At 40.6% G+C, this 144,179-nt stretch overlaps 2 protein-coding genes across 5 annotated transcripts in view; both read right to left on the bottom strand.

The window, feature by feature from the left end:
* The window catches only part of PRRG3 (proline rich and Gla domain 3), a 10,959-nt gene extending 4,323 nt beyond the window's left edge, over positions 1-6,636 (bottom strand). The window contains exons 1-4 of one of the 4 annotated variants that reach the window (XM_045383193.3): positions 6,334-6,636; positions 2,701-2,738; positions 1,366-1,550; positions 1-1,016 (exon numbers count right to left, since the gene is read on the bottom strand). The exon at positions 1-1,016 is cut by the window's left edge and continues 4,323 nt beyond it. In XM_045383193.3, coding sequence (XP_045239128.1) covers positions 489-1,016; positions 1,366-1,550; positions 2,701-2,707 — 720 coding nt within the window. In that variant the 5' untranslated portion in view covers positions 2,708-2,738; positions 6,334-6,636 and the 3' untranslated portion in view covers positions 1-488. The remainder of the gene's footprint in view (positions 1,017-1,365; positions 1,551-2,700; positions 2,739-6,333) is intronic. The other 3 variants (XM_005594835.5, XM_065538602.2, XM_065538603.2) reach the window with 3 other exon arrangements.
* A 27,647-nt stretch (positions 6,637-34,283) lies between these two features.
* On the bottom strand, positions 34,284-126,819 carry PASD1 (PAS domain containing repressor 1). The gene is made up of 18 exons (XM_074029431.1): positions 126,594-126,819; positions 125,792-125,858; positions 101,810-101,964; positions 97,323-97,411; positions 90,292-90,381; positions 82,403-82,502; positions 81,840-81,950; positions 80,352-80,482; positions 77,893-77,975; positions 56,960-57,074; positions 48,107-48,233; positions 43,586-43,806; positions 41,787-41,795; positions 39,290-39,439; positions 38,715-38,912; positions 37,835-38,313; positions 36,318-36,579; positions 34,284-34,494 (listed from the first exon to the last, which is right to left on the bottom strand). Exons 1-18 carry the CDS (start codon positions 126,817-126,819, stop codon positions 34,375-34,377), a joined length of 2,733 nt encoding a protein of 910 aa, XP_073885532.1. The 3' UTR covers positions 34,284-34,374.
* Positions 126,820-144,179: the final 17,360 nt, after the last annotated feature.

Raw genomic sequence — 144,179 nt, 5'->3', positions numbered from 1 at the left:
CCTCCAAATATAAGCAAGGACAGAAAGCACAGAACTGTGGAGGAAAAGGGGTGCTGAAAGGCTGGCTTCCCTCCCTTACCCCTGTGGTCCAGGGCTCCAGACACAGACAGGCCTCCAGCCAGCCCCACAGCCCCTGGGCCGGGCCTTTGGACATTCTGGTTACAATCAACTCAATGGGGTGATTCCTTTGGCATAAGAGAAGCCAGTTCCTGATGGAAAGACAGGATGTTGGAGGCTTGGGGGTCATCCGAAAGAGTTGGGCACTTTGGCCTTTGGCTCTTCCGGGAGCTTTGACTCATGCGTGGTCCCTACCCCCACCCTCCCCACTTGTCTGTGACAGCTGACTTCCTAAAACTCCGCAGTTAGGGAATTATTTGGCAACAAGGAGGCTAAGGCTGTTTTGTGGTGGCACAGTCTTTAAAAAGTTCAAAAGAAAATATGAGACCTCAGAAAGAGGCGTTCATCCGGGACAGGGCATAAACGTCCCACTATTTGTCAGCGCCAGGGTTGGCGGCCACTATCTCCTCGTACTTTGGGGGTGGGTCGCTGTAAGACATACTGGCCTCCTCACTGCTGCTCTCTTGGGGCGCAGTCACCTCCTCGTAGGAGGGGGGAGGGGTGGTGCTGGACAGTCTGGAGAGAGAGAGCTCAGGGAGGTAGAGAGTGCTCTCGAGTCGGACTGTGGTCCTGCCCCCCTGACTGGGCCCCACCACCACCTGGGGGCTGCTCACTGCCTCTCGGTGCCCAGAAGGCTCCCCTTGACTATGCATGGTACCCCGGTACACCATGACCCGGGGGAGGGTGTGCCCGGCGCGACTGGCTAGGTACCGGTTCTGAGCATAGGAGGGGTGGTGACGGGTCGCTTTCTGCAGCTGGCACCTCCAGATGATGAACAAGGCGATGACAATCAGCAATGCCACCCCCAGAAGGGGTACCACCACGTACATGGCATCTGAGCTCTGTGAGGGGTCTCGGACTGAGTATACTGCATTTGGGTATCCCTTCCAGAACTCCATCTGCAAAAGAAAAAGGGGTACTTACGAGAAGCTCAAGCTCCAGGTGGGCTCAGAGACCTTCAGTAAGTCTGCTGCTTCCTACCCTTCCCCATCTGACTTGTCTCAGAGAGTTACTAGAGAGGCAGCAGAATGTACCAAGGGCAAAGGACAATGCTCCCAAGTGAGGAGGACCCCAAAAGAGTCAGACAATGGGACTGTACGGACTTTATCTGCTCCTTGATGGCCCTAGTGGCTATGCCTTACGCTGGGTGGCTTTCCTTGCTTCTGACTCATCTGCATTACCAGGGCCTGTTCTTGTTATTCCTGAGGCTACTTCTACTCCCAGAACCAGCCCCAGGGTGGTACATGCCGTTTTCTCTTTGTTCTCAAACACTTCCTTGACCTCCTCGTAGCTGCAGATCTCCTCCATGCACTCTCGCTCGATGGTGCCCTGGCGCAGCTCCTCCAGGAACTCATTGGCACGAGGGAATCGTTTCAGGACCGAATGGGCATCCTTGGCCTCCAGAAAAACTGAAGAGAGAGCCCTACTGAGGCCTGGAATGGGGAGATGCCCAGGGGCTCCTTCAAACCAGGCCCAGCCCAGCAACTGAAGCATAATTACGCAGGGAAACAAGGCCGAGTGAGCAGGCAAGACACTAGGCTTCTGATCAAAGGACATGGCCAGCCCTTTGTAAAAGGGATGGAAAGGCTGACATTCTATGGTGCCATGATACACCTGTCTAGAATACCATGGCCCCAACAAGGCTCAGGCCCCTGGTTACATGGAAGAAAATGGGAGCCAACTGCAAGGAAAGTGCACGTTGCACAGGAACAATAAAGAATAAGAACTGTGAGTAGGCAATCTTCAGTGACTAAATCTCCAGTATCTTTTGCATCACCTTGAAAAGTGAAAGTTGGAGCCCTTGCAATGAGAATGTATTCCTCTTTAAGGCTGATACTGGTAGAACTAATACCAGATAATCCTAGAAGACTCTACCAGGGTGGCATTCCTCCACCTGAACATCCACCTGTGCCACCAGGTTGTCTGGCATCAATAGTCTTGTTCAAGAAAGCCTAATGCAAAGCCAGCCTGGGCTAGATCAGACAAGTGGGCATACATGAGCCTAAGAGCACCTCTGGGGATGGGAAGTAGCAGGGCTCAGATGGAGAGTCTAAGCCTTTACAGACAGGGCACAGACTCCCCCTACAATACTGTCTTTGGATGGTGCACATATCTACTTATTCCAGAGAGAGAGACCCAGCTACAACCAGGCTGACCAGAATAGCTTGAGCTCTGCACCCACATAAGCCTAAGTTGAGACTGTGAAGGATGAAAGAAGAGGTGACGTTTGCTCCTGTTGTTCACCTAGAGGTGGGACTTCCTGGTTCCCATGTAAAGCAACTCCCCCTGGATGCCCAAGCTGGCATGTCTTTGCCAGTGGGCAAGCACCCTTCCCCAGGTCCTATGGCCTGTCACGTTAGTGTCACTCAGGCAAGTCTGGGTAGGTACACATCTACAAGTAACATATGCTCCAGAAGGGAGCCAAAGTGTTGAGAGGGCAAAACTGCTACTCAGCTATTTGGAAAATGGCTACAGGGCCACTTGGGGGGTGGGAGGCAGGGAAGCTGGGAAGGACTTGAAACCTGACTCATGAACCCCTAAGCATGACCCTCCACAGCTCTGCCCGGGTCTGGAAAAACTCACCTGCCATGATGCTCCCTCAGCTCCAGGGTCTCACTTCTCTGGAGTAAGAGAAAAGCAAAGTTGCAGTGAAACCACATCTAGAAATTTACAGGGAACCCTCTTGGTTCTAGGATGTGCCCCCTTCCCACTGGCCTGGTCAAAAGGTTGAAGCAGCACCTTGTGGGGCGCATCATCCTCCATGCAGCCACCCATAGCTTCTGCTGCTTCTGATTCTGCCCCAAGCTCTTCTCCAGAGACCTCCCCAGGCCCAGCAGGGCCCAAAGCAAACCTTTAAGCGTTTTCCCCCAAGAACATGTTCTGAGCATCCATAAGAACTAGGGGTTGACCTTTTTCTTTAAGAAAGGAAAGCTCCTACAGACTGAGGCTCCTCCTTCCTTGCTCCCCTCAATGAATCTTTGCAACTTCCAGTTGGAAAGGACCTCAGAGATAGATGAGGAAATAAAGCCCAGAGAGACGTGCTCAGACAAGGTTAAGCAAATCAACAGTGACAGTGGCAGGACCAGAATTCACAACTAATTTTGATCACAATGGTGAGTCACAGATACCTCCAATGACAAGCACGTTCCCTGAAAACAAAGCTTAACACATCATCAACCATCTCAAAAGTCACTGCCCTGCTGGGACTAGCCTACAGCAATCTTCAATTGACACATCTTCTACAGGGTCTCATCCTCCATGCACAGCAATGCTGCATTCTTCATATTCCCAGGCATATCCAGAAGACCCAAGCCCAGGTGACCCACTGTGTTCATCTTCACCAGACAAAGAGGCAAGATACCTGGAATGTTCTGGAACCAGGCCTCTCTTCTCTCTTTGCATTAAATCCTATAGCAGTAGAGTATCAAGACATGAATTTAGATGACCAACACTGAGATGCCAACTAGAAGAGTTGCCCCTAATGTGAGCTATTGTCCGAAAGCCTTTCTCCTGCTAAGGAGCTATCCAGCCAGTACTTAAACCGTGGTCACAGCACACTGCTCCCTCTGTCCCTCCCCACAACACACACGCCCACTCATACACACATTCTGGAGCCCTTGCTGAGCTGTCCACATCTGGGAGCAATCACCCCACTGCTCCCCTCCCCAAGCAGAAGCTCTGGTTTTATGACTAACTGGTTGCAAGACACGTGAACTGCGGAATCCATTGAGCCCTCCTTTTTGCCTAGGCTGCCAGGAAGTACAGCATCACTATTGCCAGTCAAGTATAGGCACACTGGAAGCCCAGTTGTTAAGCACATATGCTTCTCTCCTGTGATGTGGTATACAGCTTTCTATTTATGTTTTCAGTGTCTTATTGTGCATGTATAATATGTCACCTAATCCTTTTGGCAAACAGTTGGGATATAAATCAATAATTTAGGCTATCGCAGTGGCTCATGCCTGTAATCCCAACACTTTGGGAGGCTGAGGTGGGCAGATCACCTGAGGTCAGGAGTTTGAGACCAGCCTGACCAGAAAATGGTGAAACCCCATCTCTACTAAAAATACAAAAATTAATTGGGCACGGTGCCGTGCACGCCTGTAGTCCCAGCTACTCAGGAGGCTGAGACAGGAGAATCACTGGAACCAGGGAGGCGGAGATTGCAGTAAGCCGAGATTGCACCACTGCACTCCAATTTGGGCAAGAAAGAAAAGAAAGCAAGAAAGAAAGAAAGAAAGAAAGAAAGAAGAAAGAAAAGAAAGAGAGAGGAAGGAAGGAAGCAAGGAAGGAAGGAAGGAATGGGAAGGGAAGGGAAGGGAGAAAGGAAAGGAGAAAGGAAGAGAGGAAGAAAGGAAGAAAGAAAGAAGGAAAGAAAGAAAGAAAGAAAGAAAGAAAGAAAGAAAGAAAGAAAGAAAGAAAGAAAGAAAGAAAGAAAGAAAGAAAGAAAGATGGGAGGGAGGGAGGGAAGGAAGGAAGGAAGGAAGGAAGGAAGGAAGGAAGGAAGGAAGGAAGGAAAATTAAAGGTAAAACAGCAAATCTGACACCTATTTGTGGAAAAGCTACATCAAGGGGCTTTCTCTTTTGAAACCTGTAACAATCCCATTCAAAACTATCAACATGTGAATTTGCCAACAGATGGGACTGCCTTGTGAGACAGTTGGCCCTCAATGTTTGTCAGAACCAAGATGGAATATGATCTCAAAATTATGCTTGCATTATGGATAGCTGAGCTTTATGTGGTGAGGGTGTGGATGTAGTATGCCTCATGGCAAGGATTTTTTGATTGAAGAAAAATGGAGCTGTTGTATCTGGGTTTGAAAAGAATGCATATAGTCTTAACTAATAAGGGAAGAGAGAAAAATATGTTGCATTGCTTATCAAAGGAAACTGCAGTGGTTTTTTAAAAAATGTGGAAAAATTTACATAATAGATTATATATATCCATCTTTTGTCCCCCACACACCTAGCCTTGGTCAAAGATGGCTATATGTCACACCTATCATAGACCCAAATACATGTTATCCTGATGCATCTGCTAAAGTCATCAGTTCATTTTTAAGCTTCAGTCGAGCCGGGAACCCCCCAAAACAGTTCCCACGGCATGGTCCACTCCATTAGCAATTCTGTAGCCACCTTCACTGCTGCTGCCGCCTGCCATGAGGCCTCTTCCCCCTCCCTCCCCAAAATGTAGCGCCTGCTTCTTCCCCTATAAATACACCATCAATAGACAGTTACTATGGCAACAATAAGGAAGCAAGCGTGAGGGCTCCACGACAGAGAATGATGCTGCAGCCATACATGTATATGTCCCTCCTGCCCCTGGTGGATACTGTAAAGCTGACTGTAGGCGGAAGGAATTTTTAACCCACTCCCCACAGGAACACAGCTGAATCCTGACAGCCTGGAAAGGAAGGAAGGCAGGGAACTGGCCACCACAAAGACCTTGCTTAACTCCACCCCAGACTGAAGCTTCTGAATCTCAGCCCTCTGGGACACAACTCCCAAAGTCCTTCACATGAAGCCTGGTGACCACCAGAGCACCTGGTGTCCCAAGACATGGCCTCCAGACCACTTCTCCATACCCTAGACCTTATTTCCATCCCTCAGAACTGATCGCCAGGAAACGGCTCCGTGATCTCCAAATCGCATGACTCATCGACCCACCCAGTGACACAACAACTCCCAAATTATGCTCAAACTCAAACTCTGGGGCCCCCTTGTCCCTTTCCACTCAGACCAGCTCTGAAAGTGCCTGTCCTCGCCCACCTTCGCTGGACACCAGCGCCCTGACCCAGCAACAATCTTCTCCCGGGGCTGCTCAAGACCCCCCCATCACCTTGGCCCGGCCAGGCCTCTAGGTCTTCCCTCTCCAACAATGCCCTGCGCCCAGCTCGTTGGCCCTGGACACTGAACCGTGCCCTCGGGACTGGGACACCCAACCCAAATGGCCTCACCGTTCTCCGGGCCCAGAAGGCGGCCGCCCTGTTTGCGCACGCAGCCCGCCACCTCGCTGCTGCGCCTCTTCCAGCAGGGGCCCTGTCCCCGCCCACCTGCTCCCCGTCTGCCAAGCCCCCCGGTCCGGCCCAGTCGTCTCCTCCCTCCCTCCCTGCTGCCCTCCCACCGCCCCAGGTACCCTGTCGCCCGCCCCTCCAGGGCCGAAGTGCGCCTGGAAACCCGCCCCTCGCAGCCGGGCGCCCAGGCCCTGCCCATTACCTCGGCACCCCCCTGCCTGCCCCTGCTCTCCTCTGGGAGCTCCGCAGCTGCCCGCCCCCCACACCCCGCCGCGCCAGGGCTGGCCTCGCGCCCCGCGCCTCGCGCGCCACGACCGCAGTGCCCCGATCGCCAGGCCGCGATCGTCGCGCTGCCCTGCGCACCGGGCCGCCGGGTCTCCTGGCCGAGTGGAGGAAGGAGGGGTGGGGGCGACGGAGTGGGCCGAGGGGGTTGGGAGAGCGGGCGGGCAAGCTGGGCCGGAGGGGCGGCGGCGCGCACCGAGCACAGCGCGCCCGCGCCCCACTCAGCCGGCGCCGCCCCTGCCCCCGCCCGTGCCGCCGGGGGGCGGGGCCTGACTGGCGGGCTTGGGGCGCACAGAGGACCCTTGGCCAAAGCCCTGGTCCAGTCGTGACCCAAGGCGTGGGCCCTCGGAAGATACCGCGCAGCAGGGAGCTCGGGCGGCCGCTCTCAAGGCCCGCGCGCCAGGCGTCCCTGCGCAGCCCAACCCCCGTCCTGTCCCCACTCCGGGCTCACCTGCCATTCAGGCCCGCTCGGCTCCTGGGGCCGCCGAAAAGAGAGGGGGTCTAGCCTGCAGCCTAGGCCTGCCTTGCCAGGGATCCACAGGGCCCGCAGAAGAAGGGCCGAGTCGAGGCCGCGTTCCGCCAATGACTGGGTGACCTTGGCTTCCTCACTTACCTAACCCCACCCTGCCCCTGGGAAGGCAGGCTTCTCTCCTGAAAAGACCGAGAAATGGGGAGAATTCTGCCTCCCTCGCGAGGCTGCAGCGAGTTGAAGGAGGAAATGGGTTTGGAAAACTCTAAGGCTCAGTAAGGGGAGAAGGAATCTTCTGGGCCTGCAAGGAGCGCTAGATGGGGGCTCCTTTGGAGGCCGCACTGTGAGAGGTTTAGCATGGCAGGACAAGACGCATAGCAGAGATTACACTAGTCCAGGAAGAACTACATGACAGGTCGACTGCTAAGAGAGGGGCAAGGGGGTTCCGAGTGGGCTAAGGCTCTGGGTCTAGGAAAGCCTTCCTCCGAGAAGGGGATGCTGGGTTTTCAGGGTTCCTTTTTGTTCTCTGCACCTCTAGAACCCGACCAGGCACTGGTGTTGGCGTCCTCTTCCTCCCTCCACCCCAAGTGTTGCTTTTGATGGGAATGAGTCTCAGAAGGCGTTTCCAGAACCACTCCCACCCCTATCCCAGGGCGGGTATTAGCCACCTGCCCTGCAAGGGGGCGGAAGAGGGGTGGGAGAAGGTCTTCACTGCCACAGGCCGTCTCCTCTCCAACACCCAGGGCCCAGATCCCCTAGCTCCCCCGATGCCCACCCCTACATTTCTCTCCCCGCATGGTGCTTTCCCTTCCATTTCTGCCTCCTGTTAAGAGTTCTTCCCTAGCTTGCTTGCTATTCCACGGCTGCAGGAATCTTCCTTACCCAGGGCAGCTCTTCTACGGCCTTCCTCCCATGCCCCCGGAGCCTGTGGGGCAGAGTTCCACAGGCTCTTCTGGAACTAACCTCCTGAGTTTCCTAGCCCACCAGCATGTTCCCATCCTGATCTTAACACGGCATAGACCCTTGTACAGCTGACTGTTGAAAAAGCAGCTCTTCCAGTATGTGCACAAGGGTCTATGGCTTCTGCCCTCCTCCTGGCACGCCAACTTTAGCTTCTGGTTCCAGCAACATGAGGCTACTTCTACTTCCCACTGCCCAGAATGCCTTTCCTCCCACTGTGGAGCCAGAGCACTTGCATTCATTCTTCCCACACAGTGCGCATGACATCTCTACTGTGAGGTCTTGCAGGATCTTCCCTGCACCCCAGTCCACCATTCCACTCTCAGGACTATCTGAAGAGACTATGAACATGGGAGCCTTGGGGGATAGCAAGCGGGGGGAGGCAGAATAGCAGTGCCTCTGGAGCGTACTGCCTGCTATATCTCTTGGCAGTACTACCTAGTAGGCTCTATTATCTCCAGCAAGTGATTTGACCTCTCTGCATCTTGGTTTCCTTACCTTTCATATGGGAATGATGCTAACAGTGCCTGCCTCAAAGCGTTGCTAAGGGGTAATGGAGCTAATCATATAGAATGTGCCTGGCGCTTAAGTGTGAGCTTAATGCACATCAGCTGTGGCCTGCATCCAGCTGCGTTGTGTTCATTTGGTAGCTCACTTATGTGCACACTTGCCTCCTCTCTTGGGGCCGGGGACCTTGTCTCTTCCTATGTCCCTAGCATCTCACACAGAGCCACATCCACAGCTGGTGCTCTCTAGAGCCTTGTAAAGCTGAGACTGGAGAGGCTGGGGCTGAGAAGGCCTTCATTGCCTTCTTACCTGCCCCCATTTCTGTATCAAATCCCATTTTGCAGAGACGGAATTGTGGGTGTATGACCTATGGAGTCAGACAGGGCCCTGTGCTTAAGAGGGCTCTGGACACTTGGCTCAAGGCTGTGCTATCACCATCTTGAAATTCTAATGCTTTTTGAACAAGAGGCCTTCATTTTCACTTCCACTGGGTCCCACAAAGTATGTAAGCCATGGTGCCTATGAGTGGTATCTCCAATATCCCCGATCCTATCCCAGGGAACAGAATTCTCAATCACCTACCACTTGTGACTCCTTACCTTCTCCCCTCTGCAAGCCTTGACCAGTTGCCTCTTTCCTCACCACCAATTCCATTACCTTCCTCCACATTGCCCCTCCCTAGCCCCATCCCTGTGCCTCACCCTTTGGCTAAGAGGAGCACTCTCTGCCAACCTCATTTACTCCCAGAGTTTCACTCTTTCCCCAACACTCATCTGTTCCAGAATTGAATGGATAACTTTATCTGAGCTCTGCTGCTCCCATCCTTTTATGTCCCGACTGAGCCTAAACATTGATCCTTACCCTGTAAGAGACTCATTCCATCTCTGCAAACTGATCAACAAGTTGATCAGGTGTTATGGATTGAGTTGTGTCCCTCTGCAAATTCATGTTGAAGTCCTAATCCCCAGTACTCCACAATGTGATCATACTTCGAAATGGGCCTTTACAGAGGTTATTAAGGTAAAATAGGTTTATTAGGCTGGTCCCTAATCCAGTGCGACTAGAGTCCTTATAAAAAGAGGAAATTAGGACACAGGCATGTACAGAGGGATGACTATGTGGAGACATAGGGAGAGTGTGGCCATCCACAAGCCACCAAGAAAGGTTCAGGAGAAACTGACCCTGCCCACACCTTGGTCTCAGACTTCCAGCCTCCAGAACTGGAAGACAATACATTCCTGTTGTTCAAGCCACCCAGTCCACAGTATCTACTTTGTTAAGACAGACTGAACCAACTCCCACATCAAGTATTCACTCAGTGATATTATGTGCTATCCACTGTTCTAGGACCTGGGATTACAGAAGCCAAAAAATTAAATAAAAACTCCTAACCTCATGGATATTAGACAAAAAAAAAAAAAAAAAAAGTCAAAGATACAGGATGCTGGATGATGATTGTTTCCATGAAGAAAAAGTGAAGCAGAGATTTCAAATAAGGTAGTCAGGGAATGCCCCACTGAGAAGATGGCATTTGAACCAAGATTTGAAAGAGGTAAGAGGCCATCCTATTCCAGGTCAGGAAATTCACAAGTGCAAGAGCCCTGGGAGCAGAAGCTTAGCATGTTCTAGGGTTAGGCAGGAGGCTGGTGTGCTGAAGTGAAGCAAGTCAGAGGAGGGTGGTAGGCAACTAGGTCAGAGTAGTTAAGATGGGGGTAGCGTGAGATCATGCAGGGCCTTGTAGACCACTGTCAGGACTTTGGCTACTAGTCAGAGTCATGTGGAGAGACAGTGAGGATTCTGAGTCAATGGTTACCACGATCTGATTTCTATTTTACATCAGGCAATTAAGTGGAGGTGGTAAGAAGCAGGCAGATTCTAGACTGATTTTGATGGAAGAGTCATTAGGGTTTGATGCCAGTTTGGAGTTGGGCTAGGGCAGAGACAGAAATCAATTATGGCGCTAAGGTTCTCAGTCAAGGGAACAGGAAGGATGGAGGCCCTTTAACTGAGATAAGAAAAGCAGTGATGGAATGGGTTATATAGATGTGTGTGAAGTTCAGGGACAATATCAAGGCTGGAGTTATAATCACAGAATGAGTAACATTTCGTTCATATTACAAGTCATGAGACTGGATCAGATGCACAAGATAATGAATGTAGAGAAAGAAAACCAGCCCCAGAACGAAGCCCCAGGCAGTCCTACATTTAGACAAGGAAAAGCCAGCAAGGGGGCCAGGAAGGAGTGATGGGTGAGGCAGGAGGGGTGCAGCAAGACATGGAGGCAACTGCAGTAAGTGTATCAGGAAAGAGGCAGTGAGCAGCTATTCCAATCCTACGGACTGGACAAATAAGAAGAGAACAAAGAATTCAGCATTATGTCTGTCAATGTTGTGGTCATGAATGTCTTTACAGGGGCTATTTCCAGGAAAATGTGGAGGGACAAGAGTAGGAAAAAAGGAATTGAAAACAGCGAGTACCCAACGATTGACAAGTATTGTAAGGAGTTTTGTTGTAAAGGAGAACAGAGAAACTTGGGTTGGGGGTGGTAGGGATATGAGAGGACAAGATAAAAGTATTTTTAAAATATGAGATAAATTCCATCCCGGTAACGTTTGTATGCGAATGAGCCAGTAAAGTGGGAAAAATTGGTGATGCAGGAGGGAGAGACACAGATGTAGGTAGGTGGGAGAGGCGATGGCAGAGCTTGGAAAAGTTCTCTTCTGATGGCTTCTATTTTTCCAGTGACACAGAAAGCCAATCCACCAGTTGGGAGTTGGGGTGAGGGATGTCAGTGGTTTGAGGAGAGAAGGCTTGAAATAGTCTTCTTCTGGGAGCCAGGATGTTCTCTGGAACTGTAGCGTGATTTCTGGGCTGCATGGAGGGCCCACTTGAGGGTTGATGGTCATTACTTTAAAGTGAAACTACTCAACATATGTGCGTGACTTTCTCCAACCATATTCAATTGTTCTTGTGGAGATTTAGAGGAGGTAGAGTTGGATTTCATCAGGGTTAGGGTTTTGCCAGATGAGTACAGGGATATAATGGAGGGACACAGTAGTTTTATGTGGATTCAAGGGAGAAATGATAACGACTGACCATGGATTTTAGGCTGGTTAAGGAGGGAGGTAAGGACAGAATCAGGGTTTGGTGAAGGAGAGTGAAATCAACATTAGAATCTTTGGTTTGAGGGTCCCCGTAGGGGTCAGAGGAGTGTTGTAATACTAAAAGGAGTGAGCAGGTGGTTAGAGAGCTGGATGCATGAAATGGAGATTCTGGAGAGACGGTGGTTATAGATGTCAACCAGGTCTTAGGATGACTGTAGAAGGAAGTAGCTGACGTAGAGAACAGGGCAAGAGCACCAGTGGAGAGTAGGTCAAGGGAGTAGGAGATCAGAGAGTAGAATTATCTATGCAGATATTGAAATTACCAAAAACTTTGCCATCCTCCCACCCACACACACCCTGGATCCCAACCTACACATACACTCTAAGCCAGGAAAAAAATGCTTAAGTAGACAAGTTCCCATGGGTCTCAACCCCAGTGCATCTCATTTTCCCTACTGCCATGTCCTGGACACTGTGGGCACTGTAGCTACCACCTCCATCCCTGAGAGCATGTTCCTTTCCTAGGCCAGGCCTCTCAGGATGTCATTACCACACAACTGTCATTAACCATGCTTGAGGGCTCCAAACTCAAATCCAAATACATTCCTCACCCCTGAATCTTATGATTGGGGTTAAGGCATGGGAATCGTGCTGATTTCCAGAAGGGATTGAGTTCCTGGAGCCATTCTCTTTCCTTGATTATTCACCAAACATCAGAGGTACCACCAGCCACCAGCCTCTGGTCATTGGGAATGGACACTGTAAACAAGATGTCAAAGAAAGGCCTGAGAGGCCAAATGACAAGCTTCTTTTATCACCCTGCTCAAATCACCATGATACTCCAGAAACCCCACGAGTGTGTTCCCACCTCAGGATGTTTACACTTGCTGTTTCTTTGTCTGGAATTCTCTTTGTTCAAGATGTATAACAAACATTTACTGAACACCCACTATGCACAGGTATGTTCTAGATGCCAAGAGTCCATCGGTGAACCAAGCAGACTAAAGAATCTACCTTCATGGATGTTACAGCAGGGGAAGACAGACAGTTACATTAGTAAGTCAGCACAATATAGATCAGATTCCACCAAATTTAAGGTGACATCAATTACATGACCTGTCAATTAAGTTAGGCTTTCAATTAAGTCATGATATAATGCTTTCATAGCACTTAAAATTTTTTATGCTATGCCTATTGAAAGAGTTCTTTTACACTTAATCAGACATTGATTCTTATCATAGATTTCACTGGTGCTTACATAAAAAGGAAAATAGAAGCAAAATAAATTGGTTAAAGTAAACCTACTTGCATTCAGAGTCCAACTCATCTGAATCATTTTTTGACCTAGGCTTGTTGGTGTCCCTGTGTTGCTACACATATCACCCTCTGTGACATCAGGAGTGTTGCAGAGACAGCTTTTCTTTAAATAATTAACCATATATCTTTTGATAGGACAACTCAGTCTGTTTGCATTCTATGTTACTATTGATAAGTAAAGATTTATTCTTGCCACTTTGTTATTTGTTTTTTCGTTGTTTTGTGGTCTTCTCTTCCTTCCTTTTTTTCCCTTCCTGTCTTCCTTTTAGTGAAGATGAGTTTTTCTGGTGGTATGTTTTAATTTCTTGTTTTTTTTAATTTTTTTGTGTATCTGTTGTATATTTTTTGATTTGAGGTTACTATGAGGCTTGCAAATACTATAGTATAACCCATTGTTTTAAACTGATGACAACTTAACACTGACTTCATAAACAAAGAGAAAACCAATGAAAACTCTCCACTTTAACTTCACACTCCTGCTTTTTAACTTTTTGTTGTTTCTATTTATATCTTATTGTACTGCCTATGTCTTGAAAAGTTGCTATAGTTATTATTTTTGATTGGTTTATGTTTTAGTCTCTTTTTTTGAGACAGGGTCTTGCTCTGTCACCCAAGATGGAGTTCAGTGGCATGATCTTGCTTACTGCAGACTCAACCACCTGGGCTCAAGCAATCCACCCATCTCAGCCTCCCAAGTAGCTGGGACTACAGGTGCACACTCCCATGCCTGGCTTTTAGTGTGTGTGGGGGGGGGGGGGGGCGGGAGGGTGTTGAGGCGGGTATATTTTTTTAGAGATGGGATTTTGTTAGGTTGCCAGGCTGGTCTCCAACTCCTGGGCTCAAGCAATTTGCCAACCTTGGCCTTCCAAGGTGCTGGGATTACAGGCATGAGCCACCATGCCCAGCCCATTTTTCAGTCATTCTATTCAAGATATGAGCAATTCACACACCACAATTATAGCATTATGATATTCTGTGCTTTTCTGTGTACTTACTATTATAAGTAAGGATTTTTGTTTGCTTGTTTGATTGTTTGAGGTATGGTCTCGCCCAGACTAGAGTGCAGTGGCATAATCATGGCTCACTGCAGCCTCAACTTCCTGGGCTCAAGCAATCCTCCCACCTCAGCCTCCCAAAGTGCTGGGATTACAAGTGTAAGCCACAGTGCCCAACTGAGTTTTGTGCCTTCAGATAATTTCTTACAGTTCCTTGACATCCTTTTCTTTCAGATTTAAGAAATTCCTTTAGCATTTTTTGTAGGACAGGTGTTGATGAAATCCCTCAGTTTTTGTTTGTCTGGGAAAGTGTTTCTCCTTTATGTTCAAAGGGCATTTTCACTGGATATACTATTCTGGGATAATTTTTTTTTCTTTCAGCACTTTAAATATGTCATGCCACTCTTTTCTGGCCTATATTGTTGACACTGAGAAGTCTATTGCCAGACATATTGGACCTCCATTGTATGAGATTTGCTTCTTTTGCTGCTTTTAGGATCCTTTCTTTTTTTTTTTTTTTGAATTTTTAATTTTTTATTTATTTTTTTATTATTATACTTTAAGTTCTAGGGTACATGTGCATAATGTGCAGGTTTGTTACATATGTATACTTGTGCCATGTTGGTGTGCTGCACCCATCAACTTGTCAGCACCCATCAACTCGTCCTTTACATCAGGTATAACTCCCAATGCAATCCCTCCCCCCTCCCCCCTCCCCATAAGAGGCTCCTGTGTGTGATGTTCCCCTTCCCGAGTCCAAGTGATCTCATTGTTCAGTTCCCACCTATGAGTGGGAACATGTGGTGTTTGGTTTTCTGTTCTTGCGATAGTTTGCTGAGAATGATGGTTTCCAGCTGCATCCATGTCCCTACAAAGGACATGAACTCATCCTTTTTTATGGTTGCATAGTATTCCATGGTGTATATGTGCCACATTTTCTTAATCCAGTCTGTCACTGATGGACATCTGGGTTGATTCCAAGTCTTTGCTATTGTGAGTAGTGCCACAATGAACATACGTGTGCATGTGTCTTTATAGCAGCATGATTTATAATTCTTTGGGTATATACCCAGTAATGGGATGGCTGGGTCATACGGTACTTCTAGTTGTAGATCCTTGAGGAATCGCCATACTGTTTTCCATAATGTGCAAAAATCGCAAGCATTCTTATACACCAGTAACAGACAAACAGAGAGCCAAATCATGAATGAACTTCCATTCACAATTGCTTCAAAGAGAATAAAATACCTAGGAATCCAACTTACAAGGGATGTAAAGGACCTCTTCAAGGAGAACTACAAACCACTGCTCAGTGAAATAAAAGAAGACACAAACAAATGGAAGAACATACCATGCACATGGATAGGAAGAATCAATATTGTGAAAATGGCCATACTGCCCAAGGTAATTTATAGATTCAATGCCATTCCCATCAAGCTACCAATGAATTTCTTCACAGAATTGGAAAAAACTGCTTTAAAGTTCATATGGAACCAAAAAAGACCCTGCATTGCCAAGACAATCCTAAGTCAAAAGAACAAAGCTGGAGGCATCATGCTACCTGACTTCAAACTATACTACAAGGCTACAGTAACCAAAACAGCATGATACTGGTACCAAAACAGAGATATAGACCAATGGAACAGAACAGAGTCCTCAGAAATAATACCACACATCTACAGCCATCTGATCTTTGACAAACCTGAGAAAAACAAGAAATGGGGAAAGGATTCCCTATTTAATAAATGGTGCTGGGAAAATTGGCTAGCCACAAGTAGAAAGCTGAAACTGGATCCTTTCCTTACTCCTTATACGAAAATTAATTCAAGATGGATTAGAGACTTAAATGTTAGACCTAATACCATAAAAACCCTAGAAGAAAACCTAGGTAATACCATTCAGGACATAGGCATGGGCAAGGACTTCATGTCTAAAACACCAAAAGCAACAGCAACAAAAGCCAAAATTGACAAATGGGATCTAATTAAACTAAAGAGCTTCTGCACAGCAACAGAAACTACCATCAGAGTGAACAGGCAACCTACAGAATGGGAGAAAAGTTTTGCAATCTACTCATCTGACAAAGGGCTAATATCCAGCACCTACAAAGAACTCAAACAAATTTACAAGAAAAAAACAAACAACCCCATCAAAAAGTGGGCAAGGGATATGAACAGACATTTCTCAAAAGAAGACATGCATATAGCCAACAGACACATGAAAAAATGCTCGTCACCACTGGCCATCAGAGAAATGCAAATCAAAACCACAATGAGATACCATCTCACACCAGTTAGAATGGCAATCATTAAAAAGTCAGGAAACAACAGGGGCTGGAGAAGATGTGGAGAAATAGGAACACTTTTACACTGTTGGTGGGACTGTAAACTAGTTCAACCGTTATGGAAAACAGTAAGGATCCTTTCTTTATCCTCGACCTTTGCGAGTTTGACTGTTAGCTGTCTTGAGGTGGTCTTCTTTGGGTCAATCTGCTTAATGTTCTATAACCTTCTTGTACTTGAATGTTGATATCTTTCTTTAGGGTTGGGAGGTTCTGTTATTTTCCCTTTGAATAAACTTTCTACCCCATCTTTTTCTTTACCTCTTCTTCAAGGGTTCAATAACTCTTAGATTTACCCTTTTGAGGCTATTTTCTAGATCTTGTAGGCAGGCTTAATTCTTTTTTATTTTTTCTTTTGTCTCCTCTGACTGCATGTTTTCAAATAGCCTATCCTCAGGCTCACTATTTCTTTCTTCTGCTTGATCAGTTGTGCTATTAAAGAGCAATGATGCATTCTCCAGTACGCCAGTTGCATTTTTCAGCTCCAGATTTTCTGCTTGATTCTTTTAAATTATTTTAATCTCTTAAAGTCTATCTTGTAGGATTCTGAATTTCTTCTCTGTGTTATCTTGAATTTCTTTGAGTTTCCTCAAAACAGTTATTTTCAATTCTCAATCTGAAAAGTCACATATCTCTGTCTCTCTGGGATTGATCCCTGGTGCCTTATTTAGTTCATTTGGTGAAGTCATGTTTTCCTGGAAGGTCTTGATACTTATGGATGTTAGTCAGTGTCTGGGCATTGAAGAATTAAGTATTTATTCTAGTCTTTGCAGTCTGGGCTTGTTTGTACTCATCCTTCTTGGGAAGGCTTTCCAGGTATTCAAAGGGATTTGAGTGTTATGATCTAAGTGTTTGGTTACTGCAGCCATACCTGCATCAAGGAGCACCTGAAGCCTAGTAACACTGTGGCTCTTTCAGACTTGTGAAGGTACCACCTTGGTGGTCTTGGGTAAGATCTCAAAGAATTCTCTGGATAACCAGGAAGAGACTCTTGTTTTATTTCCTTAATTTCTCCCAAAGATATGAAGTCTCTTTCTCTTTCTCTCTTTCTGTGTGTGTATGTGTGTGTGTGTGTGTGTGTGTGTGTGTGTGTGTGTGTGTGTGTATGTATCCATGTTGAGCTGCCTGGAACTGGGGGAGAGATGACATAAGCACCCCTGTGGCCACCACCATTGAGACTGCACTGGATCACACCTGAAGCCAGCATGGCACTGGTGCCTCACTCAAGGCCTGAGATAACCACTGTCTGTCTACTGCCTATGTTTGCTCAAGGCCCTAGGACTCTACAATCAGCAGGTGGTGAAGCCAGCAAGGCTTGTATCCTTCCCTTCAGGGCAGCAAGTCCCCACAGTCCCAAGTGGGTCCAGAGATGCCATCAGGGAGCCAGGGTCTGGACTCAGAAACTTTAGGAATCTACCTGGTGCTCTATTCTACTGTGGATGAGCTGGCACCCAAGCCACAAGACAAAGTCCTTCCTACTCTTGCCTCCTCTTTCCCCAAGCAGAGGTCATGTCTTCCCAATGGCTACCACCACCCAAGGCCCGTGAAAAGTACTGTCTGGCTACTACTGATGTTCCTTCAAGGCCCAAGGGCTGTTTAATCATCTGGTATTGAATACTGCCAGGCCTGGGACTCTCCCTTGGGGGCAGTGGGCTCCCCTCTGGCTCAGGGCAGGTCCAGAAATGCTGCCCAAGAGCTAAGGCCTGAAACTGGTAATCTCATGAACCTCCTTGGTGCTCTACTCCATTGTGGTTGAGTTGGTACATAAGCTGCAAAACAAAGTTCCCTTTACACTTCCCTCTCCTTTTCTCAAGCAAAAATAGTCCCTCCTCATAGTCACCACAGCTGGGGATGTTCTGGGTCACACCTGAAGCCAGCATGGTACTGTGTTTTGCCAAAGGTCTGTGGTGACTGTTGCCTGGCTGCTGTTAATGTTTTATTCAAGGACCAAGGGCTATTTAGTCAGAAGCTGTTGAATTCTGGCAGGACTGGGTCCTTCCCTTCAGGGCAGTGGGTTCCCTTCTAGTCCATGGTGGTTCTAGAAATGTTGTCCAGGAGCTATGGCCCATAGAGGCTTCAGGACTCTGCTTGGTACTTTAATTTGTTGTGGCTGAGCTGGTACACCAGTTTCAAGACAAAGTCCTCTTTACTCTTCCCTCTCCTCCTGGAGCTGCAAGCTGTGCTGCCTGGGGTTAGTGGAGGGGTGACATAAGCACTCCTTTGGCCACATCAACTGGCATCTCACTAGGTCACATGCACTCCAAGTCTACTGATTCTGGGCCCAGTTCAGCACCAGGCCTTGCCCAGGAATTGAAGTCCTTGTGACCTAGACTGCCTTTCAAGTTTATTTAGAACCCCAGAGCATGTTAGCCCAGAGTAGTGGGGCTTGCCGGAACTCAGGTTCTAACTGTTGGGATGGGTTATTCTCCTCTGGCTAGGACTGGTCTAAATACTCCTTATATAGGTGCCAGCTGAGCTGTGCCTGGTGTTGCTTTCCACTTGACAAAGCAGCACTGAGTTTCAATGTAAAATCTCACAATCACTGAACTCTCCCTCCACCAGGTTCAGAGATTCTTTCTCCATGCCAGACTACTGGCCACTGCCAGGGGATGGGGGATAAGCGGTATTGGTGACCCAAGACTGTCTTTCCTACCTTCTTCAGTGCCTCTTTCAGTGATATCAAGTTAAAACTAGGAACAGTAATTACTCACCTGATTTTTGGTTCTTATCAAACCAGGAACTGTGATTGCTCACCTGATTTTCAGTTATTATGAAGGTACTTTTTTTGTGTGGAAAGTTGTTCAATTCAGTGTTCCTGCAGGGAGGATGATCAGCAGAGTTTTCTATTTGGACGTCTTGCTCTGCCTCTGGATTGCAGTTTTAAACCAGCTGGTCGGGGAAGGACTCACTGAGAAGTAATACTCAAGCAGCATTTAAAGGAATAAGGGTGATAGCTGTGTAGATAACTGGGAGAAGAGTGTTCTTGTAAAAGGAAATGACAAGTGCAAAGGCCCTGGGGCAAAAGTGTGGTTGGCATGTATGAGGCACAAGGAGTGCAAGGGAAAGATTTCACACAGGCCACAGAGGCAATGTTCAACCACAGTCTTGAGTCCAGTCTTGGCGGAGTGCCTGATGATCCTCCCAGGAATGTCAAAAGATGGATAGTCCTGTGAGGAGCTGCCACAAGACCCTTTTCCACTCTCTTTTCTATTATGCAAGGTTACCATGAAGCAATTCCTTACCCACTTCCCTGGTTCTAGTGAGGGATGGGACTTTCCACCTAGCCCCCTGCTTTGATCTGAATATTTATTTCCCTTAGAAAATTAATATGTTGAAACCTGATTAACAATGTGATAGTACTAAGAGGTGGGACTTTAAGGGATGATCAGACCATGAAAACAGAGCCATCTGAAGACAGCCCTCACCAGACACTGAATCTGCTGGTGCCTTGATCTTGGGTTTTCCAGCCCCGAGAACTGTGAGCAATAAATTTGTGCTGTGTATAAGTTACTCAGTCTAAGGCGTTTTGTTATAGCAGCCCAAATGGACTAAGACACCTCCCTCCCTACCTTATAGTTTTTAGTATGGTATTGGCTCCTTAGCAACAGAGCACGCACCTCTTGTGTTGCCCATAATCTGATCTTTGGTTTGGCACTGTCCTGTGGAACTAGGGACACAGGAATCTAACAGAAGCTCAATGTGTCTACATCAAATATCACCATAAAATAGTGTAGGAGATTAGCTCAGATGATTCTCCCTTAAATTTTCCATAGCTGGCTCCTGCTTGCCCTTTAGCTTTTTGCTCTAATGTCACAACCTCAAAGAAGCCTTCCCAGATATACTCTGCAAAATAGCTCATCCCCTTCTACATTGTATCTCAGCTCCTGTTTTCTTTCCTCCAGAGCATTTGCCCTCTGACATTTTTCTGATTCACTCCTATTTCCTTGTGATCGCTCTGCCTTCCCCACCAGATTACGGGTTTCATGAGGGCAGGGACATTTCTGTAACCTCAGCTCCCTCCTGTCTTTCTCACATAATTCCACACCATGTAGCATAGGAATTATATATGTATCTTTTTGTTCTGATTCTAAAAATAATATACTCTCATGGTGGCAACTTTGAAAATGACCACTCACAATTCCACTAGCCAGAGAAAGCCATTATTAAAATGTTTCCAAATCACCTTATTTCTCACTCTACAAATTCAATTCTACATCATTTAGTTCATACACTGTGAAAAGATTTTTAATTTCCTTTGTTTTTTATCTAATTATAAAATTCATAAAGTATACATTATAAAATATTCAGGCAAAACACAAATATATGAAATAGAAAGTTAAAATTCACCTCTAATCCCCTGATCTGTTGAAAATCACTTTAGTACTTTCCTATCTATCCTTCTGTATGTTTTCTATCCCTCTGTATGTTTTCTTTCACATATGTTTTTTTCACACACACAAAGGAATTATGAAATGCCTTTTTTTCCCTTAACAATATATTGCGATCGCATGGGCATCTCTCTTTGTCAAGGCAGTACAGAGTGTGGCTGAACTAATACTTCTTTACCTATTTCCTTTTTTTTTTTTTTTTTTTACCACTGTAGACAATGCTGTTATGGCCCTGCTTGTACATGTATCTTTGACATTTGACCATTTTCTCCCTTTGCTTTCATGCTTTGGTTTTCTCCACTTCCAACATTTAAAATACTTGTTATTTTCACCTATACCTTTATGTTTTCATTAGATAATGTGTTAAATTTTTAATCCCTGTATGAAATTGAATTTGGCTTAAGATTTAAGCTAGGGATTAACTGTATTTTTCTAAGTGTTTATTCTGTTTGGGAACTGTCATTTCTCCACCACTGTTGGAGAGAAGGGGTAGCTTAGGAGACTTAATATCCATTAACCACCCTCTCAGTGTCTCTTTCACATGGACAATTAATATTTCCTCAGCCTTTACGAATCTTCTCCCCTCCCTACTGACCAGAGAGCCACCATTCAGATCTGTCTTTAAAGCTATTTTGGAGCCACAATTCTTCCACACTGATGGAAGCACTAGTTTTACCAGGTATTTCTTTTTTGTGTATTATTGGTTGTGTTTCTGGTCAGTCCATTGCCATAGCCCATCTCTTCCTATGCCAGTAATACACTGTTGAAACCAGTGTAGCTTTAACACAACTTTTATTATCTGGTGGATCAATTACCTTCTCTCCTCTTGTCCCTAATCATTTCTACTTCTTTCCCTCCAATTTTCTTGTTCATTCTTGTTTATTTATTGTTTTCTAACCTCTAGAATAGTTTTATAAAGTTACAAAAGAAGAAATACCATTGATATCTTGGTTGTAATTGTATTAAATTTTTGGATTAAAATTGGGAAAAACTGATATCTTTACACTATAAACCTTTTCAATCAATCCCTTGGTGTTCGTAATATTTTCCTAAATCTTGTTTAATATTCCTAGGTAAGTTTTCTAGTTTTCCTTTTATACATTAGATGCTGCACATTTTAAAATATTTCACACATAGTTGTTATATATATACACACACACACATACATACACATATATATGCTGCAATTGTGATTTCCATTATAGTTGCCAACTGGTTATTGCTAGTTTGTGAGAAAGATGCTGATTTTTGTAAAATTACCTGTATCCATCAGCGTTGCTAAAAAATGTTTCTTAAACATGTTTAGTTTTCTAAACGATGAGCATACAATTTGCAAATAATGATGAATATGTCTCCTCCATTCCAGCTTGTATGCTATTTGTTTCTTGACATAATCTTAATACAAGATCCTGTCCCTAGCTTTCAGGGCAATGCCTCTTATCATTCGGTTTACACCAACATTTACCATTGGTTATGATACACTGAATGCATCATATTGAGGAAGAATCCTTTGATTCCTAGTTCACTATTATTTGTCATTTTAATCAGAAACAGAAGTTAAATTTTATTAAGTGACTTTTGTTTATTTGCAGTATTTTTAATGGATGGAAAGTATTACATTTTATGGAGGTTTCAAAATTTATCTAATAATTCCTCAGGCAATTGGAGACTCATGCTGTCTCTACTTTGTATTACTGTAATTGATGCTGAAAATTAATCATTTTATAAATATTTACCTACTTTTAAAAAGTAGAATTATAGATCTTTAGCAATTAAATTACTGGTTTAAAGAATATGAACCTTTAAAAGGCCTTACTCTGTAGATCTGATTTGCCATACAACAAGGTTGTACCACATCCCAGTGCATAAAAGTGTTCATTTCACTTCACCCTTGCCAGCAGGAAATATCACAACTTAATGGTCCTTGCAAAATTTATTAGTATTTCATTGTTTTAGTTTGTATATTTTTTTATTATTATACTTTAAGTTCTAGGGTACATGTGCACAATGTGCAGGTTTGTTACATATGTATACATGTGCCATGTTGGTGTGCTGCACCCATTAACTCGTCATTTACATTAGGTTTATCTCCTAATGCTATCCCTCCCCTCTACCCCCTCTCCACAATAGGACCCGGTGTGTGATGCTCCCCTTCCTGTGTCCAAGTGATCTCATTGTTCAATTCCCACCTATGAGTGAGAACATGCGGTATTTGGTTTTCTGTTCTTGCGATAGTTTGCCGAGAATGATGGTTTCCAGCTGCATCCATGTCCCTACAAAGGACACGAACTCATACTTTTTTATGGCTGCATAGTATTCCATGGTGTATATGTGCCACATTTTCTTAATCCAGTCTGTCACTGATGGACATTTAGGTTGATTCCAAGTCTTTGCTATTGTGAATAGTGCCACAATAAACTATGTGTGCATGTGTCTTTATAGCAGCATGACTTAAAATCCTTTGGGTATATCCCCAGTAATGGGATGGCTGGGTCATATGGTACTTCCAGTTCTAGATCCTTGAGGAATCGCCACACTGTTTTCCACAATGGTTGAACTAGTTTACAGTCCCACCAACAGTGTAAAAGTGTTCCTATTTCTCCACATCCTCTCCAGCACCTGTTGTTTCCTGACTTTTTAATGACTGCCATTCTAATTGGTGTGAGATGGTATCTCATTGTGGTTTTGATTTGCATTTCTCTGACGGTGAGTGATGATGAGCATTTTTTCATGTGTCTGTTGGCTGTATGAATGTCTTCTTTTGAGAAGTGTCTGTTCATATCCCTTGCCCACTTTTTGATGGGGTTGTTTTTTTCTTGTAAATTTGTTTGAGTTCTTTGTAGGTTCTGGATATTAGCCCTTTGTCAGATGAGTAGATTGCAAAACTTTTCTCCCATTCTGTAGGTTGCCTGTTCACTCTGATGGTAGTTTCTGTTGCTGTGCAGAAGCTCTTTAGTTTAATTAGATCCCATTTGTCAATTTTGGCTTTTGTTGCTGTTGCTTTTGGTGTTTTAGACATGAAGTCCTTGCCCATGCCTATGTCCTGAATGGTATTACCTAGGTTTTCTTCTAGGGTTTTTATGGTATTAGATCTAACATTTAAGTCTCTAATCCATCTTGAATTAATTTTCGTATAAGGAGTAAGGAAAGGATCCAGTTTCAGCTTTCTACTTGTGGCTAGCCAATTTTCCCAGCACCATTTATTAAATAGGGAATCCTTTCCCCATTTCTTGTTTTTCTCAGGTTTGTCAAAGATCAGATGGCTGTAGATGTGTGGTATTATTTCTGAGGACTCTGTTCTGTTCCATTGGTCTATATCTCTGTTTTGGTACCAGTATCATGCTGTTTTGGTTACTGTAGCCTTGTAGTACAGTTTGAAGTCAGGTAGCGTGATACCTCCAGCTTTGTTCTTTTGACTTAGGATTGTCTTGGCAATGCAGGGTCTTTTTTGGTTCCATATGAACTTTAAAGCAGTTTTTTCCAATTCTGTGAAGAAATTCATTGGTAGCTTGATGGGAATGGCATTGAATCTATAAATTACCTTGGGCAGTATGGCCATTTTCACGATATTGATTCTTCCTATCCATGTGCATGGTATGTTCTTCCATTTGCTTGTGTCCTCTTTTATTTCACCGAGCAGTGGTTTTAGTTTGTATTTTTAATCATGCTTATATTTTCTCATATTCATTCACCATTTTCCTTTTATTTTCTGTGCATTAACTGTGTGGTCTTAGTTTTCTGTTGCAATCTTAGTGTTTTTTAATTGATTCTCGTATGTTCTTCACACATTATATAGCACATATTTATGCTTTGGTTTGTCTCTTATTGGTGCTTATATGTTTGACATGCAGAAGTTTACTATTTTAATGTAGATAAATCTATTGCTTTGTCTTTCCTTTGTGATTCTTTCCATTTCTTTTAAACACAGAAAGCCTCATCCATCCCTCCACCTATCCATCCAGGGATCAGAAAGATAACTGACACATCTTGTTTCTTAGTTTTCTTGTGGCTTTAGACTTAGAGGAAACAGGAAATCCAGAGGCCCACAGGTGTGGCAGCCCATCTAGTGAGGTGGGGTTTATAAGGCTTCCATAGCTCCTTGGCCTTTGCCATAGCTGCTTCCTTTCCCTGTAATGTGCACCTGCTTCTCTATCTGGCAACATCCATTTGGAGTTGAGATCTGGTAGAAACCTGTGCTGACACTCCCCTTTCATCTAGAAATGGTCTTGTTGTCATGTTTTACCTCCACTCAACAAGCCACTATATGCTTCTATTAAAGCATCTTCATTTATTTCCTTTTTTTTTTTTTTTTTCAGTAGACATCTAATGACTGTCTACCTTGTTGCCTGGACTCAATCATTGTCCCCACTTTATGATACTTGTAATTCAGAGGGGAGAGCAAAAGCCACACAGTTACTCATTCAATCTATTTAAGTGCATGTATTCACTTACCTATTGGACGCAACAAGATAAAAGTACAGATTAAGATGTGCTGTGTTGTTAGGAGCACTTATGACAAGGAAGGGGATCTTACTTAAAGTGATGTAGTAAGATTTGGACAAGAAACAAGAGGCAAACCTATTAGAAATGCCCCACTACAAAAATGTATTATTACTTACAGATTATATGATTAGCTGCTTAGAAAGCTAAAGATAATTAACTAAGAACTGTGTTTAGCAAGGCAGATAGAATCAAGCCAATTTTACAAAATTCAGCACCTTTCCTACAAATCAACAATAACCAGTTAGGTATTAAGATGGGAAAAAATCCATTTTTGGATGTCACAATTGCAACTTCCCTTTGAAGAAGTGACAATTAAACTGAGACCTAAAGGGAAAGAGTCAGTCATGTGACGTGAGTTTGAGGCTTGATGTCCACTGGCCAGAAAGGAGGCCAGTGTGGCTGGGACATGGTAAGCAAGGGTGGGGGTAGTAGGAGGAGATGGTTTGGAGAGGGGCCGTAGAGAACTTTTCGAGGGGTTGACCCTCTTTCTGATAATAATGTAATGCACTGGAGTTTTAAGCAAGAGAATGGTCAGTTTTATACTTTGTAAAGATCACTGTGATATTGTGTGGGGAATGCACTATAAGGAGCAAGGATGGAAATAAGGAGACCAGCTAAAAGTGTTTTACCAGCAATACTTGTGACAGATGATCATGGGAGCTTTGGGGATGGAGAGCAATAGAGGGATTCCAGATGGATTTTGGAGGCACAGCTAACAAAATGTGGACATTAATTGGATATTTGGAGTCGAGGAAAAGGATGTAGTTAAGAATGATCCCAGTTGTATTAGTTTGCTAGGGCCACCTAAGAAAGTACCACAAACTAGGTGGCTGCATTAGTCAGTTTAAGCTGCCACATCCAGGTACCACAGACTAGGTGATGTAAACAACAGGCACCCATTTTTCTCACAGTTCTAAAAGTGGCTAAAAGTCTACAGTCAAGGTGCCTGCAAATTTGGTTCTTGGTGAGGGCTCTCTTCCTGGCTTGCAGATGGCTGCCTTCTTGCTGTGTCCTCATATGGCCTTTCCTCTGTGCAGAGAGAGAGACAGAGAGAGAGAGAGACCTCTTAAAAGAACACAAGCTAACTTGTTGGGTATATTGGGAAGACAAGATGAGGAGACAGTACATGCAGACAAGTGCCTTGAACACAGGCAGAGAAATGTGGCACTTACTGGAGAGGGATGTGAGAGTCAAGGACTGGTTTTTTGTAAAGACAGAAAATATAGCAAGTTTCCATGGTGATGGGACTGATCAAGTAGAAAGGGGGGATTCATTGATGCTGGAGGGAGGGGCAAGTGGCATGGGATGTGATCTAGAACACAAATGAAGACATCAGTCTTAGAAAGGAGAAGGGATACTTCTGCCATTTTAGCTTGAGGAAAGCTGAGTTCAGTCAGAGGAAGGTACAGGAAGGATTAGTGATGGGAGGATGAGGGAATTTCTATTCCATATCTTGTAACATCTAAATTGAGTATTGACAAAGAAAGCAGGAGAGAAATGGAACGACATGGGGAGTTTGAGGAAAGGGCAAATCACCATTCTGAGAACCGGACTGGAAAGACACCAAACATGGAAGTCCTGAGCAGTGAGATGTGCCTTGGTGAGGCTGAAGATCATAAGCCTATAGCGGTACACAATCTGCCGATGTGTGTGATTTTCTCTGGAAGCACGGAGATGCATAAGTGCAGACACACAGAGGGCACAGTTGAGTTCATCCAAGAGTGGGAATTTGTCAGTCAATTGTGACAGAGGCAAAAAAGGGAAATAAGATGATTATATGATGGATCATGGCCCTGGGGTGTTTGAGGAGAATAGAGAAGGAAGATTCATCAGAAAGTTGACCAAGGGCTGGACTGAAACCTTGAGAATAGAATTCTGTATGGCTTAAGGCCTGACCTGGAATAGGTAGTCAGAAAATGTTAACCAAATTGGTCACAAGGGAGGACCCTGGAGAGCTGCAATACTGTGATCAAGCACCAGGGGGCAAGAGATGACAATAAATGAGTTTGACCACACCCTACCTAGGACTTGGGGGTTGTGTGTCCTGAGCTCCACTGGCCTAGCTGACTGCTCCTAGGGCTTTGGGGTGCATGATGCTGCCTACCTGAGCTGGAGCCTACTGTATCTACCACCAAATTGGTGGCGGTGGGGTGTGTGGGGCAAGGACAGATGAAACCATGAATCTGAGACACAGATAAAGGAACTTCCTTCGTTTGCACCCATCTTGTGCTCTTGTCCATGTCTGGGCGCTGGGCAATGCCCCAGCCCTGAGCAACCCTGGGAAGCTGACTCTTGAGTGTTATGGGGGCACCCTGAGATATGGCACCAAGAATGCCAATCTATGTGCTGGCCCTGAAGAGCCATCAAACATCTTTCCCAAGGCTGGTACCATAGGTTATAGTCTTAGCGGCTGGCCCTAATCTAGAGGGCTCCTAGAGCTAAGGGCCCTGAGCCTGGAAAAGGTGTCTGTGCCTAAGGAGGGGCATGGGAAGGCTCTGGTGGAGACAACCCATTGACCACCAGATCTCCCCTGATGCCTCCTATAAGCCCAGACCATGCTGAGCCTGGGAACAGAAGAGAATGGAGACTGGACAGTCATCTGTTCATTTATTTACTTCCTCATTAATTCACACTTTCATGCTCCCTTCCCTGTGTTAGTGGAAGAAACAGACAATTATGTCTAAGGTGATAGATGGAAGAAAGGGAGGATTCAGGCAGAGTGTGTGTGTTAGCTTGGGTGACTCAGAGGATGGAGGTGCCTATCAAAGACAGGAAGCAGTGCAGGAGTTAAAGGAGGGGAACAGTGTGCTGATAAAGACCAGAAGAGAAGACCCAATTGGCCCGAGAAGAGAGAGGGGGAGGTGAATGCAATAAGGGTGAAGATGCCATCTTCCAGGAAGATGTGGTATGGCCATCTTCCAGGAACCCATGTTGTATCTTCATCAGAGCTGAGAAGGAGGACATAGGGCTCAGAATGGCAGGGAGACAGGCTGACATTTGTTCTCTCATTCATTGGTTCCTTGATCCAGGAGGACCTCTGGATTCTAGCCTCTCAAGTAAGTGTCTTATCTTTGTCCCCATGTTCCAGTGAGTCAGCAGAGACAGGGAGTGGTAAAGTGATTTGCCCAGGGTTTCACAGCAGGTGGGTAGCAGGTAGAAGCCTAAACAGTCAATGCCTTGCCTCCACTGGCACCACATCCCACATGGAAACTGGTGGGCACTGCCTACTGACAAGTGAGGGGAACAATAAAAGACCAGTACTGAACTCAGTTCAAGACCCCCGTCTTGAGTCTTCTGCTGTCCCATTACCCCTTTTGCAGGCAGTCCCAGGTTGCCTTTCCTAGCAGATGGCATGTCCAAGGTTTGGGGTGTAAATGGCCTCAGGAGCATGGCTCTTACCTAGAGCCCTGAGCCTCTTTCTCTGCTGAAGTCCGCCCCACTCCTAGTCAGCCAAATTTCCAGCCTCTCTCCCACCTACTTTCCCCACAGGGTAGAACTGGAAATAGATTGCACACTTTCTAAATACTGCAATTTGTCTGTCCTGTCTGCCGACCTTTGCCTCTCTGTAATTGACATGTTTTGATTCTGCAGGGTTGTGGGTTTTGTTTCACCACCAAGGTGATCAGGTGGTTAATTACCCTTTGACCTTTGGGGTCAGAGCCTCCATCTGGGCAGGAAACATCCATGGCTCCAGGAGTTTTGGGCCTCTTGGCATTTAATTGTCACCATCAGTTCCCCCTACAGTTCCCCACAGTCCCCATCTCCCTGCAGTGGTACTGACTTCCGTGTGCCACAAAGGGATTTGCAGAGGCTAACTGGAGCCACTACCAGGGATGCTCACCAACTTGTGTGCAGTGCTTTGCACTTCATGACTTACACCCTGCTGTCTCATCTACCAAGTTCCCTTGTGCCCCAGACCCATAGGAAAGTTGCAGTCCCAGGGCCAGAACTGCACCCCCACTGCAGGGCATGCCAGCAGGTCTGACAGACCCTCATTGAGGAGCTCCTCCCTGAGGAAGAGCTGCAAGGTTTCTGGTTAATGTTCAGAAGCTTAAGAAGGGCTCTACCTAAATAGAAAATGAGCACTGGAGGAAGGCTTTCCTGGGGCCCGGGAGCTGTGAACATTCATAGAGGGAAGGCTTACCTGCAAGGTACTGGGGGCATCCAAGATCTGTCCCAATCTCTGCCCACTGTAGCTCAGTCTAGAAGGGCAATGGCATGCGTGCTCCAAGTGAGGTACAGGCGGGGGTAGGGGCACATGGAGCAGGGCTCCTTCCCAGCAAGGCTCTGCATGGTGGTGGGCAAAGGTTGAAAATATAGAGCTGGGAGGCAAGGGCATAAGAGCATACGGAATAGTGACAAATGTACAAGGGCAGAAAGGCCCAGGGCTTCTATGAAACCCAAGGGCTCAGGAGACTGGGTGCAGAGTGCATGACTGGAGGAGAGAAATGCAGCTGCAGAGGAAGAGGGAGGCCAGGCCAGGTGGAGAACCTGGATTCTATTTGATAGGCAATGGAGAAGCACTCAGTGCTGTCTTCCCTACCCATTAAAACAAACCAAACAAAAAAAATTCCAATTATTTAATATCCCCTAGGGAATATTTAATTTGGTCCTAGCTATAAACCAGTCTTCATTAAGGTTGATGTAGCCCATTTTTAGAGATGCAGGTGAAGTTTACTGCAGTCTCCACTGAGGCTAGAGACACATTCCAAGGCCTTGATGGACCAGCTCCCTCCTTTCACCTCATAGGCAGTGTGGCCTGAAGCTGCAGTTCCCAGTTCCCATGTCTGCCTGGCTCACTTCCTGTCACAGTAGCCCTTCTTCTCCAACCTTTCCTTCCCAGTGATTTTGGCAGAGATGAACAAAACTCATACCCAAGAACATTCTATAGCTGCCTTCCTTTTCATTGTCTTCAAAATATGCTTCAAAACACACTGAAGACACCACAGTGGGCATCAGCCCATGCTGTGGTGTGTGCTGCAAACATGAACTGGAGCTGGTAGTTTTAATAACACTCTTCCTTCTCTATTAGAAAATGGGCTTGGGAATAGGAACATTTATGAATGTTTGATGTGTTTAGAAAACATGAATATTCAGCTTTAAGGCTGTGTATGCAGTATTCTATTATGTACATACAGACTGAGTGCTGCTCAGTGAGGACTGCTGTACTGCCCACCTGGGAATGAACTGATGTGGAGGTCGAGGTGGCTGTTTCTGGAAGCTCTGCCATGTGTGGTGGCTGGCCTACCTCTGTCATGTTCTTCCAGCTTCCCCTACCGTACCAGCCCACATGCAAATGCAACTCTTACACTTTTCCAGACAGGTGAAGCCAATCTGGCTTTACCCCTTCATGCTGGAGGGGTAAAGAAATCCAAACTGAACTACCATCAAGCTATTTGGGCATGAAAGGGGACCAGCACTTCCCGTTTTCAATCTTGGGGTTGCTGGTGGCTGTGTTGAGGGTTGGAGAAAGGCCTGGGCTTGGGCCTCCTTTTCTGGCATGACATTGGATCTGCAGGTGCTGTCAGCAGTTCCTCTGGAAGGAAAGGAAGAAGAGGGGAGGGATGGGTTCCTGCTGCAGGATCCCTGTACCAACAAACTCACAGTGCTTTGGACCCTCTGGGCCTCTACCTACCCCATCAAAGGGGAAGCTTGTGTGGGCTGGGCAGCTAGAGCAAGGGAGGAGTTCACAGCATCCCAGCAGAGGGCAGGAACCTCTGGGAACAGGCAGCCCTTTTGGCCCAAGTCAAGTTCCCAGCCATCTAGTAGTGTGTGGGCCACTGTGCTCAGGGCATGAGGCAGAATGCCACTGGCACTCTGGGGCCACCCAGGAAGGAGGCTGCCACCAAGGAGAGCCCATCAGCGAAGGCCAGTGGTGTCGGAGATGGGGTCCTGCACTCATGGACTGCTGCATCTTCTTATTTGCCCTCCCAACTTCTCACCCGGTGTCTGCCTGGCCTTGGGCTGCTGGTGAGACAGCTCATAACCCACTGTTATCTCCTTCACCCCAAGAAGAGCCTGATGGTAAAGATGGGGTGCATTGTGTGCATGCAGTGTGTGAGGCTAGAAGGCCAAGGGACAGAAAATGTTTGTCCTGAGTAGTTTCAGGTGAAGCGTCCATTTGACGATTTCCCTTGTAAAACTTTGTGGTATGAGTTCCAGAGTCCCCCAGAGCCTCATGGAGCAGCCTAGCACAGACCATGGGGACAGCCATACTGCCTCCTAATGTGAGCTGTGACCCTGAAAGCTTGGTCTGTGACAGGTCTTCTTGACCCAAGTTGTTCCCAGACTTCTCTCCTACCCTGGGCAAGGCTGGTACAAGCCCCGCTGCTTAGTTTTCACACTGCCATCCTTTTGCTTCGTCTGCCTCTCCCAAAGCCCTGGACTGAGGGTTGACGGCTTTCTCCCTGGCCCTCTGGAGCTGGGGGAGTTACGGCTTGTGCCTGGGACAATGAGCAAAAAGATAAGCACCAACGGACTCTAGGCAGAGCTACTGATCTGCCAAGGGAGCCAAGCTAAGGTGTCCAGGCCAGGAACAAGCTGGAACGGGCCTGCCAGCAGCACCACAGATGCCTTGAAGCAGGCATTCGACCCTGGAACTGCCTAAGAGGTCGCGGAGAATTCACTCACCACAGTCTGACTTTAGTAATTCACAAAACAACTGGGCAATCCTGCACAGGAGTGCTCATTCTGGGCTTTTGGCCCCTGTAACCCCTTCTTACCCTCAATCCTAAGATGGGTTGTCCTTGGAGCTACTCCTGGGAGGATTCCTAGGTAAAAGCAGACCAAGGCAGCCACCAAACCCTCTGGTACCCTGGCTGCAGGGCTGAGCTAAGAGCTAAGCAGTCGACTGGTGGGTGACCACAGACTCCCCCAGTTCAGATAAACCCTAGCCCAGGCACACTCTATAAACACTGAATTCAAACAGTAACCCCAGCCTAATGTCTCCAGCCTAGCCGGTTTCACAGTGCCTCTCCCTGAGGCTCTTTCAGCTCTACCATTCCATTCATGTGTCCTCATCTGCTGTAAGAGCTAGATTGGAAAGGCATTATCTCCTCCAAACTCCTTTTCATTCAGATAGAGAAAGTGAGGCCCAGAGAACTTAGGTGACTCTCCTAAGGTAAAACTGGGCCTGTAATGATGGGAACTACTGATGCTGCACAGTAAACCCCTGAGCCTCCCCTGTAGTCAGAATGCTAGCAGGCTGGCTGAGTAGCTGGAAGGGCTTCACATATCACTACCACCATCCCTTCCCCTGCTCTGGTTCTAGGCCTCTATTGTGCATGCCAGCAGTCAGTGCCCTCTCACTCCCTTGCACACCTTCCTCACTCCTCTGACAGGTGTGGCTTGGTTTTCCACATGTGTGGCCCTGCACACTCTGGCAGGAGGGGAGGAGGTGGCAGGTGTGGCTGCTTCCGCCTCTGAGCTGGATTTGGCCTGTCAAGAGAGTTCCTGCCAACAGCCAGGAATGCCAGACACTTTCAACTCTGCCTGTCCAAAGTCACAGAGGGTATAAAGAATGCCCCCAAACTCTGCTTGTCTCTACTGGGTGCCAGTTACCTGGCTCTTAGGAATGCTCTGCATCTGATGATTACAAGGAGAGGTATACCTCTATGTGTCAAGTGGCTGACTTTTGACAACCAACTGAGCCATCAGCTGCCCCTTCCCAGTGTCTGCAAAGGACACACCTGAGAACAGCCTGTGTGTCTTCATCAGCTCAGGGTGCCCTAACAACATACCACTGACTGGGTAGCTTCAGCAACAAACATGCATTTCTCAGTTCTGAAGGCTGAAAAACCCAACATCAAGGCTTTGGCAAGGTAGGTTTTGTCCTCGAGCCTCTTCCCTTGGCTGGTAGGCAGCCACAATCTCGCTGTGTGCTCACATGACCTCTTGTGTGTGTGTGCGTACGTATGTGTGTGCATGCGCCCATGTGCACGCGAAGGGGCTTGGTGGGCACAGAAAGCTTCCTGGTGTTTTCTCTTTTAAGGGCACTAATCCCGTCATGATAGTCTCACCCTAGTGACTTCATCTAACCTTAATCACCCGTCAAAGGCATCATTTTCAAACACTCTGACACTGGGTAGTTACAGCTTCAATATATGAATTTGGGGTGGGGCACAAACATTGTCTATAAAACCATGGTAGAGATCACACTTCCTAAGGAATCTCTGGCTCCTCCTGTGATGTGAGGCCTAATGTGCCTCCTTTACTTTAACTTGCCACTAGAGACTGGGGTCTCCTTTGCTTTCTCCAATCAATGGTTCATTACCTTAAGAAAGGCACACAATGATCTCTGGTTTGGCTATCCGAACCTCTCTCTGCACCATGCAGACAACTGCGAAGATGTCCTTCTTGGTGCCTGACTTGTAACCAAAATCATTTTCCCTCTAGGGGGTACCCATATCCATTAAAAAGTCTACTGATGGGAGAGAAAGAACCCACATATAAGGGGTATGGGTACACTGTCCTTTAGTGTTCAGGCTTACTTCTGAAGTAATATGTGAGGCACAAACACCATCTACCCTGAGAAGGTAGCCCCTAGGCAAACTGTTTCAGAGTTCAGTGGGCCTGTGGCTGCCCTTGGTGTCAATGAAGGAGCCAGCATGCCTGAGCTACACAAAGAAAAGCTACACAGCGTGCCTGGGCACACGGCCATGTGGGAAGGCAGCAGTCGCTGGCCTCTGCAAATGTGGCATGGAGCTGAGGTGTGAACAAGAGACTGAGCAGGGTCCGCAAAAGGGGCCTAACTGTAGGGAACGAGCCCTTCACCAGGGACCTTGGCACAGTCGGGTTCCAAACGTCACACATCAATTCACAAAGCTGCAGTGAACGAAAATGTTTATTAAGCAAGGAAGCCATAATTATTTTAGCTCTTAAGCGCCTCCATTGAGCTGATTTCAGGTTCCTTTAGTTGGAGTCCCATTCTCTCTGGGCTTCTCCAACAAGACTATGGAGGGGAGGCAGGGCTTAATCATCAGGGTCAAGACCTCAGAATTATTGTGGCTAAGACAAAACACCCTCTAGATTTACTAGATTGAAAAGCACTCTGGCATTTTTTTTCTTTTTTTTGTGTTGAAAACTTTGATCAGACTCTTGGCCGGCCACCTTCCTGTGGTAGAACATGGATATACAAAGCTGGGCAGGGCAGACGAGACATCAGATCCAGCTGTGGCTGGCTGCTGTCACACCCTAAAATACTACAGATCACAGGCTGCCTCTGCAGCATAACTTCCAAGAAACAGGCTGTGCTTCACAAACAATTACAAACATAACCTATCAGGAAATGAGTAAGTCTCTACCTACTAACTTTATGCACCTTGAAGGTCCCCTGGCCATGCAGACCTTATTGGCCTGCCCCCTCCCCCCATTTCCCCTCATGAGTCACACTGCTCCGCAGGCATCAAGTATCTCATTTGATCTGACTGGTATGCAGCAGGGCCTTGGAAAGCCTGTGGACCAGCAGGCCCCTCGACTCCTACCTCAGAAACTTGCACCTGCCAAGAAAAAGTGAAACAAGGTGGAATGTTTTGCTAGAGTTTGTGGGCCCATTTTTTGGTGGTGGGAGGAACCCTTTAGTTCGAATACGCAAGCTGCTGAGAAATACCTCTTTGGAATATGAGCCTGCAAGGTGATGGTAGACAGGGGAGCTACAAAAGATGAGGTTCCTCTCCTCTTCTCTCTCCCAGCAGCATCTTGGCTTAAAGAGCAGCGGAAGCAGACTCAGGCTTTCTCAAAGTTGCCTTAAGGCTCCTGGGTCTGTGTCTGGCCCTCCCTCGTCCAGCTTCTCTGCCAGCCATGGCTGGCCAAGGCCACGAGCCTTGGATCTTGGGCTCAGTCATTTCTATGCTTACTCTGATTTGCAGCTACTTGGCCCACTTTAACAAAGTGACAGGAGAGGTACCAACCCACACTGGGGTGTGGAGGAGGGAGAAGGAATAGATACAAAGATGGTGTTCAAACTATGGGCTGAGGGGGTCTTTCCTGGTTAAGGAGGAAGGATTCCTTGGGTTATATTGCAAGGTGATGTAAGATTTCAGTAAGTGGAATCCAAGGGGGTGGAGAAGACACAGGGAGCAAAAGGAGCAGGGCTGGGCTCTGGACAAACAGCTGGAGGCGTCTGGGGACCTGCAGGCAGAAAGGTCACAGAAGACAGTAGGGATAAGCCAGGACAGGGCAGTGAGGGCTGGGAAGCTAAGAAGAGGAGCTCGGGCTTCATCCTGAGGATAGCAGGGAGCCCCTGAGGATTTGTGGGCAGGGAAGTTCCGATACGGTCCTGCCCTTGGCTTGTTCCACTGCTTTCTCCCAGCTGAGCAACCTTGCAGAATCTAACTTTTCCCACTTCCCTGGGCAACGTGCTAAGCCTTGTGCTGGCTTGGTCTCTCAGGACCCCCTCTAGGTGGGAAAGTGCCTCAAAAATAGGCGTAAAAAATGTTCTCAACAAAGTCTGGCTTGGTAACGGAACCATAGGGACCTATTGCCCACTCTGATCTCTCCATGTGAGCAGTCCCTCTAAGTGACCAAGTTTCTAGCAGTACTGGTGGCACAGCTGGTCAAGGTGTATATGTGAAAATAATCACACATTTGCTTGCCTAAAATATTTAAACTCCTTTCTGCCTTAGCTTACTGTTTGTTCTGGTTTGGTTTTGTGTTTGAAGAAAAAAAAAGGTTAGGCTATAATAAGATTTTTAAAGCTAGAGTGAAAACACTTTTTGAAAGTTCCACTCATTCGTGAAATTGTGAGTGTGTGGTCCCCACAGGGCCTGCGGGGAGCAAAACCTGCTATGTAACTGCCATCTGGACCAGCTTCCATCTTGGAAACATGGCCACTGCAGATGGTCCACAAGGTAGGCCTGCCCTTCCAAATACGGGGTACTCCGTAGATGGATACCAAGCACATTCAACAGAGGGGCCCTAAGTTTATTTTTAGTACAAGGAAACATACCTACACGAGGTCCTAGATTTTGTAGCAGAACTAAAGATCCTAAGTCTAGAAGGAGGCTTGGGATCAGACGATAAGCTCAGATTAAAAACACGGCATGGCTCACTTTGCCCGTGTAACATAGTTTTGACAGAAGTTTCAGTCAGATTGCATCTAAGATCGACTAGGCCAGCTCACTTTTTTGAGGAACCTTGTAGAGAATATTTTTATTCAACAATGAGTAAAAGTTAGTCATGTGACTAACTGCCCTCAAATGTACTCAGCTTTGAAGTCTGGCTCTCACACACAGCATGCACTTGGGGTGTGTGCCTTATGTGGAAGGGGCCCAGAATCCCTCTTGACCTGCACTGGAGGGAAAAGGAGGAGGCTGTTGCATACCTGATGGTAGGGGGGTTGTCTGTGCAAGGTGCCCTGCTCATCGCAAGTCCAAGTATTCACTTGGACAACAACAGGACCGAGTGGATCAGACAGCTGTTGCCAAAGCTGGATGTAATCCTGTGGGGTCTCCAGGGTGCTTATGGTTGAGTCTGAAGTTATGGGAGACTGAGGAATGCTGGAAGAAGAAATTGTCTCAGAGTTTGAGGTATCTGTCAACGGCAGCTGGTTCATGGGGGGTCCTTGATACGCCTCAGGATAAAAACTGTAAGAGAAGAAAGCTGTTGCAGTGACGTGGATCTGGATATGATAACAGATGAGACACTCATGTGGTCATCAGTAGGTGCTTCAGGCACATTTGGTTTTGGTGGCCACACCATAGGATTCACTTGTTTGTATTCTCACTTTGGCCTGACTAAGATTCAACTTGTCAAAGTAAAGTGAATGTAGACACTGACAGAAATTACAATCCTTTGTCTCAACTGGTTTTATTTATGTTACTTGGACAGTCTTGGTCCTGCTACAACTATGCTCTCTGTGGTCTTGGAAAGTCATTTCACCTACTTTGAAAGCACTCAGGGAGCTAATGGCTGAGAGGAGACCGTAAGGCAGATTTCCAAACTCCAAATCCAGTGGTCCCTCCACAACCCTAAGCCTGAAAGTCTTGTGATCAATATAGATTTTTGAACCCCATCCCAGACTCTGAATCTCTACTTTCCAAATCCTCCTCAGGTGGATTCTGATGATCAGGTCAGGTGGGCAATAGGGCCCTAAAGCAGACTACATGTCAAAGTCACTCATTCTAAAGCAATGCCCAGAAGGAAGTCCAGAGAGCTTTGGGAAGGCTAGCATTCATTCAAAACTATTTAGTGGACCCCAACTATATGCTAAGCAATCCTTTCATTGCTAGGCAGAACCTTCTCTTTCTAGCATTTGGAACTGAAGACCTTATTATTGGGCAGAAATGTGTTTGTGTCCTTATATTGCCACTCAGGACTTAGCCTTCATGTATTCTTGGCTGATCTTAGCAATCTAGCAATTGTTTCACACTCACTTCCCTCCTACTGTTCATAAATGACAGGGAGATACCTACACTTGGCCTACCGCAATCACCAGATTCCAGGAAAGTTAGGGAATGAAACTGGAAGCCCAGAAGTTATTCAGCTGTGGGCACAAAAGACTTGTCCATAGACACCCTGTGCAAGAGACTAGGCTTGGGGAATCCAACCAAGTGATTTCAAGGTTTGTGGGCTAATTACCTAGCACTGAGGCTTCCTTATCTAGTACTTTCTTCACTGGTACCCCTTTGTTCCATCAATGGATGCTCAGTCATGCACCACACATGCAGAAGGATGATGGCAGTGGCCACAGAGAAGGTAAGTTGAGGGCAAGTTGTTATTGACAGGAGGGACGCTGGTGCCACACGGACAGGTCGTCTGTCTGTGGTCTCAGGCATGGGATCCAGCCATGAGGGAAAAGCAATAATCATAGCCACTATCACTATCCCATGCATGTCTTACCTTTGACTCTCATCTTCCTGTTGCCCACAGTTTTCATCTTGATAGAAGCCAGAGGACTGTTGTTCAGCTACTATCTGGATAGGAACAATGGGTTGGGTCTGTAAAAGCCTAACAGGGTTATTGCAGAGGGGCACAGATACGCCACTTGGGTTTTGCAGGCATATCTGCACCCTCTGATTCCCCACGATGACATTACGCTTCAGTGGCTGCTCTTGCAACTGCTGACTCTGCTGCTTCTCCTTTGGCTCTTTCTGCAGCATCTGCCCCTGCCGCTTCTTCCGCTCCTGCAGCTTCTTCTTCTTTTGCCACCTCTGCTCCTGCAGCTTCTTCTTCTCCTGCATTTTCTGCTCCTGCAGCAGCTTCTTCTCCTGCATCTTCTTCTGCTTCTGCACCTTCCTTTGCTCCCTCAGCTGCTGCAGCTGCTTTCGTAGCTGCCGCTGCTGCTCCTTCAGGCGTTGTTCTTGCTGCGCCAGTTGCTGCTGCATCAAAAGGCAACAGATAAAAGCACCCTGGTGTCTGCAAGAGCCCCCCAGAAATTTATTTAACACCCCCATTCAATTCTCGCAAAGCAAAAGGCAGCAACAGTTGAGCCTCTCTGCACATAGTGATCTGTGTGACTGTCTACTTGTTAGACTGGATACTAGTTGCAGCCGTGCACCTGGCAGCAAGAGTCTGCTAATCCAGCACATATGTACATGTAGGTACACATGGTCTAGTGTGTGCATTCAGGTCTAGGTAGCCCAGGATTTTTTACTATCTTGGGCAAATAAATTGCAGCCAACTGGATAGTCACTACCCTCTAAGGAGAACCAAGTGAGTCAAAGTCCTCAAGAAAACAAAATCCCCTTTCAGATACACAGTTAAAACAGCCTTTCCATACCTGGTTGAAGGCAACACAAGGCTCCTGAAGTTCCCCAGTGTTTTTGAGACAGTTGGATAAAGATAAACCGCAGAAACACTTGACCTCCTTGGGATGTGGGAGAGGCCACTTCACTTGCCCAGTGTGTTGTTTCTTGGGCACTGCCTCTGAAGATTGGAGATCAGGACTGACAATGTGGCATAATGTGTTTGGCTGCTTCTGTAAGGACACAGTACCACAAAGGTCTTATTCACAGTCCACACCTTTCCGTAGGGCATAAGACAAGCTGGGCATGGAGCAGGACTGCCCATAGGCAAGCCTACAGGAAGCCTTGGCTATATATAAGCCACATCAACCACTGCCAAGGCCTGGCTGGGCCAATCTCAGCTCTTGTAGTCAGGAGAAAAAGGGCAAAACTCTTAAGTCCCTGCTGGAGATCACATTAGATATCCCATATCACCCTGCGGGCAGCAGCTGTCACTACTGGCAGGCACTACTGACTAACTCCTTAAGGCTTGCCAAGGTCCCTCTCTCCTCTTCCTTCTGCTACTTATATAGAACTGCTCTCTGACCTGAAACCTAGCATCCTCACTGACCTGAAGCTGATCCATCATCAATTCCAATGCATTCTGCTGGTTTTGGATGGCATCATGGAGCAACTGAGTCCTCTCTTCTAGCTGCTCCTTCAACTTCTTCATCAGTTCCAGTTCCCGGCTAATGATGTCGTAGGCAACTGGTGATGATGGCTGTGGGGAGAATTACTTATGGTTCATGTATAGCGACACTGGTTTCTCCAAGTCTTACCATCCTGTTTCACTTCAAAATTTCTGAAAGACTGAAAATGCAAACGGTAGCTCTCAAATTCAGATTTCATTCATTACTAGAAAGTTTGAAAAAAATGGTTAATTTAGGAATTCTAGATAAGAAATGGACCACGAAGAGTATTTAGCCTGATTCTTTTCCCAAAAAGAAAGAAGTGGAATTGACCCAGAGACATGAAGCAACCTGTCCAAAGTCCTTAGTGGAAGAGTCATGGGCCAGTGCCAAAGTATTCTGCTCCTGGGTCAAATCACAAATGACAGTCCACCAATAGGGCCCCTGTTAGCAATGCAATAATGAAAACCATCAACTGGCACTTCCTTTGTTCCAGGCACTCTTCTAAACATTGCATGAAAACTCATAGGTCTGATCTTCACAGAGCCCTGAAAAGCAGGTACTATTATTGTTCTCATTAACAATTATAGTACTTAGATGAACTCTCCTCTAGGTTCTGGAAATCTAATTTTAACTTGTACAACAGCTTCACATCTGGAAAGAAGCAAATGTGCAGGTTTATAAAAGTAGAGAGTGTGTTATGGGGCAAATGATGCTCCAAATTGGCTGGAATAGAAGGAGTAAGGCAGGTCACATGTAGAGGAGAAGCCAGAGTTTTGTACAGGTTCAGGCAGCCAAGGAACTTGGATTTTATTCATCAGTCACCTGGTACTGCTGTTAGAAGATGTGTTCTACAATCCATATCTTATCAGGGATGTAACATGCTCAGATCTCAGTTGTAAAACATGCCTTCTGGCAGCTGTGCAGAAGATGAAGTGGTGGGAGAAAAGAAGCGTGGAGTTCGGGACAAGTCAATTAGAAGGCTGTGGGAGTAATTCAAGGTAGAGATAATAAGGGCATGGAACAATCCAGAGGTAGATGATATAAAAAGGAAGAGACATATTTGAGAGAAATTAAGAAAATAACAAATGCTGGTGAGGATGTGGAGAAAGAAGAACACTCATACACTGTTGGTAGGAATGTAAATTAGTACAGCCACTATGGAAAACACTATGGAGGTTCCTCATAGAACTAAAAATGCAACTACCATATGATCCAGCAAATCCCACTACTGAATATACACCAAAAGAAAGGAAATCAGTAGATCAAAAAGGTATCTGCACCCCCATATTCATTGCAGTACTATTCACAATAGCCAACATTTGGAATTAACCCAAGTATTATCAACAGACAAATGGCTAAAAAATGTGTTATATATACACAATGGAATATTACTCAGCCATAAAAAGAATAAATTCACGTCATCTGCAGCAACATGGATGGAACTGGAGGACATTATGTTAAGTGAAATAAGCCAGGTACAGAAAGACAAATATCACATGTTCTCACTCATATGTGAAAGTTAAAAATGTTGATCTCACGGAGGTGCAGAGTAGAATGGTGGTTACCAGAGGCTAGGAAGGGAAGGTGGGAGAGGTGGATGAAGAGAAGTTGATTATTTGGTACAAAAATACAGTTAAACATTAGGAACAAGTTCTAGTGCTCAAGTAGGAAAATTAGAGTTAAAACAATTTACTGTATATTTTAAAATAGCTGGAAGAATTGTAATGCTCCCAACACAAAGAAAAAACAAATATTTGAAGTGATGGGTATCCTGATTACCCTGACTTGATCATTACACACTGTATACATGTATCCAAATATGTACCTGTATCCAAAACTATGTACAACATAATATATAGAGTGTATATATATACTATATATAGTATATATATAAAATATGAAAACCATCAATTGGCACTATACTATTATACTATATATAGTATATGTATATATATATACACATTTACACACATATAGTATATATAATATATACAACTATAATATATCAAAAATAAAATTCTAAGAAACAGATTAACATCCAGAATATCTTAAAGTAAAATAAAGTTTAAAAAACAATAATAAAAAGGAAGCTGAGCTGGGTGTGGTGGCTCGCATCTGTAATTCCAGCTACTCAGGAGGCTGACGTGGGAGAGCTGCCTGAGGCTTGAGACCAGCCTGGGCAACAAAGCAAAAACCACAACTCTTTTAAAAAAAAAGGTGGATGGGATTTCTCAACTGATTGGCTGAGAGGCTGAGAGGGACAGAAGAGAGATGAGATTCTTGGAAAATATCTTTCAAGGCTGAAGTAAGGCCTGGGAACAATTGCTATTTGCCCAGAACTGTGCTGAATACCATGCATATAAACAAGGTCAGAGAGCCACAGTCCTGATCGATAAAGAATTTACAATATTAATGATAAGAAAAAGGTACATATACTTGCAACTTCTAGAAACCAAAAATATACTGTGGTTCATCAGTACCCTTTATGAGTAATGTAAGTACATAGATGAGTTGAGAGAAAGAGAGAGAACACCCTACAAGTTGTTGTTTTCATCATTTGGAATAAAAATTATATATGTATTTTTAGTCCATTGAAAACTGTTCAATTTGTCCTTCTTTCACTATGCATTGTATGTCTCTTCCTATATGAAAGCAGACGTTCATTAGACCAAAAAAAAAAAAAAAAACCACACACACGAACGCGCACGTACACACACACACACACACACACACACACCCCCCACACCCCTTTAAACTCAGGACTGGAAGAGACAAACCTTACAGGTTCTCACATCCTCTCACCCTCTCCAAGCAGAAATCTTCTCTGCTGTTCCTGGAAAAGGAGCTGCCAAGCATTGGCTCTAACCTTTCCATTGAAGGAGAGAGGACTTGCTATTTCAAGAGGTGACCTAATCTGTCTGAGAAGGGCTAATAGTGCCAGACTGCTTCCTTGATCCTCTGGAACCACATCTTCCACTTTATGATCCTTCAACTATTTGGATAAAGCTGTCCCTGTCCCTTCCCATTCTTCCCTTCTCAGTGTCTTCAGCAACTGATTAAGATGTCTTCCAGCCCCTTCCTCATCCTGGTCTCCATCTTTTGGATACACTCCAGGTTGTTGATACATGGCACCCAGAAATAAGCCTAATACACTAGCACATGCAGAGGCAGATGACACACATTCATTGCTGGTTATTTTGGTGATTTTTTAAAAGTCATACTTAAAAATTTAATTACAAGTTAATTCAAAAGAGAAGATAAACCTGTCAACAGCAAAAGAGAACCACAACTTTTTGGCATAATAAGGGCATAAATCAGGCCACAGCAGATTTTCACAGAAATTTCCTTTTAAATAGCTCAGAGAATTTTCACAGTAGTCTGCAAATCCCTGCAAGGCAAGACCATTTCAACATGGAGAAACTGAGACTCAGTAATTTGCCAAGGCCACACTGCTGATACTAAACTCAAACAATTGTGTTCTAGCCCTTAATTCTTTTCATCCTTTTGACACGGAGTCACTCGTCTTAGGCTTGGTGATGAATGCACACAATTCCATGTAACTGACCATAAACTCACTAGCTTGGCTCCTAATCCTGATTTTAATAATCCTGTCTAACATAAAAGATGATTGTTCAAATCATGGTTATGTAAACACATTTCGGGGTAGAGGAACTACACAGTAGTTAATCCAATCATTTTGATTTGGCTTTGGACTGTACATTGGTACTGACGTTTCAAGGTTGGGTATATCTAACGACTCTGAAATGCATGTTCTAACCTAATAAAAATTCCACTGGGAAAACCTAGCTTGTGGTGCAGGAAGAGGGTTGGTATGGGTAGGCCAGAAGGTTGTCTTCCCTCTAGATGGTTAGTATGCTCTCACAGGTGATTAAAATCAGGGCTTTTAAAAATACCACCTTTTCTTAGTAGCTAAGCTTCCTATTTGGCTCAAACTTTTCCTCAAGTACAGAGTGTCCATGGGATTTCAAATTAAGAAGAGCACAGGGATTTGGTCTTACGTAGAGAACCTCCAATCTCCCAATTTGTGAGGGTCCACTGAGTTCTCAGCTGCATCTGAAAATCCAGTACAACAGAAATAGTGACATAGTTTTGAAAAAGTAACAAACTTACTTTCTGCAAAGTGAAACTGGTCACAAGAGTGAAAATTTGGGCTTTGCAAGGTTAGCTGTCTAGACAAACATGTGAAGCGAGTGAAGCGAGACTTTCAGAAGTACCTGAGCACTTGTGCCAGCAGCCCCCAGGTCCACTGAGTCCTCTGGATCCATCAGGCCTGCCTGGTCTAACAGGTCCACTGGGTTCTCTGGGTCCTGCTGGTCCATTGGGCCCTCCTGGTCCACTGAGTCCTCCTGGTCCACTGAGAACTCCAGGTCCACTGGGTCTGCCCTGTACAATGGATTCACCTCAGGCTCAACTTGAAAGTCCTGCAAGGATAAGGCTGAGGAAGAAAGCACAGGGGAGTTCATGACTTAAAAAGCAAAAGTACTGATGTTATCAAAAAGACTGTACGAGGGTCATTTTAGTCCATGTTAAGGATGAGATGTGCCAGGTGCCAGGAATCATTCAGAATATTGTTTTTAAAATCTGTTCATATTTGAAAATGAAGAAAAGAGAGAGAGTGTTTGAAATTACCACTGCCTATCCTCCAGCTTAAGCTAGTGCCTAAACCCACTGCATTTATTAGTGTCATTTCATTCATTATAAAATTATTTTGGCTCTACTTTTGGAGATTTAGTACCATCCAACTGATAAAACCAAATAAAATCTAGTCATAAATCACTTCTGAACAATTGGATTGCCCAGAATGTGGGACCTTGGGAGTGCTCAAAGTGCTCTGGGAGGTGTTATGACATGACTTGGCTTCAACAGCCCTGAAAAGGACAGTGGAGAACATTATTTGAATAATGCAAAATGGTACAGTTGTTTTTGAAAACCCTTTGTCAGTTTCTAATAAAGTTAAACACATACTTCCCAAATGACCCAGCAGTCCCACAACCAGGACTTGAAAACGTATATTCATACAACACTAAAACTTCTATGCAAATGTTTAATGTAGCTTTATTCATGATCAAAAAACACTTGGAAACAACCCAGATGTTCTTTTACAGGTGAATGAAGTGTTAAAACTTGATAAATTCATAAGATGTAGTACTACTCAGCAATAAAAGGGAATTAACCATTGATTCATGCAAACATGGATGAATCCTAAATGCATTTTGCTAAGTGAAAGGGGCTAGACCAAAAAGGCAAGATGTCATATGATTCCTCTTACATGACATTCTGGAAAAGGGAAACCTGCAGAGGTGAAATACAGATCAATGGTTGTCAGGGGATGCGAGACAAAGGTTGAGTACAAAGAGGGAGCACAAAGGAATTTTGGGGGTGATGGAACTATTCTGTTTGGTACTATGGTGATGGATACATGACTCTTAACATTTGTCAAAATCCATAGAACTGTATATATCAAAGAGTGAATTTTACTGTATATAAATTTGAAAATAAATTGATCAGGAGGTAGGAAAACCTAGGTGAATATGCAGACTGTAACAAATGAATCTAATTCTATTACAAATAAATGACATATCCACAGTGATGGGGGTGAGAAATAAAGAAGCTAACGTAGGAACTTTGGAAAACAGAGGTTTGCCTGGATACTGCAAAGCTAAAGACCAAAAAAAAAAAAAAAAATGCACACACAAATTAATTCCACATGGTAAATTTGTTCCTTAAGGGGTACAGGTTAGCAATTGTGAAACTACTTTTTATGAATGTTTATGTATTGGAAAAATCAATAAATATACTATATATAATGAGAGACAGATTTATCACTGTCAGAGATACAAATTACAAATAAGCAGACAGAAAAGGCTAGAATGAACCCTATGATACTGGGCTGGAGTAGGAAATATCAGTGAACTCCTGCTGCTGTTGTTGGTTGTTACACGCTGAAATAAATACAGATGGTTGTATATGGTTGCACAGGTTAGTATGAACAGACATCTTTCTTAGCTGTGTCTACTGAGAGGGTTTAGAAGTAGTGACATACCTGTAACAGTGAGTACAACTAGCACCCAGATCTTCGTTTCTAAATACCACTTTCCAAATAAAGGACCTAAATAAGGCTCCTTAAAGAAGGGGTTGATTTCAATGACAACATGTAATAACGGAAATAAGGAAGTGAAGGGGGAAAAAAAAGATGCAGACATGATAAAAGGACAAGGGAGCCAACCTAAAAGAGCCCCATGAGCCAAAGCTGGAGCAATTTTTTTTTTAATGATGGTATTGGATTACAAACCAAATAATAAAAAAATGCCCATGAATACATCCTGATGTAAATGAATCTATGAATAAATGAATGAAAGAGAGACAAGGAACAACTCTTTCTTACAGCAAGATTGCAGCTAATAAATACACAAAAAATAAAGGATATAAAAAAATGGCATTAGAAGTAATTGCTACAGGCCAATTCCACTGATGATGCTACAATGTGAAGGAGAGTTTAAGGAGAAACAGGAAACATTTGCATGTTCTCAATGTAGCTCCCCTCAAATATTTGGTAAGTACAAAGGGGAAAACAGTATCACCTTAACCAAGCAATCAAGTTAACACCACCAGCAATAAAATATACCATCATGTATATTCTGATATGATGCACTAAGGAGGGCACATCACATCTGTGGTATTCTTTCCCAAAATGCAAGACCTCAATCTCATCTTGAAAAATCATCAGACGAGTCCAAATTGAGGGACATTCTGTCAAATACCTGGCCCATATCCTTCAAAAGTATCAGATGATAAAAAAAAGAAAAGCAAGACTAAGACACTGTCAAAGACTAGAAGAAACTAAAAACACATATTATTTAAATTCAATGAAAGATACTGGATTAGTTATTAGAACAGAAAAACAATTTTCTGGGAAAACTGAGTAAAGGCTGAAGCTCACTTAAAAGTATTGTATCAATGTTAACTTTTTAGTTTTGACAGTTGTACTGTGGTTATGTAAAATGTTACGTTAGGGGAAGCTAAATGAAGGTTATCCTAAATGGTATATTTCCCTTATTTTTCTATTTTTTTTCTTTGTGCTATTTTTGCAAATCTTCTTTAAGTCCAAAATTATTTCAAGATTAAAAGTTTGGAAAAGAGAAACATCTGGATTAGGCAGAATGAACCACTCTGTCACTTCCTATCTGCTCTTTGCAGCCTGGGGTTGCATATCTTACCAGGCTATGGTCATGAGCAAATTGTCCTTCAATCATAGCATGAGTTTGGGATGACCATTGAAAATATTTTGGAAAATTCTGGTTTCTGGACACTTCCAGTGTTTAGACCGTTGGCTAAATTCGTCTGCTTAACTCTTTTTCCACTAAAAGCCATTTTCCAAATCAGTTTAGCATTTTTTTTTTCTTTTTCTTTTTTGAGACGGAGTCTTGCTCTGTCGTCCAGGCTGGAGTGCAGTGGCGCCATCTCGGCTCACTGCAACTTCCGCCTCCTGGGTTCCAGCCATTCTCCTGCCCCAGCCTCCCGAATAGCTGGGACTACAGGTGCCCGCTACCACGCCTGGCTAATTTTTTGTATTTTTAGTAGAGATGGGGTTTCATCATGGTAGCCAAGATGGTCTTGATCTCCCGACCTCGTGATCCGACGACCTCGGCCTCCCAAAGTGCTGGGATTACAGGCATAAGCCACCGCACCCAGCCCAGTTTAGCATCTTTTAATTTTCTGATTCCAAGTAAACAAAGCTACTAAATTATCTATAAGTGATAGTGAGAAACCTAGGAGTTACTTGACTTCTACCATATCAGCCATAAGCTGCTAGTCATCTCAGTATGCTCATTTTGTTGAAATAGTCATCTGTGGAAGGTTATAAGGATTTCTCCATCATTGGCTTAACAGTAGTAAACACAAATAATTCTCTATAGCAAAGTTACAATGGTAGGTCCAGATAAATAGGTTTAAAGCAATCAATCTCTTATAAATTTTAGAAATCACAATTATGAGTTCATGGAGTTTGACCTCTCCTGCCAAAAATCAATTGTTTTGGAAGGAATTTTTTAAACACAGCTTTGAGATTGACAGCAACAATGGAAAAGTTGTTAACTAAGAGTTTTAAAAGTGGAGATACTAACACTGGATTTAAAAACTGAAAAAAGTGAAATAAAAATTAAAATAGAGCTTACTACTTCTATATAAGATTTCACATACCAATTATTTATGATCAGATTAATTAGGAGATACGATTTACATTATGCATACACCATTTTCTTAAGTTTTGTACTTTTTAAACAATTACAGTTATGAAAGGTCTTTAATATTGAAACTCATGAAAGAAATATCACTGTTTTTGAGAGACTCTCACTTTCCCCCTTTATTGCCATGAAAACTCAATAACAAGAGGTTTCTTTGGAATCCAAATACTGTGTGATAGCAGAATAGACTACATGAGTATAAAAAGATAAAACGCTATTCCTTCAAGGACTGAGATCCAGTGCCAATTTTAGAAGATTAAAATTAAATAGGAGAAAAGACCATTTCCAAGCACTTGAACCTGTGATGAAATACTCATTTTTATTATTCTCAAATCATCATCTCAAATATTTACAGAAGATGAAGAAAGCTGGAATTCACTCTGTGATTTCACACTATTATAGAGCATTATATTCATTTGAAAAACTGTAACTACGCTGTTGGTCACTATTTTTCTTCTAATAGTCCCTATCCAAATGCATAAATGTACCTACCTGGAGATTCAGGAATAGTATACAGGGAAACTGTGCTGGAGCAATAAGTTGAATCAGAATCTACAAACATTACATGAACATTTTCTTGTGGTCCATACTGCTCAACCTCTGCAATATCGATTTGGTCCTGTAAATGTCCAAAAGAGAAAGATAGGATATCGCATTTTGGAGTTAGAAAGAATAGGAAACACAGGCAGAATACAAACTTTGATGCATTTCACATCACAATTTCTAACACTGCTGCAATCAACTGAAAACCTAACAAAAAATCGTCATCAAATACCTCTTTAAAAATATTGCTGGAAGATAACAAGCAGAGATTATAGATGCCACAAGGTATACACTGACAAACTTAAGAAGAGAAACACAGTATACATAATACTAAAAATAAAGGCATCAAAAATGTTTATAGATCAAAAGGCATGGCAAAAACAATTCTGCCTTTCAGTGGTGTCAGTAGGATGCTGTTATGATAGTAGCCAAGGATGGTAGTCACCTCATCTCCCATTCCTCATTATTAGACCCAAACACACTGGCTCACAGAGAAATGGGACAGCAGTGGGAGACCTGCACCACCATTGATAAGGCCATTTTCCCAGAGTTCCTGCACTTGCATCCTAAGCTTAGAGAAAGAAAAGGCCAACCGGGGGCTGTTTAACAACTATGTCTTTAGGCAGATTAAAGTTGAAAGTATTATTAGCAAAAGTACTTTTAGCAGAGAGGTGAAAAGGCCTCTAAGAGCTTCTAGTGCAATGTTCTCATTGGATAGTGTCAAAGAGGGCAAGGCCATACAGACAGACAGGAGCAGAGTGAGAGACAGAATCCACTGACTCCAAACCCAATGCTCTTTTTCCTAAGTCTGGCTACCTTTAAGCCATTTGTTGCTGTAAACTATATACGTATTTCTATTGAGTGATCCTGTCCTATTTCCTGAACAACTGGATCCTTTTTGAATAGTCTGTGGATCACTGTCCATTGAAATTTTTTTTTTTTTTTTTTTTTTTTTTTTTTGAGATGGAGTCTGGCTCCGTCGCCCAGGCTGGAGTGCAGTGGCCGGATCTCAGCTCACTGCAAGCTCCACCTCCCAGGTTTACGCCATTCTCCTGCCTCAGCCTCCCCGAGTAGCTGGGACTACAGGCACCCGCCACGTCGCCCGGCTAGTTTTTTGTATTTTTTTTAGTAGAGACGGGGTTTCAACGTGTTAGCCAGGATGGTCTTGATCTCCTGACCTTGTGATCCACCCATCTTGGCCTCCCAAAGTGCTGGGATTACAGGCTTGAGCCACCGCGCCCGGCCCTGAAATTTAAGTACCTTGTTTAGCAGTGAAATATTTTACATCCCTGACAAAATATTTTTTTTTTTTTTGCTTTTGTTCTGGACTGGCTTAAGACACAGACCCATGGTGATTTTTCTACAAGGAATCTGTTTGTTGGATCACATCCCAGTATTTCAACTTCAGGAAATTGTGCAACCTCACTGTTCAAGTGACTATGTTTTATACTCCCTAAAATAAGTGATATGTTGCCAGGGATGTGACAATCTTTTCATTATTTACGATGATATTATGGTGAATCGGTATTCATTAAGAGGAGATATGACCTGTCTCTTTCCTCTTCCTTCTGTTCTTCTTCATAGCCATCTATCGATTTAATCACTAACTCTTTGCTTTCTGGATTATTTTCAATAGAAATTTATATTCTCAAATGTTAATTAAGATGTCCACTTTTGGGCATTCATATGTTTGGGCTTATCAATATAAATGCAGTGAGCTTAAATTAACTTAAATGACAGCATTATGTGCAGTAATGGTAATTGGCCTGGAAAAAAATAAAGCCAAGAAACTACTTTGGAAGCAAAAAGATACCAGCTTAAAATGCAATTAGGACTAAGGTGAAAAAGCATGCATGGAGATAGGAAGACAATCAACATGCTTTTACAGTTTTGAGTGGAGTTTTTGATTCACCTTTATTCCGTAATTGTCTCCACAATTAGTATGCTAAAGGATTTGAAAAGAGAGGCATGGGTTTTGAGGCTGGACATAAAGTAGGCTTCAAATGCAAACTCCATACCTGATAACGGTTATGTAAACTGCAAATATGTAGGGGGAGAGGGGGAAGAGGGCATTCAAGAAGTTTGTCCCCAAATCTTTGCATTTTCCCTGTGGTGGCTTATTGTTAAAGTGCTCTGACTAATTTTTAGGAGATCCTTGCATTTTACTTTTTTGGAGGTGGTGGGCGAAAGGCCATAGGGCTTCCAATCAAGACAGCAGATTGGAGAGACATGGGGAAAATGCTAGATAAAATAGAGCAGAATTTTTTTTAAAAAAATACACTGAGTTTAGAAATCCTCTCTGGACCTCATCTCTTATTTACCTGCCACCCCACTTATGTGATTTCCTTTATAGCAAAACTTCTCAAAAGGATTTTTTTATATACAATGTCTCCAATTCCACCATCTTCTCTTAAACCTACTGTGATCAGACATTATCTCCTTGAACCCCACCATACTCCACCAAAACTTTTGTCAAGTTTAGCAACGATCTACAGGTCCTAACTCTAATGGTCACTTCTCAATTGTCCACCTATCTAATCTATCAGCAGTATTTGACATTGTTCATCATTCCTTCTTCCTGTAAATACTTTATTCACTTTGCGTACCTCCTACCTCACTAGTTACTTGTCAGTCTCTTTTGCTAATTCCTCCTTTTTCTCCCCTAATTTCTTAACTTTGGGTGTACTTCAAGGCTCAGTCCTTGGTCCTTGTTGCTATCTACCTTAGTGACCATCTTCCAGGCTTACAGCTTTAAGACCATCCATACTGATGATTCCCAAATTCAAATTTCCAGTCCAGTATTACATCTCCAGTTGGATGACTAATGGGCATCTCAGTCATAAACATTTTCAAAACTAAGTCCCTGATATTACTCTTCCCCTCAAAGAAAACACCATTGGCTAGGCACAGTGGCTCATGCCTATAACCCCAACACTTTGGGAGGCTGAGGTGGGAGGACTGCTTGAGCCCAGAAGTTTGAGACCAGCCTGGGCAATATAGTGAGACCTTGTCTCTACAAAAAATTTAAAATTAGCTGAGTGTGGCAGTGTGTGCCTGTAGTCCCAGCTACTTGGGAGGCTGAAGTGGGAGGATCATTTAAGCCTGGAAAGCAGAAGTTGCAGTGAGCTGACCATACCACTGCATTCCAGTCTGGGCAACAGAGTGAGAGACCCTGTCTCAAAAGAAAAGAAAAAAGAAAAGAAAAGAAAGAAGAAAGAGAGAGGAAGGAAAGAGAGAGAGAGGAAGGAAAGAGAGAGGAAGGAAGGAAAGAGAGAGGAAAGAAGGAAGGAAGGAAGGAAGGAAGGAAGGAAGGAAGGAAGGAAGGAAGGAAGGAAGGAAGGAAGGAGAAGGAAGAAGAAGGAGGAGGAGGAAGGGAGAGAGGGAGGGAGGAAGGAAGGAGGAAGAAGGAAGAAGGAAGGAAGGAAGAAAGAAAGAAGGAAAGAAGGAAAGAAAGAAAGAAAGAAAGAAAGAAAGAAAACATCCCTAAGCTTGTGAATTCTTCCCATAATTTTTTCCATCTTAGTTAATGCAACATTATCCCATCAGTTGCTCATGTCAAGTACCTTAAAATCATCCCTAACTCCTCTCTTTTTCCACACCCCTCATCAAATGCCAACAAATTCAAGGGCTCTTCCTTCAAAATATTTTCAGAAGGCCGGGCACGGTGGCTCATGCCTGTAATCCCAGCACTTTGGGAGGCCGAAGCAGGTGGATCACCTGAGGTCAGAAGTTCAAGACCAGCCTGGCCAACACAGTGAAACCCCGTCTCTACTAATAATACAAAAATTAGCCAGGTGTGGTGGCGGGTGCCTGTAATCCAGCTACTTGGGAGGCTAAGGCAGGAGAATTGCTTGAACCTGGGAGGCGGAGGTTGCAGTGAGCCGAGATGGCGCCACTGCACTCCAGCCTGAGTGACAAGGGCAAAACTTTGTCTCAAAATACATATATATATATACACACACACACACACACATACACATATATATGTGTATATATGTATTATATGTATATGTGTGTATATACACACATATATATACACACACATACACATATATGCACACATATATACACACACACACACATATATACACATACATATATATTTTCAGAATCTGACCACTTCTCACAACTTCTACGGTTACCACCCTGCTTCAAGCCATTATCATCTCTCGTTTGGACTGCTGAGAGAGCCTCCTAACTGGACTCCTTAACTTCCATTCCTGCCCTTCCTTCCACTGTCTATTCTCAACACTGTGACTCTTTTAATAAACAAGTCAGGTCATGCCATTCTTCTGCTCAAAACTCTCTAATCATTCTCCTTTTCACTCAGAGTTAAAGCCAAAATCTATACAATGGCTTACAAAGCCTTACTCAACCTGACCTCCATTACATCTATGACTTCATCAATACCTACTCTCAGCTTTGCTCACTCTGCTCCAGCTGCTCTGACCTTCTTGTTATTCCTCTAAACACTGGGCATGCTTCCACCTCAAAATCCTGCAGAAGTTTTTCCTCTTCTTGAAATAGTCTCCCTGACCACAGATGTCTTCATGGCTAGCTTTCTCCCCTTTTTTAAGTCATTGCTTATATTTAATACTGTACTCCCCCACCTCTTGCATTCCTAAACCTCCTCATCTTGCTCTATCTTTTCAATAAGTCTTGTCACCTTCTTTTTTTTTTTGAGACTGAGTCTCACTCTGTCGCCCACACTGGAATGCAGTGACACGATCTTAGCTCACTGCAACCTCCGCCTCCCGGGTTCAAGCAATTCTCCTGCCTCAGCCTCCTGAGTAGCTGGGACTACAGGCGCGCGTCACCACTGGCTACTTTTTGTATTTTTTAGTAGATATGGGGTTTCACCATATTGGTCAGGCTGGTCTCAAACTCCTGACCTCATGATCTGCCTGCCTCGGCCTCCCAAAGTGCTGGGATTACAGGCACGAGCCACTGTGCCCGGCCTAAGTCTTGTCACCTTCTAATCAATGATTTCTTTATTTAATATTTTCATCTCGTTATTGTCTGTTTCTCACTGTTGGAATGTAAGTTCCTCTAGAGCAACAATTTTTCACTGTTTTGTAAACTAATGAATCCACCCTCCAATTTAAAACAGTATCTGGTATCTGGTAGGTGTTCAATAAATAGTTGTTCAATAAATCAGTAAATGAAGGAATCAGAAATGGCCTTTAAAAATAAACACATTTAACATGTTCGAATATATAAAGAACAAAAGGGAAACCATGCAACGAATAGGACAATATGACAAAATAGTTTTAAAAGTAGATGCCTCACTGGGCAGTAAGAGACATAGATACTGAGATCAGACAGATCTGGGTTTGAATCCTGGCTCTGACATTTACTGTGTGACTTTGGGCAACTTATTTAATAGCAAGACTCTGATATTTGCCATCTGTAAAACTGGAATGATAATGCCTCATAGGTCTGTTGTGGGAGTTAAGCACCCAGCAAAATGCACAAATAGGAAGCTCTCAAGACACTTTAGCTTTCAGTGTTATTATTCTTCTTCAGGGTTGACCTTCTTTGACTACTTTTTAGAATCTTAAATACGTATCTGTTGAATGAATAAATGACTAAATGCCTACCATATAGTAGGTTTTAAAATCAATGCAAGATGCTCTCATGATTATTCCCTAAACCAGGTTTGTCCTGGCCTCTCATTTGCACATAATCAGCTCTAGCAGACTGTTTCTGTGTTGTCTGCTGGTATCCTACCCAGCCCTTGGTTCATGCTCAGAGACAGCTGCTTCTGAAGATGCCACCCCACCTGCCACCTCCTGCAACAATGGATTTGGATGCAAAAGCAATCTGATAATGCACAAGCGCCAATTCTGCCAAACATGCCTGTTTAGTGTAACATGGCTAAGGAGCAACCTATCTCTAGGGATGGATGGCAGAATGTGAGTGGCTACTAACATAAGTCACCTACACTCATCATTAAAAGAAGTATTTGGGACAAAGTCAATTGAAAAGGAGATCCAAACCATATCACTAGAGTTAATTTTTCTCCACACCTGATGCAAGACATTTCTGTGTACTCTCACTTAATGTCTTGTGTGTTATGAGGATTTCCAGTATGGCTGGTAGGAACAGGAACTATTACCAACCCTTTGTGAGTACTGGCATTGTTCTCTGTAATCCTCTGGAATGGTTTTCCCCTAGCCCCACTTCAAGTAGCTTCCTCAAGTTAATACGCCAATCAATATGCTGCTGAATACTAGAGGAGGCCCCTCACAGATCTCTAGCATTCTTTCTCCATGCAGCTCTCTCTTCTCTAGGACTCTGCTAGCAAACTTAGTCTCCCTATACTCTCACCTCAATGTCAACTCAGGCAGTCCACTGGGCTCCATATGTGTTCTCCCTCTCTGAAATGTGGCCTAGAAACTTGCTATGTAGTAAGCTCTGGTAACTGTGGAGCTCCTCTCATTGATTTCCAATTGCTCAAGAATCTGTGGCCTTTGCTGCCTGCTGGCCATTATCATGAAAACTGTTATGTCATATATTTTGTCTGTTTTATTTTTGCCCGTTTCAGGTAGGCAAGTTAACCTGGCCCCCTCACTCCATCTTGGCTGGAAGCAGAAGTCTCACAATTCCATGAAATATTATACAGTTTTAAAAAATGATCAATGTGACTGTAGAAAAAAATGGAACTTAGGGATAAGTGGAAGCCAAGGGTATGCCGTAGAATGTAAGCTATATTATTCATTGTAACTACATGCAAAATATATACGTTGGTGGACTAAGACTGAATGGGAATAAGCAAAATTAAACAGCAGCTGTGCCACAGCAGTGGGGTTATGTATTTCTTTTTTTTTTTAACCCACTTTTCTCTAAATATTATAATTACTTAGGCATTATATATTTTGTAAAATGAGAATATTTTAATCCAGCTTTCTTCCACACATACTAAGTTTAAGGACTTTGGATTCTTCACACACAGTACACTATAAACCCTGGATAAATACTTATTTACTGACGGGCTGATGAAGCAAGCCTGACAGCTGTGTAGATGTTACACTGATTGCTGGAGCTATACGGTTGGCTTGGCCCCTTTTCCTAGCATACCTGTAATTAGTTTGTGTGTAAAGAGAACATTGCTCTGTCTAAATTAGCATTCTTCTACCTAATTTCCTCTTTGTTTCATACTTCTTTGAACAGAATATTAGGTTAAGCAGAGGTACTTATTCAGAATGGAGAAAGTTTTATTTACATAGACATACTTTGTTAAATGATCAATTCTTGGAAAATTCAATGCAAAATCAGCACTTCACGTTTAAAATATGTGCTCATGGCATCTCCATGTTACAGGAGAACTTAAGTACTGAAAGGACCTGCTATTTGCACTGATCCCAGTACAAATTCATTCAGGCAAAACACATGGAGGCCTGAAAACCAAAGTTAGAGTCTATGCATGCAGCCTGTTTATACTGCTCTTGAAATCCCTTTACCAAATATTTGAAGAGTTCTATAAAAATAACAGACTGCTTTAACACAGAGTACTCATTTGTGCATCTAATATTTATGACTGCCTACTATGTGTAACAAGCCTTGTTCAAAGTTGACCAACAAGACAGCCAATGGTCTCTCCTCTCACAGAGGTTTCATTCTATTACAGGAGTAAAATAAATATCCCGATAAGATTACTTTGAGCATTATTATATGCCTACGAGGTAGCCTGGTAGAGATTATTATTATTACTTCCATTTTACAGATGAGGAAACTGAGGCTGAGGTAAAATAACTTTCCCCAGGCCATGTAACTGGTTAAGGACAGAATCAGGAATCAAACCCTTGTCTTCTGATGTCTCAGCCATGTTTTCTCTCTGTAGCACTGTTACCACTGTGGTGATCCAGCCTATCAGCTGTGGTACATGCACCCATGGAGTGGCATGTAAGGCGAGGAACCACCCTCTCACTTTTTAACGTGGGAAATGCCTTCTGAGATACCTCTTCTGTTCTTCTCTACCTCTCTCTCTCCTTGCAGTTTGATTTTATTTCCCAGACGAGAGTTTCATCAGATCACTGAGGGCAGACCCAGGTTTTAAATTTATATTAATGTATATCTCTTAAGGATTCTTTCTAGTAATATCTGGTTAATGAATAAACGGATGATACATTCATTGTCTTAGAGGACGGATGCAGACAACCTAGGCTAATTAGGCACTGGGTTCTGGCCTTCATGGCTTTTTTTTTTTTTTTGAGACGGAGTCTCGCTATGTCACCCAGGCTGGAGTGCAGTGGCACAATCTCGGCTCACTGCAAGCTCCGCCTCCCGGGTTCACGCCATTCTTCCTCCCTCAGCCTCCCAAGCAGCTGGGACTACAGGCGCCCGCCACCACGCCCCGCTAATTTTTTGTATTTTTAGTAGAAATGGGGTTTCACTGAGTTAGCCAGGATGGTCTTGATCTCCTGACCTTGTGATCCGCCCGCCTCGGCCTCCCAAAGTGCTGGGATTACAGGCGTGAGCCACTGCACCCAGCCACCTTCATGGCTTTCTATACCATGCAGGTCAGTAAACTTTCATTATGAAATGTACTCACAAGGCAAAGGACCCTGAACAACATCTGGGATAGAGTTTAGCTTAATTCTTTTTCAAGCACTACAGGGACCATTCCAAGTCTGGCAGTTACTGGCTCCTAATAAGAAATGTCTACAAGATGGCAACTGTGGAACACTGCTCATGTGTCACGTCCATCTGACATACTTCTTGGTAACACACATTAACTAAATAATCAACATCACACGGTAAGGGTCCAAGATTGTAGTCTGTGGTCCTCAATGTACATACATCTGAGATAGCAGCAGCAGCAGCGGCAGCAGCGGCAGCAGCAGCAGCAGCAGCAGCAGCAGGTTCAACATACACGACTTCCATGCTAGTATGTCCTCTTTGACCTTGAGAGCTACTATAAATAGGTAAAAAGAGAGATGGTAAGCATATCTCACTTGCCATTTAAATCAAAATTTTTATCATACAATAAAAAGGTTCAAATAAAAACTATTTGTTTTATTTTCCCTACTACAGAACATCATTAACATCATTAATCTTTGAGGTATCATTTTTCCCACAAAGTTGTTCTGCACATCTACACAAAAAAAAAATCATCTGGACCCTCATTAGAATGAAGTTTGCTGCAGGTCTCAATGCCTTTTTAACAGTGGGGAGCAAACCAGTATTTTTAAAGCCAAGGTGTATGAGTAAATATTCTTTTTCGATTTTTAAACCAACTGCAATTACAAAAAAAATGCCTTTAGGCCCAATTTAATTTTGTTTCTTGTAATTAGAGAAACTCTCCATTCTCGGGGCTCATTAACAATTCATTTCTATCAAAATTAGAATTTCGATGAAGGTGAGATGCAGCTTCATGGCACACTAGAGTCTAAATACTAGCTTACTTTTCACCAATTAAGTATGGGGGGGAGAAAATATGAATGAATGAGAATCTTATTTTTAATACTGATAATAGTGTTTCAAGCCTTAAAAATTTCGTAACTGAGATTCTGTTATTGAAATGTATTTTGTTTTCAAGAGTTTTTCTTTTGAAAAGCCCCTATTACTCCACAAAATGAGAAATTAAAGTCTGATAATAAATATTATAAAAAACAAGACCTCAGAGCAGCAAGACAGTGGCAAAATGGTATCTATAAAACTTTCGAAGCATATTCAGAGACACGTAATTAAGAGAAAACCTGGGTTATTTCACATGGTTTCAAAAAGTGAATTCTGAGCCAATGGAGAGAAATTTTCCATTCTGTATTTCAGAGGACCCTGACAAAAATCTATTTTATTTATAGCATTTATTTCTAACACCAAAAAATTAAGAGTTTGAAAAAATTTATTTTGGATATCAAAAATATGTAATATTTAGGAAGTATTTACACAGCATAAAACAACTAGTTAATAAGTTAAGTCAGGCATTTGTGTGTATAATTGGACTATATCGAATATAGAATGTTTAAAATATATAAAAAGTATATATTTAATTAAATATATTTATTAATATTTATGTTAATATTAATTAAAATAAATATGAAATATGTAAAATATAGAATACTTCTTACTGATTTTTCAGTGTCATGAAACAAACATAAATGGAGTCACTTGTAAATCTGCCAACATATTATTTAAAAACAAAATTCCTATATTATTATATATTTTTAAAATAATTTTTCGATCTCCGACTAAATTTATAAGCCAAGTTATTTCTTGTATTATCTGCCTTGCAGACCATGTCGTATTCCTTGGCTTCAACTATGGGTGACTCCCACAGCTCTACCTCAAGACCTCTTCCCAAGCTGTAGACCCACATATCCAACTGCCTTCAGCACATGCATGTGGATATCTAACTTCAATTCAACATGGTATAGACTCCTGTTCCCCCTCCAGTGTCTCCTACTTGGTGAACAGTGCCACCCTCCACCCAGTCACTCAAGACTGAAATCTACAAGTCATCCTAGACTCTTCCCTCTTTCTCAACTCTCTTCTACCTTATACAAATGTTTCTTATTACTTTCTATCTACTTTTTCTACGGGGTGAATTTCTTCAAGGCAATGAACATGCTTTAAACTTCTTGTATCCCAGGCACTTCACACAATGGAGAGCAATTACTATGTGCTTAATGGATATTTGCTAAGTAAAAAAAGAAATAAACAGATACAACTTAGCAGTCAATTCAATCAAAATGTTTCACATCCTTCATCCCAATCTGCTTGGATTGACAAAATTATTTTAATGGACAAGCTGGAGCTTCTATTTGTTCCTTAAAAGCAATCTAATACCTTTATATTGGCTTCTAAATAGTGCATAATTTTATATCTGAGATAAACAATATATGAATGTATTGCTTGCTGCATTGTCCAATATGGCAGTCACTAGGCACATGTGGCTAAATCAAAATTTAAGTTAATTTAAATTAAATGCAATTTAAAATGTAGTCTTCAGTCACAGTAGCCACATTTCAAGTGCTCCATAGCTAGCAGTTACTGTGTTGGATGAAGCAGATTATAGGCCACTGCAATCATCACAGAAAGTTCTACTGGATAGTGCTGTATTAAAGGATGCAGTAAGTTTTTCTGGACAAAACTCTTTGACAGCAATATATTGTGAAGCAAGTATGTTTTGTTTCAAATCCACTGACTTAAATATCACGAATATAAATAAAAGTGAATATTTTCCAAATTATTCAGTGAATTTACATTTTTTGCCTCTCCATAAGTCAATATAAATGGCAAATATTTGATGTAGAATATAAAAGTCACAGGCACTCTGGGAGGCCAAGGTGGAAGGATCACTTGAGCCCAGGAGTTTGAGACCAGCCAGGACAATACCGTGAGATTCCATCTCTAGAAAAAATAAAAAATAAGTCAGATGTGGCGGTGCATGCCAGTGGTCATAGCTATTCAGGACGCTGAAGCGGGAGGATCGCTTGAGCTGGGGAGGTCAAGGCTGCAGTGAGCTGTGATCACGCCAACGCACTCCAGCCTAGACGACACGGCGAGACCCGAAAACAAAACAAAACACCTCACAATTAAAAGCCACAGAGAAGCACTTACAATTTTAAAGAAAAACATTAGGGAATATTTCATACCTAACTAGTTTGTGCATGTAAATAATGAGTTCAGGCTCAGGATATGGGATATAACATGTAACAGAGGGTTTGCAGCCATATCCACTGCTGGCCTTTGGGTAGGAACAGATACAAGCACAACTTTCTTTTTTCCAAATTGTATCACTTAATTTTTAAAAAGAAGGAGAAAGATCAAAGAACACTTTGCCAGTTGTAGTTACATAAAAGAACACCTAATTCTACAAAGACGAGTACCTCTGTTTCATCATGTAAAATCTCAAAATGTTACTCTTAAATTGAGCCCTTCATGTTTCTTCTCTCTCTTCATTTTAAATATTTTACCGAGATTTGATATCCATTGGTAAAGTGCTTAACACTGCTGAATTGCTTTAATGCAAGGTTGTTCTTGGCTTAAAATATCATCTACTTCTACTTGCTGTATAAATGAAACTGTAAATATGAAAAAGATGTCAAAGGAATGCTGTCCTTTCATACGCCAATGGAGTACAAACTAAGGTGTGTTTTGAACAGTTGTGGCAGAGTCAGGAAACTGATGACAGTAAAAATATAATCCTAAATGTCTCTCCCTATTTAATTTACAGCTGAGATTATATAATCTGAAGTGATGGAAGGAAAGAAAACCAGATTTCCCTTCTTGGTTGCAGGTTATGAACAAAGTTTAAGAAGCTAATTTTTAAGGCTACTCTAACCAAGGCTAGTCTACAGGCTCTCAGAGGAAGCTCACTACCATGCCCTGTCTGAAATGTAAAATCTTGAGTCCAGGATCAGGTATCAACTTTTCCTTCAAATCCAACTGCATCTCAGCCGTCCCTGATAACTAGATACTAGCAGCTCCAAAGCCTACCTCTCCTCAAGAGTCATTATGTTCTTAGAAGAGGATTCCTGTTAAGTGGCTCCCTAGGAATCAAGCCTGAAACAGCCTCTCTTTGCCCTAGCCCCCTACTATTTTATTCAGTATTCTAGGCATGCCATGGAAGGTGAACAGAAGCTGGGGTCACACACCCTCAATATTGGTCAATTATACCTAAATAAAGCTAGAAAAAAATATTTTTCTCAACTCCACATGCAAAAAGTGAAAACAAAATTCTGAAAAATTAAAAAAAAGAAAAAGTACATTGTAATCTGTAGAGTCTCCGTAAGTGTGGTCAGCTCAAATGCCCTCATTAGCCATTCTTTCATTGACCACCGTACATCTCTAAGTTTCTATTCCACTTAACTATATGATTTGAGAGGTATGATACTGTAATTTGCTTTACAATTATTCTTTTGTAATTTTAATTCTCTCTCCTAGAAAATGTCTTCCTGCAAGATGAGTTCTGCATGCGCTATCATTTCTCTATTCCTTTGGAGCCAAGAAGCAGGTGCTCTAGTGTTAAGATGAGCAGAATAGGGATCAAGAGCCTGGGTTTTGTGACTTGAAACTGCACTGAGAGACTTGGGAACGTTGCTATTGCTATAGATCACCTAGATCAATATCCTCCTTTGAGGGGGAGAAGAGAAGTGTGTTCTGTGGCTACAAGGCTCTGCATACAATGTATACTTGTAAATATCCTCTGAATCAATGTACAAATCTTGATCCTTCCGAATACAAAATAACTACACTGCCTTCTAAATATTTGACAGGTCCTTCTCTTTCAATATAGCAACTTTTACTAACTAAATAATTGGAGATAGTCATCTTAATAGATTTACATTATTTGAAGATGAATTTAGTTCATTTTAGGAACCTTAACTAAAGGCAGATAGTCAATGGATGTAATTTTGATTGGTTCAGAATATCAGTAACTTGAAGTGAATGTTTCATCATCACCCTCAATAATCTCAAGGTAATTGCTAACTAACCATATTGCCTACCCACAACCAATCTCATCTCTGACTGACAGAAAAGACACTATCATTTACCAAGTTCCTACCATGGGGTCTGTATCTTTTACATATTACCTTTCTGAGTCCTACAATAACTCAATGACATATGTTCTGTTATCGTCTCCACTTTATAGATGAGGAAAATAAAGCTTTATAACGTGAATAACATATAAGTTCACAACTAGTAAATGACAAAGCCAGAATATGAACCCAGTCTGCTAACTCCTTATACCAGTAAGGGCAATAGTTGTGTCACCATTAGGGAGTAGTAAAATAATCTCTAGTTTTGTTTAATCCCAGCCAGAAATGCCTTGATTTTGTCATGCCACACATCCAATATGCCCTAATTTGTTAATTTTTACTTTTATTTTTTATTTTGATTTTTGTGTGTACATAGTAGGTGTATATATTTATGGGGTACATGAAATGTTTTGATACAGGCATGTGATGCCTTCATTTGTCTCTATTACCAAAATGTGTATGTCTTTGAAATCGATAGGCCCATATGTTAAGATCAGTTCCATCACTTTATATTCACACCACAAGTTAACCCACTAACATCCTCCACAGAATGAACTGCAGATAACTATGAGCTACTATCAACTTTGCCAGGTAGTTTGTGCACACTATTGTTTCCAGAAAGGATGCAATCTTGACCCACTCCTGGCTCCTTCTTAGTTTTGCCTCTGGAAAGCCACTGCTTTTCAGTATGGAAGCATACCAACTTCCCAAGTCAATCTACTAATATTAAATTTTCCAAAAGCCAACTTGCCAGGAGACAAATGGACTGAATGAACATGAATCAAAGCATCAATTTGTCAAATTATCCAAATATATTGATTTACCAAAAACCTGTTTCTTTAAGCTATTCATAAAATTTTAAGTGTGCTGAGTTGGCAGAGTTTAAGACTATTGTAGGAAGGAAGGATTTCAGAGTCCTGAGGGCTTCAGACACCTGCTGAGTTCCTCATCTCCTTCTCTCATGGACTCATTTCCTCCCAACCCAACTTCAGGGGTTGGTAGCCCAAGCTGTGCTGGTTGCTGGTTCTCCTTTGTTTCTTCCCCCCATCGCAAGTTCCCTTCTCTTGTCCCCTGCTCAATTCAGCTGCAGCAGTAAGGGACCTGGGGTACAGACAAATGGAACCTTCCTTAAAATGTTAACAGAAAAATTGGCCAAGTACAATATATCCTAAGTATCTTCAAAAACTGTTAAAATATTTCAATCCACTCTAAGTCATTAAGCTTTGTCAGAGTTCACAGATACAAGTTTGGGGAAAATGGTAAATTTGGCAAATGAGTCATTTGATGATATTGTTGATAAAATCTGAAAACATGCTAAATCATTGAAAAATTAGAAAATGAATTCTTTAAAAATGTATTATTAAATTAGCATAAACTAAAAACATTCATATGAAGTCCTGAAATTCTGTTTTTATTCATAAGAATGGCAAACCATTCTGCGACTTTTAACTTTTTACAAATTAAACATTCCTTAAAATGTTGAAAATAATAATATATCCATTGACTATAATCAAGAATGTAGTCATTGCATGTAATCAAGAATAATATATTGATATGAACAGATACTTAGTATACTGAATAGATAAGGGTTTTGTCCAAACTATGGCCTGTGAGCCAAAATCAGCAGCAGCCTGTTTTTTACAACGTAAGAATGGATTTGGAAATTTGAAAAAACACGAGCAGGTGATTGGTTTCTTTCTCTCCAATGGAATCAGAGGCAATGGACAACTTACAGCCAGAGAAGCCCATTGCATTCTCACTTGGGAGAGATCTTAATGGACCTGAAGCTGCTCAAGATCATGGTTTCTTGCTAACAAAGGGACAACAAATCCCATCGTTTACCATCTTAGCATATGAATGTTTTAGGAAACTCTTCCTGAGTGACTGCTTCCAGAAATTTTCTTTTGGCTTAAGAAATTAACTTTTAGTCACAAAAAGTTCTGTCTTTTTTTGATGTGAGGGAAAAGTATGATATTTCATTCAGATATTCTGAATGGAAGGAGTGTGCTATTTGAATTTACCAGTTCTCTCCAACAGAGTAATTTATTACTCCAGGGCCTAAAAGGATGGAAAAGGAAAATGTCTGGTATACGTGTGTGTGTGTGTGTGTGTGTGTGTGTGTGTACACGTGTGTACACGCCTATGGTGTGTATTAGGATTGAGAGATAGGCAGAAAGTGAAACAAGATGACTCAGAAAATAATGCACCCTTCTCCTCTCCAATTCCCTACCCTGAGCATCACACCCCTTACTGCTCCCTGGCCACAGCATGAAGAGGACTGACTTTCATGAGACAATGAGTTAGGGTCTATATGCATCTTTCCATTTCAGCCTTCCTGTCTTCCTGTACGAGACACAGATATGGATTCTTGTGGCTTTCAAAATCATATTCTTTGAGTGGGTTAACATATATATATATATCTGATATATCTGAAGCTGATAACATGACTAAATCTACACCATACAGATTAATTCAGATAATTTTACATATCAGAAAATGAAGATTTAAAACAAAATGTTGAATTTCAACTATTTAGAACATGAGGTCCCTTTTATCTGGCAGGTAATTACTTTTATGGCATAGCTAAGAAAATTCAATTCTTCTTTTAGCTGTATGGTAAAGACTTGCTTTAAATAACTACTAATACACAACTAAAAAGAAGCCAAATGGTGTGACTCTGATACATTTAGGTGTTTTACAAAGGATGAAGTCAAAATGGGAAAATTTCCACTAAAATCATACTCCATCCATTTCATAGAAACCATCACTCTCTAAAGGGCCATTTTGAATTCCTCTAATGTGCTTTTTTGGTTACACCAGTTTTTCACAAACACATCAAAAGAGGAAAAACACCGAACGGCACTTGGTGGTATTTCCTCACCAGAATTAAAAAAAAAAATTAGTAACGCACAATATTCATTACACTTAAAAAGTAAATACGATCATAAACATGGTAGAAATCTTAGTCTCATATACCCTGAAGAGCAAGTAATCTACGGTAAGAGTTGCCCTAATGTCAAATAATAAAGACAAGACAGAAAAGTGAACACTAAGTCAACAAAAACTCTATTGCTCTAAAATTAACTTAAAAAGTTTCAAGGTTTTGTCATCTCAAAAAGAATATTGCTGATATTGGCTTCCTCTGAGCAGTGTAGAAATATTAAGTAAACATGAAAGCAACTTTAGAATCTGATTAGTGTTCTGTGGTCCGCCCCCTGCCCCTTTTCAAACGTAGAGAAGGCAATGTATAGCTTTGGTTGGTGAGTCACTGGAAAATGCCTGGATGCCAGTTGCTAACACTAAAGACATTCATGGGCAGAATGAATGTCAAGGCTACACAGTTCGCCATCATATATTTGTGGAAAATTCATTCCAGGAGAAATTCATAAATCAGACACAAGACTATACTAAGACCAGAACTGTGTGGTTAAGATATAAAGAAAGTTTGCTCTGTTCCCACTAACTAATAAGTCCTTAAGGCCAAGCCTTCCAGCTGAGGACAGGATGTTCTATAGGGATGTATCTCTCACTCAAAGAGGACAGGGTTTTTGAACGACTAGAACTGACAGCTCAGATATAATTTCTACAGTTTGTAAGGTACTACATTGATTTTTATATTTCATTATTTTCATATTTGGATCCATTATCAAATATTTTTCCAGTCTAAAAACTATTTTATGAATTAATGTTTGTCACTATTCCGTTAAAATCATTTGCTTTCACTTCAATGAATCAAGACACACACAAACACACACACATTTTTACATCATAAAACAGGGCAGGTCCAACTTCTTTTTAATACAGCCAGCAACTTTAGAGTGCCTGGACTAGGTCCATATGTTCATGCTAAGGTTTTGCCAAACAGCCCATGTTTTATTTGGCATCTGAGTCTTCCTACTTTTGTAACCCACTCAGTCATCCCTCTAAGGTAACATGGTGTATGGTCTTTCTGTCACTTTTATAAGACTATTGTTGAGCCAGTTGGGGAAATAAAGCAACAGAGACCAGTCAAGTCCCAGCACATGTTAAAAGAAAACGTTTTATGTCTTTGCTACTTATTAAAAAGCTAATGGCCTATGTGTTGGCTGTGCAAATATGAGATATGATTTGAAGTTTGGCCTTGTTTTCTTTTTTGTTCTGAAAATCAGTTGTTAGTTTCCAATGGCAAGATGGACCCATGGATAAACACATGACTGTATTCTAGAAATCAGAAAATGAGTTAACTGAATAAAATGAGCTGGTCTGTGTACTGAAGGAGACACAAGCTGAATGCAATTTGGATCCCACCCTTAGCAAGCTTTTGATTTTCTAGGAGAAGAGCTAAGTCAGTCTCTGTGATCTTAAGGCAAAGTGGAGAGTGTCAGTAGGAGAGTAGAAAGCAGGGAGGAAGAGCTCTTCCGAACTGGGTACCAGGAGGAACTTCTCAGAGAGGGAAGATGGAACTGTTTCTTGAGGGGTGAGAAGGATTCAAGTATACAAAATACAGAGGGGAAAAACATTTTAGTCCATGTAGAAATAGTGAAGAACTTAAATGGCATTTATGCAGAATGGTGTAGCTTCTTGTAATATTGTAGTTTCTCATTTAGTTGTACATCTCAGCACTAGGCAGCAAGTTTTATGAGGATAGGCACAGTAGTGGGCACTGCAAACACAGTTTCATGGATCTTACAGTTTCATGGGAAATCCAGACAATGAATGATTAGTTTAGAGATAACTATAAAGTTAAAAATTATAATAAGTATGATTAAGGAAAAGGGCAGAATGCCAGAGGAGAGAATAAAAAATGAACTTAGGGGAACGAGTATAAGCCAACTATTGAACAACATAATGGAAAAATATTTCAGGTTGAGGACACAAACATGTGCAAAGACTCTATGTTGGAAAAGAGTGTTGAGAACTCACAGAAAAGAGAAGCCAGGGAGGCTGAAGTCTGACAGACAAAAAGGAATATAACACAAAATGAGGTTTCAGAAATAAGTAGGCATGAGAGCAGTATGCTTTACAGACCATACAAAAGGAGTTCGGATTTTATTCTAAGTGCAATGGGAAAAGCACTGAAAGTTTTTGAGCAGGACAGTAACAAGATCATATTTCAACAAATGATATTGGAACAACTGGACATCCATATACCAAAAACAATGAACTCTGACCTAAATTTCATACCTTGTAAAAATATTAACTCAAAGTAGATCATAGATACAAACTTAAAATCCAGAATGATAAAACTTTTGGGAAAAAAAAACTAAAAATGTTTATGTGGCCTTGGTTTGGTAATGAATTCTTAAGACATGGCACCAAAAGCAATCCATCAAAGAAAAAAAAATAACAAAATATTCCTTCCTTAAAATAAAATCCCTTTGTTCTGCAAAATACACTGTTAAGAGAATGAAAATAGAAGCCCCAGACTTGAGAAAGTACTTGCACATCAAATATTGAACAAAGAACTTGTATCCAGAATGTATAAAGAATTCTCAAAACTCATAGACTGTGGTGAGGATGAAATGAGCTAAGATGTGTTTAAAATATTCTGAACAGTGCCTGATACATAGTAAGCACTCAGCAAGTGTTGTTATTGCTTTTTTTTTTTTTTTCTCACTTTAAGTTCTAGGGCACATGTGCACAAAGTGCAGGTTTGTTACATAGGTATACACGTGTGCCATGTTGGTTTGCTGCACCCATCAACTCGACATTTACATTATGTATTTCTCCTAATGCTTTCTCTCCCCCATTCCCCACTCCCTGAAAGGTCCCAGTATGTGATGTTCCCCTCCCTCTGTCCAAGCGTTCTCATTGTTCAATTCCACCTATGAGTGAGAACATGTGGTGTTTGGTTTTCTCTCCTTGTGATAGTTTGCTGGGAATGATGGTTTTATATGAGTATGATTTCACAGTTGAGGATACCAAGGTTCGGGGAAGTCAAGCTGCTAAAGTTATACAGCAATAAGTGACAAAACCAGAATTTGAACCCAGATTGTTAGCTTTGGAGACCACATTTTTAATTTTTACTGCTCTGACTTTACAAAATTAATATTAGAACAATGTTTGCAGGATGCTGAAAAGATTAAAGACAATGAATATGAGAAAATATTTTGTGAATAAAAAATGAAACAAAAAAGAATTCTCAAAACTCAATAAGAAAACAAACAACAAAATTTTATTTTATTTTTTATTTTTTTATTTTTTTATTTTTTTGAGACAGAGTCTTGCTCTGTCGCCCAGGCTGGGGTACAGTGGCCGGATCTCAGCTCACTGCAAGCTCCGCCTCCCGGGTTTAGACCATTCTCCTGCCTCAGCCTCCCGAGTAGCTGGGACTACAGGCGCCCGCCACCTCGCCCGGCTAGTTTTTTGTATTTTTTAGTAGAGACGGGGTTTCACCGTGTTAGCCAGGATGGTCTCGATCTCCTGACCTCGTGATCCGCCCGTCTCGGCCTCCCAAAGTGCTGGGATTACAGGCTTGAGCCACCGCGCCCGGCCACAAACAACAAAATTTTAAAATTAGGCAAAAGATTAAAACATACACTTTGTCAAAGAAGATGCAATGATGGAAAATGATGAAAAGATATTCAACATTATTAGTCTTTAGGGGGAATGCAAATTAAAAACATAACTCAATACCACTATGTGCCTATTAGTGGCTAAAACTTTAAAAAATGACAACACCTTTGATGCATGCAACAACTCGGATGAATCTTAAAGGAATTGTGCTGAAAGAAGCCAGTCTCTAAAGATTGCATACTGTATGACTCCATTTATATGACATTCTCAAAAAGACAAAACTATAGGGATGAAGTATAGATCAGTGGTTGAAATCAGTTAAGGGTGAGGTGGGGTAGGGCTGACAATAAATAGGCAGGACAAGGAAGTTTTTTGAGGGATAACAGAACTGTTCTGTATTCTGATTACGGTGGTGGTTGAATGAATCTATAGCTTACTTAAAATCCACAGAACTGTATACCAAGAGGAAAAAAAAAACAATTTTAGTACACAATTTAACAGATAAATTGTTTAAGAAATAATTTTCAAAATGAAAATACAGGCCGGGCATGGTGGCTCATGCCTGTAATCCTAGCACTTTAGGAGGCCAAGGAGGGTGGATTACCTGAGGTAAGGAGTTCAAGACCAGCCTGGCCAACATGGTAAAACCCCATCTCTATTAAAAATGCAAAATTTAGCTGGGCCTGGTGGCAGGCCTCTGTAATCCCAGCTACTCAGGAGGCTGAAGCAGGAGAATCGTTTGAACCTGGGAGGCGGAGGTTCCAGTGAGCTGAGATCACACCACTGCACTTCAACCCGGGCGACAGAGTGAGACTCCATCTCAAAAAATTAAAAAAAAAAAGAAAAGAAAAAAAAAAAGAAAACACATATCCACAAAAAGCCTTTTTAAAAAGAATGTTCATTGCAGCTTTATTTGTAATAATCCAAAACTAGAAACAAATGTCCATCAAAAGGTAAATACATAACAAATTGTGGTATAGTCTTACAATAGAATACTCCTCAGCAACAAAAAGAATGAACTACTGATACATACAATTTATGCTGGGTTAGAGGGCAGAATCAACAGAATATATACTGTCTGGTTCTATTTTTATGAAGTTCTAGTAAACGCAAAATTAATCTACAGTGAAAAAATTTAAAACAGCAGTTGCCTCTAGGTGGGAGGATGTCAGAGAAGGGGCACAAAGAAGCTTTCCAGTGTGCTGAAAGCATTGTTTATCTTTAAAAATTTTTAATTAAGAAGTAAAAATTATATATTTCTGGAGTACAATATAATGTTTTGATATATGTATACACTGCGGAATGGCTAAATCAAGCTATTTAAAATATGCAAGCATTACCTCACATACTTATCATTTTTGTAGTGAAAACACTTAAAATCTACTCTCTTAACAATTTTCAAACATAAAATACAATGTTGTTAACCATAGCCACCATGATGTACATTGTACATCTTGACAGGAATGAGGTTTATATGGGCTTCTCCATTCAAAGTTCATGGAATGATAGACTTAAGATAGGTCTATTCTACTACATGTAAATTTTACTTTACAAATGTAAATAATATTAAACTCACTTTAGAAGGTTTTCTTTTTGCAATGACATAAGTTGGCAACCCTAAAACTACTTTCTGTGCATTTGATATTTGAGCAAGTAAGTAACTATATTGAGGACAATGGGGCCAGGCCTTTGTGATTATTGGAAAAGAGTGTTGCAAATACAGAAATGGAAAGGCTAGGGTTCTAGAATGAACCCTATGGTTTTGGCTTAGAATCTGAAGCATCACTATGAACTCATGATTTGTATTATTTTATACACACTCATACACAAAGGTACACATACATATAGATAGGTAGATATGGAAATACATATAGATATATATCTTTATATGTAGGTACATGTGTATTTGTTTTCTAGTTCTGAAAGCACTTAAAAGCAGTAGCACACAAGTAACAATGACCACAAGTAGTGCCTAGATCTTGGTATCTAAACACTTCCAATTAAAGAAGCTGGAGTTGCTCAGACTAAGAGAACTGGCTGATTTCTCTGAGGCAGAGAAAGTACAAAATGAACCTGAACAGTCTTGTGCCAGGTAGTAAGGGGGATGCTCAAAGAATGATGGGACACATTAAAAAGAAATGAGTCAGCTGGAAGAGGCTCCCACTGGCCAATTCCGAGATAATGTGAGCATTGAAATAAGTAATAATAGTAATATATTATAAGCCAGTGAATAAATAAATAACAAATCAATCAATGAGGCACAGGGGAAACTTCCTAATCAAAATGCCAACCAATAAATGTAGAAGGTATGATGGTGTTAGAAAATTATCAACAGGTACTAAGACTAGCGGGTAAAAATTTCTTGAGGAACAGAGTATTTACATGTCTTCAAGTACTTTCCCATAAGTTACTTAAAATTTACAAAGGGAAATTTTACTTTACAGGTGAGAAACTTGGTGGACATCTCTTCAACCATGTGATCAAAGTTAATATCAGCTTGTGAGAAATATCAACATCATCCATCTTTTGATATGTTGTACTGAGAATACAACATTGCTTCTGTGGTATTCCTGACAAAAATGCATAACTTGACTCTAGTTAAGAAGACACATCAGACAAACTCAAATGGAGGGACATTCCATAAAATATTCAGTCTGCACTCATCACAAATTTCAAAGTTAAGAATATCAAAGGGCGTCTGGGAAACTATTCCAGATGAAAGACATATGACAACTAAATGTAATCATGATCCTAAATTGGATCTTATACCAAAAAAAAGCTACAAAAGATAACTGACAACATTTGAATATGGACTGTGGATTAGATAATAATATTCCACAGATACCAAAATTCCTGATTTTATAACCATACTGAGGTTATGTATTGTAATAAACTTAAACACAGGAAATACATAGAAGTATTTGAGAAATAGAGGTGTACTTCCATAGTTCATAATAAATTACACATGCACAAAATGTCTATCTATATGAAGAGAGAGAGATGAGAGAGGGAAGAAAAGATGGGAAGAAGTTGAAAGAAGGAGAGAAAGGGAGAGAATGATAATAAAGCAAATGGCGCAAGCTGTAAAAAGTTGTGAGTATAGATAAAAGAGGACACATATAGTTCCCACCAATATTCAAATAAAAAGTTAAAAAGTAAAAAAAAAAAAAAAAAAAAGGCAAAGGACCTAAAGCAAAAAATGGTCCCAAGATAAGAAAGAGGTAAAGCAAAAATCACTAAGTGAAAGGAGAGCTGGATGAATCGCATTCCACATCTTCAGATGACCAACACACAACTGGGCATCTATATTGTGGAGTGACAAATGAATACTGTGAGAAAAAAATAACATTATTATTTGAGAAGAATATGCAGCTGTCAGAATATTTATTTAAAATTGCTTTTCATAAAATAGGCAAATATATCAGGTAATTCGTCCCACTTTTTTAAACTTTTATATTTATTAGACTCTTTTTTTCATTAGTGTCTAAACCCTCAGTGATTTCTGTGTTGCTTCAATGAGTTTTGAGTACAAATCCTTACACAGAGCTTTTCAAAAAATATTAACAACAAAATTGCTCTTATCAATCGCAAATCTAATAGTATAATGATTTTATGCTTTTGGACGATCAAAATAATTTGTCATATAGCTGAAGATGGAGTATGGGTTGGCTAGAAGTCACATCATAAAGAAAATGATATATAAAACCCAGAATCCTGAGACTACTATCCCTGCTACCTATGTTTTTTGATGTCTGTCCTTTTCAAGGACCAGGCCCTGTACATACTACTAACATGACTAGTTAAATGTACACCAAGAGGCTGGCTTCAAATCTCTGCATGGAATACAGCTGCATGGGAATGGGCTCAGGTTCTTTCCCTGGATGTCAGCCTGAAAAGCCCCAACTCCTTTCCTTATCTGTTAACACCAGGTGTCAGCATGTGAATTATCTCTCTGGTGGGTGTAAGAGCATAGAATCATCTGGCTGGATGTGGCCTCCAAGCTGGAAGTTTCACCATATTCAAAGTTGGCCACACCCACTTCACCCTGCAAGGAGACATGGATGCTCTTCATGGAATAACTTGGTTGTTAATGGAGAGAGTACCATCTCAGTATGGAGCTTAAAATGTACTGGCTTTAAGCAGAAAAAAAAAGAACTACCTTAAATTTATAGAAAAATAATAAGAATATTGAAGAAATCACCAGACACAAACTTCAGATCATGACTGTCTGCTATGTTCACAGGTAGCCCTTTGTATTTAATAGTGTCTGTATAGATTAGTCAGGACTATAGTGTTAAATTATAATTACTCCATATTTGGAAGGACTTTCTAATCCATAATAATTTGACTTTGCATAGTATTTTACAAAACATATAGATCTTATTTCTTTTTTTTTATTTGAGCCTCATACCCATTCTGCGGTAATTATCTTCACCATTTATAGATAAAGAACGTGAGACTTAACAGGCTTCTCCAAGATCACACAACCTGTAAATGGCAAAACTGAGAAATAAAACCTAAGCATTATAGTTTTTAAAAATCCTAATTTTATGTTGTTTTAAAACTATACTATAAGACCTCCACAGTATTTGCCAAAGGTGACAGGTAGAATTAGGAGACTAGAATTAGTAGAAATGGCCAAGTAACGTGTAAAGGGAGAGCAGGTAGCGCTGACTGAGTCTCCACACGACATTGAAAAACAAGAGAAATAATGGTGAATGACTCTAGCAGGAGCTATTCCACAAGGCAGGGTCGAGCTGACATGATCCTGGTCCTTCCCTCACAGTTGCTCACAGGCCCTGCATGCTCTGAACGTTCCTCTCTAGTGACTCTGCTCCAGCTACACTGGCTCCCTTGCTGTTTCTCAAACATACGCTTCTGCCATGTACTTCTGCCTCAAGAACTTTGCATCTGCTCTTCCCTCTGTCTGGAATATCTCCTCCAAAATCCACGAGGCTTGCTCCTCCACTCCTTTCAGATGTTAACTCAAGTCACCTTCTTGTTGAGGCCCTTTCTGGCCACAAGGGAACCACAGGGAATTGCCAACATTACTCCATTTTCAACCTATAAAATGCCATTTCAAAATCTAGTAATATTTAACCTTCCCCCAATAACATTCCCTACCCCCCCCTTTCACTGCTCAATTTTTTTTCCCTTGGCCCTCATCATCTCACCTACTCTATAGTCTATTGATTTGTTTATTATCTTTTTCCTCCACCAGAATGTAATCACCATGAAGATAAGGACTTTTGCTCACTACCATATCCTTAAATCTTGGAACAGAAACTTCCACATAGTAGATGCTAAATATTTTCTGTATGAATAAATAAGTTTCATTGGGACTAAAGTGGTAAGACTAGGCACGCTAGCCACATTTACAATGATGTGCAAGGCTCCTCCTCTGTTCAAGATGGGGCAGACATAAGGAATGGAGTCAAAACGGTATAGTACGGTAAAAAGACTCAGTACAACAAAACCTCATTAATTAGGACCATTGCACATCTTTGCAAAATTTTCCCCACACCTTTGTACAAGGTGTGTCTTCACTGAAAGAGGAATTAGGCAGGAACATTCTTTCTGGTGGAGTTGCTGACAGATGGAGTCTCCCCAGGGACCAATTCCAGTCCTGTAGCAGAGTTTCTGAGGACTTTGCAAGCACAGGTAACAGCTATCAGAACCTGGGAAATACTCATCATTTGATTTTCCAGTGTTTTCTACTTTACTTTTGGGTGAAAATGTGCCATCTTTGTAAAAAGTATTAGGACTAACTAATTGGTATAGTCTCCTCCCTCTAAGGTGAAATTAAAAAGAAAAATGCTTTTTCTTAGTAACATCCCTGGTCACGTACTTCCCAAAGACTCATTGAGTTTTCTCTCTTGAATCTTACACCAGCCACAGCTCCTGAAACTGGTGTCCTCGTGGAATGGAGCCTAGGATAATTTAGGTCCCAAATACAGCTATACTGCCTAACCAGCTGTGTGAGTTTGGGTGAATCATACATCCTCTGCGAATGCACTTTCTCACCTGTACAATAAGTCTAAAATCTACCTTTTAGATGTGTAGAAAATAACTGAGTAATAAACATAATATAGCATCATGAAGTATGAAGAACAAATTGCACTGTGTTAAAAGATGATGCTATGATAGGAATTTGGGCCTTACCAATACATACAACTGGGTAAATCCAAAAAGTAACTTAGTTGCTTACTTCTGACTCTAGCAGTAGCAAGATAGCAGAGGGCTACTCAATATTCACTTCTTTGCCTGACCCTCACTGACTCACAAATCCCTTACTTCTTTCTACCTTCAGTAGTCCAGGAAAGCAAGACTTTCCACTCCAGTACATCTGTAGCCTCAATGAAAAATACCCCAGCTGTTCAGGCCCTCTCCTGAAATGAAAGATTTTTAAGCCTCAAATCTTAAACATGCACAAACAGGACATTCTATGTGGAAATACACCCTTTCTTCTAAACACTTCAAATTCCCATCTTTGTGTTTCCTTCATAAGCGTAGAAAAAACTCAGGAGGATGCTTCTTACTCTTAAAAAACTGAATTACCAAGATAAGGGAAACATTTTGGGAGCTGTAGGTCCCTAAGACATTTGTGACCAATTGCTTTTCTAACTATCCCCCAGAGGGTAAAATGGAAGCCAGACTATTAATAACTAAAAATTACAACCCTGATACAAAGCAATCTCTTCTCCTTTTTAATTGAAAATATCATGGGGAGAAGGGACAAGTCTATGAAAAAATCAAGCAATAGGGTACTGGTTTGCACTTTTTTCTAACAATACTGCATAATGATTGAGAGATCTCATGGCCTGGAATGTATTACCATTCTGATAAGATCAAGTAACCAATCAGTTAATGAGCAGATGTCACTTCTGCCTACTCAATATCAGGCTCTGTGCTAGACAAGGATGAGGGTGACAGGTCCTGCCTTACAAAGCTCAAGTTAGTGGGCCAGCCAGGTCCACCAACAGTCTATCACATGAGAGTTGAAGAGACTGGGGCCAGAGTAGTGGCGATGGAGTTGGAGGAGGGAGGGATATGAGAGGGACAAGCAGTCTGGAATTAATCAGACTTTTCTTCATTAAATGCATCCGTTTTTTCCCCAAGTGTCATTTTCTATCTTACTTCCTACATGATAAACAATCCATTGTCTAGTTTTGAACTTAAGGGGAAAGAGTGTGCATTCACCTACATTTGAGTCATACTTTCTTACAAAATTAGAAAAGACATAATTTTAAGCCTTCAGAAAACACTTTTCTTATGTATCTTATGAAGATTATGGCATAGATGTGGTAGCTGGCTCCTTGCTGCATCAGAATATTTTTCATCCAACTAAGCTCTACCTTTAAATAAAATACAGGTATCTTTGTTCCCTAAACTCCCACTGTCTAAATATTTGCTACACTGATATGCTAATTTTTAAACAAAACTCATTACCCAAACCTGCTAAATAAATCTGTTTTAGGGCGCATGCAAGAATATGTTTAAGTCATGCATGCTATTGTGTCTCAGTCATTCTCTTTATAGCGTCTTGAGTTCATGTTGTTTAAACATGTTGTCTTGTATGTATCTTATTCTCCACATTATTCAGTAAAAGGTCTTCTAAGAAACTAGAGAAACTAATGAAAGAAGTGGGCAAGACTTACAGGCCTATTGAAGTCCATGTACTACAAGAAAAGTTGGGAGCAATAAAGCACATTCAGAGACTGGCTAGAAGTCTTAAGTTTGGTCATGCATGTGCTCCCCACTCCTAGGAGCCAAACATACAACACTGAAGATTCATTTAAAAATTTAGATTACGGCCGAGTGCAGCGGATCACACCTGCAATCCCAGCACTTTGGGAGGCCGAGGCGGGTGGATCACGAGGTCAGGAGTTCGAGACCAGCCTGACCAACATGGTGCAACCCAGTCTCTACTAAAAATACAAAAATTAGCTGGGCGTGGTGGTGCATGCCTATAATCCCAGCTACTCAGGAGGCTGAGGCAGGAGAATCACTTGAACCCGGGAGGCGGAGGTTGCAGTGAGCCAATACTGCACCACTGCATTTCAGCCTGGGCGACAGAGTGAGACTCTGTCTCAAAAAAAAAAAAAAAAAAAAAAAAAAAATTAGATTCCATAAAAACAGCATGCCGGTACAAATACATGTGATCATGGCATGAGCAGACAAGTCATATTGTCACATTCAATACACAATTACACAATTATTAATACAAATGCAGCTTTATGCTAACAAGAATTTTTAACCAAGCAAAGGGGATGTAAATAGCTAGCCACCATAAGTTCTGTTTCTCATCCCATTGCTCTGTGTGTAGCATCAGACAATGGTTGACAGCCAATCACCTCTGTACTCTTCTGATGGGAATGGAAGATTCTCCCCCTGCCTTCTCTTAAATCCAGATGAGCCTCAAATATTTCCTGTTTAACTAATTCCTTCACCAGCTCTGGCTTCCTTACCTCCTCCTGCCTCTGAATAGTAACAGTGACCACAGCTTCCAGCTCACTCTTCTCACCATCAGACCTCATACAAGCATGCCTTTGATCCCAAGAAACCTCTTTGAAAGTTCCCTTGTTTGCTTATTTTATTTTGCTAAGTATTACTGGCATACAGTGCACATCTTTAATATATTTAATATATTATTTCATTATTTATTTACCAGTACATGTACACTGCAATGTAGAAGGAAAATGGAATCCATTCCCAATACCAGACACTATGGTGTATGCTCTTGTGGCTTACTAAATACAAACGTACCTAACAATTAGTTTATCAAATGCTGAATAACTGTACAGTGTTATAAATAATTTACATTTTACAGAACTCCTTTGTGGTTTGTTAAATAAGTTTATAAAGGGGTGTTAGTGGTATCTGGCAAATTAATCAGCATTTTCCTGGGGGTTAGGAATATATTTTTACTTTTCTCATGTAAAATAGTGGAATATTGGCTTCTACTCTCTGAAAATGTGTTAGTAAACAAATTTTAAAGAACATATTAGATTCACAAAAGAAGGATCCTGTATAAGTAGCAGTTACCACAACGCATACTTGCTCTTCTACCATTTAAAAGTGTCTAAACATTACCTTTATTTTCAAGGAAAAAAGTAATGAAGTAGTATATTAAAATGCATTACCTTAATTTGAAAGTCATTACATGTCTGGGTCAGTTAAGTTTTCTCTATTTATTGCTTTAATGTTTTTTTAAAAACAATAAAAAGCCAATCACCTGTATTTATATTCTGTTGGAAAAACATGTAAATTATATGAGCTGGGAAAGGAAGTTCAGACTAGTAGACTGCTATTCTGGTTTTATTTATTTATTTAGTGACAGGGTCTCACTCTGTTGCCAAGGTTGGAATGCAGTGGCACGGTCACTGCTCACTGCAGACTTGATCTCCCAGGCTCAATTGATCCTCCCACATCAGTCTCCCAGCTAGCTAGGACTACAAGCACATGCCACCATGCTTGGCTACTTTTTTTGTATTTTTTGTAGAAACAGGGTCTCACTATGTTGCTCAAGCTGGTCTCAAACTCTTGGGCTCAAGGGCTCCTCCTGCCTCAGCCTCCCAAAGTTCTGGGACTACAGACATGAGCCACCATCCCTGGCCCATTTGTTTCTTTTTTCTTTTTATTTTCAATTTGATGGGGAAAAAAATATCTGTAGGTGTTATTTCTCTTGTTTTAGCTTTGTTTAGTAAAATTGTATTCTAGATCTTCATTACCTTTATCAATACTACCTCTCACCTGAGCTCTCCCACAAAAGGTTCCTCATCTGAATCTTGTATAAGTTCAGCTTCGTCACTGACTGCCTTTGAAGTGTAAAGTTGCTGCAGAAAAATTCAAATATTTAAATATTTAGTATGTATGCAAATAGTAAAAATGCATAGCATATATTAATTTTGGAGGCATGCTCATATCCAATGTTACAAATAATCTGCATATCAATGTGAGAAATGCACTGGAGTTTTACAGATTTGAAAACTCAAGATTATAGAGATACAATGATTTGACCCAAGAAATAGAGCTAGTAGATCTAGGAGCAGAATTTCAAAGTTTGAACTGTGAGTTCATCACTCTTCCCACTGTACTACACAGTCACACTGTGAAAAAATCTTCCTCCAAAAAGCCATCTGTTTGCACAAGATTTTTTCTCCAAAATGTCCACTAATATGGAACAAACATCCTATAAACCTAGAGAGAAACTGGACTAGAACACAAATAGAGTTCCTTGTGCTGTAAGGGCAACCAAGGTATTGGGCCAAATAAGATTATTTTCTCTTTCTCAGAGAAGGAAGTAGGTACTGGGGTTGACTTCCAAAGTGGGATGTCTGTATTCTCATAGCAGATGTGACAGTTCAAATCCCACAAGGCTACAAAGAAGGAATAATGGAAGGGGCAACTGAATTAGGCAACCTCCTTAAACTGTCTTTCTTCTATACTGCTTTTCTTACCATCTTAAATTTGAAGAAATGATGACATATATTACTTGTTCTAAAACTGAATGTAAAGGCCCACTCCACGGTTTCTAAAATGTGGTCTGAAAATCCCACATTTTAAACCAGAGATGAAAAGTAAAGCAAGTATGTTGCCCTCTCTGGATCACTGGCAGTAATAATGACAGTAATAACAATGATCACGACAATTGTAATAGTTCACATTTACTGAGTGCTTACCATATGGGAGAAACTGTCTTATTTACTCCTTACAACCCTAATAGAAGGTACTATGACTGCCATTTATAGAAAAAGAAACTGAGGCTAAAGGATGTGACTTGGCCAAGGTCACATAGCTGGTAGGGAAAGGATTTGAACACAGGAAATCTGGATCAGAGGCTTCCCTTATAAGGTAATGAGCTGGATATGTTTTATGTTGTAACATCAACACAATATTAACATGGCCCAAACAGTGCTGTTGATTTTAGCCTCCCACATTGCCTGATCCACATTGTCCCAGTCTTGCTAAAATCAGTTAATGGCACCTCCATTTGCTGAGTTCCATAAGCCAAAAAGCTAAGAGTCCTCCATGAGATGTTTCTCTCCCTTCTCCTAGACACTTTTAACTCATCAGCAAGGGCACTATCTCCAAAATATATCCCAAATCAGAATACTTTTATCTCCATTAGTATAATCATAGTCCAAGCCCCTGTCATCTTTCACTTAGGTCTTCTTGCTTCCATTCTTGTTTCTCTATACTCCATTTCTCACCCAGTATTCAGCCTGACCTTTAACAAAGAAAATCAGATCATGTCACCTTCCTGCTTTCCAATGCACTTGAAATAAAACCCAAACTGATTACCATGGATCTCAAAGTTCTACATAATTAGTCCCCTGTCTTTCTCCTGGATCTTATTTTCTGTTGCTCCTTCCCACTTTCACCTTATTCTGGTCACATAACTTACTTTGTTACTTGGAACTCTCCAAGCTAGTTACTACCTCAGGTCTTTTACAGATGTTGAACCCTCTACCTGCATTGCCTTCCTTTCTTAGCATCCCTAGGGGTCTCTGCTCAAGAGACAAATTATCCGAAAAGGACCTTCCCTGACGACTGTCTGAACTCTCCACCCGCACTAGTCATTAGCACATTATTCTGTCATCCTCCATGGCACTTTCCAATATTATTTAGCCATTGCCTATCTCCCCTAATGTCTCTCTGGCACCTAGCACAGTACCTGGAACACAGTAGGTGCTTACTAAATATGTTACTGAATGGATAAATTAATGGATGCTTAATCTATCAGAGGAATCCCAAAGTGAATCATTTTTAGAGCTAGAATTTGTGAATGGTATATTAGAGAACACAAAGAGAGCAGAAGTCTTTACAATCAGCTACCCAATGGGGCTGTGGTGGAGCTGCCTCAAAACTCACCTGGTATCAGAAGCCTTCCTTCATCTCCCTGCCAAAATGCTCATTTCTCTTAATGTGTTCCAGTCCCCAGCACCTACCTTTTATAATATTTTATATTATGTCAAGACTACTTGTAAATGATTGGGCATTTCTTTTGAGTGTGTCCAAATTTTCATTGAGATGTTCACTTTCTGAAACATAGGAGCTGATTTTCCTTATTTGCATATCCTAGCACAACCCTCTGCACACACTGAGTAATTTAGCAATGCGTCCTGTGGCTGAGAGACCAAAGGGGAAGTGACCCTTCAAAGGAAGCCCATGTCACCACAATGGGGGAAGCACAAACACAGTATACCCACCTGCAGGAGCTGAGTCCTGAGAATGCAAACATTTCCCACAAGATAAAACCGATCCTCCTGAGGAATACATGCAGCAGACAAGTCAGCATGGAGGTGGCTGGAAAATAAGCCACTAAAGACCATAGTAGACTCTAAGGAAGATAGACACACATGTGACAACAGAAAGGTGGACCAGTAAAACAAGAAGACAAATACCTGCCACATCCATGTGCTGTTTGCTAACCCACTGACAATTTTCAAAATTCTGAGCCATGGGATTTTTCCTGTCTTCTTTCCTTTTCAGCCACCCTCCCCACCAAAACATAAATAATTCATTACTGAGAATCAAATGTTGAGAGTTAAGGTTGGTTTTCAGTCTTCCGTTATTACCCTGTGGATGGACATTTTAGCCTCCAAAAGAGATGTGGCTCCTCTCTTTTATATAGACCACATGGGTAGAGTGTGTGGGAGTGTGGGAGTGTGTGTGTGTGTGTGTGTGTGTGTGTGTGTGTGTGTGTAACCTGTGCACACAGTCAAGTAAGATTTTTTCAAAAAGTATGACCTTTAATTTCCAAGAATCATGACAAATATATCAGCCAGCTTTTGCGTGAGTTAATTTCATTTATTTATTTATTTCTCACATGTTCACCAATATTTGGTATTATTCACACTTCTAATTTTTCCCATTCTGATGGGTGTAGAGTGCTAATGTCATTGGTTTTTAAATGTTTCATTCTTTGCTTATTAGTGAGTTTGAGTATCTTTTCATATATTTGTTAACTATTTGGGCTATTTACCTCTGATTCAAGTCCCAGATATTTTAATGGCTCCAAACCAGTTAATATTAATTAATTTATGTTAATTTCTCAGCTTGCAGTCTCTGACACCTCAAAATTTGTAAAATGGACCCTATATCCACACGCAACAAAAATTTGGGTTTTGATTTCCTGTAAGTGGCACATTTTGTCCATTCAAATTCCCAGAGAGAGATGATGAACCCACTCACTATTCTTCTGGGCCAATGGACAGAACTTTATTGATCACTTTATTGATCTCTAGGTTTTATATACTGGTGCTTGACTGGGTGTTAGAATTCCTGACCCCAGCCAATGGAGCCTATGCATGACTTAAAACCCACCACGGCCACCACAAAATCAGCTTCTTCTTATCATTATCATACTGCTTTAAACTTTAATTTCTGGTACACATAGACACATAGAGTCCCCATTATTTTAAGCTTGGATATGCATTAAACTTCTTTTGTTATATGTTTGCAATCATTTCCTTGTTTTATAAAAGGAAAGAGCCATCCTTAACAACTCAGTGTCCCCCACCTTGTAAATTTCACTGTTAATTTTTTTAAAGTCTAATTAATGTGAGTAGTCAGAAACTGTGGCCACAGGGATATCAGACAGTTTGAAAGTACCAAGCAGAAGAGCATTTATGTTAGTAATGAGAGGCTACATAACTCATAAATGTCATATAGATAAGATAAACAGAATTGCTTACCATTACAAATATCTCTTACATTCACAATAAATTTCACGTATTCGTAAGCAGAACTATCACCATGTTCAACATTTCCTCTTTTTAAATGACAGCAAAATTCAATATGTGTTTCTAATAAAAAGAGAACAAACACAAAACAAGTCTACATTTGTACTTTACCATATTCTACTGGATTATTTCATATGACCAATGTCTTACTTAGATTAGATTTCACAAAAATATTATTTTCTTTCCATGAACATTAGCATTTACATAGCTATCTATGTTGTATCAGTAGAGCAGGGCACCAGCTAGAACACTACACACGATGGTCCATTATTTATACAGCACTAATGCAATTGTACAAATGCTACAATACTCAGGGTCTGTGGTGAAGAATAAGATTTAATGGAGGAGAGATTTTTTAACACTAAAAATATAGTTTGTAATATTATATAAAAGTAAATTAATATATGATCAACAGCCATATATGCTCTAATTATCTTTTTAAAAATTAATCCATTGAGTGATTGTTACTTGTCCTTTAAAACCTAAGAGTTTACTACTTTTAAAAATATACATACCTGAGTTTAACAAAGGAAATCTGAGAATAATCTTTTGGTAGACTTCATCTTTCTCTTCATCAGGCAGAAGGCTTAATAATTTTCTGCCCACAATCTCAGCCTGGCGGGAGAGGAGAGGAGGAGGTGAAGGGGAAAGGGAGGGGAAGAGGGAGAGAGTAAACTTTTTTATCTGTGTTAATACTGTTCAGTTCCTTTTTTATCTGTGTTAATACTGTTCAGTTCCTCTATCTCCTTACCTCCAGCGAGCTCATGCTCTGCCCCACCTCAGCCATCTACAGTTACATCTGTTATACCTCTAAAAAATACAATTCACATTATCCTACTTTATGACCACTACCTTCTACCTTTCCAGTGCACTCATACAAATACCCCTCTTGTATGTACCACCTCTCCAACAATGATTCCATCCACTAAGACCTCTAACCCATTTCTATTACATTTTCACTGTGCATTATCTTCCTCAAATCATCACATCTTTCCCTATCCAGCTCAGATTCCATGGTCACTGTAATCATTCCTATGTGCTCTTTCCCTCTACCACACTTGCCTGGGAAAATTTTGACTCTAGTTACATCCAACCTTTCATTTACACCCACACCTTCACCCAAGCAATTGAATGTAGATGAAGAAAAACCCACAACTAAGCAGTATATTGTTTGAAATACTTATTCAACTCTGCCCAAAATTCATTTATTTAGACAATTTGCTCCCCTACTCTTTTTCCTCCTTCAAACCTCCAACGCCCCAGCCTTCCTTTTCAGCTGACCTAATTTCTTGTTTCAGTCAGTGAAAAAAATGGGAAATGTCAACATCTGACACCAAATCTACCAACCGATAATATCTATTCCTGTGCCTAGAGACCTGCTTTCCCTCCTCTTCCAATGAATAAGCTGTTACCTAAATTTGACTCCTTCGCCTGTGCACTGCATCCCATTTTCTGTAGACTATGAAAAGACATTGTTCTAGAAAGTCTTACTCTACCCCACACATTAAGTTTTCTTTTCCTCTTGACTGGGTGTTCCGATAAGCATACAGAATGCTGTATTATACATGCTATGATATCTGTCATCTATTTGGTCATTAAACACTGTATGCATGTATCAAAATATCACATGTATGCCATAAATATGTACAAATATTACATATCAATAAGAAACTTTAAAAATAATCAGGAAAACAAAAACAACAGCACAAAAATCTAAAAATGCATAACCTTCCTTTACATTACTGCCTCTCCCTTCAACTATAACTCTATTTATCTGGAGTTATGTACAAATATTATACATCAATAAGAAATTTTAAAAATAATCAGGAAAACAAAAACAACACAAAATTCTGAACATGCATAATCTTCCTTTACATTACCGCCTCTCCCTTCAATTATAACTCTACTTATCTGGTCCACTTCGGGACAAAAATTCCTGAAATGAAACTATACTTGTCACCTCCCCTTTCTTCACTTCTCACTCTTTCTTGAAACCACACTAATGAAGTTTATATCTAACCACTCCACTGAAACTGCTTTTGTCAAGGTCACTAATGCCCTCCATATTGCCAAATCAAATCATCACTTCTCAGCCCTTCTCAGCCCTCACCTTACCAAGCATTTCAGCATTTGATGCAACTGATCCTTCCTTTTCCCTTGATACATTTACTTGACTTGCAGGACACCACACACATGAGGATATACTTCTACCTCAAAGGCTACTCCTTCACAATTTGCTAGATCTTACTCTTGCTTCCTGAATACTAGGCATCGGAGTACCAGGGCTTAGTCATTAGGCCTGTTTCCCTACGTGGTCTCTTCCACTTCCATCTCATTAAATACCACCTATCTGTTAATGACTCGCAGATACTCGTCTGTTGCCCGCACGATAACTCAATTTGGATGTCTAATCAGATTTCAATTTTAAGAGATCCAAAAAGAACTCCTGATCTTTTCTTTGACAAAATATGTTCCTCCCTCAGTCTTCCTAATATCAGTAATGGCAACCACCATTTACCCATTTACTTGTCCTTGACTTGCCTTTTATCTCTCAAACTCAACATCCATCAGCAATCTCTAATGGATCAATTTTCAAAACACGTACAGACTCAGTACACTTTTCACCACCTGGTCCAAGTCTCATTCCCAGTTTGGATTACTACAGTAGCCGTAACTGCTCTCCCTGCATCTGTTCTTGCCATGCCTCCACCACCACTCCATTCTCTATAGAACAGCCAGCGTGATCCTTTCCAAACATAAGCCACATCATGCTATTCCTATGTTCACTCAAAATTTTCCACTGATTATCCAAGTCATTCTGAATAAAAGCCAACGTCTTTATAAGGGCTTTCACCACTCAATATTCTAGTTCCTTGTTGCTATTGACCTTATCTGCTCTCTCTCTCTCTTGCTCACTGCACTCCAGGTACACCTAACTCCTCATTCACATCCAAACACAACGAGAGCAAATACTCATCACAGAGCCCTTGAACTGACTCCTCCTTAAATGTGAAGCACTGGTTCCCAAATACTTGCAATGGCTTTCTCCCTCACTTAATACAGGTCTTTACTCAAAAGTATTTTACATAGCACCAACTCCTTGACATTCTCTTATTGCCTTTTTTGTTATCTGTTTATTATCTGCCTTCCCCATTAAAATGTAAATTGCAGTATAACAGAGACCTTGCCTGTCTTATTCACTGCTATATCCTCAACACCTAGAACAGAGCTTGGCACTGGTAAGCATTCAGTAAATATTGGTTGAATGAATGAATAATATTGTATCATGTAGCTGAAATATGGTGAGACATGGATAAATTGAATATCAGATATAGAAGTAATGAGCTTTTAATGTGATAGCAACAAAGTAATAAAGTATTCTTTGTAGCTGAATAATGGCTTTGTGTGACAAACCACAAATTCCAATGATTTTTTAACTGATTAGCATTAATAATCTACAGTCAATATTCAGAAATATATCTTTATGGCCCATTTGTAGAAGCCAGCCTATGAACTGGTCAATGCTCGAATTAGCAGATGGATGCTGTCTCAATCAAGTTTGGCTTGATTAAGGATAGAAATATTACCTTAATTTACCAAACAAAACATTATGGAATTAACAGGCAATACATCTTGACAGTGAAAGTCACACAGTAAAAAGAAAGGTAGATTTTTTTCACTAAATTTAACTTTTTCAATAAAAACGTTTTTGTTGGTTTAGTTATAAAATAGACTTTAGATGCCAAACTAGGTTACCTCTGTGGAGACGACTCATTCATTCACTCACCTAACACACGATAAACAACTGCTCCATGCCAGTCACTATTCTAGGTATGTTCACATATACAAGCTCACTTAATCCCCTGGGAGAGTAAGAATTATCCCTTGTCTTATTCTTCAGAAATTAAGGCTTCTCCAATTGTCAAGAGTTCAGAAATGCAGAAATGAAATTGACATGAAAGCTACATCTAATTCCGTATCTATTGTGCCTTTTACTACACCATAGCTGCCTAAGTCCAATTTGCATCAGGAACAGAAAATTTGCTACTGGACCAGTTCCTGTATTTTGGACATTCTACATGAAGTAATTCACTGAATAAGATTTTACACTTATTTCTTATAAGGGTTACAAAAGGTGAACCTGACAATGAATTCCAATGAGCACATAGTCTGGTAGGGCAGATTAAATATGCACAATCAATTATGATGTAAAGTATAAAATAATACCCTAACAAGAGGTACAAAGTGCTATGTCTCATAAGTTCTTTCATTAGATGAAAAATGAAGATAGTATTGTCACTTAAAAGAGTTCAAAGTGAGCTATCTTTTGATAGTCTACATTCTCTTGGATGTGACTAGTGGTAATGAGTTTCTTTTTGATTCTCTAGGGATAGGAATAGTGACAATAAGCCTTATAATTAACCACCAATTGAAACAGTGGATCTGTTCCAGTGACCTTGTTCCTTAGTTAGAAAAAGGGCAGAGACCTGAAAGCGTGATTAACCTCATGTTATTTTTGTAAATTTTTAGCATTTGCTCTTATTACACAAGGTAGAAAGATCAAGGTACTTAGAACTTAATGAAGCAAGGATAAATACCAGTGAAAAATTAAGGTGTTTTTTCAAAAGCCAAGTTTGCAAATATCTATTAGTTGTCACACAAATATTAGCATGGTGAGTCTCAGTCACGCCAAAAAAAACAAACAAAAAAAAGAATTAAGAAATTTACTGGGGACTCCATGACATTTACTGAGAATCTAGGCAAGAATCATCTTTTTTACTGCCAAAGACATTCATATTACACATGCATTAGAAAGCTATTCAACTGTATGGGGCACAGGGAAGGATAAGATCCTCTGCAGGAGATTTAGGCTGCATCTCAAATCAAATGAGACTCATCACTACTAAATCTCTGCTATCTGTAAGCTTCTCAGGGAAAACAGAGCAAATCTCATCACAGTTATCACAAACTAACCATGTACCTATGTTCAAAATTCGCTAAAGTCTAATCTCTTAAAGATTCAATGCTGAGAATCTTTTCAGATGTAGCGTATGTTTTAAAAGTTTCATTTGCTTTAGAACTGCAAAAGAGAATAAATATATGTAAACTCCCAGATTTGATTTTATTTTCAGGGGGAACAATGGAGTGGGGGTGAGTAGGAGGGCAGGCTGCTAAGAACAGGGGGCAGTGACTAGAACTTACTACTACAAATGACTATGAGTTTTTCCAAAGGAAAAAAAAACTGTCAATAAAATCAATGATTGGGAAAATATGATGGAAGGTTTCAGATAAAAGTTTAATACCATGATGATAATGATAACAGGCATCACTTTATTCATGGTATATGTTGTAACAGCATAACTTGGACACATCTTATCTCTCTGTCATACCCATCTTCAATACATCAGCAAAACAACTTATTTTACCTACAAAATACTTTCACTGCCACATTAATCCAACCCACTACCATCTATAGCCCTCCAAGTGGACTCTGTACTTCCATGCCTGCCCCTCATAGCCAATTCTTGACATAACAGCCAAAGCGATTCTGATAAAACTTAAGTCAGATCATTTCTTTCATCTGCTCCAACCTCCCCAATGGCTTCCTCCCATCTCAGAGGAAAAGGGATGTTACTTCTCCTGTTACTGCTCTGACTTTATCATCTCTATTTTCCTTTTGCTCACATCACTCCAGTCACACTGTTCTCTCTGCTGTACCTTTTCCTGCTTTCAGGCTCTTACATATGCTTTCTCCTCTGTCTGAAAGATACTTGCTCCAATTACCTGCATATCACACATACTCCATTCAGGTCTCTGTATAATCACGTTATTTATAATAACTCATCTCCCAGCACTCTCTAAGTAATATTATTTCCCCACTTATAGAAGAGAAACTAAAGGTTACGTAGTTAGAGAGAAACAAAGCAAATTTTAATTTCTAGATTATTTGATTATTTGATTCCAAAGACCAAGTTCTTTCCATTCCACCATGCTATTAGTTTGGAGTTGCTCCACAGACAGAGGTGCCTAGATGTGCAATGAAACTGAAGATTCCTGGAGCCACGCAGACACTCTAGAAATGGTTCGGTCTCCATTTTATAATATAAGTTGGATGACTTACAAAATGAAATTTTTAATCAAAGCCTGAGAAAAAGATTGCCTGTTTCGAAAAATTAAGAACAGTTAGGATTTAATGAGGAAGTGTGAAACTATGCCTCAGGTGTAGTCGTTTTTAACCTTGTTTTATAGGAATATATAACTTAATTCCCATTTAATGTTTATGTACAAATATAATAGTTATACATTTATTTTTAAGTACACTGATCTCAGGTAAATCAAGTCTATTGTTTAAGGCTGGCAGTTCAAAGCACATGTCCCAGATACCTCTCTAGACCTTGTGGTTTTGGGGCAGCGTGTGTGTGTGTCGTACCTCAAATGTTGAAGGGTGAAAGAGCTTCTTAATAATGAAAACTCTGAACCAAATACATAAAGAAGCAAGATCATATCATAACTAACACCATCATTATAATAAATCTTCACATAATAAGAAAAAGTCACCAGGCTCAGCCAATGACCAATTTGGTTTAAGCAATATCTGATGCCACAAAAAATTGGGTAGTTTTCTGGTCTTCATTATAATAAAATTTAAGCTGTAATGGATCATACTCGCACATTCCTTCTTTAAATATAGATTTTAAAAGAATCTTTTCCTTCTATGATTTAAATATACTAAAGTGCAATCCAATAAATATCTCTATTTGCATTTTATTCAGCTGTTTTGGTAGCCTACAAATATAAGCTGAATTTGAAAATGTAAACTGTTTTTTAAAAAAACGAAAGAGAATGAGAAATAAAAGAGATTGATTCTAGCATCTGTAATTTTTTTTTTTTTTTTTTTTTTTGAGATGGAGTCTCGCTCTGTCACCCAGGCTGGAGTGCAGTGGAGCGATCTCCGCTCACTGCAAGCTCTGCTGCCTCCCAGGTTCATGCCATTCTCCTGCCTCAGCCTCCCGAGAAGCTGGGACTACAGATGCCCGCCACCACGCCCGGCTAATTTTTTTTTGTATTTTTAGTAGAGATGGAGTTTCACCGTGTTTGCCAGGATGGTCTTGATCTCCTGACCTCGTGATCCGCCCGCCTCGGCCTCCCAAAGTGCTGAGATTACAGGCGTGAGCCACCGTGCCCGGCCGCATCTGTAATTTTTTTTAAAGGGTGTAAGGACTCTGAGTTTCCAAGCAGGCCACGGAACATGCCAACTGGCCTGGCTAAACTAGTGAAATGTTTTTAATCCACTTCCAACCTAACTACAGGATAATCTAACCCTAGCTTCTATTAATTTCCATGTTCCAAACTTGAGTGCTATAGATCTCTGGATCAGGGTTTGTCAAGTTCTTGAGACAACTCTGTGGAATGAGGAATACGTAATGAAAACAACCGAGATATGATTGTTTTACACTACCACCAATAGTGCATAGGGGTTTCAATTTCTTCATATCCTCTCCCAAAACTTTTTGTTAACACAACCATGCCAATGGCAGACAGTTTGTGTGGGAGGGTTGTTGTTGGTAAATGTATTCTAGGTAACCCCTCCTCAAGCACCTGTATAAGTGGAATATCAAGGCCTTGCTACAGACTGAATGTTTATGTCCCCCAAAACTTTATATATTGAAATAATCTAACTGTCAATGTGACGGTATTATATTAAGAGATGGGGCCTTTGGAGATGATTAATGGGATTAGTGTCCTTATAAAAGAGACCCCTAGGCTGGGCATGGTGGCTCATGCCTTTAACCCCAGCACTTTGGGAGGCCGAGATGGGCAGATCTCTTGAGGTCAGGAGTTTGAGACCAGCCTGGCCAACATGGTGAAACCCTGTCTCTACTAAAAATACAAAAATTAGCCAGGCGTGGTGGCGTGTGCCTATAATCCCAGCTACTGAGGAGGCTGAGGCAAGAGAATCACTTGAACCCAGGAGGCAGAGGTTGCAGTGAGCCGAGATCGCACCACTGCACTCCAGCCTGGGTGACGGAGTGAGATTCCATCTCAAAAAAAAACAAAACAAAACAAAAAAAGAGCTCCCTTGCTTCTTCTACTATATGAGGTTATAATAAGAATAAAGATGTCTATGAACCAGAGAGTGGGCCCTCACTAGACACCAAATCTGTTGGCACCTTGATCTTGGATTTCTCAGACTCTAAAACTATAAAATGTAAATTTGTGTTGCTTACAAAGGCACCCAATCTACAGTATTCTGAAACCAATGAAAATGACAATAAAACAGGGGCACGTTTTGACAACATGGAAAACATCTTCTCTGATGAGCTTTATGCTCCTGAAAATAAATAATGAACCCCTAAACAACAAACCAGAATGATCCACTTTCCCAAAAGTAGAAAGAACTTACTGGTAAATGTCCAAGAAGAGAAGAGATGTTTTCAGCCACATGAATGATCACTCCATCTGCGCTCAGTGTAATCATAAAGCCATCTAATAACTAATGACGAGACGATAATAATGTAATTAAATAGTGGAACAATAATAAAATCATAGCTTTATTGCTAAATGCTTAGATAATTATAATGGCACACTGAAATGTATTGCAGTCCTTAAATATCAATAAAATAGGCACAGACTTAATTAAAATTCCATTATTCTGCCTCCTACACAGAATCTACTTAACCTTAAGCATGAAATGTTTATCAAATGATATGTCACTTAAACAAACAAATTTCAATGTACACCCAATTAACATGAAATTCTCTAACACAAGCTAAGAAGATTCATTTCCATGTGTAGGTTGTTTCACTTTAAGAACACTTAATTTCAAAAAAGTTAAAAATATTTTAAGGACACTTTCATTTGTGGTTAGGTTAGTCATCTCCTTATAAATATGGATATTGCCATCACTTTCCTGCTATATAATGGATTCAATAGCCAGACAAATGCCTCCTGGTAGAGAATATCTAAAATGATGAATAAAATATATTAAAACTTATTTTTCAAAACAGGACCAAGCTATTGGTAAAGTAAGGGAAATAATCTGGTGTCAGAAATGACTAGATTGTGAGAATTAAGACATCAGAGAATATTAGACCCTGTATTTGCCTTGAGACTATCTTCCAACACTGATGGCCTAGAGCTTGGGGGACAAAAGCAAAGCCGAGGCCTGTACAAGGCAGGAGGTGAAATCAAAGACCACAATATAAAGCCAGGTCTCCAAAAGGGTGACACCTTCAACAGGTGAAACAGAAAAATCTTATCCAGTGAAAGGAGACAGGGAATGGGCATGCCTCCCTCAGCCTCAGTCCTGGGAAGAGTAGGAAAAGAGAAAATAGTCAACTTTAGGAGGCACTAAGCAGAAGCCCACCTTTACACAAACTTGGAGCTAGAATTCATATACTACCTGTGTGGCCCTCAACGACCAAAGTCTAATATCTAGTTTAAAGTGATCCTGACCCCATATGTCTAACAAAAGTAAATCAAAATCAAGAACTCATGCAGATAAAGTTACAAATAATACGAGCTTATAATAAAAATAAAACACAGGAAGAGATGAAGCATTATGAACAAGAGGCAACAGACATAATAAAATAAAGAATCATATTTAAAAAATAACAGATATTGGAATTATCAGATACAGAATACAAAACAAGTATGCTTAATAGGCTTAAATAAATAACAAAGGGCACTAAAAATATGAAGAAACAAGAGACTCAAAACTGACTCGTGAGATATAAAACATAATCAAACAGAATGTCTATAGATGATATTGTCATCAAAATTAGAAACTTAATGTATAGGTTAAATAGCATGTTAGAACACAGCCAGAAATAAAATTGTTGAGCTGGAAAGAGCTGAGAAAATGACTCAGAATGTAACACAAGGAGACAGACAAATGGAAAAATAAGATAAATTCATTTCATGGAGAAGAGAATGAGAAAGTCCAACATATGTCTGATCAGTGTTCCAGAAGGAGATAATATAACAGAGAAGAGGAAATACGCAATGAGATACAGGTTGAAAATTATCCAGAAGTAATAAAATACATCAATCTTAAGATTCAGGAAGCCCAAGTAATTGCAAACAGGATTCTACATTTGGATAAAGTCACGAAATCCTCAAACCCATTAGGATGGGCTATGATTAAAACAAAACAAATAGTTTTGGGACAAGATATAAAGAAATTGAAATGCCTATGCACTATTGAGGTTAGTGTAAAATGACAAAGCTGCTATAGAGAACTCTATGGCAGTCTCTCAAATAACTAAACATAGAACTATCATGTGATTCAGCATTTCCACTTCTGGGTGTATAAAAAAAAAAAAACAACCTGAAAGCAGGAACTCAAACAGATATGTGTACACCTATGCTCACAGAAGCATTATTCATAATGGCCAAAAGGTGTAAACAATCTAAGTGTCCAACAGATGAATGTATAACCAAAATGTATAACAAACAACGAAATATTATTCAGCCTTAAAAGGAAAGAGAATTTTGCCACATACTACAACATGGATGAAACATGAAGATATTATACTAAGTGAAACAAGTCACAAAAGGACACTACTGTATGATTCCATTTATATGAAGTTCCTAGGACAGCCAAATAGATAGATGCACAAAGTAGAATGGTGGTTACCAGGAACTGGGAGAAAGTGAGAATGGGGAGTTATTGTGTTTCAATTACGCAAGCTTTTAAAAGCTGGAAATGGATGGTGGTGATGGTTGCACAATAATGTGAATGTACTTAATGCCACTGAACTCTATATTTAAAAGTGATTAAATGATAAATTCATGTTATATACATTTTACAATAATAAAAAAACAGGCCAAATAATAAGTTATAATGGAGATTAGAAAGTATTTATGATATAATAATTTTTTAAACACCATTTATCAAGACTTGTGAAATGCAGCTAAAACAACATTTGGGAATCTTTGCCTAAGTGTATATATTAGAAAAGAAAATTGGTTAGAAATCAATGAATTAAATAATCTAAAATTGTTAGAGAACAAAAAACGAACCCAAAAAAGTAGAAAAAAGTAAATAATAAAAATAGCAGAAATTAATAAAATAAAAAATAATGACACAATGGAGAGAATCAAGAAAGTTAAAAGTCAATTCTTCGACAAGAACATTAAAATTGACAAAACTCTGGTAAGACGAATCATGGGGCAAAAAACACAAACAATATTAGGAGTGAAAAGTGGATATCATTACAGAAGCTTCATTATGAACAACTTTATGCCAACAAATTTGAAAGCAAGTCTTAGAAAAATATAAATTACAAAAAGTAACTTGAGAAGAAGTAAAAAATATAACCAATCACATCATCATTAAACAGCAAAATCACTACTTTAAAATATTCTCTTATCTTTATAATGTTTCTCCTTCATAGCATACACAAAAAAGAACTCAAAAAGTATGAACACATTAAATATAACAGATAAAACGTTAAAGCTTTTAAAATAAAATATAAGAGAATATATTTATTACCTTGTGGTAGGTTAAGGATTTTTTAAACAAGAAAGTAAACACTCTTTGGTAAATTTGATTACTTTAAAATTAATAATTTCTGTTTGTCAAAAGTCACCTTAAATAGTGAAAAGGCAAGTTTCAAACTAGAACAAGAATTTTGCAACACATAACTTGCAAGTGATTCATTTCCAGAATCTGTTTAAAATCTCCAACATATGAATAATTAGAAAGAACAACAATATCATAAGAAACTGAGCAAAGGTTAGAAACAAGCATCTCATAGAAGAGGAAACACAAATGGCCTCAAAATTTGTGAAAAGACGCTCATTGTCATTTGTAATGAAACAAGACGCCATTCCATTCCCAACCAATTGACAAAAATTTAAAAATTAGACAATAAATTGTTAGCAAGGATGTGGAGCAATAAGAACTTTCATCCACTACTACTAAGAATATAAATGAACAGTAAAATACACAGTGAAACACAGCCACTTGAAAAGCATTGTCATTTTCATGTAAAGGGGAGCTACCCTACCACTCCACTCTACTCTCCAGCAATCTCACTCCTAGATATACACCTAGAAACACTCTTGCTTATATGGAAAAGGATATACGAACAAAAATGTTCAAACCAAAACTGCTCTCAATAACAAAAACCTACAGCTCTGCAAGACCCAGTTTATGCGCCTCCGATTCATACCCCATCCCACCCTCAATCAAGCCAGGGATTTTAGCTTTCCTTTTGCAGTCCCAGCCTAGTCTCCTAACTCCGCCAGCAGTAGGGGTTTTCAGTATCCATCCAAAGTGACTGGATTCATGAAAGCAGTAACTTCATCCACCTTGGGGCATCGGATCTGGGTACCCCAGTGGGTTTCCAAAAAAGCCAGGTGACTTTTGACTAAGGACAGGAGACAGAAAATGACAGGAGATAGAAAGGAACTGGTAGATACAGTATTTTCCCTTCCTCCCCTATACAGACTATTCTAAGGTGCGGTGCCTTTTACATAGTTTAAGAGTGACTGAACAACCCACTGTGTGTTCTTGTGAAGCTGTATCCAGCTTGGTAATAAACTATCCTAAATTTCAGTTCCCTTCTTCCCTGTCTTACTTTTCTTTCCCCCTCACCCTCACTATCCTGAGAATGTATATCCCACTAAAACCTTAGCATGTAAGTTTTGTTTCTGCCTCTACTTCCTAAGGAGCATGAGCTAAAACCGATTTCTAGTGCCCATCAACAGTAAAATGGTTAATTGTACAGTATGTTCTAACAAGAATACAGAAGTAAAAATGAATGCACTAGAGTTACATGCAGTGTCATGGATGAATTGAAAAAGGTTGAGCAAAAATAACAAGTCAGAGAAGAATACATACAATATAATTCAATTTATATAAAGGTGAAAGTCATGCAAAAGAAAACAACATATCACTTACAGATGCATACACTTGTCCTAAAAATACAAAGCAAGGCAAAGGAATATTGATACAGAACTCAGGAAGTGGTAGGGAAGAAGTGGTGTGGAAGAAGAAGATCATGACAAAGGGGATTTCAAAGGATCTGGTAATGCTCTATTTCTTAACCTCAGTGTTACCTGTACTATTTTTTAACTGTTAATATATGTTATATACATTTTTGTAAGATAAAATTTTAAGTAAAAGTTTTTAAAACTGGGTGCTTGCTATTTCCTATTAGACGTCAAAAGATAACGTCCAAAACTGCCACATGCCTGAAGTGACCTTCCAAACACATAGGTTCAGAAAACAGTCTAGGCGGATCTGGTAAGGCGTTTTGCTCCTCTACTCATTTTTTGTATGTCTGCTTGCTTTTGGCATTTTGATTACCACATTCTCTACTGCGATGGTTTGCTCTGAGTTAGTCTGGATCCCCATGGGCTGGAGTGTAAGTGAGGAAACATGGTGTGCTACTTAGCTGTGCTACTCAACAGGTCTTGGAATAGCACAAGGTGCAAGGTGCAAGCTCTCCCAGTTTGGTCTCCTCTTTCCTACAGTAAAAAGGATCAACATCATTATTAACTTACTCATAGGCTTCTTATGAGGATGCTCATAAGAGGATGCTCTACATGAGAGCACTGTGTAGGCTACTCTACACGAGAGCACTCTACATGAGAGTGGCTACTCTACATGAGAGCATTGTGTAGGTTGTTACACAGATGTCAGGAGGCTCTTACGTTTGACCAACAGTATGGCAAACAGGAAGGAAACATCCAAAGCTAAGTCATTGCTCTGAAATACAAGCCATAAGAAACAAAGGCACCTTGCTCTCTTGCCCTCCAAACTCCGCTTTCTTTCATGCTTCAAAAGAATGGCCAAAGCTGTAATGAAACTAGAAAGTGAAGAGAAAGAGCCCTCTACTGTCCCTCTTCTCAGATTTCCTGATGTTTCCATCTCTCTGCCTGAAGTCAGCCCTGATTGGTCAGACTGAGCTTGTTTATTGCAAGAAAAAACTTCATGAATAAAGAACAGACTTTTCTAGGGAAGTTATTAAAGCCTAATGGAGGGGAATAAAGTGGAAAGGAGGGAATTACCCAAGATATTCTGATCCTTCCAGTTGAATGCCATATATTCTGTAGTTGTGAACATAATTATCCCTCTAGGGTGTAGTTATACCTTGTCTAGCTTCTAAAATATTTCAAATAAGCATCTGGTTTCATAAAATTGGTAACAAGATTTCACATAACACATTTTAAGTCCTCTATTTAGCAAATATTTGTGTATAGGATCCCTAAAACAAAACCTTTAATAAAATTGAGAGAGGGTCGTGTGCAGTGGCTCATGCCTGTAATCCCAGCACTTTGGGAGGCCAAGGTGAATCGCTTGAGCCCAGGAGCTCAGGAGACCAGCCTGGGTGACATAGTGAGACCTTGTCTCTATAAAGAGTTATAAAACATAATTAGCTGAGCATGGTAGTGTGCACCTCTGGTCCCAGCTACTTTGGGGGCTGAGGTGGGAGGATTGCTTGGGCCCAGAAGGCTGAGGCTGCAGTGAGCTACAATCATACAACTGCACTCCAACCTGGATGACAGAGTGAGACCCTGTGTCAAAAAAAAAAAAAAAAAAAAAAAAGTGAGAGTCTGTTGCTTAAAAGGAAGAAAAATGAAGTAGAATATTAAAATATGGTTCCACTCATTCACAGTCAGTAGAATTTTGGCTCTAACATTGGGATGGGTTTGAAAAGATTCACTCACACAATGCCTTTCTCAGACACCATTATGACCACTAATGGTCATAGTGCTGGGTGATCAGCCAGTACCGAAAGAGAAAAGGGACCAGACTGATAATTTCTGGGTGTCCAATATTGCCAAACAGTGTACTATATATTTTACACATGTTCACTTTATTTTATTCTCACATCATCTCAATGAGATAAAGATCATTTTTACTCATTTTAAAGAGAAAGAAATCAAGGCTCAGAGATGGTAATTCAGTCAAGACACACAGCAAGTAAGTGACAAAGGCAAAATCTGTATCCTTATCTGTCCAACTCAAAGGAATATGGTCCTTTGGAGTGCAGTTTGTGGCTTGTGAAACTAACCAGTTCTCTTGGAGATAGAAACTATAAACACCTTACATTCTTGAGGGGGGAACAACTACTTGAAGGCTAATTCATTAGAGTATAACCATCTATGTTGAAAGAGTCTACCAGATAACCACTTAACTTGCCACTAACCTATGCAAAGATTTGTTTGTGTTTGTTGTCACTCAAAATCAGTGTTTCTCAAAACTCAGTTGGCATAGGAAGCATCCGGGGAGCTTGAGAGAAATGCAAACTCCTGGCCCTAACAGGTTTGAGATTCTGATCCAGACGATTTAAGTTATCAAGCTCTCTGGTTGATTCTAATGCATATTATCTCCTAATCACACTTTGACGAACACTATTCTTTGTCTTCTATTACATGTATTCAACATATGAAGTAATCAAAGAACAAAAGCCCTCTTACCTGTAGCATCATTTGGTTGAAGTCATCATAGGTACGAAAAGATGGAATCCAATGTAATTTCCTTTGAGAGCTTTTTGGATTGACTTTGTCTTTTTAGAAAAAGGAAGAAAGTACAGAACAGTGTCACATTAAAATGATTAGCTATGGGTATTAGATTTTTCAAAGTTATACCTAATTTATAGAAAAGACTCATGAGAAAATGCTGAGTGCTAATGAAGGATCTGATGTTGGCTAACTAATTGTATATAAATGATCACAAACACAGAAGTGTTTGGAATTGAAAAAGACTTTGAAGATCATCCAACTCAATTTCTACCCCACACATTATGACCTGTTAAACACTTTTATGATTTTTCAACTTCTAGTTATTTTTTTCCTCTTGAGTTCTACCAAAACCCAGTATCCATAATCCACCAGGTAAGTCAAGGGGCTCTAAGTAGGTCCAGACCCCCAAAGTCCTCCCCTAGTCCTGACTAAATTATGAAATTCCACTCTTTAGTTTCATCTATTTAAGCTTTACACAAGGTCCCTTAACTAGAATATCTTCAAGCTTTATCTTTCATCTCTTCCAAGCTACTGGTACTGTCCTCTCCCCCATCCGTCCTATCACATTCTTCAGGGTTTTCTGGTTTCCTCAATGAAAAGTGTGTTTCTGCGCCTGTCTTTGCTGTCAACATGTGCCCCTCTCTACCTCCCCAACTCCACCCTACTCCACTAACTTCACTAGCAAAGGGACTTCACTAACACAGACCTCTAATCTCAAGTGATTTTAATACTTCATGTCAATAAACATTAGTTCCTTCTCCTCACAGAAAAATGAGACCCATAGCATACAACTTTGATCTCTATTAAAAATATAACATCGTATGATAAGGATAATGTTTACAGTGGCTATTGCTTTCTTGACAGGCATGAGTCTCTGACTCGTTCCTAGAAGTAGAGTTGGGTAAGAGGGAGGCCATGCATAAGGAGAGCTTTAGAGCCCTCACTGATGAGGGAATGAAAATAGGGTGTGTAACTGGGTGTGAAATAGGAGTAACATGAAAAGTAAACCATGCCAACTGCATAAATGCCTCAAGATCAGTGATCCTGACCACTGTCCCAGCTTGGAAACTCAATTCTAGGCATAGCTCTTCAAACTCAAGAAACAACCCATGATACTCTTCCACAGTCAATTTCTGAAGAAATTTCTCCATTGCCTTCCAGTTCCATCTAATAACTTTCACCTCCTATACTTCATTCAAAGAAATAAAAAAGATAGGGGAGTTCATATACTGTCAAGAAAGGATAACCACTGTATTTTATAAATAAATCATAAAGGACTTTTCTACTTTACTATTACCCATGAACTTGTTTTTGTTTATTCTCTAAGGTGTGCATCATATCCAATTCTTCACCATATCCCCAATGTAATGTCTAACATGGTACTTAAGTCATGGCAGGGATTTAACACTTGTTAAACTGAACCTCTTTTATTCATTTATTTAACAAATGTTTACAGAGCTTCTGCTATGGGTCATATTCTGCTTTACAGGTTCAGGATATAGCATAAACAAGAAAAATAAGGTGACTGTTCTTTTGTATCTTACAGACTGATGGGGCAGCGTAGACAAATAATCAACACATAGACAACAGAACAGACAGTTTCAGGTATCTGCAAGTACAATAATTGGTAAGATCGGGTGATCAAGAAAAGCCTTACTAGGAAGGTACTAGGAAGGTAACATCTGAACTAAGATTTGATAGACAAGAAAGCAACTGTGTGAAGATATGGGACCAAATCATCTCAGGGAGATGAAGCAGTAAGTGCAACATGAAGCAGGAAATCATTTTGCCTATTTGAAGAGACGAAAGGATCCCAAAGTGGCCGCAGTGGGATGACCAGGGGGTAAAGCAGTAGGAAAGCCTGAGAGATAGGAAGGGCCAGATCATGTAGGGTATATGGTAAGAAGTTTGTATTTTATGCTGAGTAAAACATGAAATGCTTTTAATTATTATTATTTTGAGATAGAGTCTCGCTCTGTTTCCCAGGCTGCAGTGTAGTGGCGCGATCTCAGCTCACTGCAACCTCCGCCTCCCAGGTTCAAGCTATTCTCCTGCCTCAGCCTCTCGAGTAGCGGGGAATACAGGTACCTGCCATCACACCCAGTTAATTTTTTGTATTTTTAGTAGAGATGGGGTTTCACCATGTTGGCCAGGCTGGTCTTGAACTCCTGACCTCAGGAGTTCAGGTGATCCACCCACCTCGGCCTCCCAAAGTGCCGAGATGACAGGTGTGAGCCAGCGTGCCCAGCCCATGAAGTGCTTTTAAGCAGGAGAGTGACATGGTAGATTTTTACAAGATCCCTATGGCTGTTTGTTGCAAACAGAATGAAGTGGGTAGCAAAGATAGAGGCAGAATCTAGCTATGAACCTTCATCAAAAGTAAGAGATGAGGGAATGGGGAGATGTTGGACAAAGGATACAAAATTTCAGTTAGAATAAGTTCAAGTTCTATTACACATCATGGTGACTACAGTATATAACAATATATTGTACACTTGAGAATTGCTAAGAGAGTAGATTTGATGTGGTCTCATCGGAGAAAGGTAAGTATGTGAGGTAATGCATATATCAATTAGCTGGATTTAGCCATTCCACAGTGTATACATATATCAAAATACCATGTTCTATACCATAAATCCACACAATTTTTATTGATCAATTTAAAAAAGAAAAAGAAAAAAAAGTAAGAGATGATGGTGGCCTGGATTTGGGTGGTACATCAAGGCTACGCAAATGGTGAGAAATGTATAGATATGAAACATACTGTGTAGGTAGAAGCCAAAAAAATATTGCAGAGGAATTGGATAGGACGGTGAATGAAGTGGAGGAAATAAGAACGGCTTCTAAACTTTTTGCTTGTGCGCCTGGCAGAACGACTGGTGGTTGCCAGTTACTGATATGAAGAGAACTGGAGGTGGGGATGAGACAGGCAATGCAGTGTAGGGGTATCAAGAGTTCCTTTATGGCCATGTTAACCCTTCTATTTAATATGCAATTGAGGACATCACGTAGAAAACTCTTTTGCTAATTGTATAATAAGTATGATTCTCAGGGAAGGAGCTCAGGGCTGGAGATAGATTTTAAAAGTGGAGGTCACTGATATCTACATAACACTTCAAATCAAGGGAATAGATAAGGTAACCTGGAAAATGAGTACTGTGTAAATATAAAAGAGAAAAAAGTCCAAGGACTGAGCCATGGGTACACCCATGTTTAGAAGTTGAAAGGGGAGGAAGAAGTAAAAAAACACAGATAAAAAGTGGCCAATTCATATGGTTTGGCTTTGTGTCCCTGCCAAAATATCATCTTGAATTGTACTCCCATAATTCCCACACGTTTGTGGGAGGGACCTGGTGGGAGATAATTGAGTCATTGGTGCACTTTCTCCCATATTGTTCTCATGGTAGTGAAAAAATCTCAGGAGAGCTGATGGTTTCATAACAGGAAACCCATTTCTCTTGGCTCTCATCCTCTCTCTTGCCTGCTGCAATGTAACATGTGCCTTTCCCCTTCTGTCATGATTGTGAGGCTTCCCCAGCCATGTGGAACTGTAAGTCCAATTAAACCTTTTTCTTTTGTAAATTGCACAGGCTTGGGTATGTCTTTAGCAGCAGTGTGAAAGTGGACTAATACGCCAATGAACCAGGAAAGAAACTTAGTGACTGTGCTGTCCCGGAACCTGAGGGAAAAGTGTTTCAAAAAGGAGGGAGTGGTCACATGTCCAATGTTTTGGAAAAGTCAAGAAAGATGAGGACAGTTAAACCAAATAATTCAGCAATGTGAAGGTCACTGGTATTCCTGACAAAAGTAGTTGTAGTTGAATGGTAGGAGCTAAAGCCTCAGTGAAGTGGGTTGAAGAAAGAATGGGATGTGAGCCAGTGGAGACAGGGCCCATAAAATCATTTCAGTAAGTTTTTCTGTGAAGGAGGAGAACACAGAAATAGGGCAATACCTGGAGGTATCATGGGGTCAAAAATTATTTTAAGGTAAGAGATTATTACAGTATAATTACATATTTATGGGCATGACTTACTCAGATGTTTTGAGTTAAACCTACTGAATTAAACCTTAAAATATTGTAGGTAATATTTTACAGGCTCGGGGCCATGTTTCCCTCAGCAACATTTACCACATACCTTTAAGTGCTTAAGATACAGAAATTTAAATTATTTCCCACATATGCTTCTATTAATTTTCATTTCCTTGGCCCACTTTTGCATGAATCTCAATCACATTTTAAGTGTCAACCATATACAAACTTGTGAATGCAAAGAAACAAACTATCTGTGTATTAGAAGGTACTTCAAGAGTTCCTCTAATCATTAATTCTTCCCAACGAATGTCTGAGGTAAAGTGAGAGACCAAGTTGTCCCACCCACAGCTAATTTTCAATGTGGCTAATCGAAAACCTATAATGATGGTGGAGGCTGAACAAATCAAACCTTTGTCCTTTTGTGAAAGGACAGTGGTGCTCTGTGATGTTTCCGATTTGTCTCCTTTTACAGGATAGCCATGAGTTTGCAGTATTTTGCGGAGTCTTGTCAAGACGGCATTTAATTCAGCCTTCTTTGCCTTTTCGAATTCATCAGATTCATCCCTAATTGAGAAAAAGAAAACCAATCAGGGTTACTAATGGCAAGGGTGGGGTGGGGAAATCAGATGATGGAACAATAGAAGAAGAGAGAAAGGGAGAAGTTAGTGTCAATATTTGAGCAAAAATCCAGTCCTTTGATTACCCATAGAGCAACAATAATAATCATTATTAAAATAAGGAAATGAAAGCCAACTTCATTTCCCTTTGCTGTGGGGCCCTTGAGGGTAGGGACCATATCTGTCTCCTTGTCTCTTCCAGAACAAAGCCCCGCACAGTACCTGGCACAGTGACCTAAGAATTATATAAAATAAGTCCAAATTAATTTGAATTTAACAGTGGGTCTTTGTTCCACCATATATTATTACATCCTTTAGCAAGAGTGTTTCTGATAAAATTAAATTCTTTCTAAGTGGTCTATAATCACACAAGAGGCTCTCTCAAAGCCAATGCTCTTCTCAGAGAGGAGACTGAACCATAAAATGCTAATTGATTTTTTATTTTTTACTTTTAAAAACCACAGATCATACTGCAAACTTTTGACAAAATCTTTTTGATCAGTGTACTTGAATTTATTTTAGAAGTTTGATCTGGAAAAATAAATTAATTTATCTTCTCAAACACAAATGAATTTAAGCTGTAGGCAAGCCAAGGCTCAAAAACAGTCTTCTAAAAATATCAGGGACTGTATACTTGTCAGTCATTTGACAACCATTAGAGTCAGCTCTGGGCAGGCACTATGCAAGGCATGGAGGACACAGTTTGAGGAAGAGGGCTGTCAGGTAAATAGGTAATGTGCTAAGTATTATAATAGAGTTGGGGCTGAGAGTTATGGAAAAAAAAAAAAAAACACTGGAGAAACGACATTTCTCTGAGTGAATTAGGCTTCCCTGAGGAAATAGCATTTTGCTAGATGTGAAATGGGAACAGAGCACGAGGGAGAGGGCTTTGACAGAAATGTCAGTCAGTTATGAATGCATACCTCTTCTCTTTCTCTCTCTCATCCTCATTCATTATTCAGTGATGTAAGGAAGACTCCTGAAATCAAAGTGAAGCAATATTTTACTAAGAAATCAGTTTTAGTGGTGAATCACAGTAAAGCAATAAGGATAATCAAAATTCTCAATTGCATAACACTTTTCCCTCAAGGAATGCCTACTTCTTTTAAAGATAGGCTTTCATTAAGTACCAATAACACTCTCATATGTTATGTAGATGTTGAAGACTTGCTTTATTGTGTAATCCCCAATGAATATTTTTGATAATAACATTACACATGAATATATTTGTAAAAGTTACAAAAACATTCTGTGGTTACACCACTTAATCAAAAAACAAAAACGAAAACAAAAAACAAGTATTTGTAGTTTTAGTTCCATACCCTTAAATTCATTTAACTTTCATTAACTTTGAGAAAATTTAAGGAAATGAAGACAGATGCAGTTTGAAAGCTTCATGCCAAGCATGTACATGCCACAAAAGAGAAAAATCTGCATTATTGTTGTTCACAGAAATCCTTGGTGTATAAAACAATGACCTTGAAATCACTGAAGTCCTCTGCTTTGAGCTGTACAATTAGACTCACACATCACCTCAAGGCCAAAGCCTCAAGGTAGATGTCAATGGCATCCCAATACATATGTGTTACAAAAAGGTGATCAAAATATAGCAAACATCCTTTAAATGCTCTCTAAGTAAGGGAAAGCTTGGGGAGTCAAACACTGGAAAGGTACTAAGCACGAAATATGAACCTGTGCTTGGTGTTAATGCTCTCCTAGATAAAAAATAACCTGAACAGGGAAGTGAAACTAAAGCTCACCATCTCTCCCTATGTATAGCCAGAACTCCCAGAGGCTAACATTACATTGAAAAAAAAAATGGATAAAGAATAACCCAAACAAGGAAGTGGAATTAAAACTCACCACCTCTGCCTACATGTAGCCAGGACTCCCAGAGGCTAACATTACATTGAAAAAGAAAAAAAAAAAATCCTCCCACCAACAAAAGAAGAAAACAGGAAGCTTGTCTGTCTCAGCATGTTCTCTGGGTGCAGGGGAAAAGACACCACCATACGGAATCAACCTTGGGGTTCCAGAAAAGGCAAAGATAAACCCCTTCTGGAGAGATACTTTCTAAAGACAGATTCCACAGAATTTCCACAGATAAGGCACTGTTGAAGATGAGCTCACTATTCAAAATTAGAAAATACGTAAGGAAATAATCTATCAATCCCCAAACTAAGGGACACACACACCCCCCAACAGTATGAAACCCCCAAGAACTTCAAATAGCTGTGGAGAAAGATGAATTAGAAGTTATATAAATAGATATATTCAATGAAATTAATTTTTAAAAGATGGGTTGAACAATGTATTAGAAACATCAGATAAGGAAATTAATAAATGGAACAGAGCTATGAGAAAACCTGCCATACAGTAGGAGAAAATGGGTTGGAAAATATGAAACAAGAGGTTATGAGATATGAAGGACAAAATGGGAAGGCACAGTATATATCTAAGAGAGGTTCCAGATAGACATAATAGCAAGGGGAGATGAGTAGTAAGGAGACAATTTTAAATTTTCCAGAATGGAAAATGTGACCCAATCTGGATAAATTAAAATAAAACCACACCTAGAAACATCACAGTGAAATTTCAGAGCACCAAAAACAGCTAAGCCATTCTAAGCCATGAAAAAGATCAACACATACCAAAGAATATTATCAAACAGACCGTATTTCTGGCCCAAATACAATTAAATTAGAAATCAATAATAAAAAGACAATACAAAACGTGATCGATTTGAACATTCAAAATAACAAAACTTCCTAAATAGCTCTGAAAAGCAGAAAATACTCAGAACTAAATATTACAAGTATACCACGTTAAAAATATGTTAAAGTAAAATGCAGCTAAAGTAGTACCAAAGCATTTGGTCTTAAATGCCTATTAGGAAAAAAAGTAAACAAAAACTAGTAAACAAATTAGTAAACAAAATTAGTAAGTTGGCCGGGCTCAGTGGCTCACGCCTGTAATCCCAGCACTTTGGGAGGCCGAGGCAGGCAGATCACCTGAGGTCAGGAGTTCAAGACTAGCCTGGGCAACATGGTAAAACCCTCTCTCTACTAAAATACAAAAATTAGCCGGGTGTGGTGGTGGGCACCTATAATTCCAGCTACTCAGGAGGCTGAGGCTGGAGAATTGCATGAACCTGGGAGGCGGAGATTGCAGTGAGCCGAGATCACACGACTGCACTCCAGCCTAGGCGACTGAGTGAGACTCCATCTCAAAAAAACAAATAAACAAAAAACAGTAAATTAGTAAACAAAAAAAATTAAAAATAAAAGTAAAGCTAAAGAAAGGAGAAGAAAATACTAAATAGGACCAGAAAATAATGCAATAAAAATAAAGATAGAACAGAAATCTTAAAATGGTTTCTTAAAATAAAAACTAGTGAAATAAATAAAGCATTGTTATACAAGGTTAATCAAGAAACATGGGAGAGGACACATTTTGGAATGAAAGGGCATACTATAAATACAACATAGTAAAAAGCAGTATGATCAACTCTACACCCATAAATTTGAAAACAGTGAAACAGAGATAAAACGGGATACTGCCTTGGAAAATGAATTTTACCCAAACCTATTTAAGGATACCAAAAAAGCTGAATAAACTCTACAAATCTAAATAAATAAATTCGGTAATGAAAAATCCATCCACAGAAAATAACCTAAACAAATCTAAGCAAAACCTGATGATTTCACAAATGGATGCTTCTAAACATTTAGAGAACTGATAGGTATCGCCTATCTCATGCAAATTATGCTAGAAAACACACAAAAAGAGAAACTACCCAATCTATTTTATAATGCTAGTATATTCTTCATACCAAACTAGAGAAAGGCAGCATCAAAAAGAGAAACTTTATGTCAGTTTCGTTTATGATCCATATGAAAAAATTCTAAATAAATTGTAGAAACCCAAAGCAGCAGGGTATTAAGAAAGTGGAGTTAATCCAGAAATATCAGGATATTTTCACATTAGAAAAAATATGTAATTCAACATCCCAGATAAAAAGAGAAAAAGCATGTGATCATCTCTGTAGATTCAGAAAAATACATTTGATGTAATTTAATACACACATATGATTTTTGAAAATATTCTTAACAGACTAGGAATACACAGAAAGTTCCTTAACCTGATAAAATTTATCAACCAGAACATACAATCCTCCTATGTAAAGGTAGAACATTAAAGGAATTTTTTAGTTTCAGGAAAAAAAAGAGTGGCTGCTAAAACACTTAACACAGTGCTAAAAGTGCTAACCAATGCCTTAAGGCAAGAAAAGTAAATAAAATGGATAATTATTGGAAAGGAAAAATAAAACTGTCTGCATTCATGAACATTCTGATTATCTACATAGAAACCCTAAGAAATTCTGCAAACTATTAGAAATAAAATAGTTCAGCAAGGTTGCTGTGTACAAGATTAATATTTAAAAACGAATTTGTTCCTACATACCAGCAACCAAAATTAGAAAATATTTTTAAAACATACAATAGCACCAAAAATTATAGAGGTCTGCTATGGCTTGGTTGTGGTTTCCTGTCTCCACCAAAACTCATGTTGAAATTTGATCCTTAAAAAGAAGCAGTGCTGGAAGGTGGAGCCTAGTGAGAAGGTTTGGGTTATGAATGGTTTGGTGCCATTCTCCTGGTAGTGAGTTCTCACTCTCCTGATACAGGATTACTTCTCAGGGGAATGGATTAGTTTCTGAGAGACTGGGTTGTTAGAAGCTGAAGTTCCTCCTCCTTCTTGCCTCACTTTTTGCTCATGTCCCCTTCCCCTTCAACTTTCTCTGCCATGTTGTGATGTAGTGCAAAATTCCTTGCCAGAAGCTAGGACCACGCCCTTGAACTTCTCATCCTGCAGAACCTTGAGTTAAATAAACCTCTTTTCTTTATAAATTACCCAGTCTCAGGTATTCTGTTATAACAACAGAAAACAGACTAAGACAGGATTGTTGCTTATCACTAGAATAACTGATGTGGGAACAGCCCTCCTGCCATGAACAACAAGGAAACTGGACAAATTATAGGAAACGCCTGTTCTAAGACACTGGAAAGAGGTAGCACATGCCTGTGATCTTTGAGATAAGAGCAAAAATGAGAAGAGCTCCACAATAATCCCAGATTTCTACCTGAGGACACTTCCAGACCATGATTGAGGGAGAAGGATCTCAAGCAGAATAAAGTGGTCTCATTAAGTTTTAGGAGACAGACATAAGAGTTCAGAAAGCCAAGAAAGATGGTTACAATTTATGGAGCAGAGTATCAGAAAGAAGGGAGCTCTGGGGGAAAAAGAGTTCCAGAAATCTGCATACATGTTTGTTTTTGTTTGTTTGTTTTTTGAGATGGAGTCTCACTCTGTCACCCGGGCTGGAGTACAGTGGCACAATCTCGGCTCGCTGCAAGCTCCACCTCCCGGGTTCATGCCATTCTCCTGCCTCAACCTCCTGAATAGCTGGAACTACAGGCACCTGCCACAACGCCCGGCTACTTTTTTTTGTATTTTTAGTAGAGACGGGGTTTCACCGTGTTAGCCAGGATGGTCTCCATCTCCTGACCTCGTGATCTACCAGCCTCAGCCTCCCAAAGTGCTGGGATTACAAGCGTGAGCCACCGCGCCTGGCCTGCAAGGTGACATTCTACAAGACCAGTCAAAGATCAACTACCAGGGAGAGAACAAATGGTATGAATACAAAACTAAATAACCACCACAGTTCATGCATAGGTGGAAGACATTTGAGTTGTATGTAGCCAGTGTAGAGGAAAATGAGCAGAGTCTCTCTCAGTGTGGGATGGTATCAGGCCATCTAAAATATAAGTTACTAGATTCCCAAAAGAGGGAGGCAAACATATTTTTTGGAAAAATAATTACCAATTTTTTTTGCCATACTGGATGAAAAATATAAACTCATATATCCAAGAATATTGGTGACTCCAATAAAATAAACACAAAGAAAAACTAAAAGAAATTGCTGAAAATCAATTTTAAACAGAAATCTTAAAAGCAAACAGAAATAAAAGATACATTTAATACCAGAGGAAAAATAATGTTTTCTGTCTGGCTTCCCATCAGAACAACTCAAACCAAAAGACAATGAAACATCTTTAAAGTGCTTGGAGGGGGAGTTGGAAAATCAACCTAGAATTCTACATCCAGCAAAAATACACCCTTTGAGAAAACTAAAGATATTTTCAGGTGAACAAAATCTGAAATAAGTCAATGAGAAGCATACCAGCTTTAATAGAAATGTTAAAGGAAGTACTTCAGGTAGAAGGAAAATGATCCCAGGTGGAATCTCAGATCTACACAAAGGAATGAAAATCACTGGCTCTTAAGAATATGTATGTTCATAAATATAAAAGAATGTTTCTCTTTTTAAATTTCTTTAAAAGATAATTGATGTAAAGGCAAAATATTCTAGAGTTCATAATATATGCTGAAATAAAACCTGTGACAATAATAGCACAAAGGATGAGAGGGTGGAAAATAAAAATCTGCTGTTGTAAGCTTCTTACATTATACATGAAGTGGCACAATATTAATCCATGGGCAGACTGTAATAAATTAAAGATGTATATGACAAACTGCCTAGAGCAACAAATAGAAGGCACAGATACAGATTATAAATCAAAAAAGAGATAAAATGGAATACTAATTAAAAGCTCATTTAATCCAAAAGAAGCAGAAAAAAGAAGACAATGGAAACAGCGATCAAATAGGGCAAACAGAAAACATATAGTAAGATGGTAGACTTAAATCAAAACATACTCATAATAATATAAACTATCAATGGACTAAACACACAAATGTAGTTTAGGATTGATGATTAGATTTTTAAAAAGCAAGACCAAACTATATGTATAGTCTATAAGAAACTCAATTTAATTATAAAGACACAGGTTAAAAGTAGGATTAACCATTGTGGAAGACAGTGTGACGATTCCTCAAGGATCTAGAACTAGAAATACCATTTGACCCAGCCATCCCATTATTGGGTACATACCCAAAGGATTATAAATCATACTACTATAAAGACACATGCATACGTATGTTTATTGCAGCATATTCACAATAGCAAAGACTTAGAACCAACCCAAATCAGTGATAGACTGGATTAAGCAAATGTGGCACATATACACCATGGAATACTATGCAGCCATAAAAAAGGATGAGTTCATGTCCTTTGCAGGGACATGGATGAAGCTGGAAACCATCATTCTCAGCAAACTATCACAAGGACAGAAAACCAAACACTGCATGTTCTCACTCATAGGTGGGAATCAAACAATGAGAACACTTGGACATGGGTCAGGGAACATCTCACACCGGGGCCTGTCAGGGGTGGGGGGAGGGGGGAGGGATAGCATTAGGAGAAATACCTAATGTAAATGACGAGTTGATGGGTGCAGCACACCAATATGACACATGTATACCTATGTGTCAAACCTGCATGTTGTGCACATGTACCCTATAACTTAAAGTATAATAATAAAATTTTAAAAATAAAATAAAATAATGAATTTAAATAACTACAAAAAAGTGGGATAAAAACATATATACCACTCAGCCCTAATAATAAAAGATTTGGGTGACTATATTAATATTACACAAAGTAGACTCTAGGATAAATACATCACTAGGGAAAAGGAGGGACATTTCATAATGATAAAGGAAGTCAATCAAGAAAACTTAACAACCCTAAATATGTTTACCTCTAATTACAAAGCTTGACAGTGAAGTAAAAACGGACAGAAATGAAAGAAGAAATACATAAATCCACAATTAAGAGTTGGTAATTTAAATACTCCCCTTAGTAATCAATAGAATAAATAAAGAGAAAATAAGTAAGGATATCGAAGACTTAACATTACCAGCAAAAATATTCACAGAACACCACATCCAGGCAGCTATGGGATGTACATTATCTTCCACTGTATATGGAACATTCAGTAAGATTCAACATCTACAGTTTCAATAAATTTAAAGCATTAAAATCACACAGATTTTGTTCTCTGACCACAACAAGATTAAATTAGTAATCAATACTAAACAAACAAATATCTGGAAACCCCTCAAATATTTGGAAATTAAATGCCATACTTCTAAACAATCTGTAGGTCAAAGAAGAAACCCCAAAGAAAATTGGAAAATATTTCAAAATTATTTACTATAAAAATTAATTTTAAATTCCAAAAACTTCAATAATCTAATTGTAATTTATTAAAATTAAATTATACATCTTCACAGTACATATTTCCATCAAGAAAAGTTCTCTACAATTATTCAAACCTGTTTTTCATGTTCTTAAATAATATTTATAGGTTTCTTCATATAGGAAGGAAACTATACAGTGCTTAGTAGCTAATTTAACAAAAATGCACAGAAATACTACACTGGAAATAATAGGGCTTTATTGAATCACATAAAATAAATAAATGCAGTGACAATGCCAAGTCTGTGTAAGGCATGTCTCAGTATCATCAATTTATCAGATCTTCTCAACTAATGTACAAATTAACATAATTCTGATCAAACCAGTAATTTTTTTGTTTTGTTTTACTTTGTTTTTCTATGTAACTTCACAAGTTAATTACAAAATTTCTGTGGAAAGTAAAGGGCCAAAATATCTATGATAACTTTGAAGAACAACAGCAATATAAACGGTGTGCCTACTAGACATCAAAGTTTATTATAAAGCTACAGTATTTAGGCTAATGAATAATGGTGAAACACATACATGTAGTAGAAAAGAGACAACATAAGAACAGATCCATGCATAAATTGAAATTTGATTTATGATAAAAAAGGCATTAAAATTTTGAAGTTTTACCATGGAGAGAGAGAGAAAAGAGAGACACACAGACAGAGAGAGAGAGAGAGAGAGAGAGAGAGAGAGAGAGAGAGAGAGAGTGTGTGTGTGTGTGTGTGTGTGTGTGTATTTAATACAGCCTTTTCTGTGTTTTGGGGCAACAAAATTTGTTTACAAGTTCTTTGAAGACAGAAGCCATGCTTTGCATATCTTTGATACCTCCAACAGCACACAGCTTCACACAGAGCACACACTCAAAATACACAGATAAATAACTGACTACTCTCCTTACCTACTGGACAAGGTAGGCTCAAACACCTAACTGCTAATGGACTTTGCACCTTCTCCACTCAGTAATTCATTCTAAAACAACGGATTCAGAAACTTATGTCGGTGAAAGAACGTGGAAAGACTGAAAAAGAGTAAGGCTAATTAAAAGCTCTCAGGCCAAGGATAGTCAGCCCTCCTATACAAAATAATAATTAATTGGTTGGAAAAAGCAGTTTACATAAGTACATTTTTCCAAAATCAATGGGAAATAATCTAAAATCCCATCAAATTGTATTACGGAAGTATAATATAAAGGTCAAGAGGGTCACACTTGCAAACATTTCTTCTAAGAGCTGGGAAAGGGAGCGTTGTTCTCATCCATTTTTAATTTTCTGGAAAAACATATGATAGATGTATGTGTACACACATCTATACACACATAGATATTTGTTTTAGTTTACAAGAAAATACACTGAATAGGTGGATTTAATTCATCATTGGTTCTCTGTGGTTGAGAATCACTTAGATATATACTTTCCGGCATGACTACTATGATAATATAGATTTATCAGTGTCTAATTGGGATAATGTCCACAGTCAAAAGAATCCTCAGTCTAACTCTCTCAGTCTCAAAACTTCCAGGACCCAAATATCAGACTTCCGGCTCAAGCTCCACAGCAATACCAACCTTTTCTAGAGACAAGCAACTTGCTGATCAAAACCTGGGCTCCTGGAGATAATGTTCCTGAAACATGCTGCAGGAGTTCTATCTGGGACCTATGTGACATACATGTCATGTGCCATATCTCCCAGAACAAACATTTCAGGACTAAATGACACTAAAGTTGTAATCCTGAATTAGAGTCAAAGTGAAGCATGTCCTGGCTGGGTGCAGTGGCTCACACCTGTAATCCTGGCACTTTGGGAGGTGAAGGCAGGAGGACAGCTTGAGCCCAGGAGTTCAAGACCAGCCTGGGCAATATGGTGAAAATATAAGAAATAAGCTGGGCATGATGGTGCGCACCTGTAGACCCAGCTACTGTGGAGGCTGAGGTGAGAGGATCGCTTGAGCCTGGGAGGTAGAGGTTGCAGTAAGATGACATGGCACCAGTGCACTCCAGCCTGGGTGACAGAGTGAGACCATCTCAAATAAAAGTAAAAATAAAAATAAAAAGTGAAAGTGGAACATGTCCTGAAAATGAGTCCAGGACCCATTTACTATGGGGTTAGGTTCAAGGTATTAAATCTTCCACCATCCACGGACTACTTTACAATGCCAGACTTTTACTACACCTGACAGCTGTGGAAGGAGAGCAACCAGGCTGAGGAGCAAGAATTGCAAGATCGTGACTTTCTGAATGCAAACCTAGGGGACTAGGAAAGAGTTTTAGAATAAAGACTAAAGCACTGTAATTCATAAGTTTACTTACATATCTCAGGGCTGATGTCCTTTCCAACAAATCCTTCACAAATTCAGATAAATACTTGTACTCATCCATCTTTGCCTGTTCTGCCTTTTAAAGTTGAATTTTAATGCAGTTCCATGTGAAATGTCTATATTTGTGGCATTCTTCATTTTCAAGTAGAGTAACATTTGCCCAGGACTAGGAGTCCAAGCTCCCTTTATCCTCCTGCCCCAGATTACATTTCTTATTTCATGGAGTATCTCATTTGTGACACTCCCCAGTAGATTTTTCATGTTTTGTAATCAATGCAGAGGCTAGTGAAAAGCATGTTTGCAGAGAATCTGTATTATGAAAAATACTTATTATAATCTTGTCTGAAAAAGGTTACAGGATTGTATGTGCCATATGAACCCAATCATGTTAAGCAAATGATCAAATGAAATACTGTGTAGAAAACAGAATGAGAAATAAAAGCAAAGCATTCACAAGGTGTCCTTTAGTGATAGAACAATGAGCAAGTAAATTTTTAAAATATTTTTAAAGTTTGTTACATTTAGTATGTGTGTCATTCAGAATTAAGAAACTCCTCTCAAAAATAATGTGGATGCTAGTGTTGAAGAGTGAAGAGACTGGGCTCTGGAATCAATTGGATCTGGGTTTAAATCCCAACTCTCTACCTGTTTATAGATGTGTGACCTTTGGTCCTTAACTTCTATGAGTCTCAATTATCTCAATTTTAAAATGGGGGTTATAATACCTACATGCCAAGGTTTTTATGAGAATTAAGTTAATGTATATAAAGTGGCTAGCACTATGACTGACTCATAGCAACCACCCAATAAATTATGGCTTTAATTAGAGATTGTCAATAGCAGTGTAAAATCTAAAAGACTGTGACAAGGATGCAATCTTCTCAGAGGGGTCAGTGATGGCAAAAATTTGGCAATACAGAGAGATTTCTTCACATCACCTGTTGTTGCAACAATGAGAGAGTTGTGTGGAGACCAATCTCCATGCAGTGGGCCTGCCAGGTAAGTCCAACATGTCATGAATAAGTGCTGTCTCAGGTCTGGGTGCAGAGTCAGGGTATCACGGCACCTAATGTATGTCCTCATAATGTGCAACATGTGGTAGAAGAGAATAACTCTGTAGTGGTAATGATCTGCACAGAAGTGACATTGTCCCCAACAACACAAAGAGAAAACATATCCTCACTCTTCCACATCTGAAGAGGTTAAAGTTAACTAGTTAGTGCTCTAGAACCCACGAATAACTGCCCTCTCTGTGGGCTTGCCTAAGTCACAGGTAGTTCCTGGCAGGCCTAATCAGCGATTTGTCAGAATGAGTACTATTTCAGCAGCTCCCAGAAACGTGCTCTGCAGATCAGTCTGAACTCCCTCACCCAGTCTGTCAGTCAGCTTAGCCAGACTGACAGAGAGAAGGAAAACTCTATGGCCTCACGGTGCAGTAATGGCCAGAAAGTGTTTGGCTCATGTAAACATCATTTAAAATGTTTACATGGAATTTTAAAGAAAACCAGAGAAGGTCAGAAGAAAAGCAGAATGCAGAGACTAATACATCTTTGGATATTACTTTGGTTACAATATTTGTTTATTTTAAAGTAAAAACCTCAAAGTATTTAAAATGTTATTGTGGAAGATAATCACATCATATATTTGTAGTTATAAAACTTGCTGTGCACTATCAGGGATCAACTCTGTCTTTATATATAGAGAAACATATACACACTCTTTATAAACAATTGCTCAAGCAAAGGAAAGTGGTCTTTCAAATCTCAATATGGTTCCAGGAATTTGTTTTAAGTTTATAGGGGAAAATGCATTATGGCAGATTTCATCAACTTGAGTGAAGTCATCTTCTCATATAAGGTTTATTAAAGGCATTTAATCAGTGAGAAAGAATGAAATATTTACAATTCTCAAGTAGATAGTAATGATGTTAAATGTGTATGATATAAATATATCAACCAGGTCAGTGGAAATTTCCAATTTATTTTCAATCAAAATTCCTTCAAAAATTACAACTTATAAGACAGTATTTTATCAGTTACTCATCCATCTTAAGGGAACACAACTTTCCAATGGATAAAATCAAGAATGTAAATTAATCTACACTGGATTATGTAATATGCATGCCATACACAACACTGAATATGCCAGGAAAGGCAGTGGCAAAGTCATGCTCCAAAAGACATCCAGGAACAGAATCAGGTGTCCTGGTTTTTCTGACGTATCCCTACTGACTGGCTGTGCTTTTCTCTAACCTTAGTTCTTTCAGTAAGCTCTTACTGCACAAGCATAGACCCTGGCCTGGGCAGCGTTGTGAGGGAATCCAAGCAATGAAGAAAATGAACTCAATTCCACAGAAGCATGCACACACACATACACACATACCTGCATGGGTAAAATGCTCACTCTTTCCTAGACCAAAGCTGAGGTGCATTCTAAGCACAGGTGCATATTTTGTGACCCCTTCTGAGAAAAGGGTCAGGCCAATTTTGTCACTTATTGTATTCCTAGCACCCTAAACCCATGTTGAATAAATGTTTGGTGGATGAATAAATGAATGAGGGATTGCTGAGTCCTACCTGGAAAAATGCAAATGGTCAGCCAAAGTTTGCTGAATACCTCCTCTCACCCAGCTAATCCTGTTCCTAAAAGATAGATACAAAAAAAAAAAAAAAAAAAAAAAACGAGGCAAACCCAGATCTGTAAAGAAACAAAGTCAGATTTAAAAGGGTATTTCTTACTGATTTCCCTCTTTTGGGAATTCGTATGCCATGTTCTCTTAGTCTGAGACAATAAGGAATACTAAAGAAACAGAAGATTTCTTGCATCCCTGAACATTCCGGCAGAATATTTCAAGTTTCTATGGTCCAGCAAAAATTTCTGCAGACTCTAAAACAGATCAGCAATCCATTAAACGATTAATCCTAGTCTTATTCCAATTAAGTCCATAAAACCCTTCTGTGCTCCTGCCAGTTCTGAAATCTCAGCAATTCAACCCCTGTCCCTGCCACACCCTGGCAGTACACAGGCTTGTGGGGAAGACTGGCACCTATATAAATCCACTGATTCAGGGCAAGGGGCAAGGAAGTAATCAATACTGAACTAGAAGCTTCACAGAAGATGGCAAGTTCTAGGGCTGCCCCAGACATGTAGAATCAGAATCATCATAGCATCAAGTTCTCTAAGCCATGCTTATGCACGCTAACCTTTGAGAAGCACTTAAAGTTAGAAGACCCAAGGAGTTCAGCTGGGAGAGGTTGGGGCCTTGAAGCAGGGCAGTGGCAGCAGAGGTAGAGCCATAATAGCCAACATTTACTGAGACTACTACATACATACTAGGTCCTGTGTATTTCACAAGTCACCATTTAATTCTCACAACAGCCCTGTTCGATAGGTGCTATTACTCCCATTTCCCACATGAGGGTACTGAGACTCAGAGTTTAAGTAGCTTGTCTGAAGTTACATAGCTACTACCTGACAGCACTGGAAAATCAGTCTGTAAACATTTGCTTCACCATCTCCTCTGTAGTGCTTTTCAATTCTCAAGGAAAGTGGTCTTTCCCTGTCTTGCTACACTACCCACTTTCTTTCTCTCTTACTCAACTCTGCAGTGATTACCCTAAAAGCTCTCTAAACTATTTTGGAGGCCCAACTGATGTGAAAGTGAGTATATGAATAAGTGGGACACTTTAGAATTCAGTTTATAACCACTACATTCTCCGGACAACACCACCTAAGCTTTCGTAACAGCCTTCACATTCACTCTAGCCCAGGAAAGCTCTCTAGCTACTCTCTCAGATGCAGTCTTCTACATCTGAGAGATGTAGCATTTTCCTGGGTTGTACATGAAGCCCCAAAGCAATCTGCTTCCTCTTCCATGGTCAAACTGACTGCCCTTCCCACAACCCTTTCCTCCAGAATCCCTAGGCCATGTAAGAATTCTGCTGATCAGTATCAGGCAGGTGATTAAATGTTTGTTACTTTCCCTTCCTTATTTATCAACAGAATGCAACATTCCCCTTCCTTGGTTGAAACAACAGAAATTCGGTAGAATTAAATTTCTACATTTATTGTATAACAATCCTCTGAAAGGAGTAGAAAGCCAGGTATTCATATTTACCTGGATATTAGCAGAGAAAATCCCAGTTATATGACAAAATTCTCAAGCACCAATATCATCAATCTATTCCTGCAAATGATGGTTGCCAAGTCAATTTTCATAACATCTCTTCCTTCTCTGCCCTGGTTTGGGCCCATCGACCAGCATCCATAGCCTGTCCTTGGATCCCATCTTTGTACTATCGCTCACACTTGCCTGCTCCTACCAATCCTCAATGCCAGGCCTCAAGCTCAGGCCCTTTCACCTCAATTCCTGCAACCACCTCGTCCTCCATGGTCTCCATTCCTGCCCCCTCTAGTCCATCCTCAACCAGCGGCCAATATGATCTTATACACTGACTTGATCTGTCCTTCCACTTAAAGTCCTCCCCTGGGTCCCCCATTATCCCAGACTACTGGAAAGTTCCTGCTTGAAGCCCTCTGCAGCAAGTAACTTATTTGTCACATCTCTTTGAGGTATGATCTGATGTTGTCTTCACTTTACAGATGAAAAAAACTGAGTCACAGAAAGGTAGCCCAAGATCAACCAGCTAGTAAGTAGTAAATCAAAGATTTGAATCCAGAGAGTCTGGTATAAAGGTTAAAAAGTACACTGGATTTCCTTATATACCTATGCTACTGTTTCCAAGAAGTCTTCCCGGATTACCCCTAAGTCTTTCCTTTGAAGACCTATTTTCCAAACCCTGCCCTTTATGTGCATTTTTCTTATTCTTCCACTAGAATGTAAGCTTCCTCAGGACAAGGAAGGCTTATTCCACTTTCTATATCCTAAAACATCTAGAACTGTGTACCACAGACACAAAGCATTGGGTATTTGTTCAATCAAATTAAATGTATGTAAGTACAAAAGATGATATAGATAACTTGGTGCAAACTATGTTACTGTAACACCTCACCCTCTACTTTGCAAAGTGCAGTGACAGAATATGGTCCTATACAATGAGATGATAAAAGAGAGGAAATGAGAATTTAGAATACCAAAATTAAAGAGATGGGGTCACTAGGAGTCCTAGGATTTTACAGAATAAATAATTCCAGAGAAATCCAGCATATTTAATTTCCATAGTGAATTCTGTGTGATGTTTACCAACCCCATCATGTCTAAAGACGTTTCAAAGGGTTAGAGAACGGGTAATAGACTGTGGAAGCATTTACCAGACAAATCGATTCCAAGTTTCTTGCATCTAGTGGTTAAAGGGCTGTTTCACACTATCTATAACTGTCCAGGGCTAACTCCACCCCCGATAGGCAAAGGGAAGTTCATTATCACTTTGATTTCCAGTAAAACAATAAGACATCCTTGCAGGACTTCACTTCCTGGAAAAGGAAAATTAATCTGAAGTCTGCTACTCAAATGTACACATTATCACGGCTAGTTGCAGTAGCTGGACAATAAAACCTAGTGAATAAGACCTATAGATACCCAGGTGACAAACACGAATTGTAAGATTTTAAGTGGAATTCAATCAGCCTGTAGAACTTAATGTTTTTCATTATTCCCAAAGCATATCCTAATATTAAATACAGAAATCAATCTGTATAGGAAGCAATAAACTCCCCTGATACGAAGAAAAGAAAAGCTTCTGCTTTTCTTCTGGATAATTGTCTGGTGCTATCTTTCCCTGATTGATTTCTTTGATCTCTATTTCAAAGGCTAGCCTTCACTTCCCAATGAGAGTGGTCTACTGTGGGATTCAGAGGGGAATTCCGAAGTTATTGTTAATGGTCCCTACATTTCTAGCTATGTCACAATTTCCATCCATTTGTGACCTTCTGCTCACTAGGAATGTGCCTATATACCAACCTTGATGTTCTATTAATTCATTAAATTCATACTCTTCTCCAGATTGACATCTTATAAAAATCTAGCTGAAAACTGATAGAAATATCAGTAAATTTTTATCTCTTTTGGATATTCTTTTGATTTCCCTTAGACTTAACCTGAATTCTTCTAGGACTGGGACACATGAAAGCACCTTAAGTCGAAAAGCTGAAGTACTGCATTTATTCCCAATACATTCACGAAGTGCCTACTCTGAGCCAGCCTTAGCAATACCAAGTGTGAGAATCCAGAGATGAAGATGCCACAGTCTCTGTCCTCACAAAGTCCACAGTCAATAAGGAGAGGCATTTAAGTCAATCATTATAACTCCACAATTAGAAAGGATTTTGTCAAGATTAAAACAGTCTGTGAAATCTAAAAGACAGGTAGAACTGAAAAATATTGCCAATTTTTAAATTAATTATGAAAAGTATGGTACTCTCATTCGTCTTCAAAATCACAAAAAAAAACTACTCTGGGACTTGACAGGGAATCTGTCCTCAGGTCCCTTGTTATAAGAGTTCCTTGGAGATGAAACCATCCCCTTATGTTACTTTTATATTTAAGCAATAAACTTCCCTTGGAATGGGGCTCATGTGAATTTAGATTTATAGCAGTAGAAAAGTATAAGATTTTAGAAAAATTAAAAATAGTAATAACATTAAATGATATTTATTAAACACTTAAACTACATCCCAGGCATTATCTTCCCCATTTTACACGTGAGGAAAATGGGTTCCAAATATTTTTGCTAACTTTCCCAAGACCATCTTGAGAGTTCATGGCAGTGCCTGAGCACTCACTCGCTGTAGTGCACTGCCTTTTCATTACTTAGCATTGACCCTTTTTCAACACTCTTGCCCATCCTGACCACCCTCCTCACACCCACCCCCAATTTCCATCTGTGACCTTCAGCTCACTAGGAATAAGCACGAACATCTCACATTTCTCCCAATTCTGGTTCCCTTGCCTATCAACAAATTACTTTGATGTTCTGAAGCAATTACATTTATGTCCAATAATGTTTTGGCAATTGATCATGCTCTTGAAACTCACAAAAAAATCATAAATATGGTGACAAAGTGTCTGTAAACACATCAGTGTCGTTCGTTGAAAAAAAAAAATAGGAGAGCTTGGTTTCCATCATGTTGAGAGCTCGGTCCCTTGACAGTGATTGCTAAGACACGGGATTTGAATATTTGAGAATTCCTAGTGTATAGAAAGGAGTGACAGTCCAGTGTACTTCAAACCTCTAGACAGTATCAAGGCTGAAGTGCAGCAGCACTTTAGGCTTCGGAGGAGGTAAGAATCTTGAAGTGCATCCCATCCTTGTTTCTTCCTCATTCCTTCCCCCTCCAGTATTTGAGTTCTAGGCTCCTGCTACACCTCTCTCCCAGCTAGAGCTCTCCTAAAGCCCCTTTGGGTGTTTGTTGCTGTCATATCTGAGTGGACCATGACACTGAACCAAGGCTGATACTCTTAGATGCACTCAAGATCCAAAGACAGGCCAGGCATGGTGGTACAGGTCTGTAGTCCCAGCTACTCAGGAGGCTGAGGCAGGAGGATCACTTGAGCCCGGGAGGTCAAGGCTGCAGGGAGCCATGATTGTGCCACTCACTGACTCCAGCCTGGGTGACAGAGTGAGACTCTGTCTCAAAAAAAAGGTGGGGGGGGCAGGTGCAGTGGCTCATGCCTGTAATCCCAGCACTTTGAGAGGCCAAGGTGGGTGGATCAGGAGGTCAGGAGATCGAGACCACCCTAGCTAACACGGTGAAACCCCATCTCTACTAAAAATACAAAAAATTAGCTGGGCATGGTGACACGCACCTGTAATCCAGCTATTCGAGAGGCTGAGGCAGTTGAATCACTTGAACCCGGGAGGCGGAGGTTGCAGTGAGCCAAGATCGTGCCCTGCACTCCAGTCTGGGTAACAGAGCAAGACTCTGTCTCAACAACAACAAAAAAAAAGGTAAAAGAAAAAAGAAAAGGATTCAAGGACACACGATTGGGAATACTGCCCCTGAACACCTCCCAGAGAAATTTTCCTGTCTACTCTTCACACATTGTAACTCTATCCTATCTATTTCAGCTATTCATTGAATTGAGAGCTATGCAAAATTAAGCTGACAGAGCTGGCTGTTCATGGCCCCTCTTTCCAGGGTTCATTAGTGGACACTTTATTCCTGTATCCTGCTCTTTTCCTCTCTCTTTTTTCATCATTTTGTCCCCAAGTTCCAATATGGGTTCCTCTTCAAAAGAAATCAACCAGAGAATTTACCAAAAATGAAGAATGAGAAACTCAAAACGTATAACTGATAGTTCATCTATAAGAAAAGATGTAAAGGGAGCATGTTCGAAGGAAAAGGTCAACAGGAGAAAATCCCATATTCTAGCATCCTGGTTCTCTTTACCAGATAGCACTTATATGAAAAGTAGAGACTCGTTTGTGGAAGTAAAGATAACACACATCACATAACACATCTTTCCGGAAGAGTCCTCTGTAAATAAAATTCCACTATTCATTTAACATTTATTCATTTTATAGACATTTTCTAAGTGTGAACTCTGTGGCTGACTCTGGAGAATAAAGAGATGAAGTCAATTCGTTCTGCTCTTTGGAGATTAGACTTATAGATAGATAACTAGAATACAAGGTAAAAATTTATAAATCCCTTTAAAAAGTTATACATAAAGTGTTGTGGAAGCTAAGAGGGAGAAATAAAAATGAAGAGCATAGATGGAATACAGAAACAGAAGCACAGAGAGTCAGCATCTAGTGTTAGGGACAGCAGGGGGGCGCCTGTGTTAAAGTAATCATACTTTTTCTTAAATGCCCTGAACTCTGCTAGAGTAAAGTTCAGGGTTCTCTGGCTAATGAAAAGCTCAGGCTGTCATTCTTAGACTCACAGAGAAAATAGACTACACTGCTACTGAGATAAGGAGAGCAAACCATTATAGAAGAAAAACTATTTTCACCCATTATATTTCAATAGAATTTCCATTTCAAACCACTGAGGCAATCCAACATGTGTAATCTTGTCTAATAAGAAAAATAATGTGAAGTACTAAGTGACAGCCTCCAACAACCCAGAATAGAGGCTCTTTCCTGCACATCTCCCCCACACCTCCCATCTTCACTTTCTCCCAATAATTTGTATTCAATGAATAAATAAATGAATGAAGTAATCATGTTTTAATATTAGTTAAAGCATTGGAGTTTGCAAATGATTACTTAAAAAGTTAAAATTGAGTCAAGATTACATTACTCTCATGTCCATTTCACTATGCCTCTTTCCTTAAAATGTCTACAGCTTTTAAGCTTCCTACAGTTATTCCTTTGCTCCTTACAAAAGCTGAATAACAACTTATCCTTTGACTTGGATTCTACAGATCTGCATAACACTTTTAAAACTTCTATTATTACTCATGTAAGGGTAAAACTTCATTTCATACATATTTTCTCACTTGAGTTTATTAAAATTTATAGAAACTAAGGTTTTTCTAGTCCCTCACCTTATTAAAAAATTTTGCAAAGTTAGTAACAGGCTTAAGTTAAACTTGAAGCCTTTACCGGCTTGTAAGATTAACATTTTATATGACATTGTCCACACTGGATCTACCTTATATACAATATAAACAGATGCTGACTTTTAAAAATTATGTATTAAACAGAATTCCAACCATATACACTAAAAATAAAACTCACTGAAACTTGATCAAAGAATTTCAAAATTTTGCAGAATGGGAAAATCACATTTTACTGTTTCCTTAAAAAAAAGTTAATTTGTCAAACTACAGGCAAACCCATTTTTCTACAGTATTTTAAAGGATGGATTATCAGAAACATGGAATGAGATTTCGTCTGTGACTTAAATGCCCAAGAGATGACCCTGAAAAAAGAAAAAAAAATCAAATAATATATTCTAAAACTATTTTCTTTAACTCTTCAATGAAGCAATCCACATTCCCAGCTTCCTTGGAAGGGGAGGAGCCTCTTTGTTCACCACAGTTGTGATGCCAGTGTCCACACTTTCTCTCCAACAACGTGAACTCAGTTATCAAAACCCACCATCTCAAAGCCACTCAGAGGAGAGGGAGAGGGGAGAAATCTCTGGCAAATGTCATCCCCATGCAACAGCATCTAAGATCAGAGGGGACTGTGTCAACAGAGTCATTCTGGATTTGGGGAGTTAGGCTTGTTTCTGTTGTCTCTGCAGCAGAGAAAGTTCTTAAGCCTGCAAGGCCAGTTTTTGAACCTACTGGAGATATCTCAGGAGTTTTTGCTGCCTTCAAACCTGCCAGAGCCTTAATCAATACATCAGGGAATTTGGCACAAAAACATTAATAACCTGTTGTCATAAGAAGTTTGACACTGCAATTAGCTGATGGTCTTCTTGCTCAGAAATGGCTGGTCAATATTACTCCTGGGGAATTCAACATAGCTGAGCCAAATACCATTGATCACATATATACAATGGTATACAGGTAACAACAACTTTCCTAAAGGTCACTGGTCCTGCAGAACACGAATACCAAAAGATGGTAATAGGATTAAGCAAAAATAAAAATAGGTATTAAGTGTTCCTTAGTGGAGAACATTTGAAAAATGCTGGTTAAATATACTGAAGCAGATTTATTGACACAAGACATCTCAGCACTTTTAATAGACCTAAGAGCACAGAGAATCTCCAAGATGACTTCAATATGTCTTTGTCTTGTTTTACTTTCTATCCTCAAACACCTATGCATGCATTTTGGCTTACGCATGACACAATGGAAACTTTGAAAGCCTAACAAATATTGAATGGTCTCTGTGACAAAAATACTAGTCTTAGGATCCCCTCCAAGGTTTATGAATGGTCCAGGGAAAGACGAATGTGGTAATAGTAGAGATCCTTTTTAACTGGTTTACTGGTTGTAGTTCAAAGTCCTCCCATAAAGGTCCCCAGCATAGCCTGCCCAAATACCTGTGAAACAACTCTAAGAATAAAGGACTCTCAGGGCCAGGTGGAGTGGCTCATACCTATAATCACAGCACTTTGGGAGGCCAAGGCGGGCAGATCACGAGGTCAGGAGATCGGGATCATCCTGGCTAACACGGTGAAACCCCGTCTCTACTGAAAATACAAAAACAATTAGCTGGGCATGGTGGCGGATGCCTGTAGTCCCAGCTACTCAGGAGGCTGAGGCAGGAGAATCACTTGAACCCGGGAGGCGGAGGTTGTGGTGAGCTGAGATCGCACCACTGCACTCCAGCCTGGGCAACAGAGCAAGACTCCATCTCATAAATAAATAAATAAAGACTCTCACCTAACCTTTCTTTTACAAAACAATTGCAATGACTGTGCATTATGGTATATGTCTCTGTCAGAATTATCTGTGTAAGATAAGTCTCCTTCAGGCAAACAGTATGAACCATAAATTAATAGGCTATTAATCCCTGCCATTGAAATAACTTTGAAGACAGAAACAAGGTAAAATCTGTTCACTATATGTACCATCACAGTAGAATTCCTATACTAAGGAAATGGTCCCAAAATGGAATTTCAAGGCTGTGCAAGGATAAAATGTGGTTCTACTGAGAATTTTTTATTAAATGAGCAACTTAACATAACAGAAGTGTAAATCTCATTCTCTCGCTCTCTTTCTCTCTCTTTCAAGACAGGTCTCACTATATTGCCCAGGCTGGCTTCTATTAATAATTCCTGGGTTCAAGCAATCCTCCCACCTGAGCCTCCCATATAACTAAGACTACAGGTGCACAACCACTGCACTGGGCTGTCTCATGTAATTTCAAAAAATATATTTAGAGAACTGACCAGCTGCATAGCTGGAAAAATGCCCCCTTTGAAAGAATTGGGTGAGAATGAGCTGTAATTGTTATATCTTAAGATTTATAAATCTATTTTCTATATCTATTTACTTTTTCATTACAGAAGTATCAAATTACGTTTATGGCAAATCATGTAAAAAAATTACATTTATGGCAATAAATATATGCTATGTTTTGAGAGAATACAATCATATAATATCTATATAAACATAAAATTACAGTAGTTGGTGATAATTAACATTCAAGTTCATTTCTGTTTGCAATTGTTCTACAACTGAGTACACATACACACGCGTGCACACACACACATACGCACACACACTTCTTATTGATCTACAATCACCAATTTATCAAAACTAAGACATCTTTCCTTCACTTGATTTTACAATTCTCTGAGGGAAATTAGAAGAGTGCTACATTTAAAGTGATCAAGTAGAATCTCAAGATTAAAATATGATTTGCACTTTAAATCTGTAGTTGTCATTGGTGAAAATCAAGAACATCCATAAACAGATATTTTTATTATTCATGCTACACAATTTCACATGTAATCAGTTCACTAGGATAAGGGTTGATCATGACTATTTGAATGATGTTACATCTTGACCTGTGCTTTAAGCCTGACTGAGCATTGTATGAATTACTAACTCAGGCGTTATTATTTTAAAATGCAGTTTATTGCTAGGCAAGGTGGCTCACGCCTACAATCCCAACACTTTTGGAGGCTGAGGCGGGAGGATCACTTGAGCCCAGGAGTTCAAGACCAGGCTGGGCAATACAGGGAGACACCGTCTCTACAAAAAAGTAAAAAATTAGGACTGGGCGCGGTGGCTTAACACCTGTAATCCTAGCACTTTGAGAAGCCGAGGTGGGCAGATCACTTGAGGTCAGGAGTTCAAAACCAGCCTGGTCAACATGGTGAAACCCTATCCATTCTAAAAGTACAAAAAAAAAAATTAGGCGTTGTGGCAGGTGCCTGTAATCCCAGCTACTTGGGAGGCTGAGGCAGGAGAATCACTTGAACTCGGGAAGTAGAGGTTGTAGCAAGCCAAGATTGTGCCACTGCACTCCAGCTTGGGTAACAGGGTGAGACTCTGTCTCAAAAAAATAAATAAATAAAAATAAAAATAATTTAAAAAAAAATAAATTAGCTAGGCATGGTACTGCACGCCTGTAGTCCCAGCTACTCACTGGCTACTGAGGAGGCTGAGGTGGGATAATTGCTTGAGCCCTGGAAGTCGAGGCTGTAGTGAGTCACGATTGTGCCACTGTACTCCAGCCTGGGTGACAGAGACAGACCTTGTCTCAATAAAGAAAAAAAAAAATTCCAGCTCATTACTTAGATTTTCCCCACTTACAACTTGATGATCTGTTTCAAACTACAGAGGAATCTTACTTCCATTACAAGTACATAGTAAAATATAAAAAGGTAAGTACAAAAGTTAAGTCTGAAAGACAAAAATTGTTTTCTTACCTGAGAATGAGAGATTTAAAAGCTGATGAGTGTTGTGTATGGGCACTGGATAGTCTATCCAGATCATCTTAGGAAAAAAAGACGTTTTTAAATAAAAAATAGCCCGTCTAGCAACACCAGGGAATTCAATAATCACATAACTGAAAATAAAGGTAAGAGAAACTTTTCAACCACCAAGACTTTCCAGATTAGAAATGACTTTTCATAGTGTTACAATTCTCACAGAAATGCTATCGACTGGAGAAACTGGGAATGTTCATCACCTCCCCCTCCCCGAGAAAAAATGTTCTTAAACCGCTTTTACCTTTTGCACGAAGTCAAATGTCTTCAGTCTCCTCCCAATTCCAGTCCCCCGCAATCACCACGGTGGTCTACTTGACCAAAGGGACTGAGCTTTCTGATGCTATTTTGTCCAGTGGTCTTTTATACAAGCCCTAGAGATGGTGTTTAGATCTGCCTCTAAGGGAATTCTCCTTTCTCTGCAATGTAAAAACTCTTACTTGTAATCTTTAAGTTGGTTTATAGATACAAAAATGAGTGATGGCTGGGAGCAGTGGCTTGCACCTGTAATCCCAACACTTTGGGAAGCCTGAGACAGGAGGATTCCTTGAGCCTAGGAGTTCAAGACCAGCCTAGGCAACATAACGAGACCTCATCTCTATTTTTTAATAAAAAAAGAAGAAAATGTAAGTGTCGATGTTCAAAAATTTCTTTTAACGGATTCTATGGACTTGCTTCACTTTAGGCAAATAGTATTCTTGCCTTTTCTGAGGGACACACCATTTTTGCCTCTGGAGCATACCAATGCTAAAGCCAAATAGTATAGTCCCAAAAAAGCAATCTGTTTCTGATATTTGGCAAAATAAATCCCCACAGTATCTACTGGGTGTAAAGGTATGTGGAACCTGGATGTATGCACTTGGATCCCAAAGTACATCATTTTTTTCAAGTTTTTCCAGATTCAGGTAGAAGGCACTCTCACAAATGTTTTCCTCAGCTTCCTTCTCCCTGAACCCTCTAGAATTCATTGTCCGCTACTGTCTCAGGGCACTTGCCACTTTCTAAGATGTCTGATCACTATTTGACCCCTTGTCTGTCGCCCCCAGTGGAGTATGAGCAAAAGGTCAGAATGTGGTCTGATTTCTCCCTGTCTGCAGCACCTAGCACAGGGCTGAAGCTCAAGAATCATCCGGTGACATGAACTGAAGCCACTCCTCAACAGATGACTTTCATTCACATCAGTCAAGGAGCATCTGGCAAGAATCTGATTAGGTGCCCACAGTTGGCACTTATGCCCAGTGCTTAACTTCACTAGTGACTGGCACTTGGGACTACCTGTTTGGCACAATTGTGACCTCAAGGAAGATCCCCTCACAAGGTTTGTCGCTTGAAAACATTGTGAAGCAAGCGGGAGTAGTCATGTGGACTTTGGAACCCACTTAGTTAGATAGGTTTGAGTTTGGTTTGGTTTATTAAATTCATTTCTACCTTGCCTCATTACAGACAACATGTTAGTAAAGGGAAAATATAAGAAGTTCAATATATGATTTCTCCACAAATATTTATTGAATATGTTCTCCTATTATAATCACATGTGTTCTTGTCTGGAGATTTTAAGCATCACCACAGTAAAACTGTCTCAGCCTGTCACCCAAGGCTCTCTATAATACAACCCAACTCATCTTTCCAGTCACACCATTCATGAATTCCAGGAAGTACCTACTATTATCCAGACACTCACTCTTCATTCCTACTGCCCAGCCTTTGCTCATGATCATCTCCTTGCCTAAAATGTCCTTCCCTGTATCTTTACATAATGAAGTAATATAAATCTTTCAAAGCACTTCCCCCAAAGCACCTTCTCCAAGAAGCCTTTTCTGATACTCTCTCCTCCAGCTCCATAGCACATTGCCTGTACCCCTTATGGCACCTGCCTTACTTGGTACTGTTTCAAAGTCCTGTATTGTCAGTCTCTCCCTGATTAGTGCAGCGAATAGGGTAAGCTTCTCTCCGCAACACAAGGCTATATAAACATAGCCTGTAAAACTATGAAGAATAACATTCAGCTAGTTGAAAACTGAAAAATCAAGAACTTGTTGTTTCTCTAGAGATCACGAGATGCAGGAAGAGAATGACCTAAGACATAGAAAAAAATGTAGGAAAACATAAAGGACAGATGATAATATAGCTTGAATATTTGTCCTTGCCCAAATCTCATGTTGAATTGTCATCCCCGAGGTTGGAGGTGGGGCCTGGTAGGTGACTGGATCGTGGGGGTGGATCCCTTATGGCTTGGTGCTGTCTTCTCCACAGTGAGTGAGTTCTTGTGAGATTTGGTCATTTAAAAGTATGTGGCACCTTCCCCCAGTCCGACCCCAGCCACCACCCTCACCCCAAAACCTCCCCTCCCTCACCCCCCACTCCCATCCTCTACCCCCAGCATGCCCTTCCCCCATCTCCCATCACCACCGCATCCTCCTGCACCCCCTTTTGCTCTAGCCACATGATGTGTAAGCTCCAGCTTCACTTTCCACCATAAGTAAAAGCTCCATCCAGAAGCCAATACCATGCTTCCTGTAAAACCTAAAGAACCGTTAGTTAATTAAATCTCTTTTCTTTATAAATTACTCAGTCTCAGGCATTTCTTTGTAGCAATGCAAGAACGAACTAATACAGATGACTTAATATGGAGATAGCCATTTCTGTTCATATAAAGGTATATTTCAAGTGAACCATTTAAAAGATATCTTCATGAATCATTTAATTAAGAATCTGATAGGTAAGTTTTTCTCTGTCTCCAGTCCATTTTCAATTTAAAATATTGACAGCCAATCAGTAAAACAATCTAGAGAAAATGATACTGGAACACTTCATTAAAGGACTTTTTAAACCGAAAGATTTACATATATAAATGAACAGAAAAATTTAAATTTAAACCGTAGAGAACCTGAAAGTATTAGAGATTATAGTGGGATATTTTAGGCCACTCTCAGTCCATATTTATTAAGGTTTCCCTTTACTTGACGCCATAGGAATTTACCAAGGAAGAAAGAATACAGTTTCCAGGACAGTGAGTTCTACATTTCTGGCTTCTGGGAAAATCAAGTTATCTACAGTGATTTCAAATACTTTTATTTATTTATTCATCATTCATGCCCCCCAGTTATCTACTATGAGCAAGGCACTGTGTCCAGTGTTTTCAATGCTATTGTTATTATTGTTGTTGTGGGGTTTTTTGGTAAATCAAAAGGACCTAAAGAAAAATTAAAATATTACTATTTCAAAGAAGAGCTATAGCTCTTATAACTGTCAAAATGATTCTCTAAAACTTGAGCAGCTGGAATGTTAAAAGGTGATAAGAAAAATCAAATGAGAAAATCAAAGTGGTCAGGTCAGGCTGGATTCTCTAACTGAAGGTAGTAACATTTTTATTTAATATGTGAGGTAGCTGGGCACTACTAAAATTTTCCGAGAATTGACTTACAAGATCAAACTAATTTTAAAAGAGGTGATGCAAGGGGAGCTCAAGCAGACAGGCTGAGAAGAGGTTCGAGGTTAGCTGTTGCGGAAAGAAGAGAAAAAGGTTGTAAGAGAGGATGTCTCCCAGACGTGCTATGAAGGAGGTAGACTAATATGAGAAGGAACAAAGATTAAGAATTAAATGTGTTGCTACTGTTATGGGCCTGGAGCAGTGGGGGCTAAAATAGCTAAAGGTCAGAAGAGGAGAGTGTTCTTTCCTAAAGAAAAACTGAATCATGGAAAAGTACTGACAGAAAAGTCATCAACTTTAGGTTCTCTTGCATGCTTAGGCATCAATGAAACATGGAAGAAACTCCAACCTCTATTTGACAAGAATTGTCAATTTGACCACATAGACATGAGTCGGACAGATGACTTCGAAGTCTCTTTCAGCTTGGGGAATCCATGACTCTACAAGGCATGTTCACAGAGAATATTTGAAATTAGACTAATTACTTGAGCGCCCCAAGCGAGTGACTTGAGGAAAAGAAGATAAGACCTTGGAAATATTCTGTTAGATGGGTGGAGGCAAAACACAGCAGCAAGGAGACAGAAAAGAGCCAAAGCAACTAAGGAGGAGATGAGCACAGATGGGAGCAGCCTTTCCACTCTGAACAAAAACAAAGCAGCTCAGGATCAGGGAGGAAACTAGAAAGGAACTGGAAAAGACAGATAAAGACATAATGTTATTTTGCATAATGCCAAAGGACAACAATTTCAGCACTCCAGAACTCTATGGCACCTCAATCTGTTCCATTTTAAGAATAATCTGTTCTTCCCAAGTAACGTCTTAAGTGCAAGTTTTGCCAATGTTCAGTTTATTAGCAATGACATTTACAAAACCGCCTCAATCCACTTTTCTTCCTGGAAACACCTAACCTGGGTGATCCCCCAGACTTGCACAAAGCCTATTTGTCCAGAAAGGCTTAGCTGGCCTCTGTCATGAGGGAGCCTTTGGACAAAGGAGAGAGATTTGCATAAAGGTGGTCAGCTTAATACAGCCCCTGTTTGAGGCTGTACAGCATTGAAAGGGCCATTCTCCAACCTGGCAGTGTAATCCTAATAGAGAGCTTTTGTCCCTAAGGCTGTAGTGGGCCGCTTTATTCAGCTGACAATCCACAGTAAAAGAATGAATCAACCACCTCCTTTTAGTACAGCTAAGGCAGCTGGCAGCCCACAGTCCTGACAGCTTACCACATAAGAAGCAGGACAATTATCAGCCTCAGACCCAAAAGGTGCTCCATGAGGGAGTGACCACAGCTAGGGCTCCTGGTGGCATGCTGGGCGTTTACCACTCAAGACAAAGGTCCCAGAGCCCAATCTCCACACAGGAAAGGGGCTGTGGGAGTGCCAGCAGAGCTGTTCCCTACAGTACTTCCCAAAGAGATCAAAAACATTTCATCACTATGTAGCTCCTCGGCCAGTTTTATGGAGCTCTATAATCATTTCCCATTAGAATGCTGGGAATGAGCCAGGCTTCTTGCTTCTTTTTACAATTTCATTTTTTTTAAAGGAAATTTATTTTAGGTTTCTTTTTTTAAGAGTGCCAAATTTACAAAATAGAAAGGAGAGACAACACAAGCATAATTCTACCACTGTGAGGGAAACATTGCCATATTGGAGTATTTCTTTCCAGTCTATTTTACATGGCTGTGAACATTCTGTAAATACAGTTTTTGAATCAGGGCAAGTCTGAGTAGGGAAACAAACCCTTTAGCAATTAGGTATCTAATTAGGTTTCTCCTAATTTATTTTATTTCAACTTCAAGAAGAGGAACAGAATCCTAACTTCCTTTAAATCCCTTATCTTCAAGTAATCCCCAGCCTAACCCCCGGTTCTCCTGAATCCTACCATACTGCTCTGCCTACTGCAGGGATGCCTTATCCCAAAAAGCAGAGAAGTTGTCTCCTAGAAGCTGTTGAATAATTTTTTTTATAAAGGGCTATGTCCACACATAAAAATCTATATGCAACAAAATTAATTTAAGATGGATATACAAATTAAGTATTAATATCACATAAAAGGTCAAAAAATATATACCACTGAGTGAAAAGGTTGACAATGTATGAGCCACATTGTTTTCAAATTAGAAAAAGGGGCCAAGGAAACCTTCCACTTCCCGAAAGAAATGCTATGGACCTCCTCACTTAAAATTATCTCTGTAATTGTTGCTGACTCTTGGCTACCTGATGCCAGAGCTCCTCTCCCCACCTTACCCTCAGCCCCTACTCCTGTGCCATTCCTTTTCTCAATGCTGATGGTTAAGACACTTGCCCATTATGTGAGGCTCTGCAAATGCCCTGGCTGCCAGTTACAATATACTCTGTTCTATACACTTCAAATGCCTTCCGTAATCACAAGTTAGAACTTTACACGAAAGCTCTAACTTGTTTCTTATGGAATGTATAAAAAAAGAAACAACTCTCAATGAGAGTTTCCAGATTCTTCATGTTGATTGATCTTGTTTGTGAATTTCACCTTAAAGTACAATCATTTTGTGCAGAAAGACTTTTCAATTTCCCCCTCAAATTCCTGCCTGTTACTTTAAAGCTTTCTCATTTCAAAGTGCTGTGTGGTTCATGCCTTACAGCACAGCTTACACCTATATTTCTGAAGATGATTGGCAAAGGAGGCTGATATGGGAGAAGGAAAAGAGTAAACAGCCCTAAGTCCTGTATGAAGAATACCCAGGAATGTTTCAAAGTGATCTTGACGCAGCCCAAGGAGGAGAGTGGAACTGCCACAATTTATTGTCTACACTAAGGAATATATTTATTGCTTTCTACTAGAAAACTATTAACCTACAAGTTCATTCTCCCAACTGGGAGACCTAAAGTTAGAGGAGAGCAAGCCAACAAAATATACTTGCCTTAATCCACACTTTAAAATTAGTGACTTAAGTAGGGGGAATTGCAAAATCAATGGAAAATCAACACCCCTCTTGAGGTCAGAATTCTTGGGATCTAGTCCCAGCTCTGCACTAGCTGTGTGATCTTGGGCAAGTCACCTAGCCTGTCTGAGTACCTGTAAAATGGTGCTAAGCCCTGGCCTCCCTACCACATAAGGCCGCTCTCAGGAGGATCAGATACCACACGGATGGAGAAGTCTAAGGCGCATTGCTCACCCATATATTTGGTCAATGTCTCAAATGATAAGGATCACCTTAACCTTGAATGTTAAGGTTCACCTTAACAAGGAGACAAGCTTAAAGAAAGACACACTAGTTCAACACTTCTTAGATCTTTTCCCTAAATATCAGTAGTATTCATGAAATCAACAAATATTGCAGTAAGTGAAACATATATCATCAAAAAAAATAAAAACAAAAAGGAGAAATCTTGGAACATTGTGTGCATACATACGTTATGGTTAAATACCAACGCAGAAAGAAGAACACTATTCAAATTCATGAATTTATGCTTTAACTTCCAAAGCTAAATATTAGCTTGACTGAGTAGTATTGTGTGCCTTGATCTCAGGTATTAGCATATAAAAGAGCCGATGGCCCTTAGCTCCCTGCCATCCCAAAGGTACAACTTGTATGTTTAAATACGGGGAACATTTATTAGTGGTCATGAACACTCTGTAATCAAGAAACAACCAGTTACTTAAACAATGTGCTTAACTGTTAGAAATAGAATCAGAAGAAAAACTCATCAACGTCCAAAACATCCTACCCTACTGGGACATTAGCTAGACTCAAGTCAGAACACACACACTCCATAAATACATATCAAATAACAAGAATGGTATTCCAGTTCTCATAAACAACATTTGGAAGTCAATTTAATATTTATATAGTGTTTGGAGAAAGCCTTGCCAAAATCTTAAGCCCTTGATAAAGGACAAGGGGCAAATGTAAAGTTTCAGTGTAAACTGGGACGTCAAAGGTAGTTTGTATTTTCCATTAAAAAATACGACAATTGGCCGGGCGTGGTGGCTCACACCTGTAATCCCAGAACTTTGGGAGGCCGAGGCAGGTGGATTGCTTGAGCTCAGGAACTCAAGACCAGCCTGGACAACACAGCAAAACCCTACAGTCTCTACAAGAAAATACAAAAATTAGCCGGGTATAGTGGCATATGCCTGTGGTCCCAGCTACTCAGGAGGCTGAGGTAGGAGGATCACTTGAGCCCAGGAGGCAGAGGTTGCAGTGAGATGAGATCATGCCACTGCACTCCGGACTGGGTGACAGAGTGAGACCCTGTCTCAAACAAAACAAAACAAAACGAAAAGACAATTGCTTAGATCTTGTCTTTTAAGAGACTGACTTTTGGGAAGTACCTCCTTGAAAATCTAGTGGAAGCCTTTGTCACATAGACCTTTGCCTATCAACATTCAGACACAGTCTAAGTTACATCAGCATGACTATAAACAGCAGCTTTTTATGTCTAGAGCAGGGTAGGCATTTCCCTGACTGATTTCCCTGACACCAGAGCCATAAAGAGGTGCTAGTAGTCCCCAGAAGCCTCTGCCAAAAGAAACCTTGATGACACTGCATCTTTATTTCCAGCTGTGACTATTCCTTTGAGCTCTGGCTCTAGAAGCATATCCAGTGACTTCCTAGATATTTCACCAGCACCTTATGCTCAGGTTCAAAACTAAAGTTACCAAATTGCTCCTGGTCCCGGTGCTCCTCATCTCAGTGAGTGGAATCAGTTGTATAAAACAAAAACTTGTAGGATCTTTGCTAACAGCTCCCTCTCCTTCACTCTGCCTCCAAACAATCCAGTCCAGCAAATCCTGATGAGTACACCTCTAAATCAGCTGTACTCATGGTTGAGCATCCCTGACTCAAAAATGGAAAATCCAAAATCTGAAATGCTCCAAAATCTGAAACTTTTTAAATTTTATTTTTATTATTTATTTATTTATTTATTTTGAGACGAGTTTCACTCTTATTGCCCAGGCTGGAGTGCAGTGGTGCAATCTTGGCTCACCACTACCTCCACCTCCCAGGTTCAAGCAATTCTCCTGCCTCAGCATCCTGAGTAGCTGGGATTACAGGCGCACGCCGGGCTTGGTAGAGACGGGGTTTTTCCATGTTGGTCAGGCTGGTCTCGAACTCCTGACCTCAGGTGATCCACCTGCCTCGGCCTCCCAAAGTGCTTGGATTACAGGCGTGAGCCACCGCACCTGGACAAAATCTGAAACTTTTTAAGTGTAAATATGACATTCAAAAAATGCTCACTGGAACATTTTTGGACTTCAGATTTTCAGATTAAGGATGCTCACTCAGTAAGCATAATGCAAATACATGTATTCCAAAATCTGAAATCTGATACACTTTTGGTCCCAAGGATTTTGGATAAAGGATATCAACCTGCATAGGGAATCACTTTCTTAAAATCCTGCCATGGCTCTCTACTGTTGCCACCTTCACCTGGTCACCTCCTGCTTCAGAAAATGCTAGGCGTTATTGCTCCTCCATCATTTTGTTAATATGTGTGTCTCCCTCTGCCTTCTCCTTCCAGAGTTATTAATCTCATAATTCAAAACCCAATCTAAATCCTCCTCTTTGGGGAAGATGGGCTGAGGCCCTAACCCAGGGTAAACTGATCACTCCCTTCTCTTTGAAGTCCAGTGTCTGGGTTTCTTATTCACATATTATAGCTCAAAGCAAATAATGGGATATAATAATTTGTTTGCACGTTTCTCAGCTCCACTTGCCTGTGGACTCCCTAAAAGCTTGCATCTTTATTCTCAGTTGCTTTGCCCTATATCTTAGCTCAAAACGTGCCTCTAACAGAACTTTTGAATATGTGTTGAATGAAATGTTGAGACTAAAACCGGGAGAGTTAAACTACACTTTTATCACAAATGTTCATTTTACTATCAACAACCAAATGCTCTCCCCACAATCCTAATTACTTTATCAACCCTATCAGCTTTCAGTTAAGAGTAGGAGGATTTGTAGTGTAATTCTTATCACCCAAGAAACTGGGTATCTGTGAAGTACTTTGCAAAGAAATCTCCACATAAAGGCCAGCCATTGGAAAGCCACTTCCCACTGGCTCCTGACTTGCTGGGGAAAAAAAAGGAGGACCATCCCTCAGCCTGTTCTTTGCTGATGGAAGAAAGGTCCAGTTCCCGCCCCCACATCCTCCCTCCATCACTCCCAACTCTCCCAAGGAAGTGCTAGGATAATCTCAGAGACAGATGTCTAAGTAAGTACTGACAGACTGGAGGGCATCTACTGGCTACATTTGCCTGAATACTTTCAAAGTCATGAGTCCAATGCTTTCTGCCCGTTCTCTTGAGTTTGGTGGAAAGGATTCTCTTTTGCTGCCTGAGTGTCTTAACCCCTCAATACTCTCTTTTTTAGAACAGGCAGAGAAATAAGCACAACAAATCTACGTTAGATACAAACTGAGCTTACTCAAAGAACTAAGGTTAGAGAAAAGCACAGCCAATCAGTAGGGATATCTCAAAAAAACTAGGACGCCTGATTCTGTTCCTGGATCTCCTTTGGAGCATGACTTTGCCACCTGCCTTTCCTGGCATATTGTGTGGTGTATGGCATGCATAATACATAATCCAGTGTAGATTAATTTACATTCTTGATTTTATCCGTTGGAAAGTTATGTTCCCTTAAGATGGATGAGTAACTGATAAAATATTGTCTTATGAGTTGTAATTTTTGCAGGAAGTTTTGAATGAAAATACAGGGTCTTGCTCTGTTGCTCAGGCTGGGGTGCCATGGTTCATTCGTGACTCACTGCAACCTAGAACTCCCAGGCTCAAGTGATTCCTCCCACCTCAGTCTCCTGACTAGCTGGGCACCACACGCCCGGCTAATTTTTGTTTTTTGCTTTTTGTTTTTTTTAATTTTTGTAGAGAACAGGTCTCGCTAAGTCTGCCCAAGCAGGTCTCAAACTCAGCCTTACGAGTAGCTGAGACTAAGGTGCATGCCACCGGACCCACGCTCACCTCCATTATAGGTCTTCAGATACGTGGCTGCTGCCACTTTCACGCTAATCTGACTCCATTTTGTAAAAATACATTTTCTAAGGTAGCCACAACTTCTGTGTTCTCCGTCTAAGTGTGCCCAAATACACATCCTGACATAAACTCCTCATCATTTGAAATCCAAAAAAGCGAAAAACAAACCCAAATAACAAAAACCTCAAGGAGATCCTCCGAAAAGCCACTGCTGCCCTCAAAATTCTGAAGTCTGAGATTTCACGTGCACAAACTGCTCAATCTGCTAAAAGTGAGGCAAACCTCTTGATATGCGCGCCCACCGCAGCACACCGTCCTCGACCATGGTAATGGAGACGCGCCCAGCCCTACCGGACAGAGCCTGGCGTTCTCACTCAAACGCGCGCTCAGGCCGGCCTATTCGCAACACCCCAAGCTTTCCTTTCATCCCAACTCTGCTTCAATTTCTCGAAATGTCCAAAGAAAACTCAACGGGTGCCTCCTATGGTGCACCTGCGCTGGTGCCCAATGTGGGAGGAGGTTCAGAATGTGCAGGTCTTCCTCGTGCAACCCCCAGCTACCCACTGCCACCTCTCCCCCTCCCCCTCATCCCAACCAACCTTCCCAGGATGACCAGGAAAATGAGGGTCCTGGAGGAAATGTCTCTGATGGAGTAGCTTGAGCTCCTCAGCCACCGAGGGACAAAGGGGCTGGCTCCCCGCCGCCACCCCAAGTCATGTTACTTTGGAGTAGCCGTCATTAACGGACTTCACTCACCCTTGTGGAAGTCTTCACTGCTGAAGGCTGTAGGAACTTGGGGTGACTTGAAGCTCCTCCCTGTGGTCTCCGGTGAGAGACCGGCAACCGGGTGGGCTCCCGGAAAGTCTGCAAATGAGGAGCAGCTTCTAACTGACTCCTCCCGCAGTGAACTCCCCAGGGAAGTGCGTGGGCCCCAGAGTGCAAAGCGCGTGGTGGGGGCGTGGCGGGGGGGGGGCAGGCACGGAGGCAGCGTGGCTGCGGAAGTGGGGGGAGGAGTGATAGCATTTCTCCCCAGACCTCGCGATGTTGGAGTGCGAGATCCCTACTGCCTCTGAAACTGGGGGTGCAGATAAACCACTTCAACGTAGCCCTTACCTTGTCGAGTCAAAAGGTTCCACCCCAATCTGGGCTCTCCACCCTCCCTGGACCCTGGAGCACTACCTGAGCAGCACCTAATGGAGCCCAGAAAATGTATGGATCACAGAAAAGAGGGGTCTTTTTGAGTCCAATCACGGCTCTATTGTGGAACAAAGAAGGTAGGACCCCATCCTGATATAAAGGGGCTTTGTAGCCTCACAGAGCAAAATGCGACCCTTGTTGAGTATCAAGTCCAGCTTAGCAGGGCATCAGTGGGTGTCTGGAACCCCAGAGGTCAGAGGGAGGGCAACAACTGCACAGTGTACCCCTTGACCTGCTGCCTCATTTAGTATGGTTGTCTCAATCACAAGGCCAGCCTTGTTTTCACACCTCCCAATCCGCCCTCCTCTCTGGCCTTTTCCAGGAGACACACCCACTGAGCTTTGCAGGGTTGCCCTATATTATACCATTTGATTTCTCCAGTCTGTTTCTAAACACTCACGGGGAAGATGATCTCACAACCTCCCTCACCACTCATTCCAGAGTTGAATAAATCCTCAATGAGGAATAGATTTAACACTACATGTTATTTTCTTAAACTGACCAATTTTGAGACAAGTTAAAAAGACATTCAAAGAGTTAAAAGATCAAAACTAACTTTATTTGTTTACTTATTTATTTATTTTTGAGACAGAGTCTCGCTCTGTTGCCCAGACTGGAGCGCAGTGGCATGATCTCGGCTCACTGCAACCTCCACCTCCCGGATTCATGCCATTCTCCTCCCTCAGCCTTCCAAGTAGCTGGGACTACAGGTGCCCGCCACCACGCCCGGCTAATTTCTTTTTGTATTTTTAGTAGAGACGGGGTTTCACCGTGTTAGCCAGGATGGTCTCAATCTCCTGACCTCGTGATCCGCCCACCTCAGCTTGCCAAAGTGCTGGGATTACAGGCATGAGCCACTGCGCCCGGCCCAAAAATCAACTTTAATTCTGCTGTATCACTAAGCACAGGAAGAACAAAGTACATATTAATTTAACATCATTACTATTAAATTTTATTCATAATAGTGATAACCCCTGCCCCTCTGACAAGGAGGATATGTCACAGAAAGGGCCCTAGAGCGTTCAGCCTCCTACTCAATCCTTGTAATGTCAAAAGTTGACCACTCTGAAGGTGGTCTTTGGATGTATTATTTTCCCCACATCAAAACTGAAGATCAATGCACTTCAGAAACAAGCTCCTAAACCCAGTTTCAGAAGGGACTCATTTTAAAACAGCATGGGTCTTCCTGACGGCATTTTAAATAAAACATTCTGACTCGCAGCTGTGTCTGCAACCTTCAGTCTCTACAAACAAACTCTAATTATTAGGTGTAAAAGCTTCAGTATGACGTAACATCTGAAATAACCAGGAAATGATAGAGCAAAAAAGTTGTTTAGCGAGGCAGGCATTTATGTAACACTTCTAGGAACCTAAATCACAATCCCCTTCTAGGGGCAGAGAAATCAGGTCTCTTCTTCCCCAACACACGTGCAATTCTTGTCCTTAAGCAAATCACTTCCCTTCTTTAAGTGCCATATTACATGCAAAGGGGTGATAACAACATGTATGAATGTAATACTTGTCATTTGTAGAGTATATTGTCTGCATAAATTAACTTTAATTGTAAATTTAGTAGTGAGTTGTCAGAAACGACGTTCAAAAAGGATTTTTACATGCTTTTCTCCTGATAAAATCTCAACCAAGCTTCCTCAGAAAGGAGGCACGACTTCCGCCACAAAAGCAGAGAGATTAGCGGCAGCAAAGAACGGGAAGAGTTTGGGCTTAACTATAAATCCTGACCAGTCTTAGAGAACGTAATTAATATCTCTGAAGTCATGGTGTCCTTCTCCTGACAATGGGCCCAGTAATAAATAGTACTTGCCTCACAAAATTGGGATGCTTCAATGGGATGATGCATGCAAAGCACTTAGCAAAGGGCCTGGCAGGAAGGTGGTCCTGGTCAATGAGGCTGTAATTACCACCGGGAACCACAATAGAATACTCACCAAAAGCAGGAAGGGCTTCTAGATGTCCATCCCACCTGAACATGGGATGCAGGATTTGGGGAACTTTGGCCTGAGACTCTAGTGGTTTCTTGGAAGTATCATCTTACCTCTGCTCTTTCTCGCAGGGGGACTGGTCGATATCAAAGACTAGGCACTTGTCTGCAAAGAAAAGACAGTTGTGAGTAGCCTGTACAGCAAGTCCCAAAATTTCATAGAAATCTCTGGAGGAATTCCTTGGAAGACATAAAGGCAAGTGAGGTAAGGTTTTATTTCTATGTGGTCATCAAACTGTCATTTGTTTGGTTCATCCTCAGAGGAGATAAGTATCTCATTTTCACATCTCTTGAGGCAAAACAGAGCAAACTTGTATAAAATCAACATGAAGTCATCTTGGCTTGTAAGAATACTCACACTTTTGTTCATCTCCAGTTTATTTGAATGCAATTTTGTGGAGCCTTGGTAATATTTCCATTACGTCTGAAATACACTGATCAATGTGTGATTTGAGTTTTCCTCAATAGTCCTCCATTTTTCTGGGGGGGGCGGGACGTATGATGTTAATACATAGTGGTGTACCTTAAAGACATCTGCTCTATTTTACTTGTGGAAAAATTTAATGATAAATACATAAAAGGAATTTAAGTAGTGCTATTTTAATTCATTTGGAATTTTTTAAAAAATCAATTAATTCTAGAAGAATCCTCATTTTATGTCTATACAGTTTATCAAACATACAGTGGGTGACTTCTATTTCACTACCTACTATAGTCTTCATAATTCCAGGAGTACAAACCAGATATAAGATCCATTTCTAGATGCCAAGTCTCTCCTATATAGCATGATTATTGCTCTCTGGCAAAAATCTCAAAAACAGGCTTTCTGGTGCTAAAAATGTTCTTTAGGCACAAGAAATGCCATATGAACTGTCCTCTCCTCCATCACTGGCACTGCTTTAGTTCAAATCGCCATTAAGTCTAGTCTGCACTCCTGACTGGAGTTCTTGCTGCCTCCACTCTCGACCCCTGCAAATTGTTCTCCGCCTAGTAGCCATTGTGACCTCTAAAATGAAGTTCATGTCATATCACTTCCATAATGGGAATACTGTCAGCTCCCCTACCGCCACCGCCACCATTTTTGCTTGTGGAGAAAGGCCTAATGCCAGCCTCACCTCCTCTAATACCCCTCCCAATTATAATGATAGTTTTTCTCTCCTCACTCCGCAACAGGTGAATATACATAACTTTGCTAGAGTTTTTTATTGTTTTGATTTTTATTTCTTAAATATTATCATTAGGGTTGAACATCTTTTTATAGAGTAATATCATGTATTTCATTAATTTTTTCTTGGTGAATTGCCAATTAATTTCCATTTTTTTCTTTTACTTTAAGCTCTGGGATACATGTGCAGAACGCACAGGTTTGTTACATAGGTATACATGTGCCATGGTGGTTTGCTGCGCCTATCAACCCGTCATCTAGGTTTTAGCCCCGCATGCATTAGGTATTTGTCCTAATGCTCTCCCTCTCCTTGCCTCCCAACCCCCAGCAGGCCCCGGTGTGTGATGTCTTTCACCTTGTGTACATGTGTTCTCGTTGGTCAACTCCCACTCATGAGTGAGAACATGTAGTGGCTCTTTTTTTGTTGTGTCTCTGCTAGGTTTTGGTATCAGGATGATGCTGGCCTCGTAAAACGAATTAGGGAGGAGTCCCTCTTTTTCTATTGCTTGGAATAGTCTCAGAATGAATGGTACCAGCTCCTCTTTCTACCTCTGGTAGAATTCGGCTGTGAATCCATCTGGTCCTGGGCTTCTTTTGGTTGGTAGGCTATTAATTACTGCCTCAATTATAGAACTTGTCATTGGTCTATTCAGGGATTTGATTTCTTCCTGGTTTAATCTTGGGAGGGTGTATGTGTCCAGGAATTTATCCATTTCTCCTAAATTTTCTAGTTTATTTGCATATAAAAGTTTATAGTATTCTCTGATGGTAGTTTGTATTTCTGTGGTATCAGTGGTGATACCCCCTTTATCATTTTTTATTGTGTCTATTTGATTCTTCTCTCTTCTTTATTCGTCTGGCTAGCGGTCTATCTATTTTGTTAATCTTTTCAAAAAATCAGCTTCTGGATTCATTGATTTTTTTGAAGGGTTTTTCATGTCTTTATCTCCTTCAGTTCTGCTGTGATCTTAGTTATTTCTTGCCTTCTGCTAGCTTTTGAATTTGTTTGCTCTTCTCTAGTTCTTTTAATTGTGATGTTAGGGTGTTGATTTCAGATCTTTCCAGCTTTCTGATGCCGGCATTTAGTGCTTTAAGTTTCCCTCTTAACATTGCTTTAGCTGTATCCCAGAGATTCTGATACGTTGTCTCTTTGTTCTTGTTGGTTTCAAGAACTTCTTTATTTCCGAGTTAATTTCGTTATTTACCCAGGAGTCATTCAGGAGCAGGTTGTTCAATTTCCATGTAGTTGTGCAGTTTTGAGTGAGTTTCTTGATCCCGAGTTCTAATTTCATTGCACTGCTGTCTGAGAGACTGTTTGTTATGATTTCCTTTCTTTGGCATGTGCTGAGGAGTGCTTTACTTCCAATTATATGGTTTATTTTAGAATAAGTGCTATGTGAGACTGAGAAGAATGTATTTTCTGTTGATTTGGGGTGGAGAGTTCTGTAGATGTCTGTTAGGTCCACTTGGTCCAGAGCTGAGTTCAAGTCCTGAATATCCTTGTTAATTTTCTGTCTCATTGATTTGTCTAATATTGACAGTGGGGTGTTAAAGGCTCCCACTATTATTGTGTGTGAGTCTAAGTCTCTTTGTAGGTCTCCAAGAACTGTTTTTTTTTTGTGAATCTGGGTGCTCCTGTATTGGGTGCACATATATTTAGGATAGTTAGCTCTTCTTGTGGCATTGATCCCTTTACAATTATGTAACGCCCTTCTTTGTCTTTTTTGATCTTTGTTGGTTTAAAGTCTGTTTCATCAGAGACTAGGATTGAAATCCCTGCTTTTTATGCTTTCCATTTGCTTGGTAAATATTCCTCCATCCCTTTATTTTGAGCCTATGTGAGTGTTTGCATGTGAGATGGGTCTCCTGAATACCACACACAGATGGGTCTTGATTCTATCCTATTTGCCAGTCAGTGTCTTTTAATTGGGGCATTTAGCCCATTTACATTTAAGGTTAATATGGTTAGGTGTGAATTGGATCCTGTCATCATGATGCTAGCTGGTTATTTTGCACATTAGTTGATGCAGTTTCTTCATAATGTCATTGGTCTTTATATTTTGGTGTGTTTTTGCAGTGGCTGGGACCGGTTTTTCCTTTCCATATTTAGTGTCTCCTTCAGGGTCTCTTATAAGGCAGGCCTGGTGGTGACAAAATCCCTTGGCATTTACTTGTCTGTAAAGGATTTTATTTCTTCTTAGCTTATAAAGCTTAGTTTGGCTGGATATGAAATTCTGGGTTGAAAATTCTTTTCTTTAAGAATGTTGAATATTGGCCCCCACTCTCTTCTGGCTTGTAGGGTTTCTGCATAGAGATCCGCTGTTAGTCTGATGGGCTTCCCGTTGTAGGTGACCTGACCTTTCTTGCTCTGAGCCCTTAACATTTTTTCCTTCATTTCAACCTTGAAGAACCTGACAATTATGTGTCTTGGGGTTGCTCTTCTAGAGGAGTATCTTAGTGGTGTTCTCTGTATTTCCTGAATTTGAGTGTTGGCCTGTCTTGCTAGGTCGGGGAATATCCTGAAGTGGGTTTTCCAACTTGATTCCATTCTCCCAATCGCTTTCAGGTACACCAATCAATCATAAGTTTGGTCTTTTCACATAATCCCAAGAAGTTTCACATATTTTTTGGAGTCTTTGTTCATTCCTTTTCATTCTTTTTTCTCTAATCTTGTCTTCATGCCTTATTTCAGTAAGGTAATCTTAAATCTCTGACATCCTTTCTTCCACGTGATCAATTCAGCTGTCGATACTTGTGTGTGCTTCATGAAGTTCAGGTCATTTATGTTCTTTTCTAAACTGGTTATTCTAGTTAGCAGTTCCTGTAACCTTTTACCAAGGTTCTTAGCTTCCTTGCATTGGGTTAGAACATGCTCCTTCAGTTCAGAGGAGTTTGTTATTACCTACCTTCTCAAGCCTACTTCTGTCAATTCATCAATCTCATTTTCCATCTAGTTTTGTGCCCTTGCTGGAGAGGAGTTGTGATCATTTGGAGAAGAGGCATTCTGGTTTTTGGAATTTTCAGCCTTTTGTGCTGGTTTTTCCTCATCTTCATGGATTTATCTACCTTTGATCTTTGAGGCTGATGGCCTTTGGAAGGGGTTTTTGTGTAGAGGTCTTTTTTGTTGATTTTGATGTTGTTGCTTTCTATTTGTTAGTTTTTCTTCTAATATTCAGGCCCCTCTTCTGCAGGTCTGTTGTGGTTTGCTGGAGGTCCACTCCATACCCTGTGCACTTAGGTGTCACCAGTGGAGGCTGCAGAATAGCAAAGATTGCTGCCTGCTCCTTCCCCTGGAAGCTTCGTCCCAGAAGGGCGCTGGCTTGATGCCAGCCAGAGCTCTCCTCTATGAGGTGTCTCCCAGTCACGAGGCACGGGAGTCAGGGACCCACTCAAGGAGGCAGGCAGTCTGTCCCTTAGCAGAGCTGGTGTGCTGTGGTGGGAGAATCCCCCTTGTCAGGATCAGATGCTCTCTCCAGAGCTCTCAGGCAAGAAAGATTAAGTCCACTGAAGCTGCGCCCACAGCCACCCCTCACCTCAGGTGTTCTGTCCCAGGGAGATGAGAGTG

This window comes from Macaca fascicularis, chromosome X (genome assembly GCF_037993035.2).
Source record: "Macaca fascicularis isolate 582-1 chromosome X, T2T-MFA8v1.1".
In the NCBI taxonomy this organism is placed as follows: Eukaryota; Metazoa; Chordata; class Mammalia; order Primates; family Cercopithecidae; genus Macaca; species Macaca fascicularis.
This window is presented reverse-complemented; position numbering and strand designations above follow the sequence as displayed.

Excerpts from the sequence above, each read along its gene's own strand:
- PASD1 (XM_074029431.1), bottom strand. The coding sequence starts at position 126,819 with ATGAATTCTAGAGGGTTCAGGGAGAAGGAAGCTGAGGAAAACATTTGT. Across the intron at positions 125,859-126,593 it reads ACTATTTGGCTTTAGCATTG|ATGATCTGGATAGACTATCC; the intron begins GTATGCTCCAGA and ends TTTTTTCCTAAG. Across the intron at positions 97,412-101,809 it reads CCTTTCACAAAAGGACAAAG|ACAAAGTCAATCCAAAAAGC; the intron begins GTTTGATTTGTT and ends TTTTCTAAAAAG.